Below are 144,179 nucleotides of genomic sequence, written 5' to 3'. Positions count from 1 at the left end.
ACCACGCTTTCAGTAAAGAAATTTTTCCTAATGTCCAATCTAAATCTCTCCTGGTGCAGCTTGAAGCCATTTCCTCTTGTCCTATCCCTTGTTACTTGGGAGAAGAGACCAACACCCACCTCACTAAACCTCCTTTCAGGTAGTTGTAGAGAGCGATAAGGTCTCCTCCCCTCAGCCTCCTCTTCTCCAGACTAAACAACCCCAGTTCCCTCAGCCGCTCCTCACAAGACCTGTTCTCCAGACCCTTCACCAGCTTCGTTGCACACAGTATTCGAGGTGCGGCCTCACCAGTGCCGAGTAGAGGGGCACGATCACCTCCCTGCTCCTGCTGGCCACGCTATTTCTGATACAGGCCAGGATGCTGTTGGCCTTCTTGGCCGCATGGGCACACTGCCGGCTCATGTTCAGCCAGTTGTGATCAGTTGTGTAAGCAGAAGTGCAGGGCTTGTCTTACGGACCTCAGGGGCTATGGACTGATGTAGCTCCTGCAAAGAGGCAGTTTGCAGAACAGTTGTTTGGCCCACCGTATGCTCTGGTTTAAGCAAACCACTCATCCCTCCAAAAGAGCAGACTTAGTGGGTTTTCAGTCGTATAACTTTGGTCTTCCCTTAATTGGTGTCAGCTTATTCTTCCATTTCTTTTGGTTGATGATGCAAGCAGCTACCAAGGCCTTATCAGGTGTTTTATTTATATTTAAAAAAAAAAAAAAAAGTATTAGTTGTGAATGAGATTTTGGTTGCCTTTTGAACTCATCTCCTAGACTTTCACAAGGACAATTTGAGAGATGTTTTACAAACTATACCTAATATTAAGTGAAAAAATTGTGGAATTTCAGTGGTAGGCTTTCTTGTCTCCTTGCATATACAGGACTGAATCCTCTTGACTGGCTAAACCAAATTTGAGTAGGCAAGAGTTGCTGAAATGGCTTTACATGCTGTGTGGTAGAGGAGCAGACTGGACCAGCTGGGCAGTCCACCACAGTTTTGGAGTCGTATCAATCCCCTTTCAGAAAAAAATTGTTTACCTTCCTTCTCCTCTTTTTGCAGGACAGTAGCACTATGTTGAAAGCAGTTAGGATGTTCTCTGAGTTTTAGCTTGGACAGAAAGTGTTTCTCTTTATATTTGAGATGTAGTCTCTTAAAAACTTCACTCAAGAGGACCTTTGATCAGGCCTTTGCAATGGTGTCCTGCAGAGCCAAAAATGATCAGTGACCAAGGGCAAGGAAAGGAATTCTGTATTGGTAGCATACCAGTTTCTGCTTATACAGGATGTCTGGTGAATTAGTTTACAGACTTGTTGTTTATTCCTCCTTGTTTGTCCAGGGAGACTAATCTTTAGCTTGGCTTACCTCATCAGTGCTGTTGTCTCAAAATGTCTCTCTGCACCGACTCGTTCCAATTTGAGGGCTCCAACCTCATATTATATGAACGTAACTTATACGCTCCACAGCACTAATGACTTGTGTGTGTGTCTCTGTTCCCTCTGACTAACACTGTGCTCACCATTCCCCTCAGCAGCACTCTCCTCTGCTCCACACTGCTCTCTTTCCTTTCCCCTTAAGCTGAGTAACTGATGAACAAAACCAGTTCAATTCAGATCAACCATCTCAAATTTCAGCTTGAAGTCTCGTCTTTCTGTTTCAGACATAAAACTGGTGTGCCCTCATTTTTTTCCCTATTTCAGTTTGTCTAAGAGGAGACAGCATCTCCCAGGAAACCACATCATGTTAAGATTAAAAGAAAACCCATGATCCTTTAGCAAATGTTGAGGACATAAGAACATGGTGTCTTGCCTATGTAAGGGAGAGATTTGCCAGTCTCTCTTTTGGTAAGTCCTTGGTAAATAATGAAGACGTAACTTATCTTGGTGAGCACTTAAATCCACGTAGCATTCCCTGGCATTCTATTAAGTAAAATAAGAATAATTTTGTAATAAAAGATGTCAGTGTATCTATGGCTACTAAAGAGCTTTTCCCAGCCCAGAAAATATTTGCTTTCGAAAATAATTTCTTAAGCATAACTAATAAAGATCTGGCAACAAAATTTGTAAGTAGAGGCCAAACTTTTATGTAGGTATTTTCCTGATTATTCCTATGACTACTTCAAAGTGACTGCAAAGAAAAATTGAGTGTGGCTCCTTTCCCTTTTCATCCTTTGGCAGAAGTGAAGAAAGCCCATGAATCCTGTGCACAATTGCTTATTTTTCAATTAGAAATTCTAATTTTGTCTATTCTTCAAGGTAGCAGAAAAATTAATGAAATTTGTATACTGCAAACTAAGGATGATTAAAAATAACTGAACCTCTTGAAATATGTTTTCATCCATTAGTAAGCTTTTAAGGACTACAAAGACAGCTGTTTCAGCTTCATCAGCTCATCAGGTGCCATTCAGAGAACTTACAGTGAACTCTACTTTGATATCCCAACGTGTCCTCCAGCAAAATCGGGCAGCAGGTTTAATGCTCCTGGTTTTGTCTGTGCTGCGTCATAGTGGTTGGTTTTGTGGGGTCTTTGAACTGTAGGTGTTACACCAGAAGCCATAAACTGAGACTGATGGATAGCTTGGATTGTGCTAGAACAGTTTAATCTATTAAAAAGGCAAACGGTGTACCAGAGCAAGACAGTGAGGTGTCCTGATCTGTACACACCAGAGCTTTTTTTTTTTTTAAGGTGTCTGGCTTTTATTCTCAGTATTAGTTTTTTGTAGTCCAATCCTGAAACCAGGTTTATGCCATGAACCCGGAAAATGCACGTCGCCTTCGCTCTGCATATGGCAGAGATCCCTTTGATAGCATGGGATGTGGGTTTCTTGCCAGATGCAGGGTTGTTTTTTTTCCTTTTTGCAGGCATGGCTGTAGAGAGTTTCAGTAATTAGTGAATAGCTATGCTCCCCAGAACATATGTAGATACAGCAGTATAAGCAAAAGTTCCCTTGCATTTGAGGAAATTGAGAAATAATTACCAAAAGTGATTTGCTACCCTAATCCTGTAACAACTGGATAGTTATCATAGTAATGAAAGTGTTGTTCAGCATAAGAGAGAAAATAGCTGGACCATGCCAAGAGTGGTTTGGAACAACACCTAGTTCAGATTCCCCTCACTGGGAATAAAGCCAACAGAAGAATGTCGTGTTTAATAAAACAGGACACTGACAAGACCTGAGTATGTCTCAGGTGGGCAAAATCCTACAGAAAGAGGCACAGAATACAATTTTTGTATGTATTCCACGCACAGTTGCATTGCTAATGGCATGCAGTGGTTTTGGCAATCCAGCCAGCTTCCTGAGTGAAAGTGTATTTCTTTTATTTCCTCTTTCAAATAGACTGCTATCATGGCGGTGTTTGCAAATAAATCTTATGTACTCAAGAGAGTATGACTGAGGCAAGTTCAGAATTTATATCCTTTTAAACTGTGTACAGTGAAACCCAAAGACAGTAAATTTTTACTCAACAAATAATGATTATATAAATTTTTTAATGCAGTGGAATCTCCTCTTGGTAAAGCTATTAAGAGTTAATCTAATTCTAAGCATGGCAACAGTGCTTGTGAATTGAGTATTGGGATGCTCACACAACCTGAACAGTAGAAAAAATAGCTGACAGACAGACCCAGAGAAGGGAGGTTAGCTGGCAGTATCTCTTAATGCGTGCTGCTTGACAGGTCAGCATGCACCTTGTGCAGGACAAATCCATCACTCAGGCACAGGGGTTTCTCCTTTCCTGTTACATGTTGGTGGTGACTGATCCTGTAACCACAGAAGGCCCCCTTGTTGTTTTGGCTGGGGCTCTATGCACATTCAGCTCTCTGTACATTAAGTCTGGGAAGCAAGGGTTATACCTGCTCTGATGGCGTTTTCTGACCTTGCTGGCCTTTTGTGAGGCCACAACACTAGCAGGACATTCCTCTTTCATCCTTAGTCCTGATCTTCTGCTCATACCTCAGATTTAAGGCTAGGTTGAGAACTTGGTTTAATGAAGATGCTTCAGTCTTCTCATACTTCCCTCATCAAACTGGCTACTTGTTCCTCACAAAATGGAAAACTGCTGGCCATCGCTTGCCCAGCGGGTACTGGGGAGCTTTGCCAGGATGCCAAGAATCTAAGAGCCCTCTGACAGCACACAGGGTACAATTGGCTTAGGCTACTTCTGTGTCCAGTAGTCATGCAGAGTGGGACCTGCATCTTGCAGGGAACTTACTTACACAAATACCTTGGGAACCAAACTCTGGGCAAATATTTTAGTAGAAAGAAGACAGGTAGTCTCTTGGGAAGAGGGTCCTTGAAGACAGCCCTGTTGTAGACAAGGCCTTTCCCCTAGGCTTGTTAAAGACTACTTCCATTAGCCCAAAGAAGATAGTTACTGCTGTTGCTCAGCAAAGCTGCCTGTCCTGTTTCTACTGGAAATGAACATTACTCCACAGTTTTGTAGAGCAGCTCTTGTACTCATTGCTCTACTCACAGGCTAGAAAAGTGGGTGGAAAGGAACCTAATGAGGTTCAGCAAGGGCAAGTGTAGAGGCCCACAGCTAGGGAGGAATAACCCCATGCATCAGAACAGGCTGGGGGTTGACCTGCTAGAGAGCAGCTCTGTGGAGAAGGACCTGGGCTTTCTGGTGGGCAGCAAGTTGACCGTGAGCCAGCAATGTGCCCTTGTGGACAGAAGGCAAGTGGTATCCTGGGGTGCATTAAGAAGAGTGTGGCCAGCAGGTCGAGGCAGGTTCTCCTCCCCCTCTACTCTGCCCTGGTGAGGCCACTTCTGGAGTACTGTGTCCAGTTCTGCCCCCCCCCGCCCCCCCCCCCCCCCCCCCCCCCAGTTCAAGAGGGACAGGGAACTACTGGAGATGGTCCAGCAGAGGGCTACAAAGGTGATGAGGGGACTGGAGCATCTCTCTGATGAGGAAAGGCTGAGAGACCTGGGGCTCTTTAGCCTGGAGAAGAGAAGACTGAGAGGGGACCTTATCAACACTTACAAATATCTAAATGGCGGGTGTCAAGAGGATGGGGCCAGGCTCTTTTCAGTGGTGCCCAGTGACAGGACAAGAGGCAACGGGCACAAACTGGATCATAAGAAGTTCCACCCCAACATGAGGAAAAACTTCTTTACTCTGAGTGTGACAGAGCACTGGAACAGGCTGCCCAGGGAGGCTGTGGAATCTCCTTCCCTGGAGATATTCAAAACCCGCCTGGACATCATCCTGTGCAAGCTGCTGTAGGTGAACCTGCTTTAGCAGGGGTGTAGGACTAGATGATCTCCAGAGGTCCCTTCCAACCCCTACCATTCTGTGGTTCTGTGATATGATGAAAGATAAGGCTGGACCACACTTCTTTGGCACTGTTTTCAGAAAGGGGTGGTCCTGACCAAATACGAATGCAGTCTATGTGTTGTGTACCTCAGCAGATGCTTTGGCTTCAGACTGTTGGAAAAGCAAACTGTGGTTAGCTTTTGGCTTAGCCTACTTCTGTGTCCAGTCATCCATCCCTTTGGAACTGAAAGATGCTCCTGATCATAAGGTTTAGTGAGTGAACTCTTCAACACAGGTTTGCGTGTTGCAAAGTGGTGAAAATAGTTTTAGCAATGGTGGCACCAGCAACTAGAATGGGAACTCCTAGGTACTGGAAAAAACTGCTTCCGGCTGATGCTGTGATAGTCTATCCTAGTACTTGTGAAACTGCTTAGTTTGAAAAGCACTCCTTCTTTGGAGTAAGAAACGTATTAGCCACTAGTGAGCAGGGCAGCATCCCTAAATGTGTGAGACCTTCATTCCCTTCTGCTTGTAGAGGAATAGGATTCGTATGTCCTGCTTCTTAAAGCAGTCCTGGCCACCGAGCTGTAGGTCAGCAGTGACCAACCTGTGACTTTCAAACAGTCCAAGTGTGGCTTCTGTCCTGGGACTGTGCTGGCTTAGACATGGAGAGTTACATTCAGGTGAGTCACCATGGCTGTGACTCCTTAAGGGATGCAGTGCTCCCTCATTTAGTGCCTTTTTGAGAGGGGCTGGCTTCATGTGCATCCATGGGATCATCAGCTAGCTCATTTCCTGCTGAGGACATTGATTTTGGCGAAACCTTTTTGGAGAAACACAGCTGACATAGATGTCTGTGCTGGGACTGAAGGTACTACCCAGCCTGGGTGGTAGTTAAAACTAGAATGAAACAACAACGAGAGCTGCAGCGCCCTTATCTGGAGATTACTTGGGCTCTTCAGTATCTGTCACTTTTGAAAACATGGACTTGAAAACAGTGCCCACTGTCTTATTACTAGCTTAGGATGATTTCATGCGTTGGTGGAGGTGAAGGGCAGGAAACACTTTATTCCTTCTCTCTTCCTCCCCCACCTCAACCTTCACTGAAGGTATGGCAGCATAACAGAAAAATACAGGTGCTAAGGAAAACATGAACTTGACACAACCCCCAATTTCAGAGTGCCTCAAAGGATTGCTTGAAAAAATGCCTAGCTAAATAACCAGAGAAAAGAGCTGAGCTAAATGTAAATGTTTTGACCGGCGGGTGTTATTTTGCTGGCATGTTCACAAGGCTGTGGGAATGTGATGCTCTAAGAAGTGTTTGAAAAAGAAAATGAAACCAGCATGAAATCCTATAATGTGCCTGCAGAAATCCGGGGGGGACGGACGCCAAGGTGCAAAATGTTACCTTCTTTTTTCCTTTGGTTTCAATGAACCTGAGGTCAGGCCCTGAATGCACATTTTCATGCTGTCATCTGGGCCTGCAGGGACCCTTTTGATGAACGTAACCAGTAAACGTATTCTCCTTCCCCTCTTCCCATTGGGCAAAACCATATTTGATATGACAGAGTTAATCAATTGCTAATTTGTTTCAGATGTCCCCTGCTTCTTTTATAAGCATGGTGGTTTTTTTCAAGTCTAGGTTGCTGTTGAAAACAAATCCTGAAACTGTTTTTTAATAAAAACTACCTTGTTTGTGAAAATAAACTGTTCTGTATTGCAGAGGTATTATTACCACAGACACTGTCAGAATTGCATAATTTGATAGAATAGTTTGGGCTGGAAGGGACCTTTAAAGGCCATCCAGTCCAACCCCCCCTGCAGTGAGCAGGGACATCTTTAGCTGGATCAGGTTGCTCAGAGCCCCGTCCAACCCGACCTGGAATGTTCCCAGGGATGGGGCTTCTACCATCTCTCTGGGCAGCCTGTGCCAGGGTTTCACCGCCCTCGTAAAAAATTTCTTCCTCCTGTCTAGTCTAATTTAAGTCCTTTATCTCATGGAAGAAAAGGAACTAATGATTACAAGCATTTCCATTATCTAGGAAATGCAGACTTCTTAAAACAAATTCAGTTCTTTGGTCGCAAGTGACTTAACTCATCCCAAGGAGCATTGCAAAGCATACACATACTCATTTGTGTAAAGCCCAGGGTGACGTGGACGCGGGGCCTTCGTTTCAGCTTTTCTTGCAGGTTAAGTGCAGGGATCTGAATGTATATACAGTATTTGCAGAAAACAAGTTCTGTGTACATCATCTTCTAAAGCAGAGTCCCTGCTAGTGCTCTGAGGTGATAGTAAACCATCTTCTCCTGGACCAGTGGCAGTAGGCAGTCTAGAGCCATAGCCACTGGTAAGGTGCGTTTGGGCTGAGAGATGGAAAATTCTTTACATAGTATGTTCCATCTTCCCTTCAAATCTATTCTTGGTTATTTTGTTTTATTGCTGCTGTCAAGAAACTCTGATATGTTCAAAAGGCCTGGAAGTCTTAGGTGAGCATCTTGTGTGTTCTGCCTTCCTACCATTGATCGTTGGACTCTGCATCTCTGCAAGGGGCTAGATCCAAAATGTTTTTATTCTGCCTTGCAGCTACACCTCCTGGAAAGCTGTCTTATATGTATTCCAGTTACTCTATGTGTCTGTCTTACACTCTTCACTCTCTGTAAGGCGCTTAACATAAGAGAACAAATGTGTCAAGACTGTTTACGCTGCTCTTTCCTTCTATAACCTGCCATTGAAGAGTTATCACTGACACTATGCACCTATCCTCACTGTGCAAGTCACCTTCTGAAACATCTTGTAAATACAATTTCTTGGCTGGTATTGCCATTAGTTCTGTTCAAGAAACACCAGCTTGATACTTATATTTAAATTGCTATTTTATCTGCTATGCAGCATGATACTCTTGTAAACCAGGCTCTGGTAGGTTGCTGCTGAAGAGTGACGTCTGCAAGAAGTTACCTTTGAGTTAACTTTTTTCTGCTCTCTTTCAGGACAAGACATTTTTTCCAAAGTGATCATTGCCCTTTAGCGTGAACTATTGACAATGCCTTTATTGAGTCTTGCCAACCTGAAGCTAACTGTTCTGGAGGTCTGTTTCCCAGAAAGCCTTCAGTGACAAGGTGAACTTAGTTTGGGGCAGATCTTCAGCCGTCCGGGTTTTACTGGAGCTTACTGCTATAGCTTCTGATTTCCACATTCCCTTCCCTTATTTCCTGAATAACCCCATGCACCAGTACAAGCTGGGGGTTGACCTGCTGGAGAGCAGCTCTGTGGAGAAGGGCCCAGGAGTTCTAGTGGACAAGTTGACCATGAGCCAGCAAAGTGCCCTTGTGGCCAAGAAGGCCAATGGTGTCCTGGGGTGCATTAAGAAGAGTGTGGCCAGCAGGTCGAGGCAGGTTCTCCTCCCCCTCTAGTCTGCCCTGGTGAGGCCACTTCTGGAGTACTGTGTCCAGTTGTGGCCCCCCCCCCAGTTCAAGAGGGACAGGGAACTACTGGAGATGGTCCAGCAGAGGGCTACAAAGGTGATGAGGGGACTGGAGCATCTCTCTGATGAGGAAAGGCTGAGAGACCTGGGGCTCTTTAGCCTGGAGAAGAGAAGACTGAGAGGGGACCTTATCAACACTTACAAATATCTAAATGGCGGGTGTCAAGAGGATGGGGCCAGGCTCTTTTCAGTGGTGCCCAGTGACAGGACAAGAGGCAACGGGCACAAACTGGATCACAAGAAGTTCCACCCCAACATGAGGAAAAACTTCTTTACTCTGAGTGTGACAGAGCACTGGAACAGGCTGCCCAGGGAGGCTGTGGAATCTCCTTCTCTGGAGATATTCAAAATCCGCCTGGATGCAGTCCTCTGCTACCTGCTGTAGGTGAACCTGCTTTAGCAGGGGGGTTGGACTAGATGATCTCCAGAGGGCCCTTCCAACCCCTACCATGCTGTGATTCTGTGGTCTTCTCCAGAGTGAAAAGGGTAAGTACACAACAGACCAGTCCGGACAAGGGGATGGGATGTGGGCAAGAAAAGGCTGAAATAGTGAAAATGTGCCAGGACACACACAAAACATTTTTATCAGCTGGTTTTAAGATCTTAAAGATGTTCCTTATTTATTGTCAGTTGTATCTTGTAGTTATTTCTGACAGCTAAGGCTTGTAAATCTGCTATTGCTGTATGCTAGGCAGTACCCAGACACTGTCCATTAGCTTGGTTGATCATATTCAGCAAGCAGACATTGGACAGCTGCCGTTGGCAGTTAAATTGTATAGAAAAATCTTTGTGTATGAATCTACTAGCTGAAAAGCCCAAACTCTAAGATTTAAATACCTGTGAGGTAAACTTGGCATAGACAGATAGGCAAAAAAGATGCTTTTGCTGTAATAAAGCAACAATTTAACAGAACTGCAGCTTCTTATTCTTTACATCACCACTTAAGAAAAATTTTCCCTCCCTTTGGGATGGGAAAATTGTAAGCTGTACAACATACCCGGTTCCTTTTTAAGTGCTACGACATCTCTAATAGCGGGGGGGGGGGGGGGAGGAGGCTTATCCAGAAGTAAATCTAATATTGCTCTCCCCTTCTGGGGGAGTAAGATTTGACCGTAAACTCTTCTTCATCAGTTGCATAGCAATGTAATCTGCTTGGTGTCTAAGCCTGAGTTTTTCATTCAGCTTCTGATTGCGAGTGCCCCAAAACTGGGACAATCCTCATTGTTAAGTATGTTGTAGGAAATGCAATTTCTCCCACTCCACACATCTATTTTTTCAGTAATTGTCATTGTTGATCTGCCTTGGAACAAAAGCATCAATGAACGGAAAGGTGTTCTGTCTTTATATGTAGCTGGAGGTGACAGAAAGGTGAGAGGCATGATTCATCTTCCTTAACTATCCAGAAGCCAAGTCGAGGGTGTTCAGCTCACTGCTGCTTGTAGTCAAGGGGAGAAGGATGGGAAAGAGTGCCTACAGAGCATGTTTCATCTAAGTGCCGACAGACACATTTCTGCTAGGCAATGAGTCCCATCTCTGCCTCCCCTTCCTCTGTAGGGCAAACCTAAATCAACTGTTCAACTAGTTGCCTAAATGTAGGATTTAGATTATCCCCTTTCCAGAATACAGAACTATTCGTGCTTGCCTGAGATCATACCAGTGTTTCAGAAACTTAGATGACTCTATGCTTCAGAAAATAAGTTTTACATTTACATTTCCTTCAGCATTTTGTTGTCTGTTTCTGTTCTTGTTAGGACATGATGGGGAAACAGAGGTCAGAGATACAGAGTATGGAGTATGGTGAGCAGAACAGACCTGGCATGGGAGCTCTTCTGGGAGACTAATGTTAAACAGCATCTTTCCAACATAGACCCCTCAAAGTAACTTTCATCTTGCGTGGTGTACTGGGTCTGGCTGGAATGGACTCAATTTTCTCCATAGCGGCTCCTACAATGCTTTGTTTAGTATTAGTGACCACAACAATCTTGATAACACACTAATGTTTTAGCTATTGCTGAACAGTGCACAGTGTCAAGGCCTTCTTGGTTTCTCACTCTACATATCCCCCCCTGCCAGTGAATAGATTTGGGGTGGGGAGGGGACACAACCAGGCAGATGACCCGAACTAATTGAAGGAATATTCCGTGCCATATAACATCATGGTCAGCAACAAAACAGACAGGAGGGCGTTTAGGGAGATGAGCCATCTTTTTTGTTGCTCATGGCTGGACATCCTTCCACCCGTCAGAGGTGGTGAGTGACTGCCTTTGCATTGCTTGTTTTCTTTCTCTCTTCTTCCACTTCTCCTTTGCTTATGAAACAATTTTTATCTTGACCCACAAGTTTTCTTGCTTTTACTCTTTTCCTCTTCCCTTGCCCCACTGGGGGTGGGAGGGGGAAGCAAGTGAGCAGTTGTGTGGTGCCTAGCTGCCTACCAGGGCTGACCCACAACAAAACATTACTGTATTGAAAAGACAGCTTCCACTTCAAATCAAGCTGAGTTTCTGAAGGCCTGGTTGTAGATGCCTTTACACAAATTGAAACAAGTAAAAAGACAAAAGAAGCTAACAATGTTGATCCCAAATTACAGGCCCTTCATCGCTATGTCTCTGCTGCCCATATTAAGCGCATTTCAGCTAGTACCAGCTCAGCTGCTAAGTACATAGAGCACTAGTTTATATCCCCAAAGCTGTGTCTGTATGGCCCTGAAGCTGGCTCGTTAGCCATGTCTCTTACTAAGGCTCATTATCCCTAGCACAGAGCCACGCCAGCATGGCTGACATGTTTTCATTTCCCAGACTGAACTCATTCCGCACCCAACATTATATGTTCTCCACAGCATCGGATGGTACAGTATTACTTAGCATGTATATAGCAGATTTTTGAAGGCATTGAAGCCAATCAGCTCTTATAGGATGGATCCTACCAGTGCAAACACTAGGCAGCTGTTTTGGGTGAAAGCCATAGAGCTTCTGAAAACAGGCGTGAGCATCTAGGCACATATGATGGGTCTGGGTCATATTCACAGCAGTAAACAATGACTTACAAAGCCCTGGTCTTCTTCTAGTGCTAGCTGCTTTGACCTTTCTAGTCATGGCAATATGTACTATTGCATGCAGAAGCAAGAAAGAATGGTCTCAAGTACGGGCTGTTTTCAGCTCATGGTTTCTCAAGTACCAGCTGGTTCTGGCTCTTGGCTTAGCCATAGACTGCTTGGGCAAGTCCCAAATATATGCCTCAGCTTCACACCATCTGCTCCAGTGCTGTGGCAGTGGGAGGGTGCCACGGAAAAGCTTAGTATCAGGCCCAAATAACCACACACACTGTGGCTACAAATAATTTTCTCTTATGCTTTGAAGCTGACTTGCCCAAATTGCATACTGAATGAAGGAGGATAGAGAGCTCTATATCTCTTTTCCCCAGTCCAATGACAAATTTTCCCCCTATCGTTTCATTTTTAAATTAAGGCAATTTTAATCCATCGCACTCTTTCTGCACCTTTATTTCATTTCCAGCCTCTTCACGTTTTCCTTTCACTCTTTTCTTCTTCAAAATTTGTCATGATTTTTACTGTGTGATTAAATTTATTTAGGGCTCCACCTCCACCACTTGTTTATTGTCTGACTCACTTGCTCCCTTCACTCTCCTACTACTTAATACTTAGTACATGTTGTACTTCGCAGCTTTAGCAATCTTTTCTCCATCTTTCTTGGCTGTTGTCCAGTATTTTGCTTATGAATAATTTTCATGACATAAATTCTTCCCAGTGTCATCCATCAGTGTTGGAATCCTCTGAGTCAGCTTCTCAGCCAAGAAACAGACCTTGTGCCACCACTCCCACACTTTTCAGTACTAGCTAGTACTGTCATGGCCACCACATTTGTTTCTTTTCTGATACCAAACGCAAGGTTTGAAAAGACTGTTCCCAAAGATATATATATATATGTATACTTGTGTCAAAAGACACAAGTAAGGAAAATAAGAATAAATTTAAATCAGGTCTTGGTGCAAGAGCATTTCGGTGATTTCTATAATGGGCTGAACCCTTGCTAAATACAGACGATGTCAGGAGATGTTTTAAGAACTGTGAAAAGTCTTTGCTCTTGCAACCCAACACATGGAGCTTCTTCTATATCTTCTTCCTGACAGACACATTATCCTGCAGAATGCATGTGAACTACTCAGTTAAGCTATATCTATGTAGTTCCTAAGAGATACTAGCTCATGTTCACTGATAATATTATCATGGCCAAATACCTTCTTGTTAATTTAGTGAACAGGCAGAACACAGTCTTTTTGCATGCAAAGAGCATGTGGACATGTGTTTAACTGGCCTAATCTTCTCCCCGTACATACTGGTTTTGGCTAGGATAGAGTTAATTTTCTTCATAGCTGCTTGTATGATTCTATGTTTTGGATTTGTGACGAAAACAGAGATGTTTTAGCTGTTGCTGAGTGGTGCTTACACAGCTTCAAAGCCTTTTCTGCTTCTCATGCTGCCCTGCCAGTGAGTAAGCTGGGAGTGCACAGGAAGTTGGGAGGGGACACGGCTGGAACAGCTGACCCCAGCTGACCAGAGGGATATCCCATCTCATATGACATCACACTCAGCAATAAAATCTGGGGAAAGAAAGAGGGAGGGGGAAACGTTCAGAGTCATGACGTTATTCTTTGCAAGTAACCGTTAAGCATGATGAAGCTTTGCTTTCTTGGAAATGGCTAAACATCTGCCTGCTGGTGGGAAGTAGTGAATGAATTCCTTATTTTGTGTCACTTGTGTTTGCAACTTCTGCTTTCTCTGTTAAAATGTGTTTATCTCCACCCATTGGTTTTCTCACTTTTACCCTTTCCATTCTCTCCTCGATCCCACTGGGAGGGAATGAGTGAGTGGCTGTGTGGGACTCAGCTGCCTACCAGGGCTAACCCACAACATGTTGGCAGAGAAATTTCAAGTGAGCATTTGACAGGCTAGACAAAGCTTTCATGGTTCAAAGAGACTCTAATGTGAGCCTGAGGCTATGCTTCAGACTTGGAGCGAAAAGGTCGGTGATCTCGGGTTTAAGGTACTCAGGCTTCCTGAAACCACAGGCTTGGCTTGCCGCAAAGGCAGCTTTCTGTGTCATCATTTAGATGAGAGAAAGAAAGGATGGCCTGTTTGCCCCCAAAATCCAAGAGAGGTGTTCTCAATCATGGAGGTGTGCTGGTATCTCCAGCATTATGTTCTCTAGCATACCTTGCTTTTGTGCCCTTGTTGCTTGTGTAAATATGGTAAGGAAATTAAGTTAAAATATATTGTATTCCTATATTTGACTTGGTTTTTTTTCTCCTGGAAAGTCACAGAAATATTTGATGACAGCTGAAACCAATCAATGTAGCACAGTGACAGGATACACCCATCAGCAATTCACCAGAGTTTACTTTCTCACTGCTAATGATGGAGGATTTAATTACACTCACAAGGTAAAAGTTTGGAACAGATTTTCTAGTGCATTTTTATACTTCCCCCTTGGGATTGGTAGCTGGGGTGTCTTTCCTGGACACAAAGTGTGACCATATTTTTCTGCTTTGTGCTTCTCATTTCTCTCTTTGGGCATCTTGCTATAACATCCCCCCCTCTCCCACTTACATGCTTTAGGACAGGGCCTCCCCCATTATATGGACTTGTGCTATGCTTCCTGCAATGAAACTTCAATATCTGGAGGTAAAAATGTTAAAAAACCCCACGAAATTCAGAAATGAAGTACTTCAATGTCATTTGGAAGTCCTTAGCTGTCTTTTCTTGTATGTCAAGCACTTTTTCTGGTTGTTGTACGCTACAAGCTCAGAGGACATCAAGCACTTTTCATTATCAAAACGGACTTACCAGAAGATGATAGCTTGCTTAACAGGAACTTGAGTTATAAGAAAGATGTAGGGATATTATCAGTTTTGTTTTCATCCCCTCCCATGTAATCCAAAAACTATTCTTCTTGAAGATATGCAAAAGTGCCAAGAAGTTAATAGTCAGCTCTTGCTGGAGAGAAGCACCTCAGCATTAATTGTGTCTATCATGAGAAGACTTCAAGCATATCACTTCCACCCACACTAATCACAAAACCAGTACTGTGAATTGTTTCACAGTTATATCCCTGTCAAGCTGATGCCAATTTATGATTGTTATGTCCTTTTTAAATACTAAAAACTTATTTTCTTTTGATGAATACAGATAAGGCCTGTTGGTTTTGTTACGAGGTGCATAGTATGATTCCATAAAGCTGCCTATTATTTATATTATTGAGCTCTTTGAACTTCGCTCCCTTCTCAAAGACCACCCTAGCACAAGAACTAGTGTATCGGGACTATTGTCTCTGAAGGGCTTTTTCATATTTGGTGGTTTAAACTTATCTGGTATTCAACTTTTTGCTTAGATTTCTAAACCATATGCTTGACTATAGTGTGTTCCTGTGGCAGTGGTTTTTATTTTACTCTTCCTTGGGAATGGTTGTGTATGTGTTTATCCAGAGTACACAGAGGGCTGAATGGTGCTCGAACCTGGTGGCACCCACCTCTGTTCTTTGCTTTTCTGTCCTGTTAAGTTCCATTTGAGACCGAGTTGCCAATGAGGATCTCAGAAACAGTGCTGACTTGGAAGCAGCGTTGTTTGTATTAAGTCCGGCAGAGTCATTGGACTGAGTTTTTGACCTAAGCGAGCTGAAGTGAGGTGTTTTTTCCCTACCAAAGAAATATTTCAGATGGATTCAAAAGCTCCTTATTGAGTACAGACTTACAAATTCCATACTTGTATGGCCTCTGACACAAGAGACTTTCACTGAAGTCACGCTGCATGCTACCTACTGAGGTTTTCAACGCTGCAGAGCAAAACTTTTACATACTGTGAAATAACCTTTGAACTGTTGGATAATTCCAAGCGCCAGACCCCCAGTTAAGAAAGGCCTGCAGGTTAGCAAGTTCAGCCTTTTCAATTTACTATCAAGCCCTCTATGATGGGAGCAGCCTCATTCAAAGGAGCAGGAATGAATGCTCCTCATTTAGCTGCTGGTAAAAAGTTCTGACCTCCCATCAGGCTGGCCAGCAGGATTCTGGTATCGATCATACTTATTCTCTGCACTCTTCCTCTGCTGGGATTGTTGGGCCTCTGGAGCACTTTAGTTCTCATTATGCAGAAGATAAAACAGCGTGTAGCCTTCTCTTTGCCACAGTAAGGCAGCTTAAACGTACTCTGTTGAAATCAAGAGTCAGATTTGAAGCTGCCCAGAAGTCTGAGGCCTCCTGATGAAAGGTACTTTGCTATTCAAACAGCACTTACTTAAATATTAATAGCTATTTCTGAGCTCTATCCTAGTCTAAGCAGAAAATTATTTCTTTGAAGAAACGTGACTCACAAAGATTAGAGGCTAAAAAAACCGATCATAGTGGAAGTATATCTAGTTTTATCAAAGGAAACTTTTCAAAGCTGAAGGTGGTTAAAAGCCAGTATGTTACACACAGACTTCAGTGATCTGTGGTTCAATACCAACTGAGGACTGAAAATGATTTTTTTTTTTAAAATAAACTGATTAAAGAGCAAAATTTTCATTGGAGATTAAATGAGAGATGAGTTCTGAAGTCATGTGTGGTATTTTAAGTGCCTAACAGAAATGGAAAGTGTTAAAATTTTAGGAGTCTCCATCGATCACCTTGAGGGAAGGAGGCAATTCCTTCCCACAAAGGATCTTTTCGTTCACTATAGTGATTTACTCTTGACTGCATATTTCTTCCATACACCCACCAGTATTGGTGCTATGTAATAACTGCACATATATCATAAACAGGGTTTGTTTTTGTAACACAGTAAGTTCTATTTAAGGGTCTCCCCCAAAACGTGATGTGTTACCGTAGAGGAACATCCTCTTAAATGAATGTTATTGTTCCAGTGACCGTTCGGTATCTGTACTGGTTATGCTGGACAGTTGCTGGTTTTGAAGAAGTGGGTGTGTCGGTCTATGAATTCTGAAGAAACCAAATTGCAGTCAGCACAGAACAAACACCTCCTTACTGTCATGGTGTCGGCATTTTCAGAGGAGGGCTCCTTTCACCTCTCTCATGACCCTCAAGGTATTTACCTTAGCCAGAAGTCTCGCAAGTATAGTTCATAACTGTACTGCATACTGAAAACCACCGACTGAAAAGAAAGCTGGTTTTGTGGTATATACTGCCTCTGCCTATTTCCTCCCTTCATTTACCCCTTACAGATCTACTCTGTAAGGAGTAAAGTACTTCTCTTTCCTTTTGTTTTGAGCTACCAACCTTACAGACTTCTGGTTTTCTAGTATCCATCTCTGCTTTACAGGTATCAGTCACCTTTTCTTTCAAACTATTTAATGGATTGACATAAATCAAGTTAAAATCTCGTTCAAAGTGTATTTAGCTTTGAGGATATAGCTTCTCCTTCAGACCAGAAGGCCTGTGTGCATGTTAGTTTGCCTGTCTGATTATATTGGTTTACCTAATAAAAGAAATTGTCTCTTGCAGCAAACAATGCCTCACAGAACGTATTGTAATAATTTTTTATGGCGAGTTGTGTGGTGGTTCAATGACACTATTTCTCAAGGGGTGCAGCCCTGGTTGATCAAGATCCTCTCTACAGCAGTGAACGAACGACTGTGAATTTTCTAAGAGCGAACACACTTCTGGCAGAGTGATACCCACTGTAGGTTATGTGCCCTCCTCTACTAAGGAGGAGTCAGCAGGAAGGAAAATACTAAGTTAAACTGAAGCTTCACAACCTGCTCTAAGGTTGCAGCCTTTGTCTAGGACTGGAGAATGAATATCTGAACATCATCTCTCTCATGTCTAAGGGAATGAGGAACTATTTTCATGTCCTGCCTTTGGGGTCTCCACCAGTCTGAGCACATGTCCATTTATATCCCCCCCCCCCCCCCCCCCCCCAAGAGGATTCACCACACTCAGGCCCACCTGAACTATGACTTCAGCTACAAGAGGGAGAAACATGGACTGAGCAGGACAGTAGGTGAAGTCAAGCCTGTGACAACCTAAACTTCTGTGTCAATACCTACCAGGCATGCCGGTATTAATATGCCAGGCAGGTTATCCCTGCCTAGGGAAGAATACGAATCTGTGAAAAGAGAACAGAAGCACTGCAGAGTGCGCAGCGCTTGCTAGGAAGTCTGGGGATACTTCCAGTGGGAAGATTTCCTTTCCTCTAGCCTCAGAGCAGCCAGTTCCTTACAGACAACTTGAGGGACACTTCAATTTCAGTGCAAGGGCCTGGGAGCACTTGTGAGCCTCATGTCTGAAGGCAGAACTGAACATAGTGTCCCTCCTTCCCTTTCAGTACAGAGTCCCTGGAAAGACACAGCTGCCTTGGTTTCCACTGCAGAACTGCTCCTCTGAGCAGCACAGCAGAATCCATGCAGTAAAAGCAAATTAGGTTTACCTGTTTCTCAGTCTGTAAAATAAAGTATCTGGAACCTGGAAGAGCTATTGCTTAGGGTGGTTGGGCATACTCGTGTTTTCCACCAGTTGCCACGGCTTATCAAATACAGAGGGTGAACATGGCTTTCTGATAAGGCTTTGAACTACATGCTGTAGCTTATCAAATTTCAGTGACATGGAGCACATTTCTGTGTTGTTACTACTAATGCTGGCCTTGGCAGGCTCTGCAGATTATTTTGCTAAAGTATGACAGAATTGTAATCTGTAAAACAAACTAGAATGTAATGCCTGTGACTCATGAGTAGTTTTGTTGGAATAAAGCTGCTTCATATCCAACATAATATTTAGAAAGCAATACCTGGAATTTATTGGAATGAAGTCTGCCTGTTCCTCTCTCCTTGCTTCACATACAAGGATGAACTGAAAACCTTTGAGGGGTTTTTTTCACCCTCTACAGGAGTTCCAGGAACAAGAAAAGATGCTCCATAAATTAGGGTGAAACATGGTAACTGAAAAGATTGAAGGTAGATTTAGACTAGATATAAGGAAGAAATTTTTTACAATAAGGGTGGTGAAACACTGGCACAGGCTGCCCAGAGAGGTGGCAGAAACCCCACCCCTGGGAATATTCCAGGTCGGATTGGATGGGGCTCTGGGCAATCTGATCCAGCTAAAGGATCACTGCAGGGGATTGGACTAGATGGCCTTTAAAGGTCCCTTCCAGCCCAAACTATTCTATGATTCTATGATTTTATTCCATGATCAAAATACCACTAAAAAGGGATGCTGTGCTAACGCATTAACTGAAGGACTAAACGAGAGGATCGGTATAGTCACAGCCTAGGCAGCTTGTCACAGGTGGGCAAAAGAGTATAAAGACTGGCATGGGATTAATCTAACAAATTAAAGCATGGACTACGAGCATTGCAGGCAATTTATTCTCTTTTCAGAAGTTAAAATTGACTGAGACGTAACTGCAAGCGTTGGGGGGTGGGACAACGGTCCAAGAATCTGATTACTGATATTTTCTGACTGTCAGAGTGAGCTGTTTGTTTTAATCACTGACAATAAAAAAGGGTACGGGTTTATTCGAAGCCTAAGTATCACTTAGTATTTTTAAGGGAATTAGCATATCTCTAACAATTATAAATGAGGTTCTAAATTAGATTACAAGCTTGGCTCATAGAAATAACTGCAAGTTACATGTAATACCTGCACTGTGTTCAGATAATGTTTTAATCACATTAAAATGGCAATAAGCACATACCAGACCGGGTCAGTGCTGGTTCAGATTCTAAACAGTTATGAGTGGCAAGTCAGCATAGGCATGAGCTTATTGGATTTTTTTTTTTTACTATTATTAAAAGGTATTTCAGAACATTCAGTCTGCAGAGAGAGGAACACGGACAGAAGGTCACACACAAAGAAAAAAGGAGTATATGATAGAAATTTGTGATTCTGAAGAAGTTTTAAAGGACAAAACTGACAGTAAAGGACATAACTGCTGTTATGAAGGAGTTCTGTCAGCTCTATGCCTTACTTAAAAATATGCTCAGGATCAGTAGAGATCTACTTCTCATGTGGCTGATGCTGGAATAATGCCTAAGCTCTGATCCGTCTTTATGGAAAAATTGAAATGGGTTATCAAAATGAAAAAAAAAATCACTCCAAGGGACAGAGTATTCAAGACTATGAACCTTATCCAAAGAATGTTAATTACACAACTACCGTAAGAATATTCCAGGAAACTACTTGCTTTTCAACACAGAAATGTGAGAGCTTCAGACTCCAACTGGAAACAAGACAGCATTTTCAGTAGTTGGGTGTAAGAACACTGAAAAACGCTCCAAGGGAGGAAAGTGGATTCTCCTACTGCTGCTGTGGGCAAGGAGGGTCTCCCAGAAGCTATTCCACTTGTACAACATGGGATTTCCCCATAGTTTTTCTGCAACCTCAACTTAATATTAATTCTATATTAAAAATTATCACTTCTGAAAGTGATAAGGCTACGAGATAGGAACACAGTTCATCACTCACCCACCTTTTATTACTGTTATGTATCTCTGTAGATTTGCATCTAACCTGCATGGGTGGCTTCTGAAACTTCACTCTTCATTCACAGATGTTTTAGTTTCAGCTTTTAATTCAGTTTCATGTTGTAAGGTACATAAAATATGCTTTCCCCTATAGTATTATTTCTTTCAAAACATGACAAACAGAGGAACTCATCAGAGTTTGAGAAAAAATCAAAATCAAGTTTTGGCAACTTCGACCCCTGAATTTGTAAGTACATTTGTTTACCAGCAGCACTGGGAAGCTGACTAGGGCAGCCTGCTCACAGATCTGCAACCCTGAGAAGTTGTTTTGAGAGGGTAGTACAGAAAAATGTGCTTTAGTTGTGTGCTGATTTTGGCTGGGACAGAGTTAATTTTCCTCATAGTAGCCGGTATGGGGCTGTATTTTGGATTTGTGCTGGAAACAGTGCTGGTAACCCAGGGATGTTTCCGTTACTGCTGAGCAGCGCTTACACAGCGTCCAGGCCTTTTATGCTTCTCACACCGCCCCAGCAGCGAGTAGGCTTGGGGTGCACAACAAGTTGGGAGGGGACACAGCCGGGACAGCTGAGCCGGACTGACCAAAGGGATATCCCAGACCATATGACGTCATGCTCAGCAGATAAAGCTGGGGGAAGAAGGAAGGGGGAGACATTCAAAGTGATGGCGTTTGTCTTCCTATGTCACCGTTATGCACGATGGAGCCCTGCTCTCCTGGACATGGCTGAACACCTGCCTGCCGATGGGAAGTGGTGAATGGATTCCTTGTTTTGCTTTGCTTGTGCGTGGCTTTTGCTTTAACAATTAAACTGTCCTTATCTCCACCGACGAGTTTTCTCACTTTTACTGTTCTGATTCTCTCCCTCCATCTCACTGTGGGAGAGTGAGCGAGTGGCTGCGTGGTGCTTAGTTGCTGGTTGGGGTTAAACCATGACAAACTGTAAATGCAGTGTCCAGCTGTGTGTCACTAAACCCTGGGCTGATGCTGCAGCTGCCAAGCCGTAAGAGGACAGCTACTGCAGATGAAACTCCATCCTCACTCTGGTCAGCCACAATGTGGATACCTGTGCTGCCTCTCCTCTTCCCTCAGCTGAATTCCTTTGCCTTTTAAAAATTCCCACTGCTGTCCCTGTTAGGAGGAAGAGACACTAATGATGTGCATGAAGAGCCAGAAAATGAAACAACAGGAGGAATAGAAAAAAAGATTATGCAGCACCCTTATCTTCAGTGGAGATTGTGCACCTTGGAGTTTGTGCACCTGCAGTTCCACATCTCATCAGGAAAGAACACTACGTTTCTTCTGCTGCAATCTCAGCCACACTGCTATTACCAAATTGTCATTAATTCTGCGTTTTCACTAATAATAAATGTCAGAAACAAAATTAAGAATCTTGAGAAAATGCTACAATTCTGTTTCATTAGTCTGTCTGTGGCTCGTTTTTGTTTGGCCTCTTCTGCATTTGGTATAAAAGCTCTAAAATCTTTCCTTAAAGGACAAAGCACAGAAGATGTGGCAGAAGTGGGGTGTTGGCTACCTGAGGCTTCTTTCTTTTGAATGTTAATTTTTTTTTTTTCAAGGCTAAGAAAAACGAACAAAGGCCTGAGTCATTCTGCCTTTTCAACAGCAGTGGAATTAGCAGATAGGAGGTTCCCGACTTGCCATTGTGCTTATTCACTTTTCTGATCATAATGAGGATGATGCATAACTTTCAGTTCTGTATTTTTGAGATGAAGATGACAGCATTGATAGCTTTTATGACCATTGCTGGAGAGACACAGAACTGTCCAAGCTGACAGTCCTGCCCGGAAAGAAACACGTGAGAAACAGTGGTTTCACAGATGCCCTTATGTCCCGGTTCAGGCTAAACCAGAACTAATTATGTTTTAGTGCTTTAACTTTTCAGTTAACTCTTTCAGTTTCTCTTCTAATTGCACTTTCTGAAACAGCAGCATGTTTTTCCAGACAGTGACTGCTTCTAGCAGTGATAACACTTGACGTGTATAGTTAATACCAAAGGAATGGGATGCAGAGAGGCCCTTGCTTATACTTGTTCTTATAGCAACCAAGGTCACTGCTAAATTTTGTACTCCGTGTTGGGGTGCCGTGAGTGAAAAGGGTCACGAGCACGTAAAAGGTCGCACCTGCAGGGAGGAGCAAACTGGACAGGTGACCCAAAACTGGCCAACAGAGTATTCCATCCCACAGACGTCATATTCAGTCACGAGGGTCTCTCTCTCTTCTTCCATGGACAACATCTGAGGAGGTCTCCGTCTGTTCTTCTGTCATTGATCCCGATCCGTGCATCCCTGAATCCAGTGTCTGAGGCCTGAGCTCAGCTCCTGCCTCCGCTTCCCGTCTGCTGCTGAGTCCAGCCTGGGACTGCCCCAGTGCCAGCCCTGCAGCGTCGGTGGTGACATATCATCATCAGGGTGGGGGGAGTTGGGTTCGGTATTGGTCTTATATCTGTTTTGTATACATTTCATTATTTTCTTATTCTTATTATTATATTTTCTTTTATTATTATTGTCTCATTAAAGGTGTTTTAGTTTTCTTTTCCAAGCTATAAAGTCTCCCTCCCTTGTTCTCTCACCCTTCTCCTTCTGGGAGGGGAGAGGGGTTAATAGAGAGCGTCTGTCATTCGTTAGTGGCCAGCCCAGCCTCAACCCTTGACACCTTACTTGCACATGACCCGCGTTTGAGTGCAAGAAGACAAATGGATATGAACCACATAGAGAGGCTAATGCTAAAGAGTAAGTGCCAGAGCACTAGCAAAGATCCACTGTAGCATTTGAGGGTGGGTATTGCAGCAGGCCAGTGGCTTCGTTGGATAGGTGTGCGAGACTTGTTTCCTAGTACCAGACTGAAAAATTAAGTCACGTCGTTCATTACAACACTTGATTGCCACAAAGATGATTAAAGACCACAAGGATGGTGAAGGGACTGGAGCATGTGATGTATGACAAGAGACTAAGGGAGCTGTGATTACTTAGCCTAGAGAAGGCTCATGGTGCTGTTACCAACGTGTATAAATAACTGATGGTGGGAGTAAAGAAGGTGGAGTGAGATTCTTCTCAGTGGTGTCCAGTGACAGGATGCCCTGGTTTGAGCTAGAACAGAACGAATTCTCCGTTCAGTGATTTCACTTTTCAGCTAAGTCTCTTCTAAGTGACTGCACTTCCTGAAGTTAACAGCATATTTTGTCAGTGTCTGCTTCTATAAGTGATAGCGCTTGATGTTTATAGTAACTACTGAAGAATGAGATGCAGAAAGGCTCTTGCTTATACCTGCTCCTATAGAAACCAAGGTCACTGCTAAATCTTGTGTGCCTTGTTGAAGCGCCGTAAGCAAAAGGGCTGTAAGTAAGCAAAAAGGTCGCACCTGCGGGGAGAAGCGGAGAGGACAGGTGTCCCAAACCTGCCCAACAATGTATTCCATTCCATATATGCCATACTCAGTATAAAGCTGAAGGATCAGAAGGGTCAATCTCTCTTCTTCTAAGGTCAGTGTCTGAGAAGACTCTGTCTGTTCTTCTGCCTTCAACCCCAATGCAGTTTCTCAATCCAGTTCCTGAATCTAGTTCCTGTCTGCTGCTAAGTCCAGTCTGGGACTTTCCCACTGCCTCTCCTGCAGCAGCAGTGGTGATGTGATTGGCACTGGGGGGAGCTTGATATTGGTTTTGTATATATGCCATTATTTTTTCTTATTATATTTTCCTTTATATTGTTTTATTAAAGCTGTTTTAGTGTTTTTTTCCAATCCATAAGTCTCTCCCCTTTATTCGCTTTCTCTTCCCCTTCTGAGGAAGGGAGAGGAATTAATAGAGAGCATCTATTGTTTGTTTAGTGGCCAGCCCAGCCTTAACCCATGACACAGGACAAGAGGCAACGGGCACAAATTGAAGTAACACGAACTTCCATTAAACACGATAAAAATATTTTTTTGCAGTGAGGGTGATCGAACATCAGGACAAGTTGCCCAGAGAGATTGTGGAGCCTCCATCCTTGGAGATACTGAAGACCAAACTCATGTCTAGCCATCCCTGCTTCAGCAGGTCTAGATGATCTCCAGACACCCCACCACCCCTCAATAATTCCGTCATTTCCTGTGCTTTGGTAATTGCAAGCAGCAGAGCGAGGTACTGATTTCACATACTCTTGAAGGTCTCTTTTGTTTTAAGAAGCTGCAGTTCATAGGGATGGAAATGGCACGAGAGGCCTTACAACCCCTGCAGTTTTAAGGCACTGCCCTTCACCTCTTGGTAGCTGAGCACCTCTCACAACCCTCACTCCGCCCCCACCGGGAGCAGGTCTGGCACCAGCAGGCCTGGCTCCCCACAGCCACAGGCCCCACTCGCGATGGCTCCCCATGGGGGGCCTTGGGCCTACCCAGGCACAAACGCGCGAGCTCACCCTTCTCGGCTCTCCTTGCCCTCCAAAATTAACGCTCCCCCTTAAGATCTCTGTGTGCTCCTGCGAGGCAAGCGACACACGGGGGGTTACTCCCCACTGGCGCTCTGCCGCTGTCAGAAGCCATGCGGCTCCCGGTCCCTTCCCCCTGCCCTCGACGCCCGGCCCGGGGCGCGGCACCCCTGTTCCCGCCAGCCGTGCCCCCTCACGGCGACCAGCCCTGTCCGCACCTGCGGCCACCCGCGGGGCCGCTCCCGCCTGCGCTGCCCATTGGCCCGGGCGCGTCACGTGGCCGTGCCATGCCGCCCGGGCGGGCTGGGGCGCCGTGGCTGCTGCTGATTCATTGGCTGTGGCGGGGCGCGGTCCGGTCCGGCGCCGTCCGGTCCGGTCCGGCTCGGTTCGTCTCGGCGCGGCGCGGCCGTTGCCACCGCCCAGTCAGGTAAGAGGGCGGGGGCGGGCGTCACTCCCTGCCGGCTTCATCCCGCCCGGCTCCCCCTCAGCGCTGGCTTGTCCCGGGGCGGCGGGGCGAGGGTGCCGGGGGAGGGCTGCGCCTTTCGCCCGGGACGCAGCGGCGCTTCGGGGGCTGGCAGCGCGCACGGGGGCGCGGGCGGCCGGGCCTGACGCGGGTAAGCGCGGTGAGGGGACGGTGCTGCGGCGGGGGCCGAGCGAGCGGAGGGCGGGAGAGACGGGGCAGCCCTGCCCCGCCCCGCCCGCCGCGGCTGCCGGTCCGCGGGTGGGTGCTCCGGGCTGGGCGGCGTGGAAAGCCCCGAGGGCGGTGTGGGGTGCCGCTCCCCCAAGTGACTGTAGTTCAGCCTCCGTTAACAGGCGGCAGGGTGGTTTCGACAGCGAGACCTGTCGACTTTGCTTAAGCCTTAAGGTTTGAAGTACTCGTCTAATTTTTATTTTATTTAAAATAGTGAAAAAGGAAGCTGGAGGCGGCACTGTTTGTTTGGGTGACGGGGAAAATGCCACCTGCAGAAAGCTCGTGTCGCGTTTCTGAATTTGTAACGCAGTGGTTCCTTCTGATGTTATGAACTCTGTGTTCTCAAGCAGAACAGCTAGAAAGCACATAGCTTCCTTGGAATACATGGGAATTGTTTTCAGATCCCCCCCCAAATTGTATGGTGTGTTCTGCTCTGACTGCTGAGCATTTACATGAACTTAAAAATTTTACCTAAAATGTTTATGCAAAAAAAAAAGAAGAAGCAGGGAAGTTTGTGGTGTGCTTGTTGTGGTGTGTTGTTTTTGTTGGTTTTCTCTTTTTTCTTTTTTTCTTCCCCCCCCCCCCCCCAGGTGACATCTCCCTCTTTGCTTTCAGGCTGAAGCGATGAATGTCTCTCCTCCATGCAGCCTCAGATTACTTCTGTTCTCAATCTTGCCCTCTTCCCTTTCCTCTATGTGCTCTCCCTTAGTCTTCTGCTGATTCTCATTTTCTTTTCCCCCTCCCTTTCTTCTCCCTTGACAGTCTCTTTCTTAAGTCGTTGTCTTAGCAGTCTCTTCCGCTTTTGACAGTGACTGCTATGGTAGGCAGCTCAGGTCGCTATCCTGAGCTGTCTGCCCTTCTTTTTGCTGGAGATGGTCACCTCAATGACAAGCCAGCAAAACTTCCCTTCATTCTCTGACATTTGCTTTACTTGTCCTGGCATATCAGCCTTGTCCAATGCTTAAGGCTGGATGGTGGCTGGAAGCTGACTAATGGTGCTCCTCCTGTGACAGGTGTAGCTGGTAGAGGAATGGGACAGCAGTGGCAGTCTGCTTTAAACTGCCTCCGCAAGGCTGGTCGGAGTTGGCTTGTGAGAACATTGAAGCACTTCTATTTCCAGGTGTGTTTCCCAGCCTACTGCTCTGTTTTGGAGCCTCTCCCTCTGTTCCTGTCTGTTACACTCATTTGAGCTCCCCAGAGGCTGTATACACAGGGATGCAGATTTACGTAACCTCTGTGGAAATAAATAGGTGTTTTGGTTTCTGCTTGGAGACAATCTGGTAATAGTCTCAAATACTGCTTGTTTTTTCTTGTCCATTTGAGGTTTCCTATTCAGGTTCCTAATGGGAGAGTCAAGATAATTTTTGCCACAGGAGTGGTACCTGGAAAGATGCCAAGGGAACAGCAACTCTGTTAACTGAGGACAATCTGGCTCCTGAAAATAATGAGATGCTCTGGGTATATCAACAGCAAGCAAAAATGTATAAACTAAATCAAGTTATTGAAAGAGAATACCTTTTTGTGGTTTTGTGTGGTGTTTTTTTTAATATATATATTTTTTTTTTTTAAGGAAAAAAACCCTAAACAACCCAGAACATTAAGAGCTGGACACAGTCATTTACTACCTATTCTTTTGCTGGTTATCCACATGTGCTTTGTGGTGGAAGAGATTTTAAGGTGAAGCACAGATAGTACTCTTGCAGCTTGTTCAATGGCTTAAATCAAATTTCCAGTCTTTGAACCAATAATATGAGCTATTCCTGGCAAAATTTTTGTACAAATAAATGCAGGCTTTACTCTGTACTCACTGCAATGGGCCCTGGTTGTACTGTTTGGGTGATGTTTCCTTAGTGTCTAGTTACTTGTTTATAGCCTGGTGTAGCACAGAGATGTGGCAGGGATTAAGAATGGGAGAAATCAGATGTCTGTTTGTGAGTTGTGTGCTGCTGTCTGATTTACCTGAAAATAAATTTGAGGCACTACAGTAAATTGTTTGCTTCTTCAGTAGCTCTGGAGGGAAGAATTAAATATAAAGACAGGAAAAAATGAGTTCTGGTTTGGAACCCAAACCAGTATGACTTTTAATAAACAGCTTCATTTCAGTGACTGTTTGAAATTCTTACTGAACCAATTAAGGCAAAATTTCTGTATTGCATTGCAGGCTAACTACAAAAGTTCAGAAAATGTTTGCCATTCAAGTAGGGAAGTTTTTGAGAGAAGCTGTGTTTTTTTTTTTTTTTTAAATTTTGTTTTGTTAGTTCTTGAGGAAATGTACTAAATAGCTGACTTCTCAAGTTGAAAAGCTGAAAGTGTTACTTTGCATCTGAGAGATTATGGCTTTACAGACCCTGTGTGGGTGAGAGCATAAACTGAAGCTTTTTCCACCACAGCATGGTCAAACCGTGGCTATGAGATACCGAAGTGTGGGAGTAGCTCTGACAAATGGTCTGTCGTGCTTGTTTTGTTTTGTTTTTTTTTTAATCTCTGCCAGTTTCTCTTCTGCTGTGTTCAGGGCAGACTAGGAACAAAACTATTTCTGTGGGGAGAACCTCTGAGAAGTGAAGATGTGCTACAAGAGGTGTGCTGTGTCCTCTATTTCAGACCAGATGGACATTGCCTGAAGATCAGAGTCGTAATGGGAGAGGGGAAATGTACTCTGCTTGTCAGCCTCAGCGCTTTGATGTTGGGATTTTTTTGTTTCCACTGATGCAAAGCCGAAACAGAGCTATGAAGTGAGGCCTGAACGCACTCGCCCATTTTTCAGGGCTATGCAACCCTATGAACAGCTGCTCTGCCTTGAAACCCAGGGGCCGGCATATTGTGAGGGGGTGCCCTGCAGGTCGGGTCAGGGTGGCCTGTGCAGCAGCAGCAGCAGCACCTCCGCTCTATGGCACAGGGAACTGACACGAAGGGACCCTGGGTAATTGCAGCTGTTAATCAGCGCTGAGTTTCCCAGAAGCAATCGCACACGAGTAATTCCATCTTTCAGCCTTGCCCCTGTTACAAATGGTTTGTTTAGTTGTGTTTATTTGAAGCACTCCTGGGTGCCTCTTGTTTTTGGATTCAGTTATTCTCTTGGGTACACTGAGCATGGTGCTTCCAGCATTTCTTCATGACTTACAGACTTGAGTAAATTACAGATTTGAGTAAATCTAGGCTTGTAACCCTATACATAGGGTTATGTGCATTGACATAAATTCTCTTCACAGTGAGATTTTTTTTCTTTTGCTTTCAAATTTAATGTCATCTTTTAGTTAGGGGAAAAAAACCAAATTGTGTTCTGTCCTTACTGTGACGGCTGCTTTTTTTATAGGTTCTTATGTGATAATACAAATAGAACGTATTTTAGAAACAACTGTTGTAGCTAACTCATTTTCTGATAGAGCCATTCCAGTTGACTTGCAGTGGGCTGATCAGTAAGAGTGTGGAGGAGGAGTAACTTTCCATTCTCTCTGCTCTGAATAAGGTGTCATATTGACAGACTTCAGAGTTAGCAAGGAATCCAAAACATCCCCATCTCAGCACTGAGCTTTCTGTAGGAATAAAGCTAGTAAAAAAAAGAGACATTTAATAAAATAGACTACTTTGCCAAGCCAGGAAATTTCAGGAAAACAGTGCAGCCCAAAAGCAGAGGCCCACTGCAAACTTGCTTTACGGTTTACTCGTACCTCATTAGTGGGTATGCCAGAAGTGTTTCATTTCAGGGTTTTCTGTAACAAATCGGCCTGGGACCTCTCTCTGTGATACTCACTGAAACGTTAAAGGTTAAAAATTTGTAGTGTGAAAGGTTAAAATTGGCAGTATCGTAAACAGCTAAGGGAAAGGCAGCCTTTTGGTTAAGTGTTGAATATGCTTACGTATACCATTGATGTCAGCACTTGTAACCTTATAGGACTGAAAAGGTCTCAATATCTTAGTGCTTACTGATGGGCTGCTTCTAGTCTGGTTGGTCTTGAGGGAACTTGGGTTTTGAAGCTGCCATACCTGCACATCTAAGAGGAGGTTGACTTTTGGTGGGGAGAAGAAAATGGGCTCAGCAATACCCAGAGCTCTCTTCTGACCACAGCTGTGCTGCGTCTGCAGCTGGGTCCATGAGCCTTGTCCGGAACTAGGTTGAGCTGGGCCATGTCTGGGAAAAGGCTGTTGAAAGGATAAGCTTCCTTTGGAAAATGCTCGGAAATTTAAACCTGTTATTTTCTCTTTAGAAAAAAATAACCTTTTCTTTGCTTAAATGAAAGGTTTAGTTCTGTTTTCTACAGATTATACTACTGATTATAACAACTGTCAAGTTGTTAGTCGTGGGGTTTTTTTTTTGTGTGTAGAGATGTATTATTTGGGTGGAAGGGCGAATTCCTGTAATGCATCAGTTTTTGCCATCCTGAATGTCAAAATGAAATGTTTTCTGAGTTCAACTGAAGCTCAGCTTCGTACATTGAAGCAGGATGATGGATTGATTGTGTAATTCTGCCCTAGCTGCAGGAAATAAGGGGAATTATGGCTAACAGATCTTTATTATTTGTAGATAATACTGTCTTTTAAGACTCTATATCCTGGCTGTAGTTTTTAAGGCTTTTGGTACTGGAGTTAAGCTAAGCTATTTGCTTCAGTGTGTTTTGGGAGCAAGTCCTAGTAGCTCTGTACTAACTGTTCCATGTACCTTTACTGTCAGTGCAGGACTGAAACTTTTTAAGAGTAAAAGCGATACATAGCTTCTGTGATGTCGTATTAGGTGTAATTCAGCTGTCTTCTCAGACAAGGCTTGTGAGTGATCTTATGTAGTATTTTCTGTATCTATTTTCAGATCCATATGGTCATCTGTGAACTCATAGTACTGTATGATTTCATGTTAGCTTCTGCCTAGCTTCCAGGTGGCCCCTACTGAGTTGAACTACTAAGTGACCATTTGTGTTTGCATATATCATTATCTTTAGCAAAATACTTGGCAAACTGTTTTAGTCTTTTATTTATTAAATTCTACTTTAAAGTCGTAACATCATTGCTTTTAAAGTTAAGTAGAAACAGTAGCTATACAACTAGCATGCAAATTGTATATGGTGGTGTGGAGACCTCCTTTTACGCTGCAGCACATACAGCGCAAGATTTTAAAGGTTAGTAAATAAGACATTTTCATGAGAATTTATAGATGTGGTGTATAAGTAGTTTATTGTTGGAGTCTAGCTTACATTGCATAAGGGTAATAAAATGTATGTTATATGATGTGTAATACAATACTATGAGGCACAGATGAATGTAACCTTTCTCATCCTTAGTTCCCAGGATAAGCAGTGACTAAACCAGAATTTTTTCTTACCATTGTTACAATGTCTTTTTTTTGATGAGTCCAACATCATTCTTGGTATTTTAGTGCAACAGCTCACGCAGATGATGCTGTTTGTGAGTACCAATTGGAAACATAACCACTTTTAACATTGGTGCTTTCTTTTTTCTCCAAGAAAAGTCCCAGGTGTCATGCACTCTAAGTTGGCATGTATGATTGCCTTTTTTTTTTAATTGTACAGTCAGTTTTCAGGTATCTTTCTATTTTTCTTGCTAAATTTCACGTGTTTTGTATAGCTTGCTTTCCTCTCTTTTTGTTGCAGGTGGGAAGATTGGGTATTCCTCTGAAAAGACCACAGGTTTGCCCTCAAATCCTGCCTGTCTAGGATCTTGAGAATTAGCAAGAAGCAAGGACCATTTGGTTAAGTATTTCCTGCAGACTTCTTTCTCATTGGTGCTTGGAAATGGTACAGCTTGTTCAAAGCAGTAGCTATGTGGTAGGGTTGTAGGAAGATGGAGTGTTATTACTTTTCAGCTGATGCAGTGCAGAGTAAATAAGCTCGTACTTGTTTTTTTTCCCCTTGACTTCTTTTCCTCTGACTTCACCTCTTAGTGATTGGGATGGAATAAAAAGGAATGTGGTGGTGGCTGGTTCCCTCGCCACTCATGCAGAATATTGTTGCTGGTATAGAGACTTAAGGGATATGGGAATAGCCCGAGTTGTTAACTTCTCATAACCAACAAATTCTGGGTTAATTGTACTGCCTAGCTGATGCAGCAGGGTGTAGTGCTAAGCTTTCTCAGGCTAGGGCTTCTCACAGTTTGAAATGTTGCTAATTTTTTTTTCCTGCCTGGTTTTTGGGATCCTCAGTTTGGAAGGGGCCAACAGTTTGTTCAGTTAGTCAATGAAGACTATAAAGTGCATAGACTCTATGGCAGTAAGCAGAATGGAAGTATGTGGAAAATAAATGTAGTTTTTGATTGAAAATTTACTGAGTTGCTTGTGTCTACCATATTGGTAGTTTTCTCTTGCTCCAGACCAATCCAGATGGATTTATTGTGCGTGCAGGTCAGATTCAGGGGTAGTTGTTGCTGGTTACATACAAGGCCAGTTTCAGATGTCTGCAAAACCAGATTTGCCTTTGGGGCCCCAGTGGTGGTGTAAGCCCTGAAGTTGTGCTTCAGATACGGTGTGTGTCCAGTTTTGCCTTTACAGTGACTCATTTTGAAAGGTAAGTGGCTGGGAGTTTTGTGCAATGCGTCAGTGATGTCCAGATTGAAGCAAATAGTCCAACTGCAGCAGTGTTTGATGCTTTGCTGGTGTAGTTCAAAGATACGGATTTTGTGCAAATACAGCCTAGTGGTCAAACTGGCTTGCTCAGGTACTGCTGGCAGCTGAGCTGTGACCTTACAAACCTTCACACAGGTTACGAATGTGTACCTTATGAAGCTAGAATTCAACTCCAGGAGTTGCAGCCCTGTCTCCAAGGGGAGTGTCTGGGTACCTGTTGACAACCTTTATCTGCAGAGAGCAGCCCCATGCTCCAGAAGGGGGCTGTGAACACTTGCCCTTTTTAGTTTTCGGGAGACCAACCTGCCTGAATCTCCTGGTCAGCAGCATTGAACACAGCCCTGCTTTGGGGTTTGTTGAGTGATCAAAGTGAAGCTTTTCATTGCTTGCTTACTTGCTCCTGAAAGCAGTGAGCTAGGTTGAGGAAAGGCTGTCTGCATCCATAGGCATCAAAGTCAACAGAGGAACTTTCATGTTTGCCTTAAACAATTCCTGTGCTTCCTAACCCTGCCCCAGACCCTCAGCAAGGTCAATTAGAGGAGCTCTCTGTCCTGCCTCAGAGCTGTGGAATGAATCACTGCTGTCCAAGTGTGCTTGAGTGCATCTCCTGGGGGAATCCCTTCCCTGAAGCCCTTATCTGGCACCTGCAGTCCCTCCATGACTTGCTGCAGCCTGGCAAATACACCTGACAGGCTGCTAGCATGCCAGCTCACCCTACTTTGCTCTTCCTCAGGAGATGCAAAGTCTTAAATGTTCGCTGCTTTTGCTGTGCTGGTCCTTGTGCCACCATGCTAGGATGGCTTTTGAAGTAGAATAAAAGGTTTGTTTTAACATGTTTTGGGCTGAGGTTTTGGAGGCATTTGGTCCGACAAAGCTTACAAGCGAGCTGTGAGCTGGTTTGGGACAATGCTTGTGCTTTGCTGTACTGGATGATTTAGAAGCATATTTTATATGTCTGACAAAGCCTGCATCACAGGTTAGCTTGGGAGCTGGTGACCTAGGTTTCAGTTAGCACCTCTCCCTCTGGTAGTGGCTTGTCTACAGTGAAAGTAAGTCTAGCAATGCTTGTAGTTGGTGGTGAAACACTGGAGCTTCTAGTCCTAACCAAAGACTAAACCAGGACAGCTTCTTGGAGTCCTAGAAGTGGCTATTCTTCCCATAAATCATAAATAGACACTAGTGACTAGATCGGGAGAGAGATCTGCATGTGGCCCAATTAATCCCATCTGCCTGTGCTTGAGGTGGAAGAAGAAACTTTTTTTTTGAGTGTTCATATACCCTATTCTGAAGTTTTCTGCTTGTGGATTCCTGTTCAGCTCTTTTTATAACACCAAAAACACAGAGGTGACAATGAACATTGGTGATGCCATAGAAGAAATACTTAAATGAAAGACTCCTCTGGAAGGCTATAAAAGAGAAAAGCATCCCTTAAACAGGATATGCTAATAAAATTTGTCAAGAGGCATGTCATCAACAAAATATTGAGAAAGGGGGAAAAAAGATGGTGAGAACCATGTGCAGCACCATGTAGTCTCTTAGGGCCCACTGCAAAATGAAACACAAAATCTTGTGAAGCAACTGACAGAGCTGAGACGGGAGCAAACTAGGATGGGAATCTTAGGTTTTTGTTTTGTTTTGTTTTTTTCTGGGCCATTTGCTTCTCCCAGAGGCAGTAGTTACTTTAGTTAATTACAAGCAAGAAAAACTCAAGCTTATTTAGACATTCTGTCTTTGATTCCAGGAAATATGTTTTCTAGTCACTGGGAAAGCAAAGGAGGAACTTAGCTGTTACACAGGCGTTTAAGCTTACCTCTCTCTGTCATGTTCTTAGAGGGTTGGAAGTAGAGGATGGAAAACATCCTCAGCCATTAATGGGTTATCCATTACAGCTGTCTTTTTTCACCCTCCTCTGTGCTTCAGGCTATTTATTCTCTCTGGGAGCTTTCTGAATGGCTAAAGGAGGGTGAAGGTAATGTGGAGCTCCTTACTCTGGTCCAAAAATGGGGTTTGTCACTTCTCTTCCCGCCCCTTCCTGTTGGCAAGTTGCTCATTGTGAAAACTAAGCTGGTTTGAGTTGAAAAATAGTTCCATTTCTTGTTTTAAAGGATTTATCAGTTGGCAATCAAGTTTTGGTATGTATTTAAGGTTCTGAACATTGTAACTGGGTATGAAGTTTACTTTTTCAGGCATACTTCACTATTTATTCAAAACTGTTTTGAGGCATTCCTGCCAGCATTCACTTTTGGTAAAATAGTTGCAGAAAGAACTTTTTTTTCAAATTGAAATGCTGTTCATAGTCCCTGGGTGAATTTGTGTTCCTTATTTTATGGCTGATTCTTGTTCTTTATGTACAGCCCTCTTAGCACATGAGCGATGTGCTTTACTTGCACAGCCTTAGTCAATCTAATTATCCTTAGGAAGGACTGAAGTTTCAGTTATTTTGACGGACAGTGCTATTTAGAGCCCTTCTCATGAAATTTTATCTGGGTTTGACTCTGTGCTCTGAGGTTTCATTGTCCGCAGAACAACTGATGGCAGTAGTTTTATGAACTGTGTGAAGTCTTCACCCTGCTGGGTTTTAATTGGATGCAAAATTACCTAAAGCTCCATTTGCTTTTGCAAAAAGTATTTTGTAATATGTTTCAAGTTGGGTGTCCTGACTTCAGCTGCTGCAGCAGCTGTTTTGTGCAGCGATGTGCTTTCTTTTGGTGTGCATAAAACTGTCTAATATTCTGAAAGAATTACTCTGCAAAATGCAAATCCCTAGTGCAGTGTTGTAATGACAGAAATATCTATCAAGACAATATAACGATGCTTAATGTTGCATTGCAGTTCTTGGTAATTTGTGGGGGGAAAATCACTTCTATTTTATTTTCCTTCTGTAGCGGCATATTGAAGCTGTTCATTAGCACAGAGAAAATTTAGGTTGGAAGGGACCTCTGGTGGTGATCTGGTCCAACCTCCTGCGCAAATCATGTTCAACTAGATCAGGTAAATTTTCTCCTAGTATCTAATTTAAATTTCCTCTTTCCCAATTTGTGTCCATTGCCTGTTGTCCTCTTACTGTGAACCTCTGAGAAGAGTCAGGCTCCGTGATCTCTGCACCCTCTGACTGTAACTGTAGACAGCACTAATGTTTCCTGGGAGCCTTCCTTCTCCAGGCTGAACAAACCCAGTTCCCTTAGGCTCTCGTGCATCCTGTGCTGCAGCTCCCTGACCATCTTGGTGGCCTTCCACTGAATTTGCCCCAGCGCGTCCGTGTCTTTCTGTGATTGGGGATACCAAAACTGGATGCGGTACCCCAGATACAATCTTACCAGTGGTGAGTAGAGAAGAATACACACTTCTCTTGACCTGCTGGCTACACTCTTGTTCATTCAGCCCAGTAGTCACTTGTCTGCCTTTGCCACAAGATGCGTTGCTGGCTCATGTCCAGCTTGTTGTCCGTCACGGGTCCTTCTCTGCAGAGCTGCTCCCCAGCAGTCAACCCCCAGCCTGTGTTACTGCATGGGGTTATTCCCTCCCAGATGCAGGACTTTGCATTTGCACTGGTGATCCTCACAAGGTTCCTGTCACTCCCTTTCTCCAGGGTGTCCCGGTTGCTCTAAGTAGCGGTCTGCCCTCCAGCCTCTTGACTGTCCCCCATGTAATCTGTGAACTTGCTACAAGTGCACTCCATTTCATCGTAGTATCAGTCCCTGAGGGGTACCAATGATAACCAGCTGACAGCTGGACTTTGTATGGATAATATAACCCTTTAAGTCTGGTAGTCTGGACAGTTTTCCACCCAGATTTTTGTGGCAGCATTCATCCTAAGCTGCTGAGGCTGGTGGTCTTTGGTGTTTACTGTTTTTGAGCTATGAAAGCTGTATTCAGTCAGCCTGGTTTTGGTACTTTGTACACTTACAGGCATCTCTGCAAAGGTGAACATGGGTTCTCTAATTTCCATTGAACAAAAGTTCTGGTTGGCCAGCCAAGGCTGGGGAAGGAATGGGAGGGGATGCGATAGCCTTGTCTGATGAGGCAGTGATACTGGATTTTAAAGGAACGTGTGAGAAAGCCTTGTAAGCATGAGTGGCTGCTCTTGGGAACAGTGATGAGGAAGAGATCCCATAATAAAGGACTCTGTAAAATCAAAAGATGCACTAGAAGTATGTGGTCTCCAGTAATGCATTTCATATCCACAGGTATATATTTATTGAGGTGCAAGATGTCTGCCCTGAGGCTGATTTCTAACAGAACCTCCCAGCAGGCCTTGTCTAACTCTGATTACACCTGGGAGTACGAGTACTATGAGTACGGACCAGTGTCATTTGAAGGCCTGAAGGCTCATAAATGTAAGTTCTGTAGAGACATACTTTATTGCAATTGAGCTTCCCCATCTTAATATTCCTGCTTTTCATTTGTAACTGATTATTGCACAAAAATGTCTTTCCTAATTTTTTGGATTCTCAACAATTAGAAGTGTTACTCTGTTTATTATAATTGTTCATTATTCTGTGTCTTTGACTGTTTTTCTTGTGCATGAGAGAACCATGGATTTCTTGGCTGGGGTAGAAATTTGTCAATACTGAGGAATATCAGACTATCAGGAACAGTTTATAACAGCAAATACAGCCACTGCTGCTTCTGGTGAATACTTGGTATGATCCGTGTTGCTTAGTTCTTCTTCCTGCTGATGCTAAAAAGGCAGTGGTGGGCAGCCTCACTGCTTCCCGTTTTTTTTCATGGAAAAAAATATAAAGCTTTTAAAAGATTTAAAACAAAAGAAGTAGTTTCTCCTGAAGAAACTTTTATCATTGGGACTTTCTTCATAAGAGCATGCTAAATTCAGCATTCTGCTCATACTGGAGCTGTTTTACAGCAGAAGCAACAAGTGGAGGACAGGGACAAGAGAGATGAAAAATGGGTAGGAACTGAGAGGAAATTTAACTAGGGCAAGCTAGTACATATGAACCAACATTCACTTAAAGTCTAGGTAAGGGCTTTGGTTTTTATGAAATTTCTTGGGTTTTTTAAGGGGGAAATGTGTAGGGGAGAAAAAAAGAAGTAAGGGAGACCAACTCAGAATTACTGGACATGTTTTGCAAGCATGTTGCCAGAGAAGCAAACCATTTTGTTTCTTTGTTTTTGAGCTGGATATACTGTGGGAGGGTTTGAGCACCTGTCTTGAAACTATTGGGGACGTGTCTCCATCCGGTGCTGGAGCACTGGTCCAGGATGGGATATATATTTTTTTGCCTCATCTGTCACAATGAGGATTTGGACTGAGAAAGAGGAGTGCCTGCAGTGGCAAACAGCAGCCCAGAAAGGCTGATCTCCCTTGGCTGTGCTCTGTCAGGAGGTTTTGGGGAGGCTCTGTGAGGGACAGAAGAAACTTGTTGAAGTTTTTAATGCTTTAAAAAAACAAAACAACAACAACAACAAAAAAACAAACCAAAAACTGGAGCAGAATGTGTACTTTACCTTTTTTTTTCTTCCAAAAAAGTTTCCTGATTACTGTCTGTATTTTTACAAATGTTAGGTACTTGAAAAATGTAGGTTAGCTGTTATCATGTTTCTAATTTATATTCCATTCTTCCGCTTCATCAGAGGCCAAACCTGATTACAAAGATTAGCTGCAGTGTTGTGTACATGCCTTCTTTTTATCCTGGTATATCAAAGAGTGTGACAGGAGAAAAAATAATATCAATTATAGTTACCTCTGGATTGGGGAAGGTATAGCATCAAACAAAACAGCCCTTGGACTGCCATCGAAGTGATTGCCATGTGAAGTGTGGCAGCTCAGCTTCTCTGCCTGGCTGTGCTGGTTAGAGCAGGAGGGTTCTGGACAGCTCTTACTGGAGAATGGGACAGGAGGAACAGCCGTTTTTCAGGTGGAGCTTGATGTACTTATGAAAGGGATTAATACTAGTGTCGAATCGGTGACCTAGGAAGTCCCTTCTGGTTTTTGAGGGGTGTGTGTTCAGTTTTTCCTTAACTAATAGATTGCAGTTGGCTCTGTTTACTTTAGTGTCACTGCACGCATTCTCAGAGGGCTGAATTTAATCTAGTTAAAGGAACAGTCTGTATCTGTGGTGTGTATGGCATGGTATTTCTTGACACAGTATGTTCTTGGTCTGTTTCTTCTAGCTATTTTCAGCTGAGTTGAGACTGTTGAGGAATGTGGAGGAAACGCGGTCAGACATGTAACTTCACTGAAATCCTAAACTGGAGAGGAGACTACACTGGGGTTTACATTAGGAGGGAGACCTTGGATATTGACAGAGGGGTGTTAATGAATGTCTGTAACTTATGTTGGAGAGTCCACTTTAGAGTGGACTCCAGTGTAGGTGGTGCAGGCTGGCAGTGACACTTGGCCAGCTGTAAAACATGACTGGCCTCTCTTAAAATTAGCGGGGTGTGATTTGTTAAAATTTATTTATTTATTTCTGATACAAAAGGTATTTCCTTGTGAGAGGAAATAAATGCCCCAAAATGAGGGCACTGTTTTGAACCACAATGTAAGATGAAGTCCACAAGAGAAAGTTGGAGGCCACTTTCGGATTAATGTTGATTTAATTAATTGTAGGCAAGGGGAGGTTCCTAATAGTTTAATGTATACACAAAGGAATTCAGAAGCCTGTTTTCTGAAAGCAGAGGAAAATTTATGTAAAGTGACCTGTAAAGAAAAATATTGACAAACGTTGACTACACGAAAATTTTCTTAAAAAAAAAAAGTGGAGGTAGGGAGAAGATGAGGTGTTCAAATGCCACAGTGACGTTTCAAATATATGACTAAAAAAAAATAAAAGATATACCTCTGATTGGTAGAGATAAGAAGAAAATCCTATTTTTGTGCCTTTGGAACAGAAGAAAGCTCAGTAACATTAGAGATGTAAAATAGGTAGGAATGATCAGGGGAGTCAGAGCTACTGCCAGGATGTTACGAGTCTGTGTTAGGAAGGAAAGGAAGACTGATTCTGCAACTTGAAAGTCATGGGATACTTTCCCTATCTATTTGTAACTTGAGACAGTATTAGAAATATAGTCCTACACCATATTCTTGAGTAAACGTTGTGTTATGTACTGTTTATTTTGAATAAAGGTTTAGAAGTTAAAGGGTTTGGATAATTTGCACTTAAATGAGTGAGGCCTAATGAAATACTGAAGAGAATTCAGGCTTCCTGCTTTAATTTTAAACAAGTCCAAAGAATGTAGTCCATACAGCCAAGGGCTGGAAGTGTGTCAGCAGCCACAATAAAGCAAATGTAGCTTTAGGCTCTGTAAACTTAGGAATTCTGTTGGGGCAAGGGGGAACACCAGACAAACGACAAGACAGGCTTGTTATTCAGCACACAATGCTGGCAGGTGTGATTCTTGTGGGGAATAGTAGTTTATCAGAATCTTGATTTTTATTTTTAATGTTTTTTTTTTCCTTTAGTTGATGAGTCAAGTTTTGCAGCTTGATCAATATGATCTATGTGTATATTTTTAGACATCTTACTTAATTAGACTTTACATTCTCGTTATTAATGCAGTTGCCTATCACTGTAGCATGTCTGACTAATTCGTAGGTACTGTAGTGGCTGTAAATGGTTAAGTGGTAAATTTTTTAATGGGAGTATTTCTTTTTAGAGGAAATCTTCAGGTGCTACAATGTCTGGTAGGATGGTAGATAATCATGAGCTATTTTCTATTAGTGAGGCCGAACACAAGGTGTATCTTGACTCACTGAATACAGGCTATGTTTATAGAATGATTCTGAAAGTAATTTAGGGCTCATAATTCATGGAATTATAGAAATACTCTCATACCAGTATGCTTTAAGCAAAAAGGAGTATTCCAAACTTCCCAGTTCCCCCCACGCCCCCATCATGGAGACCTATACTTGAACCACCCTCTAGTTATTTTACGAAGGGTGTTGAGAGGAGTGTATGTGGCAGAGATGGAATAAACACTACAGTGGGAGGCTTGAAACTTAACGTCCTTAGCTTACCAGAAAAAGGGATTAAGGAGTGACTTGGTTGTGGTAAAGTATTTTCACAAGGAGAAAATCTCAAGTCGCAGCAGGCGCTTTGACTTCACAGAGAAAGAGCAAATGGTTTGAATTGATTTCCAGTTTCCAGATCTGCCTTGCAATGTGGAAGATATTTCACAGTGGGTTTCTGATTAACCATTGGGGTTGAGCACCAGGCAGGATAGCTGACTCCTTTTTTTTCCGGTGTCTTTAGTCCTGTAGGAGATTCGACAAGCTGGCTAAAGTTCTGTGCTGTGCCCGCTGCACTGGGTCAGACAGATCATTGTGTAGCTTTACAGCCAGTGAGGATCTTGGGGTTCAGTAGCAGCTGTATAATGAGAGGTTAAGGGTAGGTAGGATACCTGTCCTGACTGAGACTTCCCTCTTGCATGTTGGTATGTTAATTTTTTTGAACTTTTAAGTAGTAGTTTTGAATATTTGCATAAATAAAAAAATAACTGGAATGACAGGTGAAAAAGTACCTGTGCACTGTGAGTCCTGGGCCAGGTCATAGTTTGGGATGGTGCTCTGTAACTTTGGGGCACGCTTATCAATTAATTGTCTGGAAATACGTTTGTCCCACTTGGACCTCTGTTAATCAAATTCCAGGAAGCTTTGAGCTTCCTTCAGGAGCAACTGTGGATCAACTTTGAAGTCCTAAGTGGACATAGATTTGTTTTAAGTAGAACTGGCAATTTATCTGTGGGTCCATTTGCTATAAATAAGAACAGTAGGTACATTTTTGCACACAGGCAAAAAGCCATGCTTTTCCCAATTGCTTGTATATTTGGCTATTGCCCTGAAGTTTTCCTTTTAGTTGGTAGTTTGACTTTTTTTATCCAAATCCATTTGGCTTCTCTGACATTGTATTGCAGTTTTCTGTATGTAAGTTGGAAACCCAAATTAAAAATAATTCCAAAATTTCTTGTTTAAGTTGGTTATTGATACTTGTTGAGGTAACAAATAGTTTTATCTGTGGTTCCGTTTATTTCAGAATGCTCTTATCTTACCACCAAAAGAAAGCTAGATCTTCCTGAATCTATTGTGTCAAAGAAATGTATCAAAATGCAGAAACCTAATGGTCTGGGGCAGAAATAATTTAAAATAGCAGGAGTTCAGTTCTACAGGGACAGAGGGTTTTGCTGAAAATCAAATAATCCTCTCTTCTGACTTCTAGCACTGAAGTTGTTTCCAAAGCAATGCTTGGAAATGAGCCAGGCATCACAAAAGGAGCTGCTGTTATTTTACTCACCAAGAGAATTCAGTGTCTTCCCTCTGGTTTGTCCAGACATCAGTAAAATTCAGGCTAGAAATAACAGCTTCAATGGCAGCTTTCTGTTTAAAATTAGATAATGATAAATCTGATTGTCCTTCTTCTTTGCCACGCAGGAATAAGCTGCAAAGTCTTTTACGATTTGCAGTCATGCTGCATGTGGAAGGAAACTTTCTGTGAGTGCAGGTGAAATACTGATCATCTTGTTTTCTCTTTTTTCACCAGATTCCATTGTGATCGGATTTTGGGTTGGTCTTGCGGTTTTTGTCGTCTTCATGTTTTTTGTCCTGACCCTGCTGACGAAGACAGGAGCACCACATCAAGAGTGAGTCTGAAAACTGGAATAATAAATCCAGCCTGCTAAGTGGTGCATCTCTTCTTTTGCAGCCCCCAAACAAGCAGCAACAGTGCTGACATTGCACTGGCTCAGCACCCTCTTGTTCTAGTCCGTCCTTATGAAAGGGTGCAGTCTATCTTTGTTTCAAATAATTTTTGTTCCAAGGAGACCGATTCTGTAGAATTGTTATTAATAGTGTTCCCTATTTAGGAAAAAGTAGGCATGCAGTAAGAGAAGGGAATAGCTGCATGTATGCATTTTCATGCTAAAAGGAAGTTGATGGGTAGGTTCTGCAGATAAATGGGGTCATTCTAGGTAGGCTCACGTTATGATGGAGTGGAACAGAGAAATGTGAACACTGACAGTATATACAAATAAAATGCAGTGCAGATGTTAGGGAAGTTGAAGTCTGGTGGGTTTCCAGATATTTGTGTGTTCAAGTCCAAAAGGTAGCTACCGGTAGTATTTACAAAAGTCTTTGCTTAACCCTGTAGCTCCCCTCGTCTCAGAGTTTCTTAGTTTCTGCCGAGAGATTCCAGTAGATGCTGAAGCACTGATCAGCTCCACACTTGTTTAACACCACTGTCTCCCTAAAGTCACAAACTAACCTATTTTTTTTTTTTTCATGTTCTTTCTGACTGATAAGTATGTGCAGACCATTGCCTCAACCATTTCTCTGCACTCGCACAGCACTCGGGCTGTCAGTGTCCATTCCTCGGAGAAAGTTCAAACTCCCATCTCCTCTCAGGCTTATGTGTCATAAAGTAGAAATAAAAAGCCACTCTGGAGAGTGAGATCACTTGCAGGCAGGTAGCAGTGATGAGAAGCTGATTGTGAAAGGCAATTGTTAATGCCTGTCGCTTCCTAAAGCAGCCTGCCTATCTCTGCCTGCTGAAGGCCAATTGCTATTTAATCATTTGTAGACTGGCTCTGAAACTTCGTGTAATAGCGCAACTCTAGAGTCAGGGCCATATTAGAGAGGACATACATATATTGCAAGCCTCTTCTGTGCTCCTAAATTTTTGCTTCTGTGAGAAGGAAATAGAGGCAGAAGAATTCAGCTTCCCAGAACTGACTTGCTGGTATTTTTGCCTCCCTTATGGACTGTCATAAAGTAGCCAGACCTTGCTCCCAAATATATTTGAAGTACTTTTAAGTGTTGCTGCGCTGCCTCGTCTCCCTGGAGATCTTGTTTTGTAGCTGAGCATCTCAGTCTGTATCCCATGTGAATAATTTGAGAAGGGAAGTAGTGATGAAGTCAAATATACAACAAAGAATTTAATATGGGTATTTGTCAAAAGTTTCTATGCTTGTAAAGAGGCCTGCTTGATATCTCCCTCTGGTTTTCTGCTTTCTTCATGAATTTTCTTGGAACAGGTTGCCTAGGGAGTTTGTGAAACATCCATCTTTGATCGACTTCTGCATCCAGATAACCTGATCTGAATTCAGAGTTGGCCTTGCCTTCATCAGCACGTTAGGCTAGAGGCCTCTAGAAGTCCCTGCTGACCTAAATCTTAATACAGTTTTTCTTCAGTTGCTGAAGAGAGCCCAATTATTCCTTTATGTATTTGTTTTAAACTTCCTTTGCAGCTTTGGGAGGTGCGTACTTGAATGCTTGCCCGCTTACTATGTATGCTGAGTTGGCACCTTTAACAAATTTGAGCACTATTTTTTTGAGAGTTGATAACCGCATGTGTACAGTGCTGGAAAGAGATCATCTGGGTGTATGTTAAGGGCAGTGAATACTGTTGTTTCCTCTTACTTTTGATACATGTATATAAAAACTGGAGAACATAAATACCTACCTGTAAAAGCAGTGCAGACTGTGGTTTCGGTTTGCCTGCATCTTCTGTCTTTATACACAACTGGGTTCTTCATGACTCATTAGTGGGCTGTCATGCAGCCCTCCTTTAGAAATAGATGTTAATGGGATTCCTGCGTCTTGGGAGAAAGCCAGCCTGATTGATGGACATGTCTGACTTCAGTAAGTCAATTTAACTGTTCTTTAAAGTACCATTAACGTGAGAGATAGGTGTAACAGGCTTCAGATGGATTGATCCAAAGTAGAATACTCTGATTTTTCTAGTAGTATGCTTTTCTTGGCTCAATATAAAGTGGTATGATAGCATGCATTTTTCAAAATTGTACAAGATGTTCAGAATTGGGTTCATTCTCAAACCAGAAGAAAAGGGTCAGGATATGGAAGGGGAGAAGTAGAAATTTAATTAGTTATGGAGATGATGCCTGTTGCACTTTTCTTTTGTTTGCTTGCCTATTAGTATGTGTGGAACGTTAGCTTCTGCGACAAAAAAAAAATGTGTTGACAATCTTTCGAAATATCTGCCTGAAAAGCACTGTCATTCATCACTCAGGAGAAGATGGTACACTATGTTTCTGCGCTTAAAAACATCTTTAAAAATGCATTTGTGCAACAAACGCATGTGTTCATGTAACCTATCTGTACAAAATGTTGGCTGATGGAGTCGCAAAGCTTCATGGAGCTATTGAGACAGGTTGTACAACTAGTTGCAGTAAAGGTGAAATGACTGGGGTTTTAATTTTTTTTTTTTTTAAGAAATCAGTTGGTTTTGGTTAAGGATTCTGGGGTGGAAGTGACTCGGAGAAATGCAGATCCACTGAAACAAAAACTTCGTCTACAGATACTTGTATGTCTTTGCTGAAAACACATTCAGGAAGGTTTCTCAGGTTTAGGGTAGCGCTTCTGGGTTGACACTAAGGATCCATTTAGATCCCCTGAGTTCACTTTGGGATGCCAAAGCCTGCTATTTTGGAGGATTGGCTACATACTCCTTTCCATGGTTTGCCAAGTGCCCCAGGTCACTTCAGGGAGTGTTGAGAGACAGGGTGTTCAAGATATAGAGAGGGGAATTTCAAGCATCAGTCCCAAACCAATATGCCCCCCTTAGAAGGGTATGCTGGGCAAAATGGTCTGTACCCTGACAGTGCACTTGAGTCCAGAGCTTAATACTGAATCCAGCAGACCAAAAATATCACTGTGTATTAGGTCACGTATTCCCTGCTCTTGAGCGCAGGATTATTCTCTATCGTATGTCCTCAACATTCTGGGTCACTATAAAATTTCTTTGCATCTTCTGTTCTTCCCTTTAGGTTAGGATGCTGTTGCCAGTCTTGTGTGCCCCTCTGTACAGCCAGCCTTTGCTCCTTCGTAGCTCACTGGATCATAAAGCACTTCGCACACCTATGAACTAGTCTTACTTCAGAAGAAAGCTTAAAATGCATCCATTAGAGAAGTCACTTCTTCCTAGGCCTATAGTGCTTGTCCTTCTTCCTGGGCTGCTTTGCCACCTCCCCTGTCTGTGCCCCAATACTACATAGAAAGTCTTGGGGACAGATTTGCAAAACTATATACGCAGCTTAAATTCAGAGTGGGGATTTCTGTTCCATTATAAAGACATAAATGTCAGTCTGAAGGCTGCCACGTTACTTTTCCAGTCTGTTTGTCTCCTGGTGTGTATACAATCTATATGGTCGGTTATTATTACGTAGTTACTGGTCTGCCTTGCATGAATTTAAATGTTATGCTTCTACGTGCTCCACTTTGAAATGCAGACTGAGCCGATACGGTTTTGACAAACTAGAGGACTGCTGTGATTTGAAGACTCGAGTAACTGCTTTTGTTAGGATAGAATTCTCATATCATGTAATGGAAGTAAATTAGCGTTTTAGAAGCAGGGATCTTTAAGATTAACTATGACTGAAACACTAATGGTAGGTATTCTGTGAACTTGAAGGTTTTAGGGGTAGATTGCTGAAAGTGCCATCTGAGGCTTTCAAAAGCATGTAGGCACTTAGCTCCTACTGCCAGCTTGAGGGAATTCAATTGTAGTGTTTCTCAGTAAGTGCTGCGTGCACCTTTAGGTGTCCAACTAGCTGGCTCCAGTGTCATTTGCCACATGTTCACATGTTACGAGAATGATTTAGTAATTCTTACTTAACGAAACTTATATTCTGAGAATATGTTTAGATTTTTCACTGCTCATCCTCTGAATACCTCTGCTGCCTTTCAGATGCAAGTAACTTGAATTTTTTGACAACAGCATATAAATTCATCTTGACAAAGAATCTGTGACACTCCTGTCTAGCTTGAGCTTTTCTCAGCCCCAGCTGTTCATGGCTCCTGCACAAGTCCCTGTGGATTGGAGCTGGTTTGAGCTAACACTTGTAGAAAACTCCAAGAAAGATGTTAAGATGTCCTTCCTGGGCTGTGTGTCTGAATTGCTAAGACTGACAGTCTTTATAGCAATCTTTAGTTCCAGCTCTCCTAAGTAGGAAATCTGAATGTCATTGGCTGAAGTCAGTGGAAAAGATGGTTTGATGTCTGGACAACCAAGCACTCAAACTATACCTTTAGTGACAGCAGTGCTGCCTATGTCTTGGAAAGGTTTTTAGCTATCAAAGATTTTTCTCAAAGCATTCTATAAGCCCTTTTAAAAAACCTGATACCACTTGATATCAAGAGGAAATACTGAAGAGTATTTCTAAGCTCATTCAGTGAGCTGGTTATTACAGTATATTGATTACTAGAAGTGCCATTTAAGAGTGCTGGCACTGATCACTTACTCCCATGGAAAATTATCATGACAAATCAAGATTTAAAATCGCTTCAGCAGAAAATAATAAATAGTACTGGCTTTTTAAATTCTGTTGTAGCTAAACTGTAGGTTTTCCTTTCTTCCTGATAATAATTTGCTGAAACCAAATTTGCAGTTAAGAACTCAAATAGTTCTACTTTTGTGCTTACTGTATTTTTCTTTTTCCTCCCTAGCAATGCAGAACCTTCTGAAAAAAGATTTCGCATGAATAGCTTTGTGGCAGATTTTGGAAGACCTCTGGAGTCAGAGAGGGTCTTTTCGCGTCAAATAGCTGAAGAATCCCAGTCACTTTTCCATTTCTGCATTAATGAAGTGGAGCATTTGGACAAAGCAAAACAAAGTCAGAAAGGTCCAGCTCTGGAAAGTAATATCCACTTCCAGGAAGTTCCCAGGAGCAGTGCAATGTTTGAGGAGGACCTAAATTGTCTTACAAAATTTAACATTCCTAACTTTGTGAACACTGAGCAGAACTCTTCACTAGGTGAGGATGATCTCCTCATCTCGGAGCCACCGATCATTTTAGAAAGCAAATCGGTCATGCAATCTTCCCATCGGATCCTTGACTGAAAAGTCTCTTACTTTAAGTTAAACATTCCTGATACCGTCTGGTTTGAAGCCTTTCTTGGCCTTCTGGTGTTTTCATAGAAGGTATTTCAGACCTGTGCTTTTCATTGTATGTAAGGCTGGCTGTGCTGACAGAACTCAGTTTAGACAAGATGTAAAACACCAAACGCTTTATTCTGATGCCTTCTGTGGTCTAAACCTTTTGCTCAGCATTATTTTTGCTTCCTGTTTTTTTTTTTCCCTTGTTTTGTTCTTTGTTTTTAAATGACTGCTTATGTCCAGCTTCTGAGGGATACAATATAATTTGTGCGGACTGTGAAGGCTGAAGCCTGGCGCTGGGAGGTGTATGAAGACTCCTCATCCAAGAAAAGTATAAACCTCGAATGAAGACTGAAGCAATGAATAAACAGGCAGCCCTTAGGGAGGTTCTGCAGCTTCTGCCACTCCCCAAAAGGACACCTGAAACTGAGCAGCACAATAGATACCTGCTAGGCATTAACTTCAGTTTCTGATTTGTAACCGCTTTTCGGTGCAGGTTAAACCCAACTTACAAAGCTTCCAGAGGGAATACCTTGCATATTAAGTTGTTTGGTTACAGTGTTTACAAAATGCTACCACCACCTGCTGCTGAGTAAAAGCAAACTGGTGCCTGTGATTATAGTACTTCAGAGTGGCATTCTGACAGCTGCCCACTGATGGCCTGGAATTGGTATTCTACACACAAACAGTAATTTGAATTTTTTTAATTGCTGATGGGAACTTCCAGTTTGGTAAGTGCGGGATTCGACAGCTAAATCACAGGGAATCAGATAAAAACTATTATTCTTTTGCCAATAGAGCAAATGGTGGTGGTATGTTAAGCTGGTGTTATGCTTTGCTTATAGGCTGAACCTTGCTATGCTTTTTGGCTCTATAAACAGCCCTTTCTTGACTTAGTTGGCCAGTGAAGGGCTAGCAGGCTTGGAGTTGTTGGGAGGACCAGTTCCAAAAGCATAGCTGAGCTGCACTTGCTGCATCTTCTTTTTGTACTCCTTTGGGATGGTGTTGCAATCACAGCTGTTCTCCCAGCAGAAGGTTTCTTAAGGAATTGAACAGGTGTAATTTCAACCTTTATTTTTTAGAGAAGGAGTAAGGTTCTGAACCTTAGCCAGTACTTAAATTACGTTTCAGCTTTCTTCAAAAGATGGTAACTAATGGCCAAATGGTTTTAGAGTAAGCACATAGGATGCAGAGGAACCAGGTTCAAATCCTTTGCTGGATTTGGAGTAAGAGTGCTGTGCAGGAAGTTCTTAACTGAAGTGAAACTAGCGGATTCAAGGTACTGTGCCTATCTGGGTTTTCTGGAAACTAACCTGCTTTGATTACAACAGGTTTGTGTCAGAGTGAAAATGTAGCAATGGCCTGCTGATATGTTCTTCAGACACTTAAATGCTGATTAATTCCTTCTGCCTTCACCTGACAAACAGAAAAAATAGTGAATGGGTTGTGCATTTAAAGAATACGAAGAGTGGGGGAAACCTCTTTTGTTTTCTTCTTATCTCCTGTGCCCTTATTATAAAACCCTTACCTAAATTTCCTGTTTTCAACATATAATTCTTGCACTACTTCCTAGTGCTTAAAGTAATGGGATTATACTGAAAGCAAAGCAGAGACTGTTTAAAACTAGCAGAGTATTGTTGAAAATAGTTCCCACGAGAAGACTGAAGTGAACCCTGTTACAAATGAGCGTAGCTGCATGGGTTGCAGTGCAGGTTTCCAGTACGCTGCTTCAGGTGGAGGGAAGGCCTCCTTTTACAGGAAGGACTTAGCCACAACTGTGATGGCTGCAGCTGTGGCCTTCCCGGTTCTCTTCCCAAACTAAGAAATTTGGGAAATCTGCCTTCTGATTGTGGCATCTGCTTCCTGCTGAGGCACCTCAAACAACTGTTAGCTCTCTGATGGTTACGCTGTTTCTGAACTGAAGCTCAGTATTGCTCTTGCTAACACGCTCTGGGACTTCTACTAAATGGGGCCTTTATGGCTGGTTTCTGGATGAGTGAGCTGCCTTCAGTGATGTTTGATCTTTAATTTTAATTTTTTTTTTCCTTTTGCCATGCTTTTAAAGAAAAATGCTGCTTAAATGAGGGGAAAATCTGTGTAGAATCCATTTCCCCTCTCAATTGAGAAATGAAGCCTATTTTTAAAGCGTTTAAAACTAGGTTTCAAAATAATGCAGGCCTGGCTTTAGAAAAAGAAAAGCTTGCTCTTCCCAGTGGGCTAACCTAAGCTTTTCTTCTGTTACCTTAAATCTTTGTGGCTTTTGTTTGGGTCCATAACTGCTGGCTTGGGGAGAAAAGAGAAGTATGCATGTGTATGGATGCTGGTGACACGTAACACCTAGATGAAAGGTATTTAATAAAATGATCAAGCGATAATACCAACATAACTTACACACATTTGAATTTATTCTTAGTGTCTGAAGCATGAATTAATCCTGTAAAGGTATTTAAGTGTTTGGTTCCTGCTTATGTTCTTCCCTGATGGTTCTTCTTTTTCCATCTTATTTCCCTTCTATCTTTAAAGTCCTTCACACCGCTTTTTAGAGAAGAATAACCTGGCAGTCCCCACTGCACAGCTCCCGCAGGACTTCAGAAGCACTGTGGCAGAAGCACAGTCTGATTCAGACTTTTGCTCTGCCTCTGCATTAGAGGCAAAGTTTCTCAGTCTTAAAAAGCAGTTATTTTAAAGATTTTTTCGTTAGTTCTTAGAAAGGAAAAAGAAAGAATAGATATGATTTGCCTCAGGGGATTGGTGTAATAACCACCTTTGTATAACATGTTTTAAAAAATACATTTTTTCCAGGGAACCAATGTGAGTTGTTTCATTATGAGGTGAATAGAAAGTGCTTTGACCAGGGCAATACTTCAAAGGAAGTAATCAGAATTTAATGGTGTTTGAAAATTGAATTATTGCAAGTTTTCTTACTGCTAGGGATGTCTGTTTCAGAGTCTCTTCTCAAAACTCACTATAAATGCATCACCTGTAATAGATTTAACTTCATGGAGAGCTCCCCTAAGATAATGGCATATGTTTGTTTGCATAAACATGTATTGTGTTCTGTAAGAATTTACTAGGTCAAGTTATGTACTCCAGTTTTCAAAGGTGAATATTTGTGAAATGTTCTTCTGTGTAACAAGTTTTAGTTGAGTACCTTTTTTTTAAAAAAAAAAACCAACCCAAACAAACTACAATGTAAAATCAGAAAATGTTTGCTTGTAGTGAAAACAAAGGGAAAGGTAAAACCATGAACTTATCTACTAAAAGCCAGTGATATGCAGTCTCTGAGGCTAAAAGGTGAAGTAAATTATGTGGATTTGTCATGTGATGTAGTATTTATGTACCTGAGCTGTAGATCATATACTTTAATACTGCCATTTTTTGCCACTTGTGATTAAAAGAACACCACAAAACTCTTCAGAAGCCACTGGCAAAGGAGGAAGTCAAACGTGCTTTTCCCCTTCTAATCTGCCCTATCCTTCTGTCAGGGAAAAATGACAAAGCTAAATAAATCAACCAGAGATTCTGCAGAGCTGGATGGAATTTACTTGGTAGCCTCAGGTATTAACAAGTAGCAAGGACAACACAGAGCCAGAGCCTTCTACAACACGTTCTCCAACAAGAGCAAGAGTTAGAGGCCTGTGCTTTCTTACTTCTGGACATGAGGTACATAGCTGAATGAAAGGCTAAGCATTACAGTTCAAAGTTATCAAGAGGACTTTCTCTTCCAAAGAGTCAGGGCAGTACTTGATGCATGGCCCCCTTCCCTGCAGAACTGGATTTGCAGAGCTAGAGCCACTATACAGATCCGTTTTCCTTCTTTTTTTTCCAGAGTAGGTTAAATACAGGATATAGTGAGATACTTCAAAATGTATTATGTACTATCAAATGCAGTCTTCATCCATGATAACCTATTTAATTTGTTACATGAACAATTTTGACATTGTGGCAGGTGTACCCATCCCTGCCTGGACCTGAAAAGGACCTGGGCTTGCTAAAGACCTGATAATGAGCAGGTCTTTCAGAAGACCAGACAAAACACGCAGCTCCTGCTGGTTCCAACTTCATTAAAAACTACCACAGGCCAGACTTGACTTGGGTATAAAATGGGGCCCTGCTGCAGGGCTGATTGGAATCTGTCCTCCTCAGAGCATCAGGTCTGCAGTCAGGGACTCTGCCTGAGGAAACTCCTCATCTCACCCCTCATCTTGGGTGAGTGATTTCTTCTGGGTATAGCCTTGAGTGAGAGATTTTCCCCCTTTTCCCGATGAACAAGTACACATTTTGGATCATTTTCCTAACAGGTCTGTTTGAATAATTTAGGAATTCTTAAGCTAGCTGTGTAGTAATATATTCCCTATTGACATCTGAACCTTATTTTTGTCTATTGGAGTGCAATCTAACTTTAGTTGGAATAAATCCCCATTTTTGGAGTAGTTGCTCTGTCTGTTCTGTGAGTGCCTCTGCCTGGCATCTGCACTTGCAGTTTGCTCAGGTCTGTAGGGGTGTTCGAGTGATGCTTCTGCTTGGTCTGTGGGTGCCTCCGTGACAGACTTGTATTTCAGAGAATCTAAAATAGAACACACTGCCTGTGTCTCTGCCACAAGTGCCGTGATGAGATCTGATTCCCTTCGGCAGACTCTGTTTTCTTCTCTTGAGGCAAATGTCTTTCCTGTAATCTAGGTCACTGAGTCACCCAGCCAGCTGCTCACTTTGTTTCCTAAAAGCTTCAAACATGACAATTCAAAATATTACCTCTATCTGCTTTGCTGTAAACAAATTAATTCCAGCTAAACATAAGACAATGATTCAAAGAAATTATGTTTAAGATTCTTTTAATCCATCTGTTATAATAGCTCCTAGAAAGGCATGATGAAAGAGTGTGGCATAAAAGGAGGAAAAACATACCCAAGGAGTATATAATTCTATTACTCTGAAAGATCACACTGAAATCCTTAGTGGAATACAGTAAAAAGCTAACGATCTGTTTCATCAGCCTTTGCTCCATTTCAGGTATTTTCCTCTTTCTGTACTGTTGAGACTGAGGACTGAAGAACTAATAACTTTAGCAGAGAAGTTAAAACTTGGACCTTAGTTCTCCAAGAAGAAAGCCATGACTGCAGCCATTCAAGACCAAAGGTACTCTGTTACTGTGTGGAGTGCCCACTTCATGGTAAATGCCCAAAAGCTAAAGACCATGCTCCTCTGAGTGCACAGCTACATAGAGACACATGAGAACACAGTATTAACCATGTTACAGCTTGCAGTAATGGTAAATAATACTGTCCCTGCTCAGTAAAGTAGACTCTTGAGAGAGAATTTAATTTGAAATGTAATTCAAACTCTAAGTTTGCTGAGAACTGAATGTAAGAATTTTAAAAGGTGTTTGAATGAACTGGATGAACACTAAGGCAACCCCCTCCTGACAACCTAAGGATCATACATTTGATTGTGTTTCCAGCAACCAGAAATGCCTCCCGGAGGCCCTCCTGTCCTAGGCAGTGCCCCAGCATATCTACATCCAGGGCCTGGCCTCTCTGGGAACATACGGGCTGCTGTAATCTAAAAAAATCTCACTGCAGGTCACACACTTTAATAGTGTGTTACACATAGAGCAAATGGGACAGGAAATAAATGGTAAGTTGAAATTATTCAATTTTATCCTTTTCATTTGCATACAGTCTCAAAGCAAGAAAATACAGCATATTTACACATAGCTGGTCCTTTATCTATAAAGCATGATTGTATTTACACATTTTATGAATACAGACTAATACTTCATTACTAGGGGACAAAACATCCATACTGAAAATACCTGAATATGAAACAACCAAGATTACGATACTAATTGCCAACTGACCATCCTGGTTTTATATCTATAGATATATGTATGCACTCTCTTTCACTTTGTGTATGTTCAAAAAAAATAATTCTTGCACTCAAATATTGTCTGTGCCTATACAGTGTGATTTGTTATATATACGGTTTTGTTCTTTCTGCTTGTGTAAGTCAAAATGCATGTTTACTGCTGGTCCCTGAAGAAGCACGACACAAATACATATACACAGAGCTGAACTATATCACCTTTGACTGGAATGCTAGCATTACCAATACTAGGGGGACCTGAGGAGTACTTTCTAGCTTCTGTCTTCTCTTTGCCCTAAGTACAGTTGATTGAGCTACAACCACAATGTATGTGCTATGGAATTCTTGAGGACTTTCAGTGCTGAGACTTCAAACTAGTAATTTACTGGTTTGTTTGAAAACCTGTCCTTCCAGCCACCAAACAGCTATCTATAGTGGATTTTCTTTAATTTGACTTACTGCTTCTCCTTTTTCTATCGTTTTAGCAGCAGGTTTCTCATACACAAGTGTAATGGCCATCCTCACCTTCTCTCCCCAGTCTCTTCTCTGGATGAGAGGGTTCAGTGGTTCCTGGGGCTGCATTTCCTAGACTGCTGGTTGTTCTCTTCCCCTTGGTTGGTCCATCTCTTTCTTGAAACAAGGGACCAAAGGCTTAGCACACTAAGTTACGTGTTCATGATGCAGTAGGAATTGCTGCTGTGCTATCTATAGATAGCTTACATATCTATATATCTATATCTATAGAGCTTACAGGCTCTATACTTGGTGTATAACTCCAGCAGGGCACAGGAGGAGGGGGAGAAGGCAATGGTCTCTCTAACATGCAGCATGTTACCTGCTGTGATGCCTGTCACCTCAACAGAAAGTTATATCCACACTGGGTATTAGGGTAGTGGATTATTCCTGCTTAGGCGTACTAGTCTCCTTTGTCACTTCCGAAGGCTAGGAGTTGTTTGGGGTTTTTTTCCCTAGCCTCTTTTCCAGCTTGCTCAGTATTTTAACTCAGAATTTGCCCACCAATGTATCCCTGCAGCCTGAGCTTTAGTACATAGTCTTCACAATTGACTGGCCTCTTCGTTCTGTCAAGATCATCTATAACAACACTAGTCTGTCAGATCCAGAACAGCCCGTTCTTAATACAGCCTTCCCTTTTAAAAGGGATACCAGTAACTACTCTCACACTGTACTTTAAGGCTTTTTTTCAGATCTGCCCCACAGCAAGACAGCTAGACTACTCTGCCATCACTCTTACCAGCACAGTTGGAAATATCTGCAAAGCAAACAAAGAATAGTTTGAATTTGAGCATCACCAGCAACTGTCTGCTCTGCTCCAGCCTTCCAATCACTCACAAAGTTGAAAGGGGTCTTAAAGGGAAGGAACATTTTATGAATTGGAGGGAGAGAAGCAAAGTGTTGGAAAAAGAGGATTTTCATGCCCTGCAGAATGAAAAATAGTAACTCTGGACTCTAAAAATACAGGCCAAACAGCTGATTACTCAAATTGGTCACAAAGGAATAACTGGAAGACAAGTTTTAAACAAAAGTTAAATATATTCAGGCATGTTCTACAGTATCTGAAAAAGCATCAAATGGAAGTTTTCAGTGGTAACCTCAATATTTCTAGTATTTTTTAAAATTGCATGTAACTTTATTAGTAACAAAATATGAGATGTACAATGCGACGGGGGCATTGGTCAATGCAAATGTACCTTTGGACACGCAAGATTCCAGATAAGATCAGAATGTAATTTAATTTAGGAGTGTAACATTAATGATTTTCAGTAATAATTTCTATACATAACTTTGAATGTTAAAATTCTGCTTCTCTAATCAACGCCTACCTAATCATGTCTTCCAACAGCTGTCTGTCATGCTGAATCCACTGGAATTAGATGCAGGAATAACAACCCCTTGTTTCTGTAGTTCACGTAAAACATCTAATATTGAATCCAATTCCACTCGAAATTTCTCCAGTTCTTGATTCTTCCGTTGCGCCAGTCTTCGCCACTTCTCAACCTCATGGGTTTGCCTTGCCTCAGTAAGATGTTGTGTTCGTTGGGCTGCCTGCAAATTGGAAGCGAATCAGCATCGTGACTTTGTAGTCAAGTTCTCGGCCAGTGCTGCCCCTTGGCAAAACTGTGCCACGTCACTCTATTTGATGCTCAGTCTCAAAGCCCAGGGCTCACGTTAAGTGGAAACAATTTGTTCTGAATATTACAAAAATCATTCTGATAGCACTGAATTTCTTTAACTAGTTGCATTAATGACAGAAGGGTAGACTCCATTATTGACTAATGAGTCTCAGGAGAAATTAACTTACCCTCTCCAAAGCAGCAATTAAAAGTTTGAATATTTAAGACAGAGCTGAGCATATAACACAGACCCCTCTATAATAAAAATAAACCTTTTGAATTGCCATTTAAATGTACTAATTAAAAGAACACTCTTCAAGAGAAACAAACCAACTTTGAATGACATGTTCTGGGCTACTACTGCACTTAAAAACCCCCACAGGTTCTATGAATTATCAGAAAATATCCCATAGTCACAAAGGTCTGAAGCTGCTGTAGATAAAACTTTTAATTCATATTGACATTAATTCATGGCATAATCCTATTAAATTACCCAAAATAAAAAGTGTCACAAGGTATCAAAATCTCCACACCTCTATTAATTGTAATAGATTCTTTAAGGAAAGCTCTATCCCTTAAAGGCCATAATTATTGTATTTGTAGTTTGACACTAAGGGATAACCTGTTACTTCCTTGTTCAGCAATTAGTTTTTCTACATTGTTCATTTTGTTATCATTCGTTTGGGGCCTGTTCAGTGCCTCAGTGCAGATGATTAAAGGCACAAAACTAGGACAAAAACCCCAAAGCTTAATAACAAGGCTAGCAGCACCAAGAAAGATGAAATTACTTAGCAGTAATTGTTGCATATACTATTATTTCTATTTTTTTTTTTAAAGACATTAGTGCTTAAGACATCTTAGTGAATACTGTAGGTCAGGTAATGGATTCAGTGGAGACAGATCACAGACTAGGCAGCAGCAGACACTTTACAGAAATAGTAAAGAAATTCTCAGGTTACACAAAGGCAAATAAACAGCATTAAAAAAGTAACTGTATTGCAGTTGCCTTTCGCAGGACAGAACGTGAACAAAAATAATAAAATCATCAGTGGTGGCAGGATTTGTTCTTAATCCAGTGACTTGTTTTATGCACAGCTCTTTTTGGGAAGAAAATTAATTATCTGATATAGAAATGGATGAGACCTTCTACCACAAACAGTTCTGTACATAAAAGGGAACTCCTTGAGATCCAACCTGTAGAACAAACTCCATACACTTAAGAACTACTACAGGTTTGATGATCTTCCAGTCCAACAGCCCTTCTTTGACTTCATATATTTAAGTGAAACCTAAGTTAACACGCTAATGAAAGACAGTCACATATGTAAGTGATGAAAGTGTTAAGGAAAAAAAAAATTCTGTATGAACTAGAAAACTGTTTCCAGATGATAGAAGCTCCCCTGACAGATGAAAAATTAGGATGGAGGCCGTGACAATCAAATAAGATGAACAAATCAATGCAAAATTGTATTAAGGGACACAAATGTTAGATACAAGAAGCTGTATCACAAAGATCCACCCTTCAAGATCCAAAATTTTTAGTTTGTGGAGGATAAAGGCTTTTTTTGTTGTTGTTTTGGGTATTAAAACCAGCAAGTGGTAGACTGCTACAAGATGTTTCTATACTTGTAATGCAGCTTTTCTGAATGGGACTTCTAAGACTAGAAAATAAAATTCCAGTTCAGTGGAGGAATATATCATAGCTTAACAGCTCTGCGCTACAAACTCTTGTCAATTTTTCAATATGCAACTGAAATATGAAAAAACTGAATGACACAAGAGACTTCCAGAGGTCACGCGGGCCAACCCTCTGCCAAAGCAAGGCCTCCTTAGATCCGGTTGCAGGGAAGCTGCACACCTGACATGCGAGCCATGCACGAGCAATCTTAATTACCACAGCAAGGATGTGCTAACTAGGGCTGCATCCACCTTCACTTGCATCAGCAGGCACTGAAGACAAAACCATGGCCGTATCAAAAACTACTTCCCCCCTCCTGCAGCGTGAGCTAAATGAGCCTGCACAAATACGGTAAAATTATAGTTAAACCGACAAATTGCTCTTGAGAAGTAAATGCAGGTAGACTCTGGTGTACCTTTTGAATTTCTTGCTCTCTTTCTGCATGTCTGGTCTCTATATGCTTGATTTTCTTTTCCAGGCACAAGAAGTGTTTCATTTCAGGACTCTGGCTCTCCTTAGCCTCTTTCAGTTCTTCCAACAATTTCGTCACCTACAGTTTGAAAGAATTGATGAAAATTGTTATCATTGTGTTAAGCAGTGTATAAAAGATTCCTTTCAAAGTGTATTTGCGTTGTTTAATCATTCCATTCAAAAGCTGCAGAAAGGAAGACATAAAAGAGAAATCTTGGTTTATTCAAAAGCTTAAACAAGGGCTCAGGGACTTCGATAAGGATCTTTCATTTGTAAGTGGTCTGAGGATATAAAAATCTAGTCCTTTTTGATAAATTCAATCCTTTTCACAATATGTTACTCACAGTTAATTTTTATACTACTAAACATACTAAAAAAATTAATAGAGATTATTATGATTAGATGTTCTTACACAATCCCTTCTCACACTCTGGATAAAGATCAAATATAAAATGTACCAGTGTATTTCTAAGGAATAAATTAAGGAAAGACACGCTGCTAACAGACATGATTACAAACCCCCTTTGGTCTAATAATTGCCAGGGCAAATCAACTCCCTTACCGATGACTTAACAACTGATTTCTGAACCGTCCAGAAATTCAGGTAAGTGTTTTTATAAAGCCCTACTGGTTTATTCTCATTCTTTGCCTATTTTAAGTAACTTGATATTTCTTCAATTAACATCCCAAGTCTTTTTGGTCACTTTCTTAATGTGTACAAGTAAACTAGAGTGAAAGCCTATAACCCTTAGCTCCCCTTAACCAGAGTATTTGAGAACTGCTAATCTTCTTCAAGCACTCAGCCATCCTTGGTGCTCTGCTGCTGAATTCAAGTAGCTGGAAGCATTGTGTCTTCATAAGATGTCGTCACTCTTACTGAGAAGTAACTCCCAGATTGCTTACTATTATTTCCATTTTTAATTTTTTTTTTTTTTTTTTAACATAACAAGGCCTATGTTATTACATTTTTGCCTGTCCAGCAGCTTTGAACTTGTGGGCCAATTTCAGCCGTATTTATCAGAGGAGCAGAAGTCTCAGTTTCATAAGGTCTGTGAAACAATGTCTGCTGCTTGGCTGCTAAGTTGTCCTGCTGAAGGGAAGGGCTGATGCATGATCTCAAGCACATAATTAAATACAAGAAAAATTCATGCAGGAAAGTTCTTATGAGGGGGAAAAAAGCCCCAGGAGAAAATGGGTTCCATATATTTTGCCAGCAACAGAACTATATTAAATACAAAGCTGTGCTACGTGCAAGCTGTTATGGAAGAAAAGCACATAGTTAATGGAAAACATCCATAAACAGCGTTTCTGAAATCAGTATTCAAGTAACAACCTTCCAGGGAGCTGCAGAAAAAAAAAAAAGTGCCTTTTTTGAGGTACCACCATTTTAGAGGACTCAATCCTATTACAAATTGTAGTGCTTTTCCCTATCACGACTAAGTCCATTTGCTGGTTTTGTTGCCTTCTTTTTTCAGCTCAACTTATTTAACCCTTTAATGCTTAAAATGTATTTTATAAGCAGTACAGCAATCATGATAGAGGGCAAAAGCAAGGCTTTACTTTGCAAGACTCTACAGGGAGAAACGTCAATGATTTTTGTAACAAAGGCACTCCATTACATTTTCTTAAATGCCAGCACCTTGAACTCAGCCTATAACCTGTGGATCAGATAGGATGATCATTCTCTTAACATTCAATGTCATTAGTAATCTGTAACACAGTCATAGAAGAACCAAATTGATAATATTTGTCTCATTGCACATGTTTTGCCTGTTTGCCTGTTTTGCCTTGCCCTGTTTTCCCAGGAGAAAGCATTATATATACTGAGATCATTGGAGTGAAACAAGCTTTGTTTGGGAAGGCAACATCTATCATTAGATTCACAATATGAACCCAAAGTCTCAGACTTTGTTCTGTAAATACAGAGCTTGTTTAATAGGAGATCTTTTTTCTCTCCCTACAAACCCTCACTTTTCTATAAATACTTCACAACAGAGGTAGAATTTTGCATGGGCAAGAGAAATAATGAGTTTAGTGAGATTAAAATTTTATTAAGTATGTACTAAACACATACTGATGCTTCTCTCATTTCTTCTAAATAAGGGCAGCAAACAAGATTAAATGTCTGGAGTTCTCAGTCCCTTACAGAATAGGAGAATTCTTTTTAATAAATCTTGAAGATCGATTACTGTTATTATCAAAATCAAGTTAAAATTAGCAATGTTCATACATCAAGGAGATGGTGAATTAAGCACAGGCACAATGTTAAGCCAGACTATATCCTCCTCCTGAGCAGGAGGTGAGAAGAAAAATTGTCAGCACTTCAAGAACTACAAAAAGCTTGAGCTAAAAGACAGACAACAATTTTATACAATATTAATCCAAAAATGAAAACGTGAACAAGTGTAGTTTTTAGATTATATGCTATTAACGGAAGATTAGAAAAAACCTGGATACCTCTCTCAAAACCCAGTGAATTTCAGAACTATTACAATTAACCTCCTCTTCTTAAGAGCCCTGAAGTTTCATAGATATCAAAGGAGAAAACCAAGAATTGCCTAAGTCAGTTTTATGGCAATGAAGGATGAAAAAAGGGAAGGCTTTATCTGAACAAAGAATTTGAAATCGATAATAAAATATGTTCTTAAAAAAAAAAAAAAAGCCCTGTGGTCTATTTACTACCCATCACAACTCTCAAAGAAGAGGCTATGAACTCTTGGATTAACCTGCTGATCAATTTTCATACAGATGTCAGACATTTCTAACTAAATAATCATCATCATAATAATCATCATCAGCAGCAAAGGAGGTCAAAGTTCCACCTTCTGTTCTGTGGTGTTCTCTTGTTCACATTAGAAAAAAAATTATTACATTCTCAGGTATAATTGATGTAGAAGCAACTGACAAAGATACTGCTTCTAAGATTTATTTTACTATATATTATTTGAGGCTTCACAAGGATGAAAGCAAAACCACTTTTATTAGAATATGGCACCCTCAATCCAACTTTAAATATACCTCTTTTTGTAGGAGTTCCTCTCGCATCTGTGAAACTAAAAGGGCTTCCTGATGTCTCTGCTGTTCACCAATTTGTTCTTGGAGATGTTTTATTAATATCTACAGAAAGATTAAAAATAGTTTGTCATTAACATAAATACCCATGACAATGTGCAAAAACCTATGCAAGAAAAATACACCAAAAATATAATCAGTATCATAGTACTGCAGGTATAAGTGATGCATATATAACGATACTACCTCTAACACGTATGCATCCTCTGGGTGAAGTGTTAAATAGCAGACATAGTATATGAAAATAAGACTCAATCTTCAAGTTACTTCCTCAGTTAAAAAAAATTCTGAAATAATCTGAATGCAATAGCTCCTTCTACTTTCATACTGTATGTAAAACTTCTCCCAAAATTTTAACGCACAAATGTAATCACAGGCCCAGGTCCTTCTGGGGGACTTCAGCCACCCTGATACCTGCTAGAAGAACACCACAACATGGCATAGGCAATCCAGGAGGTTCCTGGAAAGCACTGATGACAAATTCCTGACCCAAGTGACAGAGGAACCAGTGAGGAGAGATGTTCTGCTGGGCCTTAAACTCACGAACAAGGAAGGGTTTGTTGGGGATGTGAGCGTCAAAGACAACCTTGGCTGCAATGACCATCAGATGTGGAGTTCAGGCTCCTGAGAGGAGGGAGCAGGACAAAAAGCGTGATCACAGCCCTGGACTTCAGGAGAGCAGACTTTGGCCTCTTCAAAGATCTGCCTGAAAGAGTCCCAGGGGATGGGGCCCTGGGAGGTAAAAGGAGCCCAAGAAAGCTGGTTGACATTTAAGAACCACCTCCTCCAAGCTCAAGAGCAGCCCATCCCAATGAGCAGAAAGTCAGCCAAAAACATCAGGAGGCCTGCATGGATGAAGAAGGAACTCCTGGCAAAATCAAACATAAAAAGGAAGCCTACAGACAGTGGGAACAAGTAACCTGGGAGGAATATAGAGAAACTGTCTGAGCACGCAGAGACATGGTTAGGAAAGCCCAAGCCCGCCTGGAATTGAATCTGGCAAGACTGGCAAAGGCAACAAGAAGGGCTTTTGTAAGTACCTCAGTGGCAAACAGGAGACTAAAGAAAATGTGGGCTTGCTGCTGAATGGGGCAGGGGCCCTGGTGACCCAGGACTTGGAAAAGGCTGAGGTACTGAATGCCTTCTTCACCTCAGTCTTTACTAACAAGACTGGCCTTCAGGAATCCGAGGCCCCAGAGACTGGGGGCAAACCCAGAACGAGAAAGACACACACTTGGTGGAAGAGGACCTGGTGAGGGAAGACTTAGGCAAATTGCACATACCTAAGTCCACAGCTGTGACAGGATGCAACCACGTGTGGTGAGGGCAAATGTCACTCCCACCTCCACAAAGGGCAAGAAGGAGGATGCAGGGAACTACAGGCTCGTCAGCCTCGCCTCAATCCCTGGGAAGGTGATGGAGCAACTAACCCTGGAAACCTGGCAGGCACATGAAGGACAAGAAGGTGATCAGGAGCAGTAAGCATGGATTCACAAAGGGGAAAGTCATGCTTGATCAACCTGATAACCCTCTATAATGAAATGACTGGCTTGGCAGATGAGCAGAGAGCAGTGGATATTGCCTACCCAGATTTCAGCAGTAAGGCTTTCAACACTCTCCTGTAAGATCCTCACTCATGAAGAAACTCATGAAGTTGGATGAGCAGACAGTGAGGTGGATTTCAAGCTGACTTATGGCTAGGCCAGAGGGTGGCAATGAGTGTAACAAAGTCTAGTTGGAGGCCAGTAACTCGGAGGGTGTGGTGTGTAGAATTGTCAATTCTGGGTCCAGTCCTCTTCAACATCTTCAATAATGATCTGGATGATGGGACAGAGTGTACCCTCAGCAGGTTTGCTGATATAGAAAACTGTGAGGAGTGGCTGATACACCAGGGGGTTGTGATGCCATTCAGAGGGTCCTTGACAGGCTGGAGAAATGGCCTAACAGAAACCTCGTGAACTTCAGCACAGGGAAGTGCCAAGTCCTGCTCCTGGGACGACCGCAGGGATCAGTATATGCTGGGGGCTACCCACATGGAAAGCGGCTTTGCAGAAAAGGACCTGGGTGTCCTGGTGGGCACCAAGTTGAACAAAAGGCTAATGGTATCCTGGGCTGCATTAGTACAAGTGTTGCCAGCTAGTCAAGGAAGGTGGTCGTTTCCCTCTACTCAGCTCTAGTGAGGCCGTACCTGGAGTACTGTGTCCAGTTCTGCGCTCCCCAGTGCAAGAGACATGGAGCTACTGGAGAGAGTCTGCAAAGGGCCACGAAGGTGATGACAGGACTGGAGCATCTCTCATATGAGGAAAGGCTAAGAGAGCCGGGACTGTTTAGCCTGGAGGAGAGAAGGCTCAGGGGGATCTCATCAACATTTACAAATATCTGAAGAGAGGGTGCAAAGCCAATAGGGCCAGGCTCTTTCCAGTGGTATCTAGTGACAGGAGAAGCAGCAAAGGGCACAAACTGAAATACAGCAGGTTCTGTCTGACCACAAGGGAAGTCTCTTTGCTGTGAGGGTGACCAAGCACTTGTTTGGTTCTCTAAGCCCAGAGAGGTTGTGGAATCTCCCTCCTTCGAGATATTCAGAAGCCATCTGGACATGGTCCTGAGGAACTGGCTCTGGATGACCCTGCTTGAGCAGGGGGGTTGGACAAGATGACCTCCAGAGATCCCTTCCAACCTCAGCCATTCTGTTATTCTGTGAATACAGGAGCACATGCTCATTTTTAAAACAACGGATCCTACTTCAAAGAAAGATAGAGTTTATAGTAATATAGAAAGAAATAACTTTAACAAATATCTATATGTAATGAATGTATCTACTGTATCTTACCTCTTGTGTTGAGATTCTGCTGCTTAGTTCAGCTACTTTAGAAGCAGAATGCTCCTTTGCATGCTGGCACAGAATCTTCTCCACTTCCCTCTGATGGGAAGCTTTCAGAGTTGCAATGTATTCTGCTGTGTCTTCCTGTATCCTGAACAGAGTGAGAGCAAAGTAAGATGCAGTAAAGCAGCTACAGACAGTTCTTCAAAAATGTGGTAAAGTTTCTCACTTGAACATATAAAATATCAAAAATGTTAAAGGCAGAATGTCTTTGAAATTTCATAGCAAAACCTCACAAGAATGCACCACCATTACTTCTGCTGCTTTGGAGAGACAACTGGATGGGAAGCCTACAATGTTGGATGTGTACCTCATTTAACTACAATTCAGAAAACTCAGTCAATCATCTTTTTTGGCGGCTCTTATTAAAAAAAAAAAAAAAAAAGAGAGGAAATTGGTGCTTTTAAACCATAATGCATCAGGTATTTATTTTAGAACACAATGTGTTGCAAGCAAAATATGCCAATTTCCTCTATGAAATTTCCTTCTTTGACTATGAAGGGATCCAAGGGAAACTAGGTGAAGTGTAAAGTTTCTACAGTTGGATAAGTAAATCCCACCGAAAGCATACCCCAGTTTGAAGGGAAGTATACGTACCAAATATTAATGCCATACAACACAAATACAAAGCATCTGAGATGCAACAATTTACACTGAGATCTTTTTACTCAAGACCATGATGAACAGTAGTATTAATAAGAAGGATTAATATAGGTTTGCCTGTAGAAAGAATTGACAGTGCACTGCTCTAAAAAAAAAAAAAAACAACCAAAACCCAAAACCCTCCAAAACCAGTAAAAATTAAATTTACAGAGAACACTGGCGAAGTATAAGCCAGCTTCACACACGGCTGATGTTAATGTGTCACTTCAATCCTGTATCAGCCAACACTTTAAGAAGGTTTTTAAAGGAACATGTTGAGCATTTACCTTCGTATGTTATTTTCAGAATAAGCCAGCGTTGCTTGAGACTTCACCCTCTGCTGGTTCATTTCTAGAGACAATCTTTCTAGCTCCTCTTTCAGCTGTGCATTTTCTTGCAGAACTTCCGAGAGATTACAATCAGAAAAGGTATGAGGTTGGTATATTTTGTCATTGTTGAAAATGCTTAGAAAGGGTTCACTGTTGCTGGAATTCCTTTTATCTGTTGCTGAGGTATTCTTTTTCAGGACCTCTGTAGAGTTTTCTTTATTATCCATTTTATTTCTCAAATTATTATCAGACAACATCACCATCCTTTCTTTTTGAAGTTTCTCTACAGTTTTTGTAAGGTCTTGTATTTCTCTGTTTTTGGTGACCAGTTCTTCATTTAGTTTTAACAGTCTGTCCTTTGTGTTACCTAGTTTCATTTGAGCGTCTGTGGACTCTAAGTCTTTATTATCCTTTTTACTTCTGAGTTTTAATTGGGAATTTTGACTTTTAAGGTTTTCAATTTGTGTCTGGAGGTTTTTAACAGTGATCTGATGGGTCTTCTTTAGATTTTGAAGCTCCTGTTCAAGTTCTGTAGAACTGGCTTTATCACCATTCAGTTTTGATGATTCACTCACAAATTTGTAGGCGAGTAGTTGCTCAAGCTCTACAAGTCTTTGCTCATACTGTATCTAAGGGAGAGGAGTGGGAGGAGGGGAAGAAAAATCAGTTTCCTCAAGTATACTTTTATAATTAGCTCTTCCTATTATTCTTTAAAGTTACTGCTCATCTGAAGCAAGATTTCACAAGACAAGGTACACATCAGTATTACTAACAACACTACTCAGTTTAGAAAAGAGTGAGCGAAAAAATTATGTGAATCAAATGTAACTCTTCTGTAAAACGGAATTACTCAAAACATTTACTACAAAGTAATCCTCTACTCACAATGAATGCAGTAACTATGCAAAAGAAAGTTAAGTTCATAGAATCATAGAGTAGTTTGGGTTGGAAGGGACCTTCAAAGACCATCTAGTCCAACCCCCCCTGCAGTGAGCAGGGACATCTTCAGCTGGATCAGGTTACTCAGAGCCCCGTCCAACCTGACCTTGAATGTTCCCTGGGATGGGGCTTCTACCACCTCTCTGGGCAGCCTGTGCCAGGGTTTCACCACCCTTATTGTAAAAAATTTCTTCCTTATATTTACTCTAAATCTACCTTCTTTTAGTTTAAAACCATGACTCCTTGTCCTATCGCAATAGGCCCTGCCAAAAACTTTGCCCCCAGCTTTCCTGTAGGCCCCCTTTAAGCACTGGAAGGCCGCTATAAGGTCTCCCCAGAGCCTTCTCTACTCCAGGCTGAACAATCCCAACTCTCTCAGTCTGTCCTCACAGGGGAAGTGCTCCATCTCTCTGATAATTTTTGTGGCCTACCTCTGTACCTGCTCCAACAAGACTCCAAAGCTGGACACAACACTAGGTGGGGTCTCACCAGAGTGGAGTAGAAGGGGCAGAATCACCTCCCTCGACCTTCTGGCCACACTTCTTTTGATGCAGCCCAGGATACAGTTGGTCTTCTAGGCTGTAAGTGCATCTGGCTGGCTCATGTTCAGCTTTTCATCCCCCAGCACCCCCAAGTCCTTCTCAGCAGGGCTGCTCTCAATCCCTTCATCCCTCAGCCTGTATTGATATCAGGTATTGTCCCAACTCAGGTGCAGGACCTTGCACTTGGCCTTGTTGAACCTCATAAGGTTCACACAAGCCCACTTCTCAAGCTTGTCCAGGTCCCTCTGGATGCCATCCCATCCCTTGGGCATGTTGACCGCACCACTCAGCTTGGTGTTGTCTGCAAACTTGCTGAGGGTGCACTCGATCCCACTGTCTATGTGATTGATGAAGATATTAAACAGCACTGGTCCTAGTACGGACACCTGAGGGATGCCACTTGTTACCAATCTCCATCTGGACATCGAGCCATTGACCACTACCATCTGGATGCAACCATTCAACCAACTCCTTATGCACCAAACAGCCCACCCATCAAATCCACCCCTCTCCAATTTAGAGAGAAGGACGTTGTGGGGGACCGTGTCAAAGGCCTTAGAGAAGTCCAAACTATTTCATTGTTATATAACTGAGTTCTCTTCAGACCTTATCAACTCGGACCGGGAAAGTAACATCTTATTTTAACATAGCAATAAGTCTTTCATTCTTTAAAAATCTGTCATCATGTATTTGCCGTGTGTCAGTTTGCAAACACTACTGTCACATGCCTCAGAATTGTACTTCACATTTTAAAAAAATATCTCAGATTTTAACAGGACAGATTTTTATTTTTATTGATTTATAAGTATGAATATAGAAGTATGATTTCAGAGAGACAAAGAATCTTTCTTCCTGAAAATGAGCCTAGGAAAACCTAACCCTCCTTAATAGCTTGGATAGCCTCTGAGGAAAGCATGAGTTATTCACACGGAGAAATGGAGTAACAACTGACCAACGCTTTGCCTTCCTGCTCACTAAGCGCCTCTACAGTTCACCTTTTCCTTGAAGTAAAATGCCAGACTTTCATGCTTCCTAACACAAGTCTTAAGACTCATTATCATGTAATTTTCAGACAGAATGTTTAGTGTCTCCAAATATTTGCTGCAGAAATGCTCAGTCAGCAGCCCATTGAAACCACAGCCTTTGGTACAGCAAGGAATTAGGTAAGCAGCTACTCTGACCCATACGATGAAATTCACATATCTAATTGTAAGAATTAAATTATTATGCCTCAAGAACTTGTCCTCTGTTTCAATACTACTCTAACAATTTCAATGCTTTGTTTATCTTAGGTGCTGAAGCTATTGAAATGCTGGTTACAAATTCTTTGAATATTTTTTCCCTTGAACGTGTTCTTTGTCTTCAGTTTTCAACACTACTCTGCATTAGACCCCAATAACCTTGTGACTATTACTTGCACAGTAGACTACTTGACAAGCCTCCAACTTTTACCTTTATTTTTTGAAATTGTTGTTCCATGGCACGGAGACTTCTTTTTGCTTCATCATCTTTACCTTCAAGTTCCGTTTCTAACTTTTTTATTCTTCTCTCCAAAAAATCAACTGTGTTTGTTTTGGCTGAAAGATCATTAGTTTTCTCAGCAGCAGCAGCAGCATAAATCAAAGCAGGCAAAGAATTTGGATACCTTCTTTTTAGAATTCCTTCCATTTCTCTGATCTATCAAAAAGAAAATTGAGTCAGAAGTCAAAACCAATAAAGTTCTGATGAAAAGTAAACGGAAACGTGACAATGTCACCTACTTAAGCCGAGTGGAGAATGAAAACTAAAGATGCATATATTGAGAATTTTTTACATTGTTTACATTTGTGTTATTGTTTACAAAAGAGCAAGACTCATCATCTCTTACTGATTGACTTGTACATCATCTTAAACAAAATACTGCTCTGGTCTTCAGATTGTCTTATGTCAAAGGGACTTTATTTACTTTCTGAGCACTTAAGTTGTATATGGCTCTTAATGCTGTTAAAGTATCTGTTTTTTTCCCTGTACTTAAACTCACATTGTACATTTTCAACTGTCACTCACATTGTACTTTTTCAACTGTTAGAGATATTTCATAACAGTATTGAAATTATTCTCCCAGTAACAGATTATATGCCATTTATTTTGGAGTCTGCAATAAAATAAAACTAACACCTTCCATGCAATACTAATAACAAGCCCCTCTTTATTTCTGGATAAGATATTCTTCACATTAGAATACTGTGGAAGCTCTTTCCCATTTGTCCCACATCTCTAACATATGCACCTGCCACCTTGTAAAATTCAGAAAGGCCCACTTCCACCCAGCTTTTCCTCAGTAGAAACATGGATTTAAGGTCTCTACTCCCCCAGTTTTCATTAATCTTGTAGGAATCTCATAAAATTTGAACCCCTACTTTTAAATCAACTTGGTTGAAATTGATCAAAATGTTAAGGGGTTACTGAACATAGACAAAAGGAGTCTCATAAGATAAAGAGGAAGCTTGTGTGTGCTTTTGCCTTCTTGCTCCTTTCCAAGAAGCTCTGAACAGTATTTCAAGGTTAAAGGATTTTTAAAGGATATCAGTAAATAGCTTATTAGAACATAGTAGCAGAAGAGCCCTGTGTAAGTAAATAATTGCAGCTTTTTGTGTTGAGTGTTCCATAGCACAAGTTACTTTGTCACAGGGCTTCGTTCACTGCTTTAACCTTATGAAAGGGCTGGTAAGTGGAAGAGACCTTATCTGAAATAAAGGTTAAATGAAACACAGTTCTATTACTGCATTACTTGTCGCTCAAGATCCTGAATTCTTTTAGCATCTGCTGCTCTGTCTCGCAAACGTTTCTTCTGTTGCGCAGACTGATCTCCAGCTTCAGCTCTGAGCTTCTCAACCTATCCAATTTATGAGAAAATAAACTGAAATACATATTCGGAGACATTACTGTCCTGTAGTACAAAAGTAAGCATTTCAAACGCACACAATATAATGGAAGCAGTCTGCAACTTAAGAACTGGTAACAGTGATTTCTGTATTAATCATAGAATCATTAGGTGGGAATAAACATCTAAGATCATCAAGTCCAACCATCAACCCAACACCACCATGCCCACTAAACCATGTCCCGAAGTGCTACATCAACATGTTTTTTGAACATCTCCAGGGATGGTGACTCCACCACTTCCCTGGGCAGCCTGGTCCAATGTTTGACTACTCTTTCAGTAGAGAAATTCTTCCTAACATCCAATCTAAACCTCCCCTGATGCAACTTGAGGCCATTACCTCTTGTCCTATCGCTCGTTACTTGGCAGAAGAGACTGACCCCCACCTCAATACAACCTCCTCTCAGGTAGTTGTAGAGAGCGGTAAGGTCTCCCCTCAGCCTCCTCTTCTCCAGACTAAACAACCCCAGTTCCCCTAGCAGCTCCTCATAAGACCTGTTCTCCAGGCCCTTCACCAGCTTCATTGACTTTCATTGCCCCAAAACTGCACACGGTATTCAAGACGCAGCCTCACCAGTGCCGAGTACAGGGGCACGATCCCCTCCCTGCTCCTGCTGGCAACACTATTTCTGATACAGGCCAGGATGCTGTTGGCCTTCTTGGCCACCTGGGCACACTGCTGGCTCATGTTCAGCCGGCTGTCGACCAGCACCCCCAGGTCCTTTTCTGCCAGGCAGCTCTCCAGCCACTCCTCCCCAAGCCTGTAGCGCTGCATGGGGTTGTTGTGACCCAAGTGCAGGACCCAGCACTTGGCCTTGTTGAACCTCATACAATTGGCCTCAGCCCATCAATCCAGCCTGTCCAGATCCCTCTGCAGAGCCTTCCTACCCTCGAGCAGATCAACACTCCCACCCAATTTAGTGTCATCTGCAAACTTACTGAGGGAGCACTTGATCCCCTCATCCAGATCATTGATAAAGATGTTAAACAAGACCTGTCCCAACACTGAGCCCTGGGGGACAGTGCTTGTGACTGGCCGCCAGCTGGATTGCGCTCCATTCACCACCACTCTCTGTGCTCAGCTGTTCAGCCAGTTTTTAACCCAGCTTAGTGTACAGCTGTCTAGTCCATAAGCCACCAGCTCCTTAGGAGAATGTTGTGGGAGACGGTGTCAAAGGCTTTACTAAAGTCCAGGTAAATGACATCTACAGCCTTCCCCTCATTGACTAGGTGGGTCACCTTGTCATAGAAGAAGATCAGGTTAGTTAAGCAGGACCTGCCCTTCAAGAACCCAGGCTGGCTGGGCCTGAGTCGCTGGTTGACCTGCACATGCCATATGAGCACCCTCAAGATGAAAGATGAACTCATTCTTCAGGTTCTTAAAACCAAAGTTACAGCTTCAAGCCATTTAAGATCAAAAGGAGCTGAAACTAGCTACAGAAATCTAGAAGAGAACCTCAACTCTGAGAAGTTCTTGTCTTCAGATCAGTAAATCCGCTTCTACCATAATTCCCTATGCAGGCTTGGTTAATAAGCTGTAACATAAAGTACTACAGTACATTACATGAAATCAGGGCGAGTTAAGGAAATAGTTTGTGATTTGCAAAGCTATGCTCTGTGATGGTACAGAAACAGCCAAAAAGCAATGTTATGTTGTGCCTAAGTAAATGCTGATTCCCAGGATCAGGGGAAGAAACTGGATAGCTAATGCTCCTGCGCTCCCATAAAGTCTGGCCATGAAGACTCAAAGCTTTAATCTCAAATTGAATTTCCTACCTTTATCAGCCACTACGATCACTGTACAGGGATATTACACCTTGTACAGTTGGAATTATTCCTATCTTGACTTCTCTCTCACATTGGCAATGTTAGCATAGCTTTTAGGCCAGCATAGTTTTGACTAATTTGATTGTTTCTGGAGTCAAAGCTCTCCACTGTTTTTAAACACCAGCCCATCCTGGAGAAAACGCAAATAAAAATACTGTCTTTCAAAGCAATAATACGTTAACCAAAGTTTGATATGGTGGTGTTTAAGGGATCTCCTTCCCTGGCTGCTCCTTCAGAGGCACCTCCAATTCCAAGATCATTTATCACTGGTAAAACTCTTTATTTCTATAAATCTTAAGTCAAATCTACTGACCAGCAGGCAATGCAAATCTCAGAACAATTCAAGATTCATGTATTAGTTTTGCTTCCTTTATATTTTGAGTGTTTTGGCTTCTTTCTCCCTACTAAGGCAACCAGAGGATTTTTCTAAGGAAAAAAAAAAAAGTATTCAGAAGCGGAACTTAAGAAAAAAAATAACCGTTCCATATGCTGAATGGAGTAAAAAGGAGGAAAAGAGAATGACAAGAGGGCTGTTCCAAGTTGTTAATGTAACAACGTACTTCCTTTCCTTAGCCAAGAAATTTGCAAGTTTTAAGGAAACACACTACTTTTGTTTCCAGAAGCATCATCAAGGTGTCCAACACCAGCAAACTCAGGTTTTAAGCTTTATGCACTGGCAATTCTCACTGCATATACAGTAATATCTATTTTGTATGTAAAGACTCCACATTTGATTTAAAGCTTATAAAGAGTTTACATGGTTTTTCTTGCAGAGAAAAAAAAGGGATTACAGACAGAATTACATTATACTCATCACTAGAAGAAATAATTTAACAGTTCAACTTCTTAGATAAAGCTAGGTATTATCACCTCTAGTTTCAGTTTCTCAATTTCTTCTCTTGCACCTTTAAGACGGGCTGCATCTTTATCCAGAAGATCTTGATTTTCTGCATACCACTGAAGTCTTCTTTTTAAATGAGTGATCTCCTGTTTGTATGATTCTTCCATAACTTTAAATTCATAAGACTTCTCACCTACAAGAATAAAATGTCCTTAGTATTGTTTTATTTGCAATTACATATTGAAGAAGTAATTATTCAACACTATCCTTCTCAGCACATTTTATACATTTACTAATCCCGTTACTGCAGTTAAGTTTTAAAACTAGACCCTAATGAAGATTTTAGGTGCAACCTAAACTTTTTTCTTTCATATATATAAGCACTCAATGGTTAACAGTTTACCATGAAAGGTATTTAAAACAGAATCCCAGGGGGATCTAGTCTTGATCACGTTCCAATAAATTTTCAGTAACAACATGGATGACAATATAGAATATATGCTTAGAGATGTATTGACCATACTCCTCCCATTTAGGGATCAAGCATTTTGAGAAGAGATATGGAGGCAAATACTACGGCTCTTAGTACTTGTGATGCCAAATACTGGAGGTGAAAGAGTCTAATTTCTGACCCCCTCTCGTTAAGAAAGCTAAAGTCAAACTGACTGAGTTCTAATAAGAAAGTTGAAAAAAAGTCACAAGGCAAAAGTTATAGGTAAAAAAATGGGCAAGATCTAAATAGGATACTAAGATGCAACATAGTACATCTTTTCTTACGAAAGGAGTTGTCACATAAATGGAATCATCTGTTTTCCGTGCTCAGCGGGAGATGGGCAAGAAATCAAACTTAATAGGCAACAACAAAGAGCTTGTCTGGATACAAGAAAAGGCTTTCTAATAGAATGCCAAAGGTTCTGCAGCATGTCCTTCACTATATGTTTTCATTAGAAGTTCAGACAATATTTGGAAACGATCTAGATGCATTTGATTAAGTAATATTTTAATAAGTTTTAGTTACATATTTATTTAGTGAAACACAGTAGGCAAAATTATTCAACAAAATGAAGGTGCTTTACCTGATGTGGATGCAATCTGGACTTTTGCTAAATCTCTCTCTTTCTTTGCTTGTCCCAAGTCTACCTCAAGAGCTTGCTTATCTTGTTTGAGACGTCTTATCTCTTCTTGTAATTTACTTTCTTCCTTCTGAGTTTCAGAGAAAACAGTAAGACAAGAAAAACTAAACATACATTGTCATACAAAAAACCTGAACATGCTTTTTCACCATAAAATGATCAAATTACAACAGTTGTGTCAGACCACAGCAGCAATGAGGTTTTCTAGCTTTGGTATTATTCTCACGCCTTGCTATAGCAGAGCATGGGAAAACATAAGCTAAACATTTAAAAATTATTAACAAAAAAAATTATGTCTTACATAATTGTCTTAGAAGTAGAAAACATCTACCTTTTGAGAGAGTCAGTAAAGAAAATGGCTGTACTTATTTCTGAGACTTAAGACTGTAGCTTAAATGGACACATATATTTTCCAGCAGTTCATCTTATTACATTCTATTTCTCACCATTTTCTGCATGCATTCTCTGTTCTGTTTGTTTACGTGTCATCACTAGCAAACTTCAAGACTAAAACAGGACGAAAGGTCTCAGTGCCAGTCTCTGGTGACGGAGGCCTTTGGTCCTAGGGATCCATAGGTACAGGGAGCAGCAACTGTGGGGGCTGAGATTTTGGGGCCAGGCAGCAAATAGACCAAGTGTCTAAGGCCAGCAATGGCCAGCACGTGCATGTATTTGTTACTGCTAGCGAACTCCTATGCTGATCTGCTGAACAGGATCAGTCCATACGCGCTCCCTGTGTTTCAAAGAGTAGTCTTTGGATTTCTGTGGTGTGAGCGAAGGCACTGCTCTCTGTGTTATCTGTGTGCCTGACCATTTTAGTGTTGTCTCTGTGTGTCTCTCCATCTTTGGATCTTGTGTTCAGGCTCATGAAAGGATGGACCTAAGGACAGCGATACATAGCAGCAGCACCTATGAGGTTGAAACTAGGTGAGCCCCCGGAGCCTTAAGAGCTCAGAGTCAGCTCTGTCAGACCAGGAATGCCTCTGCTAGTCCTGAAGCTCACTAGATTCAGAACCTCTTATCAACTAACCAGGGTGTTTGGATGGTTGGTTTTTGATTTTTTTGTTTGTTTGTTTGTTTGTCTGTCTGGTTTTCTTTTTTTTTTTTTCGGGGGTGGGGTGGGCAGAGTGGTAATTAAAAAAAAGAGGGGGACACACCAAAGCAGCTTTTAATTTCTGGTCTAACTATCACAGGAAGTATGTACCACAACAGTCCCCACTTGCAGTAAACAGAACAACAGAAGTTCCTGAAAACCTTTATTTTTAAACATGAAGCTTACTAAACATCTTCCCTCAAACCACAAGCATCTGTAGGACTACCAAAAAAAGTTACATGAGTGAATAACAAACGATTCTTTTCACTCTGATGTTCTCTAGAACTTACTTGGTACAGAGCAGGGATAGACACTCTTCTGGATTTGTCTTATGCGGGAAAGCTATAGAGGTATCACTACTTTCTGCAAGTTCTCATAAGATATTTCAGAACTACCAGTAAACATGGCAACACTGCACTTCTTTCAATGAATCTGTGTCTTACAGGACTTCTTCTGGGTGTTCATCTGAGATATTTGTGATACACAAGTGTGGCAAATAATAGCATGCTCCACTACTACAAGTAAACTGAAGCATGTGTTTTGGAAAAGCCAACACTGATTCACCAAGGGCAAATCGTGCTTAACAAACCCGAACACTTTCTATGATAAAGTAACCCACTTGGCTGATGCAGGGCCGAGTGCTGGACATTGTCTACCTGGACTTCTCCAAGGCTTTTGACACGGTCCCCCGCTGCCTCCTCCTTGAAAAACTGACACGTTACGACCTAGACAAGTGGTCGGTGCAGTGGATGGGGAACTGGCTGACAGGCCGTACCCAGAGGGTACGTAGTAAATAGTTCATTCTCAAACCCACAACCAGTCACAAGTGGGGCCCCCCAGGTATCAGTATTGGGCCCAGTGATGTTTAATATCTTCGTAAGTGATTTGGATGTTGCTCTTGCACCCTGATGAAGTTTGCAGATGACAGCAAAATGAGTGGGGTAGTTGATACTCCAGAAAGGAGAGCCACCCTCCAGGAAGACCTGGACAGGCTGGAGGAGTGGCCTAGCAGGAACCTTATGAAGTTCAACGAGGACAAGTGTAAGGTCTTGCACCTGGGAATACACAACCCAGGAATGCAGCTCAGACTGGGAACCACTTGGAGAGCAGCCTTGTGGAAAGAGACCTGGGGGTCTTGGTGGACGACAAGCTCAGCATGAGTGAACAGTGTGCCGCAGCAGCAAAGGAAGCCAACAGGATGCTGGGTTGCATTAACAAGGACATCACCAGCAGAGATAAAGAAGTCATTGTCCCACTCTACTCAGTGCTAGTCAGACCACACCTTGAGTACTGCGCTCAGTTTTGGTCCCCGCTACACAAAAAAGATGTGGACGAGCTGGAAAGGGTCCATAGAATGGCCACGAAGATGATCAGAGGACTGGAAGACCTACCATATGAAGAAAGGCTGAGAAAACTGGGTTTGTTCAGACTTGAGACCAGAAGGCTTAGGGGAGACCCTGTTACCATGTACCAGTACATAAAGGGTGGCCACCAAGAAGATGGAGACTCCCTTCTTATGAGGAGTCACATGGAAAGACAAGGGGTAATGGATACAAGTCACTCCTGGGGAGATTCTGACTGGACTCCAGAAGAAACTTTTTCACCATGAGGACAATTGGACATTGCAATAATCTCCCAAGGGAAGTCATGGATTCCCCTACACTGGACAGTTTTAAGACTCAGCTTGACAGGGTGCTGGGCCATATCACTTAAACCATATTTTTACCTTGAAAGGTTGGACTAGATGATCCTTGAGGTCCCTTCCAACCTGGCATTCTATGATACTTTCTTCATTTACATTATTAGTCTACAATATGGATGATTATGCATTTTTTGTAAGAACACATGAAAAGCAGGCTTGGCATACACCTACCTGTGCTGCGCGAAGCTCTGAAATCAATTCTGTGAAAGTCTGATTTCTGGCTGATTCAGAATCCTGCATGATCCGTGACTGGATATTGTTAGCCTTCTCCATCTTTTCTCTAAACAGTAACAGCAAAAACATTTATGCAATGCAGTGACTTGGCGTATTAACAGTGGCATCCTAAAAAAACCAAACACCCCCTACAATGGCACTACAAAGTCAATCTGTGCAGGGTTAAAACAAAGAAAGAAGCAACTATGCAGTACTTCTTTATACCAAAATGTTCAACCTGTAAGGTGAAATCTACTCATCTTGCAGAAACCTGTTTGTTGGGACTACACGAGGGAGGGAAACAAACCTACTCTGCCTCAGTGGAACTCATCTATGGCAAAGATTTGTAAATTAGGAGTACACACAATTGCTAGGTTTTCCCCTCGTTGCTAGCATAGGAGGCAAATCTTATAGGACCTACAGTGCAATGAATCTAATGGTTCCTCCACTACCAGGATCTCTTGTGGCGCCTGATCTACTGTGTATCTTACAGCAATATCAAAACATTTTGACACATGAGCAAAGCCATAATACCAGAACAAGTGTAGCATATATATTGCACTCTGATATGAATAAAAAGATTTGAATTTTAACACTGAAATAGTCCCCAAATGGAAGACACTAGTCTTCCCACAGGTCTGCAAGATCAGCAACACGACCAAGAATTAAGTGCCCATGATCAACATAAATCCATTCTCAAAAGAAAAAACAAACCACAAACCCAAGAAACACTGGAAAACATGCATCTGAGACTCCACAGTGATTCTTCATAAATAAAAATAATACACACAGCTGAAAATTCCAGAGATTTTAGGTTGGGTGTTTAAATAAGCCTACCTTACACCTATTAATTCAGACATTAAACACTGATTCTCCTTAAACATTTGTTCCACATTTTTTTTGTTTTGGATCTGTAGCTCTTTCACTTGTTTGTATAACCTCTCATTTTCCTAAGATGAGACAGACAAAGTTAAACAATATTCATAAATTACTGTTTTATCCAGTTCAAAAGCAATTGTCTATGACTTGAATAGTTTGCCTACTGAAACACTAAATATTGTATTACTAAGTTTCTAAAATGGGTATCTACTTTCATTATCTTTATGCTCAAGTAGTATACAGTGACCTCTACAATCTTGTCCAAGTGTCTGCTCACTCTGGAGAACCTAGGCCAGGTCCTCTGCGAATCTTGCCCAACTACATTCTAAATATACATACATGGATGGCTGCTGATAGCTCAGAGCTCAGCCTGCCCGTGCTCCAATCCTGTGGACACAATCCGTCACCAGTTTGGGATGCTCAGAGCCAAACTGGCAAGGCATTCTGCCTATACCAAGAAATGCTGCTGAGCACCAGCTGGAAGCCTGTTAAACTAACCTATTTGATTTTAACAGCTCAAGTATTCAAAAGGATTATTAAGCTTGCGTTACGTATTTCTACACTTGACTTAAAAAAAAGTCAGGCACACTATAAGGTTCCCTGCTCAGCTGCTCAAATCCTGTGGAAAAACATCTTAAAACCAAAAACCTCTAGATTTCTAATACTGTAAAAATTATTAGAAGTACTTGGTTTGTACTACATTTGGGGCAAGAAGTTAGTGGTTCCTTATTGGGTATAAAGTATTTTTGCCATTCTCAACTGACAAGTCAACATATTTTTACAACTTAGAACAGCCACATGGACTCGTGAAGAAACTTAGCCCAAACTAAACATGCGTGAAATACTTTTAAAATGTACAATAGGTTTGTTCTTCACACCTAAATTTCATCTGCTTTTTAGATAGCAAGATAACTGTTTTCAACAGAAAAGTACTAACCATTAAACTATTTTGTTTCTGAAACTGGTTAGAACACAGCTCAATACTCTGTGTGGTATACCTGTTGATAACCTTGAATAATGACCTCCTGATCTCCAATTTCTTTTTGTATTTTTGCCAGTTTTTCTTCACTGACAGGATTTGTTCCTGTATGATGGGTCCACCTTTTTTCTTGAGTCAGCTCTTCCATACTTCTTAACTTTCAGAAAGAAAAAGACATGTAATTAATAATAAAGTTTTGTTAGCAATATGGAATTCTCTACAAGACTACCCTTTTATAATATAAATAGGTCAATCTTTTCATTAAGATATGAAAGGAGACCAGTGAGCAAATATTATTGGCGTTTTAGAGAAGCATTACAAAACAGAAACAGAGTATATAAAGTTTGGGAGAAGTTAACAGATTTTACCCTTCCTCTTCTTTTCTTATGTATCTAGACAGGAAGCAATAGTGGAGTAACCCTGGGAATATGCCATATCGACAAAACACAGCATTGAAAAATGCATCCAAAAAAATAACAATATCTCAACATAGAGTACTTATCTCAACATATAGTACTTATCTACAACAAGTGGTGTCTGTTAATGTCTTAGTCATTTTTTTTATAAGAGTTAGTTAAATATTTGCAAAACACCTGCTGCAGAACTCTCACTTGGGATAATATAGTTTAACTCTGTAGAAAAAAAAAATAAAAATCACGTCTTACGAGCAAGAAATGTTAATAGCAGGTATGCATTTACAAACTAGCAGAGTGTGTGCAAATTTGGATTTTCTGCTCATTAGCAATTCATGTAAAATAACATTAATTTTCAGAAGCAATGTTTCTCTTGTTCTATAGTAATGGGACACAAGATAATGAAGTACCTTACTCTGAAGAACATAGTTTTCCTGACCCAACCGAGAAAGCTCTTTTTCATGCTGTGTTTTCAACTCTACTATCTTTGTCTCTATTTCTTTCTCTTTTTGTGAAACAGTGCTCGTTAGCTGTTGAATCAAATCACGAGCTGCTTTCAGGTCCTCCTCTGCAACTTGAACTCGTTTTAGCAAATATAATTCTCTATCACAACTTTTGATAGGAGAAAATGATAAATCCTAGTGAAGAGAAAAATTCAGGGAAACATTATACTGAGCTGACTGTTTACCAAAAAGAGTTATCCATTCTATTTAACTGGCTTGTCTGGCTCTCAGCAACCACACAAGACACTTGAAAAAAAAAAACAACAAACAAACCAACATTCTAACAGCAAAACCTCTTGCATTCACTTTAATGAACTACTTTCTCATTTCTGAAATATGTATGAGGAAAACAAGCCAAAAGAAACCAACAAGAAACAAACACCTCTCATGAGAGCCACTACAAGGCTACCAGAATTATTCTATTATGCATCTTACTTTTCAAAAAGTAGTAATGATTTAAGTATTCAATGAATAATTTTTTGATACAGCTTAGAAGGAAGAAGGAAAATCCATCATGTTACTGCAAATTCAATCATCTTGGAGAAGTCAGAAGATATTATTAAATATTCAATGCAATGCAAATAGAAGAAAACCTCCATACAGGAGTACTATTTAACATTCATAACAGAATACTTTTACATAGAAGTTTTATTTAAGATTTTCCCCTTTTCTACCATAAAATGATAATTTTTAGAAATTAATAAGCATTCAATCATTAAGCATATAGAACCACCCAAGTAATGGAATTATCCAAGACACCTAAAAGTCCTACAATTATACTTGCATATTTTAAAACAAAAAAAAGGTATTTGACTAAAGGGATGTCTTTATTCAATATTTCAGCATTTGCTCAACTTGTGATAACTATTAGAAGTCTTTACAAAACAGGCTTGCAAACCAAGTTGTGTAACTATGCTATAACTAGGAGCATCAACTCATTATTACTTACATGCTGATATTGCTGGCAATAATCCACAGCCTGGTGTCCAAGATTATTAACAACTGATTGGCCAGACATAACTCTATTAACATCTCCCTTTGAAGCTGGTTCATTTGTTGCCGATCTTATTATCCTAGTAGCAAATAAGGCTTCTTCATCTAGGCGGAAAGTAAAATAGAATAAAATTAAATTCAGAATTTTATGTCATTTCAGAAAACTCTATTCACGTGATCCACCACTTGGGCATATAAATTAAGTATTCTACCACCTGAACTTTGAATTAACTATAGAAATTTGAGAGCAATGAGACATTATGGGAAACATGGTCCTTTTTTTTTTTTAAGTAAGGAACTGATGACAAGATAAAGCAAAACCCAAGGGAACAACTGAAACAAGTAGGTGGATAGTAAGTCCTTCATGAAACAAGGTTAACCTCAGTTCTCTGCTCAGGAAGCAGGCAGTTATCGAAGTATACAGAAGTACAACCTATTTCAAGCTACAGTGAAGATAAGATACAGCAATTTTCCAAACGGACTTTGAGGTGCAGACAGCATACAAAGAAATGCATCATCTATTTGTTGCCTCAAATAGCAACTTGACTGGAAATTAAAAATCAGGGAAGATTGCCCTAGAGCGTAACTAACATACATGGAACTATTCACACCTCAGTGTTCTGAAATACAGATTGTAACTACAACTGCATTTCATTTCTGCCTATAGCAATTTAATCTCAGAGCTCCTGCTTAGGGATGTTATATCTGAAAACAAACAGGCAATGATCACTTTCCAAATTAATACTTTCTACATTTCTTACACTATGCCCTCACAAAGGTACTCCCTTAGCACTGATGATTAGGGGATTATTTGATTCAATGCCATTCTCTTCCTAGCTATAGAGGACCCTGCAGAATGCATCCCAGTGAGATTAACTGCTGAAGTCACTTGAAACTGTTAACGGGGAATGGTTATAGCTAGAAAGGGAAGAACACGTTTGAATGAGGCTAGTTGCCTCATTTTCTTGGGACTCTTCATCACCTCCACCTGGCTGTACACTTCCTCTTCTCCAGGGTGCGCCACAGCAATGCACTGAGGAACTAAGGTCCCTTAGTTTGACAACTGCCCGTTAAGCATCTCCCCAAGATGGACAACATAATCCTAAACTGCTTTTCCCAACACTACTTGCAGGGTTTTAAAAGCATTACATGCTGGAAGTGTGATAAAAGCTGGGCACCTGTAAAGTTATTTTCCCATGCCTCAGGGATAGCAAACACTGTCTGCAAATATGCTAAGCTGAATTATCTCATGAAACTCTTCAGACTTCACCCAAAAATGAGAAAGTTCAGTTCTTTACTTGCAACTCAGCTTTCACAGAACTACACGGGTATTCTCCTTTCCTTGGTGTTACAAGAGACATGAACAGGAAACAGGACTTTCTTTTTAGTGCTTTCTTTGTACACTAAGAAAGCAAAGATAAAAACCAGCTGAGAACAGAAATTCAGCATCACACACAGAAGTTAGTGTGTCAGCAAATCTTTGCATTTAGTGTAATGAAAAATGTAACTTGTAGATACTTATTTTTGAACACCATCTTTTTCTATTGTTTTGGTCCTACTGGTGAACAATAGGTAAGTCTCAAACATAGTGGTGGTAGACGCAAGTGGAAATGAAACAAGACTACAGTGCAAAGCTTTATTTAAAAGTCTCTTCCAGCAACTCCATGCTGACACAGGAAAAAAAATAATCAATACTTAATTGTGTTTGGGTTTAGAGTTCTTCTAAGACATTTTGAAATGTTATTTTCTTTTTTTATTTAATTAATGTGAAGCATGAACAGCAAAGCTCTCTGGCTCTTAAAACTCAGACTTCTTACAATAGAATTACCTTTAGATCTTGCTCTACCTGCAGGACTTTTGGCTTTCACACTGGTCTTCTTGAAAGTTTCTTTTGCTGCTTTCTTTTCATTAGCTGGAAAGGGCTGCTTTGAGAATGAAGTAGGTTTCCCATACCCAGAACTTCTAACCACCCCTTGAGGACTGTATGAAGATTTCTTTTTATGTAAAGGTGCTGAACTTCTGATATTCTTGTATAACGTTGGTTTAGTTGACATTGACTCTGATCGTTCATTCTTCATGGAACAAGACCGAAGAGCCTGTGATAGAGCACATTTGTTCAAAACAAGTTTTAGGTTCTATCTGAAGGTGGCTTTCACTACTAGAAGAACATAGAACCAGTTACCAGAATTACACAGTTGGAAGACGTGGGGTGGCGGGAAGCATTAATTTTAATCAAATGAACAGTATGTCATTTTGCAGAATTTTACTGCTTCAGAAGTATACGTAGTGCAAATATTTTGTCAGAGCATAATCAAATGACAGGCAGCCTAAAAATATACACATTTTAAATGCATCTCCATATAATAAAAATCTGGTTGATACTACTTACTTGTTTAGTTTTGCTGTCTTGTGAAAGCAGAGAGTCTTGTACTATTTCTTCTTTTAGTACATCAGGCTGTACTTCACTGGTCTGAATTTCTCTCTCAGACACTCTCTGAAAGTTATCATCATTTACAGCTGTCTGCAGAATGATGCTCTCTTCTCTGTTAATTTTTTCAAATAAGTTTGTCTCCCAAACTATATTATTCTGGTGCTCTTTAAAGGACAAGTGGCTGACGAGGTCATTTGCTGTGCTGCCTACCAGTTTCACAGGACTACAACAGAAAGGAATAAAGTCATATATAATAAGACGACTTTTGCCCATTGCTTTTCTATCACTCTGGAAAAAGCGGGCCATTTTTCCTTTAGGTATCAACTGTAAAGACTGCTCTAATTTGAAAGAGCCACTAGGCTTCTTTAAAGAACAAGCTTGCAGATTTAGTCATAGAGATTCACTCCCACGCTGTGTAACAAGAGCGATTTCCCAGCAGTGACTGTTTTTGTGCAGGTACGGAACTTGGCTACCATATGAACACCTGCAAGCATGCAATTAATGCTAATAAAGCAATGAATGGTAATTTCCGCTGGGTGCAGCTACGCAATAAGCTCCCAAAACTCATTTGCTAAGCATAACCTATTTCTGAGAGTTCCAGGACCTGTGCTTTCTGCTCTAGACACAGAAGTTGGAGCAAACCAGAAGGAGGTATGGCGCACAGGTTAGTAAGAATCACGAGAGTAAGAAGAAGAAGAGGATTTGATCTTAGATTATGGAAGTTGGAGAGCTAGGATAGGATGCAGACTGTAATCCATGTACGGGGGAGAGTAAAGTGCAGAAGACTGGGGAAGCAGAGATCCTAGCTGTGGTAGCTGTGAGAGTGAGGAACACTTCCAAATAATTTGGCAAAAATTGCTGGTTATCATTCAAATAAATTTTGGGAATCCCCTGTCTAAACCAATTAAACCTGTATACTCATTTTACAATTCACTGCAAGTGCCGTAATACCAGTGCAGGACACAATGGAATTTCAGTACTTAATAGGGACAAAGACAGATGAGTTATTTAGTAAGCTGTTTTTAATGAACAGTTAATGGTGTTAAGTTACTACAATTCTTAAAATGCATTCTGAAATAAATACCTTTCAGGCTCCACATCAAAACTTCTGATATTACATGAATGTTCTTTAATTGGTTTCATCAATTCTTCCACAGTAGGTAAATCTAATTAATGCAAAAAAAAAAAAACTCTAGAAAAAATATGTGTAAAAGTGACAACATTTAAAAATTTCATACTCCATTTCATAAATGGAGTATGAAAGATATTACTATTTCTCCAATTTCACATGCTTGTACAGTACATGCCTTCCTTTGAGGTACTTACCTGATTCAATAGTTGACATGTTTTTTAAACCGATGTCATTATTTTGTGAAACACCTTGCACTAAGCATTCTGAGACTGCCATTGCAGAATTGTGCAGTTTTTGTTCATCAATGTCTCCCAAAGACTGATCAATATGATGGTATGCTTGGTGTAACGCTTTGATGTCAGCGGTGGTTTGTCCATAGGAAGTGCCTGTGAAAAATGCAGGCTCATAAGAGACACCACAGGATGCTCTGTTTTGGAAAACATCCCACTGAAGCCTCTGTTTCAGTTACTAGCTTGGTCTGTCACATGGTGAGAACAGTGATTTCAGTTATGAAAAAAAGATTATAAAATACCATTTTTACTATAAAAATAAACAGCTGCCAAGTTAACTAGTACATACTTAAACAGTCATCTACAGTTCGCATGCCTCTCCACCCCCCTTCTCCCACCTCAGTACTTTATCAGCACTAAAACTAAACAGCGAATGTGATATAACTATTTTAACAGGTGCCATCAGAGCCATACTCTGCATATAAGTGCCACACACTGTTGTACAAAGTCTGAGAAGAGAATGTATTTTATAATTGTGTTCAAAGCTGTCAAAGATAAATTTTATCTATGATGAATAGCCAAGGGAGGTGGTATTTAAAATCAACCTGCAATGTCAAAAGCAACTTTACAATAATTAACTGTAAAAAGGTGTCTTCTTAGCAGAAATGACTTTTGCATGAAATATTTCCTCCTCCTTTCAAGATCTGTTACTAGAAGCCTAGGGCTTCACGTTCACTGATAGCCTAAGAACAAATGAAGTCATCAGAGCCACCTATTCTACTAAAGTGAGATTTTGGGGTTTGGGTTTTGTTGCGTGGGGGGTTTTTTTGTTTGTTTATAAAGCAACCCTTACCTGCTTCATTCATTTCAATTCCACTGACTTCTTCAGGCAGATAATGTTCACCTAGAGCTATGTCTGATGTTGCAACGGCCTTTTGAAGCTCTGTAGTTGAATCTTGTGAATCAAGTAATACAACTAAACCCAAGAAGATACATGTTAAAGAAAACACAATTCTCTTATTTATACTCTTGTCTACACTGGAATTAGAAGTATACCAAAGTTATCTTAGTGTCCTAAACATAGAAAAAATGATATATAGATTATTCTAATGCCATTAATGGTAAACTGATTAACTCTGATCGCAAGCATCAAAATCTGAGTACTGACTAGATGTAGTAAAATAAAAAATTACATCGATGATCACTCTTAAGTGCTAACATGTAGACTAATTTTAACCATTTCAGTCTAACAGACTTTCAGTAGAACACAATAAAATCAGGTGAAAAATATCAAAATAGTTAAAATCAGGTAAGAAAGTTTCAAAAAGTTACATTTACTATTCTACTGATCAAAGTTTATATTTTACCTTTAGCCAGCATGCCAGCATTTGCTTCTTCCTAACAAAAATAAAGAAAAAAAAAAAAGTTACTTTTTGAATTTCAGAGGAAAAAATAAATCTGGATGAACTTTAAAAGTTGGTCCAAAACCTAAGACCCATTCTTAGAACTTAGAACTAAGCAGTTCTTTGTGCTCCAAGAATATCCACTTCTCATATTCTTGAGATCCTCAACATCGTGTACTCTATAAACACTCTCACAAGTGACTGGGAACTAAATGCTACTATGCATAAATGGAATAATATTTTTGCACCTTCTTGGTTCTCTTATATTGTAACTTGAGATAAATAAATAATGTAGTACTAACTACATTACACTTCCATTCTATTTTTCTTTTCAAACGTTTATTAGAAATACTACTAATATACTTACTTAAAAAGAATTAAAACCCCTCATTTATCTACTATAGATGAATATGTGGTGCTCTATAGACTCCTTTTGTAAAAAAAAAAAAAAAAAATAAAAAAAATCGGAACGCGTGCTCCAGGAATGCACCTGATGTGCTCCAGCCATATGTGCTCCACACATCAGAAGACCTGACTAAGCTACTTAACAGTAATAACCCTAAAGGTCATACAGTGTAGATTTTGGGTCCTCTGTCCAAACTGCTTCTCTGCACACAACTACTTCCCTCAGTCTGTGTCACTTGCTGATGTAGACACCACGTTAACAGCTTCAAGAGGGAGATTAATCACTAACCATTCTGATGCTTAGGCTCCAACCAGAGCTCTCATTTGTGCCCTCTCATCCACAGTACTTAATTCAAAGGAGAAGCGAGCAGAAAACCCTGTGAAGAACTTAATCCTTTCGGTGATCTATCACAGGAAAGTGTACACCCTTAATAGAACAATATAGTCCCAGGACCACTATATTCTTTTCTTTCAGACAGTACACATTCTATAAAGGTTTACTACATTTACAGTTGTACATTGCAGAGCTTTCATGATTCATGCAAATAATACAAACATTTGTTAAGTTATACCTGTTCTTGAGGACGTAAATCATCTCCTGACATGATGTTCTGATTCACCTGACTTCCCTCAGTTTTAAAGGCAGGATTAGCATCTGTGTCTTCTTCAAAATCTTCACTGTAGCTGCCTGAAGAGTAAAATAAACATCAACTAGAATGAACCACAGAATGGTTTGGATTGGAAGGGACCTTAAAGACCATCTAGTTCCAACCCCCCTGCCATGGGCAGGGACACCTTCCACTAGACCAGGCTGATCAAAGCCCCACCCAACCTGGCCTTGAACACTTCAGGTAGGGGGCAGCCACAGAGTCTCTGGGCAACCTGTGCTAGTGTCTCACCACCCTTGCAGTGAAGAATTTCCCAATATCTCACCTAAATCTACCTTCTTTCAGTTTAAAGCCATTACTCCTCATTCTATCACTACATGCTTTTCTAAAAAGACCCTCCCCACCTTTCCTGTAGGTGCCCTTTAAGTACTGGAAGGCTGCTATAAGGTCTCCCCGGAGCCTTCTCTTCTCCAGGCTGAACAACCCCAACTCTCTCAGCCTGTCTTCACAGGAGAGGTGCTCCAGCCCCTGATCATCTTTGTGGCCCTCCTCTGGACTCGCTCTAACAGGTCCATGTCCTTCTTATGTTGGGGGTCCCAGAGCTGAACACAAGGAAGATAAAGCATTATTCTGAATATTCAAGGAAGATAAAGCAGTAAAAGAAAGCTATTTCCTTTTCCTCAGTTTCTCATCTAAGAACAGCTACAGCCACTATTACTCCTTTCACAGAGGCAACAGAAAGGTTTCAGGACTGGGTGTAGTACTAAAACTACAGTAAAAGTCACACATTATCTCTAAATTCAAATGAAGTTTTTCTTATGAACAGATATACTTTACCTCTATCTCCTCAAGGCAAACTTGAATTGAACCCTTTCATTCAATCACTTTCTCTCACTTAGAGGTGGAATGATGCAATTTCCCTCCCCCAACAGCCAAAGTACTCTGGTCATCCACCTTGACAACTCCAGCAGTTTTTAGGCTCAGACTCTAATTCTGCTTCCTCTGACCTGCTTTGGTGGCCCAACAGCCACTGTCAAGAGTAAGCATTATTTAAAAGCACAAGTGTGTTAGAGAATGAATTTTACAAGCAAACCAAATGCTCTTCCTTCAGTTACCTACATCCTTCCGCAAGTTCCGATTCCCTGTTGCCCCATCTCCTCCACTCAGCTCCTGTGGTTACACGCTTCAGTGTCTGCATTATCTGTAATGCTTAAATCTAGAAGCATTTATAATCTGGTTTATAATTTGCTCTTTTGTCACCAATACAACTGACCAGTCTAATTCGTGTGTAAAAACTACTCTATGAAAAGTCACTACTTCAGCTTTCCCTTTGGTTTTGGACCATGAGAAGTGTGATCAGCTGAAAATAGCTTTCTCATACTGACTTAAGACACACACAGTGCTTATACTATTCCTGCACATGTGTTATCCACTATTTCATTTGCTATTTCATGAAATAGCAGTTCGACAAAGACTAAACCAACCAAATCATGCACAACACACAGATTCGTGAGTCCATGTGCTCCACAGAAACAGTTTTCCTAAAAATCAGAACTGTCAATTTCATAAAACTGACCATAATAATCAGGTAATTTCAACCATTTTGTTAGGGAAAAGGCTATGAAATTGTTGTAGCATTTCTGCTACAACTATCATGATCTGTTGCAGTGTACAGAGCAATCAAGCTTTCAAGGAGAAAAGATTTCCTGTGATTAAGGTTTATAAATACAGCCTCTTTGTGTCTGGGAAATTCAAGCCTGACAACAGGACCTCTCAAAAGTTCAGCTAAATATATAAATTTGAAAATACAACCTGTTGATTAAATTACAGGAATACACTCTATCATACGCTAGCAATGAAGAGTGAAATAGAGAGAGACAACAAGTAAAAGACCAATAAACAAGATGGAAGGAGTGTAGCATGGAAATTTGGGAAAAAAAAATCAGGTAGAGTAATACTGCAGATTACAGAGATTAAACTCAATCATAAAAAGATGGTACAAAAATACAGATGACAGTTAAGACATTGGAGTAACTCAAACATTAAGACATATTGCAACATCAGTGTCATTTTTTCTCCATTTTTTGATTTATAGTTGGGTTTGGTTTTTTTTAACTTTCTTTTCTGTTTGTCTTTTAGGTCACAATAGATTAAAAATCCACTTTAAAAAAAGCAGAAAATCAAAAGTAAATCCCTAAAACCTCTGAGTAACAGCTGCACAGTCATAATGCAAAGGCAGCCTAAAAGGCTGATGTAAGAACTACAGAAAAATGAAAATCATTAATACAAAAATTACATTAGCTTTCAGATAAATAAAAGCTTTACCCACAATGGTCAGGGTGACATGGGAATAGAAGTCAATTGGTTTACATATTACTCAGAACAAAGAAGTTCAGTGAGGACGCTGAATCATCTTGTGAATCTGAAACCTAAGAAGAGTCAAGTTGTCGGACTGGCTCCAAAGGCAACACAGAATATAGAATAAGCTACGAGACTGTAGTACAGTTTCCTCTTTCCAGACCTTTAAATTACATCCCACTACAAACATGAAGATCCTACACTATCCTCTGACACCCTGCTGTAATGTTTTCTGAAGACTTTGCATTTGAACTGGAGCACTAATCCACAGCTTTCATTTCTGTTACTCTGTTTAATGAGGTTCTCAGAATTCTTAGTGTACATAGCAATTAAAAAAAAACAAAACAAAGAGTAAAAAAGGTAAGAATTTTCAAATGAACGATTTAGAAAGATGATATTACCAGATTTCTCTTCGTGTGCAGATTCTTCCTCTACTTTTTCAGTTTTTTCATTTCTGAGAAACAAAATGAAAATTTTAATTTCTTTTTGGACAGCAAATATACTTTTTTCCTAACTCCAAACTTTGATACTCCTACAACCAGCAATAACATTAAAAACCTGAATGTTTCCATTATATCAAATCATAGGTAAGAAAGGCAGATAAATGTCAGCTATTATTAAAATAAATACTCAAGTTTTTACAGCTGTCCATAGTTAAAATTCTCAGTCTAACTCTTAAAATCACACCCTTTCTGCACTCCCTCCAACATCTACATTAGCTTCTCGAAGAAAAGTTTATCATCAGGTTAGCTTCCCATTCTGACCTTCTAACATTCTGCATTAGCAACAAAAAAAACCCCCAACATCTCTCCTTTCTTTCCCCTTTCGCTATAAAGTTTTGCCCTTACCTAAAACCCTCAAGAATTCTGACTCTCCAAATGTTTTCATATTGGAAGTTTCCTTTGCACTCCCCATTTTTAGCAACAGCAGCCTGAATTGCCCCTTCATCCATTTCTCTCACGTTTGAACTTATTTTCACATAATCGATTATAAATGGACTGCCCTAGTGTGTGAGGATTTTCTGCCTTTCCTTTAGATTCATTTGTAACATCATGTCTAAGGGGACACAGAATCTTTCTTGATCTACTTCCTTGTTATTATCAGTTGTTAACTCTTCATTTAGTTACATCTTGCTGTTCAGACTGTTAAACTGACTTGTTACCATGGAGTTATGCACAAGACTGTGTAGCTATGTCCACTCATCACCAAGTCATGCTCTCGCCTTACTCCTTTCTTTTATTTATTAAGCTCATTTCTGTCCTTGTCTTCAAAAAAAAAAAAAAAAAAAAAAGCCCAAACCACAACAAACAAAAAACTGACCGAAAGCATACAGGATATTGTCCCACAAAATCTCAGCGGCCATACCCAAGTCATATGTGCCCACTAATACAGTCCACAACATTTCTTCCCTCTAAATTACCGTACAAATGGTGCTAGTATGACAGACTCATTGGAATCCAGCTCTTTATTTAATCTGGAATAATCGACAGTAGAGGAAGCTTCTCGTTCAAGTTTGGCAAAGAAGGTCTCTTTTTCTTCTTGTTCTTCCAAGGTATCCAATCCAACTCCCACGATACTTTGATTAGGCCCAGAAGCTAAAACTGAATCTAAATTTGAAAACAAAGAACAAACTGAGTCTGTGCTGTATGTCCACACAGAATAGTCCTAACATTTAACAACTACAGACAGACTCATAAAATATTAATAGTATTAGATCATCACAAACTCATAATAGGAGCCTTCAGTTCATGAGATGCAGCTGGCAGAAGTGAAGAATCTCAACTTGCAATGAATTAAGGTAAACTGTTTGTAATAGTAATTTATTTAGATCTAGCTAACTTCATGAAATAGTTGTGCTCTCAGTTCTCACCATTTGTCTCCAGGCTGTCTCTACTTAAGGAGACAGCAACCCCATTACTTTTCTGAAGCTGCATCTTTTCCACATGCATGTTCTCATAACTTTCTCCCACAGGCTGTGAAGCGTTCTGTATCTTGACAAAGCTTCCATTAGCTCCAATCATTCCTAGGAAAAAAAGTTGCAATATTCTTGACTATCATCTAAAAGCTATTTGTATGTCTTTTAGTCACCTTCCAGAACCACTAGTCTTAATCTCATGTTGCAACTGCAGAGATAATCAGTCTCACAAATCATATTCACCTAACTTCCATTTCTATTATGATACGTAAATCTTGTTTAATTAGGCTATTATATTTTCTTCCTAGCCTTCATATTTGCACACAAACCTAAAGTTCAGCATCGGGCAACTGTAAAAATTGACTTACTGTAACATTATTCATTGAAGACCATCACACAGACAAACTCTATACAGAAATTAACATTTCTTTGTTAAAAGCCTGTTCATTTTGTTTGATTTATTACCCCATAGAAAGTACCACAGATTTTTGAAAATTGTAGCCTTTGGCTTAGGAGCTACATTTCATTTGTTGCAAATTAAATGCTTTAAGGAAAAAAAATAATAACCGAAGTTACTTAAAGGTCACTGATGAACACCCAGTACTTCCATTCTGTATGTTTATGCAACTACAACATGCAGTTGTCCTTACTGTAATTTCATTGCTGTGAGTGAATTCTGCCTCCAGACAGAATGCTGCCTTATCTACTTCCTTTCGGAAAACTAAAAGCCAAATATTGCAGTGCATTACTGGTTAAAAACCAGTACAAAGTCCCTTCTGCCTGCCCCTAAACCACACGCATTTACACTTAGATTCTTTAGAGGTTCTCTTAGGAGGAAGGCTAGGAGAAAAGCTGCTTATACATTTTATCCAATGACTATGAAATGATTTAACAGTTCTCACAGAAAGGAACAAAAACCATGTCTGTCTTTTCCAACATGAATCTCCAGTTGGTAAAACAAACTCAGAATTTTCTGTTCTGTCTGGCCAAATGAGGTTTATACTGTGCCTGTGTCCTTGTTCTGAACATACCAGGAGGGGTGAAGACACTGACAACAGCTCATTTCCTGCTGGCAGGAGACTGCAGGAGGTGCGTACATCTCCACAGTCTCTTTTCACTGTGTTTTTTGGCTGTTTGAACAGTCCTACTGGTTTCTGTGGGGCTTGTAAGAGTGATACTTTTTGGTGGGTGGGGGTGGATATTTGTTACTTTTCATAAAAACTTCTTGAAGCAGCAGTTTCCTTGAACTCGAAAGATTTCACTATCCATATCTTCACATGCAATATTTTGTAAGGCTAATTACATACAGTATTCTTTTTTAAAGTCTTGTCACTTGAAATTAATTAAAATAAGAACCTGAGTTTCACTTAGAAAAATATTTCTAACCACCACACTTACAGAGAAAAGTTTAAAAACATAAATACAAAGGACTCAAATTGACAATGACAAACACCTATTTAAAAAGTAATTTCTTTTATCCTTCATCTGACCAGTACTGTCAGAATTGAGCCATTTTACCTTTTTAATATCATATAAAATACAGTAACTTTGTTACCCTCGGAATTGTATGGACTGTCAGAAGTGAGGCTTCCTTCTTCTTTGTTTAAGTATGAATCTTTCTTGTCCTTATGAAATTTTTCCAGCATTTTGAATTTAGACAAAGCCTTGCTGTGAGATGCACTGGAAGAAGGTTTAGGGGGAACTACTTTTAAGTGTACACAAACATTCGTAAGTTTTTATACATAATGGAGAGGGAATAAAGAGAAAAATAAGATGTGAGAATTCAAATTGACACTTCTGAAAATGTAATGCAGTTCAATTTCTTGTAGATTGAATCATCTATAATAATTTTCTAGCTATAACTTCTGAGAATAAAACTTTTTTTTCCCCTCTATTTTTAAAAAAGACAAATTCCTTCTTGCACCACATACACCTTGCATTCAAATACATTGTTCTAGGAGCTCAGTATTACCTGAAAACACAGAAAACTAGTAAAATTACTTCAACAATAAAATAAGTTTTGCATTACAAGTTTTGAAAGAAAGCATCTAGATCAGTTAAAGAAAAGTGGAAGAACCTAGGTCCCTAAATGTGAATTACTACTGTCTATCACTGTCAGGTACAAGAAGTGCATGTTGTTTGCTCAGATCCTTGAGAGAACCTGCTTAGCAGCAAATACAAAAAAATGCCTTCCATTTACATTAGTAGAATTTAGTTTAGATCACAGTACCTATGCTGAAACTGTGCTCTCTCATGATACTTAGATGACAGGCACACTGCACACTTTATATACCTTAGGCTAGCCAGATGGACTGTATTAGACTTCTCGCTCAAATTGTCAGGGTGGAGGGGGCTTCTGAATTGGCTAATTCAGAGAAAACTCTTAGTTACAGGTCTTTTGAATCTACCTTGATACAAGAGATAGCAAGAGTACTCTATGGGATCAGGCCAAATACTTCTGCTATCTAGAAACAGAAATATGGGGATATGTGACCAGAAGCTAACACAACTCAGAAACATCCAAGACGACTATAGGAAGCTGGTGAGCATATGGCAGGTGCCATAAAAAGGCAAAGAAAGATACGGTATGAAATCCATTCTGATACAATGCATGGGTCCTTTATTCCCTCAACTGATGTCCAAGTCCACTAGTGAGGCATCACTTCTCTAGATTTATATTCTCCTACATTTACTACGAAACTAAGTGTTGACAGCATGCCTTCTGTTGTAAATAATGCAAACACCTGAGGCCTTTTAAAACAGTAATTTGAAATAACTACCAAAGTCCTCCTATTGCTCATATTTCAAATATTAAGCCTAATTCAAAAAATAAGATTCGGTTTCATTGCTCATCTTCCAGACTGAGATGCTTTATAGCTATTCTATGTAAGTGAGGCTTATGAAAACAGGGCAGCACACACACTCTAGAAAGCTAACACAGGGAAATGTTCTATAGGCTACATAGTAGATCATCAACATGATCTAAAAGACCAAGTGCCAAATATTTCTTTGTCATGGTTCTCCAAAGCATTACTGATCTGCTTGAATTTAACACCAAAGCCATGTTTAAACTAATATATTCAAGTTAACTGATATTGTCATTTACACAAAAGTATTTAATGGATCAATGTTTAAAACTCTTTGCAGAGTTTCTCTGGAATTTTTCTTCAGATAGCATAAAAAGTCACTTCACACAAAAGGCTGAATCTGAAGTTACATTTAATCCTGCAGATTAAACAATTTAGTTTGTCATTATTCCACCAACTCCACTGTTTCCATTCAAAGACCAGCATGCACAGAGCAGCCTACTGGTCAGCAGAGGGAAAAGAACCACATAAACAGAAAATAAGTAGAATACTTATCTGACTGCAGTCTGTGAAATTAAACACGCAGAACAGTGAACATTTATATTTCTTGAGCATGAAATACAGAAAGTGTAACAGATTTTCTGTGTACTAAACATACTGATTTTTGTGTAGATTTTCAAAGTCATCCACCCCCCCTCCCCACCGGCTTGCATTCAATACTGTCTGTCCTACTACATACTATAGGCAGTGATGCACGATGTAATGACAATTGAGCAAAAGTTCACACAGTTATTAGTTTCTTCTGGAGATGACAAATGAAGTAAGTGGCAGCTTGCTTTCAGTGAGAACACTATGGTCAAATGGACGATTTGCAAAGGATTTTCTATAGGAAACGCACTAGTATTACATAGTTGATATTGAATAAATATAACAAAACATATTTAATCAAATACCAGACTGGGAATCTGAATGGGGACTCTTTTGATCTCTTTTTTCCACTATTTCAGCATGGCTTTCCATCAGTTTCTTCTCTTTTCTCAGTTTAACAAATCTTGTTTGAAAATCTTGAAAAGTAAGACAAACAGCAAGAACACAGGCAAGCAAGTCAGGACAGGAATCCTTATTATCCAATTTCTTTTTATCATTTAAATGACAAAGGCAAGTAAAAAGGACATTAGTTAGAGGTAGGTCTTTAACCTGTCAAATATGGAAAACAGTACCTTGAATCACAATTTGCACATTTCAGTTTAAAGCTGAAGAACAGAGTTCAAATGTGCCTAGAATAATGAGTTATTTAAAATGTACTTTATATTTCTCAGCCAAATTAATAGAAATAGCCTACGCTGTTTACCATTCATTTAGAAAACCAAGTGAAAACAAGATATTAGTTTAAATCCCTACATATTTCCTGGCACTGCTGTAACAAGATGCCTTGGAAAAAACAATCAATAAACGTATATCACGTCTTTAGTCTTCCAGTCATCTTTGTGTCTTTCAAGAAAGCATGATATAGATACCGAAGTCACTCCAAATGAAAACCTCAAACTGGAAACAACTTACCAGCTTGGTGCACTTGTCCAGCTAATTAGCCAGACTCTGTACTTCGTTAATATAATAGTATCTTTATACAGTGCCACCCAAACACATCCACTCATACATATGGAGCATGTATTTGTAATAGAGTGCCACACTGTGGGTGGAGGTGAGATTTATACATTTACATAAGTTTGAACCAGAATGACAAAACACTTTAGTAATTCTATTAGCCGACAGCCTGTCAAAGTCCTATCTGCAACCAACGTGGAGGTTCAAGCCTAGAAGAATACACAAGGACCTCCACAAAATTTCAAAGCACGTCAACATTACACTTGTCAGAAATGAAATTCAGCTTATTCCCACAGTTGTTGTCATCACAGAAATTTTTTTTTTTTTCCCCTGCAGGACAATTATTTTTCTATGTAGGGCACATTTACCTTACAAAAAGCTACAAATCTAAAATCATCATCTCCTCAGTCATCCTGTGCAGTAACTTACATTGCAATGCTGCTGTGCCTCCATCCATTATTAATACATCCGAACAACATACTACACAATATACATCTGCTGAAAAATATTACATCTGGCAAAACTGTATTTGACAAAGAACTTGGAAGCATGCAAGACAAACAGAGATACATAGGGGAAAAAAGGAGCAGTTCTAGTAGCCTGTCCACACTGAATTCCCTACAGTCACCTGACATGTCATTTTAAAACACTGCAAGTATATCTACATGATCATGGCATAGTTTGTAGTGTGTATACACATGTACAAATCCCCCTTTTGTGTGGGATTCCATCATTCTTCGTTATAGCCACATAAAAGTTATCTATATTTCCAACTGCAGAGGAAAGCTCAGTTTATACTGAAGGCAGCCAAGTTGGCCTCTGCAAATGGCTCTCTTTTGACTCAGCTAACAGACCAGCAATCACCACAGTACAGATTGCTCCTGTGCTACGCCATTCCTAATCCATCACAGTACAAGTGAATACAACTGCTACCATTTGTGAATATCCAGCATGACAAATATAGCACTTTCCTCATGGGATGATACAACCAGGAGCTCCGCTTCATACCACAGAGCTATCCACTTCCTGCCAAGATAGAACCTGGAAAGCTCTCTAGTAAAACCTAAAGGCCTCTCTGCTTGGCAATATTAAAGTACCAGGTAAGATATGGCGTACTGCTTATGTCCCACAAGCACAGAGTTCTATGCAGAGAGTGGTGACAGAGGTGTAGATGAAATAAAACTAATAATCTGACTGGCAAAAATGGTACTCAGGGAATAATTCAGTACACAGATGTAGCATATTTGCTCCACGTTCTTGTATTCCCAGTTTTATTATGTCCACCTGCCAAAACAGGTTGGACCCTTGATTCCAAAAGCATTAAACAGATTACCTTCAACTCCCTCCAAAATAATCCAGCCCCTCATCAAGGGTATGAATATGAACAGGCTAGCTTCTTTTGCAAGTAAACGGATTCTGTACTGGCAAAACCGGGTAGGCTCACCTTCTGAATGTTTTCCTGTTAAAGAAGCAGCTTTTTCTTAAAAAAATTTACCAGAACTCTCTTTTTATTTTATACATCAATAAACTGCAGACCAAGCATGTTTCAGATCTCATAGCTTTATGTCTAGTTAAACTACACAGCTGATAAGATATTCTTAATTTAAAAACCAAAAGTGGTGGAATTGGTTTGGATGGGAACAACTTGATATAATCACACTGCTTCTTCTGATTCTGCTGTGCATTGTACTTGACCCATACAACCACTGTTCTCTAAAACTTGTATTCACCTGGCCTTTAGAGTACCTATTCCAGTGGTTTCTGGTTTAACTAACATGAGAAGCATCAAAGTGCTTTATAGGTCGCTTCAAGCATCTCAGAAAAAACATGGAAGAATGCTGAACTTATGAAGTCACCTGAAAATTTTCTTGGATAGCATGTACAAAAATGAGGTCATGCTAACTGCTTAAGTCTCACACTTTGCCCAGCAAGAAGACTCTATCATTCCATTTTTTGAAAGGCTGCAAGGAAATCATGATATCTCATACTACTCAAATCCATCCGAGTTTTCCAGCAACATCTTAAAAGACCAGAGACAGATAAGCAGTCCAGACAACACCTGTTAGTCAGCAGTTGTGCCGTTTAGGCATAACCCTAAGATTTGACTTCTAACTACAACAACCCTGAGAGGACAGAAGTATCATTAAAATCAGATACTACCAGCAGTATCTTAACTCTGTCATGTGAAAAACTGATTTCTGGAATTTTCTGTTAAGCTCCAGTTGTAAGTTACACAAATCATGAAAATAAGAAGCCACCAATTACTACAAGAACAAGAGGCAATCACCCTGTAGAAACTAACTCACTCATAGGCTTTACCACCCAATAAGAAAACAATGAAGAAATGGAAAAGCTTGCAAACAATAACATATTTTCTTCCAGAACTATGTGACCAAGTCAATACTGAACTAGCAATCATGTCATCACAGCTGTTTTCCCCTTGAGCCATGGTGCTTGTCAATGGAAATGTGTAGAATATTGACAGACATACATCCTTGAATGAGCTGCTGTTGAAAAGTTTTTCTGTGCTTCCCCAACCTATTAAAAATGTTGCAATTAGCATAAGATTATACAAACTGGTCTTTTTTGTCTCCAGTTTTGAAAACTATAAAATCTATAGAAATCTATAAAAAGACTGTATACAGAAACGGTTGGTTACAAAACATACCTACAAATATTTCAGCAGAATTCATAAATTCAATTTTCTAATTATCTCATTATTTATAACACATTTACCCTTTACAAATTTTAATAACTTGAAAGCTGCAGGGGGGGGGGGAAGAGAGTAAAAAGCTTGTTTACAGCTTGAATACTACCTCTTTTAAAAAATACAATTACATTTGAGTTTTATACTTTACAAACTTGCACTGTAATGTTGTAAAGCACTTGAGTGGCATCAATTTAATCTGAAACCAGGCCTGTATGAAGTATAAGAAAGAACTAGCCTGACCCCCTGTGGCCAAAAAATGCAAAACTACATTATTTACCACCATCATCTGAATCTTCCTCCGATATCCACCACGGCACCGAATCCTTTTTCTTTGTTTCTTTTTTCCTGGGCTGTCCCAACGTCTCAAGAATGCTGGATTTTTTCTTTGAATTTCCAAGTGAATCATCTGAAAGAGACTGAGTCAATTGCACACAAGATTAAAGATGGCTTTTACATTTTCACGTTGTTTAACTGTCTTCCAGCCACCCAGTTCTGGAATTCTGAGTTCAGATGCCTCTCTTCACTCCTCACTGTCTTCCGTTTTCTGTATACGCATGGCAAAGTTCAGCAAGAAACAATAGTTGTATTAATGTGGCACAATACTGCATATCACAATAATCCCACTGCCACAATTTGGGTATGTTAAAAGTTAACTGCTTAGTAGAGTACATGTTCAAATAAACAGCATAATCAGCTCTCTTTCCATTAGTTACAACATATAGGAACCAAAATCCTCACTACATCCCTGAAGATAATGAAGTAGAGCAGAAATAATTTTGCCTTGGCCTTGCTTGGTGCATAAGCAACATTACTAATATTCTAAAAACAAACCTTCACAAGCAACCTTCTAACTCCCAGTAAAGCAGAATTCAGAAATTAATATTATACTTTGCGTTCATGGAAATTAATAGAAATGCCAGAGCCATTCCTACCCAGCTCTGTGTATTAAACTTCCGTATGTGTTAGTCATCCATGCTGATTTTGACTTAAACTAAAGCTGGTTTTGGCTTAAATTCATAGGATGTTCATACTCATAGACTTCTTTTCTCCATTGTTTTACGTTACTGAAAAGGAACAGGAAGGAGAAGACCTACAGACACTTCATAAGACAACAGCACTTGAAGTGATGCAGCTTTTTCAAAAAACAAACAAACCACCCTAATCTCTGCTCTTTTCCTTTAATTAAGCTCTTTGTGGCCTACAGCAGACTCAGTGCCACAATTAGCTGTCCAGACACTGAACAAGGAAATATATTCATTAAGCAAGTGCACTGCAACCTTATGGGCTACATAGTCTTTGTGCTTAAACTCAGTAAACATGGGGTTAAGGGGAGTGACACACTTTTTATTTTTATTTAATTTTTTAGCCATAATTGTTGAAACCAATTATCCTAAAATGTCTTAAGAACACAGTGGATAGACTTAGCAACAGCTGTAAAGTGTAAGAACCAAAGAATTCGTGTATGAAATGCATCATACGGGAAAATTCAAAAAGCTTCACTTTTGTAATAGTCACAAGTAAGAAAATGTGGTATCATAAACAGAATACTACAGGCAACAGGGCTTGTGGGTACTTACTATGTAAAACACAAGAGGATGTGTGGATTTGTATTAAAACAAGCCTCTGCAGTCCACTGCCTGACTCCTATCACATAAAAAGCACTATCGTAAAAGCCTACCTTTACTGCATAGCTAATGTTTCAATTTATATTGGCCTAACAAGAATATCCATAAATCAAATGCCATTTATCCAAAACTACCATTTAAGATAAAAATAATTATAAGAAAATAATATTCCTGTGAATATTTCTGACCAATAACATCTTTAGAGCTTACAGACACACTTAAGAAAAATAAATGCCTGTCGTACAGTCTCAGAAAGACAATTTCAGTGCTCTGAGTCTTGCACTTTAATAAAACACAGTTCTAATAAATTATGAAACGGCTAGACAGCAGGATGTATTGCAATTTCTTTAAGTTGGCTCAGTAACATAGAACAAAATGACTTTACATTCTTAATAAATGTCCTATAAATAACAACGTCCTTACGCTAGTCACAATGCAAGTACTAGTGCCATTATCCCCAAAGGTTGGACTGCCTCCTGCTAGCGAGGAGCACCGACGGGTGCTTGACGCAGGCTCTGTTATCGCTTGCAGTTTCCTTTACGACTGACAGTATCCCCTACTCTGCAAGCAGGACTTCAATGATGCTCGTACTCCTTAGAGTATTGTAACTAAAGAAACTGAAACTCCCACAGGTTGTTCTCAAGATCTGGAAACTTTCTACGTCCAGCCATCTTGTCAACTGCAGACAGTAAAGTTGCAGCAGCTGGGAAAGAAATGCTGACACAAAAATACTGGTGCATTTTTCCCCAACATGTCAGTCGTCTCAACAGCAAAACTTATGTATATTTTCTTTTTGGAAAAAAAAGGTAAATAAATAAACAAACTTTTTGGACTACTAATGGCTTTTCAGTGCCAGTAAGTGCCACTGAGTTCTTCCTTCCCCTCCTCTATAAAACAGCCTGTCAGCCTTTGAGGAACACATGCACACACCAAAAAAAAAAAAAAAAAAGTGTCAGTTGTGTCAGTTGTTTAATCTCAACTTAAATAAAAGCCAAAAGAGTCAAGTTTAAGAACTGGGAAAACTACATGGCACGTAATCAGCTTACTAGCTCTTATACACATGAAGGAACTTAAGAAAGTAGATAGGTAATACAGAACTGGATCTTTATAACACACTCAGACTTTCATAACCAGTTGCCTTAATTATTTCATGAAACAAGTCTTGAAGACTACTTCAAATTATATTTTTAGTACAAAATAATATTTTAATATATTTGATCTTTTAATAAAAATTAAAAATGTTTTTCAAATGTGGTTTAAGGTGTTACTCTTCCAGGTACTATTCTACAGCTTTTCTAATAAAGATGGTATAGCCTTTCCTTCTGAAAGTCTTCCTTCTCAGCTGTCCATAAATATCAAGCAGAACAAAAGTCAACCTAGAAGACTAGAAACAGACAATGGCTTTGTCATAACTTTGCCTGAAGTGTCATGAAAAAAAGCAATTAACCGAAGCACTGTGTATTAGAAAGAGCTCCTCATGTTAGATGTCCCAAGGGAGCTCCACAGCCAACACAGCCAACGCTCTGAAAACCTAGAAGCTATACCATATGACAGATGCTGCTTAAGGGAAATTAAAGTGACAACAGGGGAAGCACCTAAAGCAAGATATTAGTGGTGGGGAGTGTAAGGATGACAAGCACACAGACAATGGAGGAGGAAGAGAAGAATCATGGATGACAATGGGCTGTTCTGGCAAGGGGTTGGGAACAAGCATGTCCAGGCAGAGGAATCATTAAGACACTACATGCAGTAATTGTACTACACATTTGTGTTTCCTTCTGTATAACGAAAAAGCCTAGAAAATCCTCTTCACTGATAGTTCTTAAAGTTCAGTGCATATGCCAAAAGACTTCATTTTAATCCTCATATTACACCTGCATCATCCAACTGTATATACGGCCTTTTAACTTTATGTTTTAATCACAAACACACATACACCTGCCCAAACTAAGGCAGCTTCACTATGATTTTTTAAAAGAGAAAAACCACCCTGCTCCATTTCTTCTCTGAAAGATTTTCTTAAACAATATTAAGTCTTCCTCAAATAAGAAACAGGTTTTGCTGTTTTGCTATTCTGCCCCCCCCCCCCCCCCCCCCTTATACTCTCAACACAAACATCACCTACACAGGGATTTCAAACAATGGAGCACACCAGTTTCTCATCTTTCTAACATTAGAAGGCTGCACACGTTTTAGAAAAAAAAAAGAAAAGCAAAGGGAGGAACATAACAGAAGGTGCATGCATATAAAGTAACAGAGACTAAATAACGTCATTGATATTTGGGTCCACACCTAGCTGCCAAAACATAAAACAACACGTATTTTTAATGGCTGGATTGGCAGTATATGTGTTTAAGAAAGCTTAAACAATTTACAAACAATTTTAGTTTGAAACAATAAAAAACAATTAGGATATGAGTTGTTAAAACATCTCTGGAACACGCCAAATACCACTTGGAATAATTCAATGCAACTACTCTGATTTTTTTCTAACTTGAGCGTTCTCAACGTAGGCAATAGCTGAGGAGCAAGAAGAGAACATCAAATGAGGAACAACATCCTAGAAGCAACCATATACAGAGTTTTGACAGATGTGCAAAATAAATAAAAGAATAAACCTCCTTTCTCTTCCCCAGAGCAACTCCTTTCTTAACAAGAGTAAGTAAAGAACTTTTGACTGAAATGCAGAGCCTAATTTTCTATTTTTACTAACATTAATAATTTCAGTGAACTCAAGAATTATACTCAATTACACCGCCAAATCAAAGGCCAAAATATACCTTTAAGTTATTTGTTAATTACAATTTTCAGATGGCATTTTGGTTTTCTATACTCTCAATTTAGTATGGCTCAGAGAAGTTACATTCTTCTGTATCTGTAAAAACACCTCACAAGCTGCACAGTCAAGGCAGAGTTACAGATCTACCCGGGAAAGCTAAAATTTTCTTGAAAAAGAAGCCTCTCGTTACTACAAATCTTTTCCACACAGCACAAAGTGCAATCTTTATAGAATCTAGCACCTACATTTTTCACAAGTAATTAAATTGTAGCATAGCCTCTACATAAAAAACCCCTTCAAGCATACTTTACATGTAACAGAGACCTCAAGAATATTCTCTTCCATCATTAGCTACACTTATATAAAGCAACAAAATCTAGTAAAGGCCTTACGTATGTGCTATTTATATCTTAGGGTTACCATACTGCGTGTCTGATAGACCAAAGGGCAAATTCTGAAATTACAGGTCTATATGCAGTGAAAAAAAACTGTACCAGGTTAGTGCCTTTTGACCACGTCTGATAATTGGTAGCTCAAGTCATAAACCACAGAGGTGCATGATTTTGCCTGTCCTCAAAACCACCAAGCAGCACGAGGAACAAAAGGAATCAAATTAAAGTTTTCTAATCACTACAACATACTTCATTTTGTTAGGATTAATACAAGAATTTTAAAATAGAAACCAGTGAAATAAGGTATTAAACAAAAAAATAAGGAAATTCTTAAAACGTAGCTTGTGCCTACATACAGGAAAACTTTTAATCTCATTTTCAACTATATATTAATTTGGAGCTCCTGCTACTAATAACATACAGAATTAAATTGAAACAAAAGTCAGGAAGCAAGGGCTCTTTCTAGCAGTGACTCAACCTAGCAGTGACAAAATGTTTACCACATCACAAAACTGTTCTCTTGATTTCCATACAGCAAAACAGTATGAATTAAGTTTACCAATGAGGTTCAGACCTTGCAGACCCACACATAAGACAGCTATGTGAATTATGTGAAAGTACAGCTGCATCCTCCATTTCATACTCTTCCATACCCAATTTTCCCCCTGCACTTTAATACAGAAATGGGATGCGACCTTGCTCTGAAACATACCTCTTTTAGAAACTCTTCAAACTGCTCATCTAATTCTTCTTTGGAAAATCGATGAGCCATAATCTGCAACTGGATGTTACCTCTCAAACAACTGAGTTTAAAAACTAAGATTTAAAATAAAAACAAAGTTAATTGAATGCATTCTGAAATTAGAGGTAGCCTAGTGATTTGCTGCTTTCAAAGAGAGCTGTAAGCAAAAAAAAAAAGACCTCAAGAGATGCCAAATTTCATTCCTCCCACCCCTAATCTAAATTATTTACTGAATGAGAAAACCAGTGCAAACATACCTGGATTACCCTAACTCCCTATAATCAAAATAATAATTTCCAAAACAACAGTTTCAGCATTTAAACTTCGAAGGATAAGTAAAATATGATTATCTTCACCATCTTTACATTTTTCTTCAAAAGACAGCTCCTTAGCTACCCACAATTAAGCATTTTGTCAATAATCAAACATGAATCCACTGCAGTTGTATTTCCCATCTATTTTAAGGGCTTATAATTCCTTTCTATGTTTCTTCTCCAAAAAATGGAGACATCTGGCATTGTAAGTTTTGTTTCATCATCCCTGCTGTGCTTAGGGCTCAGTAAACAATAAATACATGAAAGTCTTTCAAGATTACAGGATGACATTTAAGTTGATCTACCCTGACACAGAAAGCCAACAGCACTTGCCCCCCCTCCCACTCCCAAAAGTCTGTGTTGACTTTTCAGGTATAAAATATGCCCCGCACTCAAAATGCTGCAAAGCTTTTGTATATCACACTGCTCAGAGCATATGGCTACCTTCAAACCTGCGTATGTGTAGCAGCATTAGACTACCCTTGCATCTTCCAGGCTGAGAACTGCTATGTAAACATGAAAAGGCTAAACATTTGCAGAAATGCTTTTACCATTAAAGAAAACTTCTCCCAATATGGAGCCCTCAGTACCCAGGACTGTTACTTACCTAGTAAATTGATTTTGACAGGCGAGTTGTGACAACTGCTTCCTGCTTTCACTCCTTATTCATCCATAGACCACCCGACACTTTGGCTGTTTAAAAAAAAAAGCAAGAAAAAGTTACAGCAGACTGCCCAGACTTCGAATTGAGTAAGATATCCTTATGTAAGCACTTGGACAGTATCTCTGAAAACATGGTAAGAAGATTAAGAATGTTACCTCTCACGACACACATAATCCAGCATCCTTTTATACTTTTACATCAAAGAACATTAGATGCTAAACATCAGATGCTTTAACAGTTTACCAGCTGTGCCAACTACTTCAGCAAGTGGAGAATACTTAATTCCAGCCTTGCTTGAAAAACAATCTGACATTATCTGTACTTCTGCCTACCTTATAATTACACCTTTTATAAAAACTAACAATACAAAACTTTATTTTTCAAAAGGACAACAAATATGTCAGGTAATTTCCCTAACAGATTACTACAGACAAACATAACCCTTAGCAAATATACTTTACAGCCGCACCTTTAGAATTGGAGGCTCACAAATTACTTCGTACATGAATCAATGAGGTCACGTGCTGGGATACACGCTGTAACACACCGCGGAAAGCACAAGGTCGGGGAAGGCAGGGGTAAACCCCAGAGATGAAGGCAAGTTTATGCAGCCTAACGCATTCCACGTAATCTTTTGATCACCCCAGCGCTAGGGCCCACCGTGACCCGATCCCCCTCCTCCTCCGGCTTCCCCTAAAGCACACGCACAGCTGGCCGACGGCGGCGGCCGGGCAGCAGCCCCGAGGCCGGCGGGCCGTGCTCCTCTCAACATCAGCCGCGACTCCGCGGCTCTCCTCCAGCCCCGTCCTCTCCCGCCCTAGGCCTGGCGAACGCTGGCGACGGGGTGCGACGGCCCCCGGCAGCGCGGGCGCTCGGAGACGGGCGGCTGGGCGGGAAGAGGGAGCAGAGGGGCAGGGCCTGAGCCGGCGGGCAGGGCTCGGCTCCGCGGCCTCGGGGGATGCTCCGGAGAGCGGCGGGGGACGGGAGAGGATGCGGCTGGGAGCCGAACGCTGCCCTGAGGGCGGCCGGCCGGCCCGCTGCCCTGCCTCGGGGCGCCGGGAGCGTACCTGGGCCGCGACGAGCCCCTCCGCCATGGCCGCCCCCCCGGCTGGCGGCGCGGTTGCCTAGGCAACCCTCCCGGCCACCGTACCGCCCGCCACAAATGACCGCGGGGCGGCGGGTCACGTGGTCCCGCCAGCTCCGCCGGGTTCCCTCTCCCCCCGCCCCTCCGCCGCCGGCGCGCGTGGGAGACACGTGACGGGACAGAACCGTCTCCGGCCGCCATTACTACCGTGGCAAAGGCCGCCCCGCGTCGGCCCGGCCCGGCCCGGCTCGCGCGGCTGGGGGCGGAAGTCGCCGCGCGGTGACGTAGGGCGGCGGCGGGGGGGCGTGCGGCGCGGCGCCGCCTGTCGGGCGGCGGGCGGGCAGCGCCGGCGGCCGCCGCTCACCGCTTCCGCCGTGAGAGGTCACGCCAGGATAACGCGGCAGCCCCCGGCCGCCGCCCGCCGAGCCAGCGAGGCCTGCCCGCCCACCTGCCTCCGGCCAGCGGGGGCCGCGAGCGAGAGGGGGTTTGGCGGGGAGAGGCCGGTGCGGCCCACGGGGGCCGCTCCGTGCCCCCCGCAGGGACGGGCTCGGGGCCCTCTGGCCGCCTACCCCCGGGCTGCCGGCAGCGGGGGCGGAGATAACGGGACGCGGCTTCGGTGCGTTCCCCCGCGCTGCCGGTTCTCCCGGGCTTGGTGCCCGCATCGCTTCTGTTTCTGCCTCCTGGGGGCTGCGCGGGGGCCTGCGGATGAAGCGGGGGAACTAAAACCGAGTTCGGTTTATTTCTCCCGCCGGCAGCGGTGCCAGGCCCGTGCAGGGGGCCGCCCGTGTTCCTGTTCCCGGGAGCCTGCGGGGCTAACGCGGCCGCCACCTGCAGCCGAGATCTCCTGTTCGAGTGGCTGAGGGACGTGCTTCTCCGGAAGCTGATCTTTTGGAAAGGCAAGGTGGAAAGTGTTAAAAGTGTTTTGCATTCCCTAATGCCAAGATCAAACCCAAATTGTCCCTTCCCGCTCTTGCGCAGAAATCCGCTCCGAAAGATTTCCTCATGTTTCAGCCTTAGATGTCGGCCGCTGTGCTTTTAATACGTTTTAGCACATCTCTGGAAATGTTTAAAATATACAGAGAAATTAATGACCCCTGTTTCCCTGACCACTGTCTCTCAAATAACCACAGAACAATTGCAGTCTGTGCTTGCATGTGCTCTCCAGCTAGGGTCTGTCAGTTGTGTTTGTTGTGAGAGTCACGTTGCTTTAGGAATTTTTACGCCAGCATTTAGTAAATGGCAAAATAAAACAAGTTCACTTAGGAATACAAATGAACATTGTTCGTGCGCGCACGCACACACACATTTTGATTCTCTGTTGAGCAGACTTGGAATGAAAAGATTTTGAAAGGAAGTTTTCTTCTGCGAGTGTTGGATACTCATCGCAAGTGAGAAACTAGTTAAAATCCTATTACTGTCTCTCATTTCCTGTTAGCTCAAGAGGTAAAGACCATTCCAATATGGCCTTTATGTATCCCAGATTTCTTTATGCAAGTATAAATTATAGTTTAAATTCAAAGAAGCAAAGAAGTACAGGCTCTGTATTTTCCACCCAAGTCTGTAGGAATTACTTTGCTAAAGGTGCTGCAGCACTTCTTTCAATCAGGCCTTTTGTCTGCAGATGGAGTATTGTATTTCCGTTTGTGACGTGTGGGTCGTTTATTTCGTCTTTGTGTGCAACTTCTGACACCGTCTATGGGAAATGTAGGAGCTGATCAAGGACAGGATGCCCACGTAAACTAATATACTTGAACAATTTGTTAAGCGTGACAGCCTACTGCTGGTGGAAACATTAGTTTCCAGCGTTTGCTCTTTTCTCGCGTCTCATGGAAAAGCACGAGCATTTGAAGAGAAATATGGGAGTTAATTAAGGGATGTCAATCTGATGCTGCATGCCTTGATCCTGCTCAGATTTAGGCCAATGCAAATTTCACTGTTAACTTCAAAGTGGTAGCTGTGACATCATTCATTGATCGTGAGGGTTACTTCATATATAATCAAATAATCACATCAAGGGCTCAGTCCTGAAAGCTGCTAAAAAACGGTTGCACATTGAAGCCTCTCTGTTTGCAGAAATATGTTCAAAGAGGCTTGTACAAAGTATCAAAAAATGTGCAGAGGGATCAGTGCTGTTGGAAACCTCAGTGCCCATATGGGAAAGAAAAAAACCGAAACCGCTCTTGATGGCTGTGGTGGAGAGGAGGCATTGCCTGGTGTTGAAATGTCATCCAGTGCATTCAAATAACATGCACAATAGCCACTTAAAAGATTTTCATTTCCTTCTAATGCCAACCAGTTGGAGCAGTTTTCTCAAGAGCTCTTAATGGTGGAGCTTAAAAACCAGAGAGCGGGGCTGGCCATGAATTCCAGCCAGGAACGTGGCAATTTGGGCGGCAGCGTTAATAAAGCAGAAGGGTGGTCACGAATTCTGAAATAGATCCTGCTGGACAGAGCCCCAAATTAGAAGGTAAAGTTCCGGCTCTGCTGAGGTGGGGGAAGCCTTTGTTGACGTCTGCGAAACCAGATTTTGCCGCGGTAGTCTTTGGCTTCTCATTTAAATGCATGGCACGTGTACACTCGACACATTTTTTTTTTCTCCAGATTGCTAAAATATAAAGCTTCACGTATTAGCGTAATCATTTCAAACAATTAACGGTAAAATTAAAAGAGATAAAGTATCCATACTTTGGTTTTGCATGTCTAATTTCAGATTTGTAACATCCATAAATATCAGCAGGGAAAAAGACATCAAATAAAAAAGAAACAAAACGTCTGCATATCCACTTTGGCTGAGGCATTGCATTAGATAGTATTTCAGTACTGAACTTGCAAATATGTGAAATGCGAGATTATGATAATAAATATTTAGCCATATTCTTGGTTATGTTTTTTTAAAAGTTAACAGTTTCATACTGAATGAAAAGCAAACAAACAGTGATGAATTAAGAACTTAAAACTGCATTCTCTGTGCATGCCCACTGTGATAATACTTCCTTACATGACTATGCAATAAAAACCCTTTCCAGTGTACACATCAGAAAAAGGAAAAGCCTTCCATAAAAGTACAAGTTACACAGAAAATGGAAAAATTACATGGAACTGTGTTTTGTGCAAGAGAACGATAGTCTGGCATTGTTAAATTAGCATTATTTATAAAATAGTTCACCCAACTATACTTTCAGTTTAAAAGATCATTTTTGATACTTTCACTTTTGTTTCACTGCAGGTCTCATTTAGTTCTGCCACTGATTAACTGTAGTCCTCAGATCCCGGGGGCCAGATTCATGGCCGGCTCTGTTACGGTAGCTAGCCTGAGCTCGCCATCTCACCCGCCGGGTCTTTTCCATCACTCAGTTTCTCCACGGCCTGAGAACTAAATTCTGTGTCGTGTTTCAAATTATTCCAGAGGCTTAGGCTGCTCGGTAATCTTATTTCTGCTTCAAGCTTGCATCCCTTGAACGGAGCTGCAAGTTTGGAAGCTGGGCTGTCACGTGGCTGGCCATTTCCCGGTTTCTGGAAGTTAGCAGACGTGCACCGTTTCTCAGACCTTTTGAAAATGGATCCTCCCTTCGGCTTGTTTGTGTAAATGCGTAATTGCCTTGATGTAGTGCCCTGTGCCGCCAACTTTTCAGTCCCTCCTGAAGAGGGGAAGCACAAAGTTGCTGTAATTACTGGCTGCAAGACTAAATCCTTCCCCATCATAGAGAAAACTGTGCTATCGCCAGCAAACGTAAGCAGTTACAAGTTCCTTCAGGAGGGCGAGTGTTCACAGTCAATAATTATAGCTGCTTCTCACTCTCTCAACTTAAAAGAAGAGCGTTTGCAAACATTTAATACTGCTTTTTCTTGCGTTTCCCAATTCTCTATAGACTTGTTGGGAAACATTGCTCTACTGCGTAATGCAGCCAGCGGAGCAAGATCCCTTCTGTTACGAGCTTTCACTTTTGACAAATCCTGAGAAAATTACTGTGCAAAGATAGACACAAACATGGCTGGTTTGACCAACCGTAGCACATTTGAACAAGCCTAATGATCCTGCCTGACGCCGACGGCAGGTCCTTCCTTGCTAGTAAAAATTCTCAGTACTTGGCATCAGGCAACCCACCTATGACTCCTACTCTATGTGGGGACTGGAGAAACAGCTTGGGTTGCTTTCACCCCAAAATTGTTTGAACTGCCGTCCCTCATCTGCCATGAATATTCTCCTTTGTATATAGAAAGTTTTATAATAAATTTTTCTCCTTGCATGAAGACACACCGCGTATCTTTGGTTCAGAAAACATGAAGGTAAATATTTTTATAAAAAATTCTTAGTGGTTTAAAATCAGAAAACCCAGCAAAGAAAAATTAAGTGTTCTGATTTATTCACATTTTTCAGATCTGTAAAATCTTTCGTTAATCCTGGCAACATATCTGCTTAACACTGGCAAGAATATTAGCTTTGCATTTCGGATTTTCACTTGGTTATTTTTAGTTCTTCTGAAGCCTGGGAAATAAGAAATATAACCGCTTTGAACAGTCTGAAAGAGCCAACTCTAGCAGGGCCTCTGAATCTGATTAGATAAAACAACAAAGAGGTTCTGTTAGGGCAGAGGCAGGAAGAACTAAGGTGGGTGGCAATATCTGTCATAACTCAGGGGAAATGTAGCCTCAAAGCACTCAAAAGTGGGTGAAAAAATAACATAAGCAGTAGACAACTTTCCCACATCTTAGGTCACTCTCCAAATGCAGTTTGAAGAATTTTCTCTGCGCTCAACCTTTTTTTTTTTTGTATTTTTAAAGTACAATAAACAGTACATGCATGTGTGTTTATCTTAAAAAGCTAATTTAGGGGAACATCATTTCTCTGTAGATTAAGTATCCGAAAAAGCGCAATATGGCAAGTGCGATTACATTTGTTGGTATAGAAACACCATAAGATCTTAACTGATAGATTTGCAATTTTCGACCTTTTCCTCTGAAAGTAAGGTAGCTTTAGGATTGCCACAGGAGATTTCTCCCTGAAATACAGCTAGTCATAACATCACATTTTGTCCTACTGGCCAAAAAAAGATCTAACTGTTGTGTTTAGTGCAACTGGGAGGTCTTCAGGGTTTTTTCAGCTAGATTTAAAAATGACCTGTTACTGGAGTGGTGGGAACCTGGAACACCCACTTGGCCAAGGATTGTGCTTCCCTACTTTCAGCACAGGATGCTCATTCTGGGTTGGAGTCTCTGCTGAAGTGAAGAGGTAGAGAGACAGGTTTGTGCATCTTCTCAGGAAAATCAGTCAAAATGTTTTCAAAGTTGCTGTGCATCTGCAGTGTCGAGGTTTGTCTCTGTTAGAGGGCGGGGGCGTTACCTGTTTGAAGCCCACTGCTAAGTCTGCCCCACACCAGCGATGGCTGCAGCTGAGGAACATGGAGGCTTGTCCTCATGTGAGAACAGTCCCTCCAACCTGTTCTTTCCTTGCGTGTAACTGCTGGCATTTCTCCATAACTCTAGGTCTGTCTTCCCTGGGACAGACGTGGCGCATAGTGGCAGGTACCCCTACGTATGATAACAATTGCTAATCTGATACCAGCTTGCGTTGCTCCAGTGGTTCAGCCTCCCATGCTGGGCTGAGGGCGTTCAGCGCGCTTGCGTGGCTCTTTGCGCTGAGCTGGAGCGGTGGAGCTGTAAGCACCAGGTCAAGCTTGATGGGCAGGGTCTGCTCAACGCTTTGTGGCTTCTGGCAAAAGGCTCGTTGTAATTATGCTGCTGAGGTAATAATGTCATTAAGCAGTTAGTTACTGGACAAGGTAGTCTTCTGGCTTGAAAGGTCATTACTTTGTTAATGGATCACTTGCTTTGCCATATGCTAGCCTACATTTTTAGAGAGAAAATTTGGAATGACCATTGATTTATTTGCCAGGAGTTTAACTTTTTAACCAGTAATGTAGTCCACAGTTTTCCTGACTTCATGTCTGCTATAAACAGTATTCCTGTGAACCAAGCGTCTTGTTAGTGGTATTTCCATGGCATTTTCAGCAGGCTAAACGCAATTACAGTGTGTATTTGGACAGAAGAGCTGGAGTGTGAAATTTATCCCAATTACCTTATTTTCCTTAAGCTTTTTTTCTCATTATAATTTCATCTTCAGCTAATCTGCTCTGCATTTTTTATTTTTTTGAAATCATGCTGTGAGTCTCAGTCTTACATTCCTACACAGGGAATTGAGCATCAGGTCTTAAAAGCCGAGGGGACAAAATCAGGTCCTTGCCAGGAATTGCTGCCTATGTAAGTTCTGCTCCACCAGCTAATCCATGGACTGCCCAGGTGAATGTGCAGGAAGCCGTTTTCTCCAAATGAATGGAAAAAAGGGGTAGACGAATGCACATGGGTACCCTTTCTTGTCTTTGGCCAGTGGAGGAATAAACCGCTCCGGAACACAGGTTCACATGTAATAACAAAAACCCTGGGATGTGTTAACCGGTATCGATGGGGGGGGACAGGGTGACTATTACAAGTCTGTTCTCTGTGCGATGCAAGTTCATGTGTTTGTCGATTTAATGTAGCTGTCTCACTCGTCATCCTCTCGCTCGTGGAGACAAAGGGCCCGGTCTCATGCTGTTTGTACAGATGCTGTTAGTGTAGAGCCAGGAGACAGGGAAGTCAGAGAAACCTGAGGTCTGCTTCTCTACTGCCACGTCCCCAGCACTGCTTGGGGCCGTTTCAGCAAGGTGCAGTTCCCTCACCTACAACACATTGATAGCACACTGCCTTTGTTGCCCTGTGCCGGCGGCGCTTGACAAGGAGGTCTCATTATCCACCAGGCAAAGCAACCTTTCTGGAGTCAGCACATGTCCCATGTCCTCTTTTTTGGTTTATGTTTTCATACCTGGAAATAAAGATAATCTAAACTGATGTTCTGTGTACAGAGAATAAAAGCCAGCCAGGTGGGTACTATGGAAAGGAAAACCTCACCAGTCTGAAACTTGCAAATGCAGACAGGCAGAAGATTTTTTTTTTTTTTCATAAACAACGCTTTAGGTAGGGATATGACCTGTCATTACTTAGAGATTTACAGCAGCTGAACATTTGGTGTCTGTCTGCCACCCACCTAGTATCAAAAATGCCACCAAGAGATCAACTTGTCAAAGGGCTAAAATAGTCCTTAAAGCTTAGCCTTGAAGGACTGTGACACCTGCTTTCCTGTGTCTTCTCTTTCTCTCCATATCTACCCCACTAATCACCTGTTAGCTCCTAAGGTACCAGAAATAAACACCAGCAGCCCCAAGGTTCAGGCAGTGTATATTAAGACCTGTGAAAACTGGCTTTTGCAAGCATTTGTCTGGAAAATAATACCTAGCTTAAGGATTTAAAACCTAATGAGGTTCTTTGTTGTTTCAGGCTTCTGGGAAGTGGACATTTCCTTAATGTGATAAGAAACTGAAACGTTTTCAAAGAGAAGACACTTAGATGTGTGGCCTGCGTGGATTAGTAAGACTGGAAGCTGCTGTTCCATGAAACCCTTAATTACAACAAACCTTCCCTGGCAAGCTGCTATATTTACTTACTAGACTATTAAGCTATGATTTTTACACGTATACTGAAGGTATTTAGATGTCACTGTTTTCTTGCAGTGTTATATTATTTGATTTGATTTAATTTAAGTTTGGATAAGCTTGGGCTTTTTGTTAATTTCCTTCACTCCAAGGGATAAAATAGCCCGGTGTGAAAGCCTTTTAAGATTCAACAATACTGTTCAAGCATGGCATCTGCAACTAATAATAAAGACTATGCAACTCTGAATGAAAAAAAATGTCTAATTATCATGGCAAAGGGAAGACGGTTGACTCATCTTCGGCAGTTTGGATTACATGTGTGGGATTGTGTTTTGGATGGAGCACTCCAGAATAGCAACACTCCATCAAAAACACAGTCGTGCACCTGTACTCCAAATGGCTGAATAAGGCAAAACACATGTCATCCGAACACTGTGAATCAAATTAAAAAAAAAAAAAGAAAAGAAAAGAAAGGAAAGCTGGAAGAGAAATAAAGACAAGTACCATAACATTGGTGTGTGTGAAGACTTGTTTCTCTAAAGCTCCCCGAGTGATTTATTTATCGCTAAACCTCTGTTCACAAGCCATGTTTGATTTTGCTTGATGCTGATATAGACACTGCAACCAGATCTTATGGAAAGGGCTGCCAGCAACTGTTTGATCCTGATAAATTACAATAACAGGCACAATTTACAATAAGAAGCTATTGCTGCTTCTGGCCCTAATGTGTGAAGAGGTTTAAAACATGGTGGGCCAAAATTCTCCTTACCTGGTGGCCCCCTCAGATCACTTACAGAAGAGCATAAGAGAGCCATTGAGCAGAAGAAAATTACATTCACAGCAAGAGCCAGGCCCAATTTTATATCAAAGGTGAGCACATGTGTGTATGTGTATCTGCCTGCATTTGGAGAGAAAGAGATGTTGTGGGGAAAAGAGGTACAAGAAGAGTGTATAATCCACATGTTTGGAAACTTGTGTGTTAACTGAGCAGCCCATTACCCTGGTTTCTTCTACATGTGCACACACATACCGCCACCACCGCCCCCCCCCCCCCCCCCCTCCCCACTTATGCCTGCGACACATATGTGTTGTGAATACTGGAGTATTTGCTTTGGAAACTTAATTGATAACTGGCTGCTTATTTGATCTTCACAGTGTCGAGTTCAAAACATAATAAGCGATAAAAAACACCCGATATATCGAAAGAGGTGTAAATTCAGAAGGAAATGTGGAGTATACGAAATTGACCCCTTTGTCTATTTTCTTTGCAGTAGCATTCCCAGACACCTGTCCCTGATTTCAGAAATTTATACAAGCCACAGTCCACACCCAGGAGAATAAAACCCGATTTCTTGAGATATTTCATTGCCTAGAAGCTTGTGATAATCCCCTCAGATACTTTTTTGCCTTTTTAGGGGACTTTGAGTCTAATCACTTTAACATACATATTCTTACTGATGTGCCAGGAATTAGCTGTCCTGGAGGAAAATGTTAATAATCCAAAAAAGATACATATTAGAGAATGAAGTGGAGTGAAAGGGATGTTGCAGGAAAAAGAGGAACAAGGAAAAGGTATCAACTACATGTTTAGAAACCTCTGTGTTCTCAGAGCAGCTCATGTTGCTGGTGCCTCCTGTAGGGAAGCATGCAAGGGCAAAAGAGGCAATTTCACACACTTTTGTTAGTGGAATATTGAGAGGGGCTTCAGAAAGTGTCTAGGAGTAGTGGTGACATTCAGTGGCTCTGACAGACTGTTTACTAGACTTCTGAAGGACTGTAATGCACCTCTCCTAGCACTGGATGTCTGCCTTTGGGAAGTGTTCAATGAACCAAGACTGTACCATAGCTCTTGCCCAACCTCATCTTCTGTTAGTTGTCTCATCCAGCTGCTGCCAGGCTCACATGGGATGTGTCCAGAAAGGATCAGGAGAAGTTTTCCTCTATTCACAGCATGATTGTCCCTCGCCCCGCCATGCATACAACTTGCACATGAAGAGCAGAAGCTGTCCCCAGTTCTTCTATATCCATGAACCTAATTTGTCCGTGTCCTCTGCCTTCTGCAGTCTTTGGCAAATAAGCTCTGCCATTCCTTTGCTTCTCCCCTGTTGTTTCCCATTTAAAACCATTAACCATTCCTCTTCTCCTTTGAAGAAATGTATGTTTACATGTACCTACCACCCCCTCTCCCTGCCTCTGCTCCCCCAGCTTTTATATAGTATCAGTATTTCCCATGTCACCTGCTGGAGAGAGGCAAGCAGAGCTACTGCATGTGTTTAAAAAGTGAATGCATCTGTGTGAAGACACATATGTGCACACACGTGCTCTTGTGTGTAGGTACACCCCTGTGTCAAGGAGTGAGTTGTTTCCTGGTTCATGGAGAACGAACTGGGAGAGGTGAGCACAGACTTGTACCTCTATAACACGGAGCACAGGCTGAGTGCAAAGCCTTAGAGAAAGACCGAGTACAAAATACAGGTTTTGAATGCAAAGGGTACAGGGTTTGAGGACAAAAGAAGTACATGTTTCTAGAATTCTAAATACAGACAAATGTTTAGTGTCTCTGTGTGAAGGGACAAACTACCTAAGAAAAAGAAGTTAAGAATCATTGTTTAGTAGATGCCTGTTTGCATTAACTGTTCTGCAGGGAACTTGGGTGCCAAAAATTAGCTTGGGTAATTGCAGGCCAGGTTCCAAGATTATACTTCTACCAAGGAGGCATATATTAGAAATTGGGATTAGGTGTAAGTCAATCATAGGAGCAAAAAAGGTTGAAGTCAAAATATTCTGAAAAAGGAATCAGCCTGAAATTAGATTAATGGTTGCAAAAAGTTGCCCAAATATTCAAAATGAGGGCACTCTGTTGGAAATGCCTTAAATGAGTCTGTTTTTTTTCTGAGCATGGCTGCTCCTATTGCCAAAAATTAACAAAATTTAAAGGATTTTTTTCTCAGTTGGTCCCATAGTGGAAGAAGAAGTGTGACTATCATTTCCCTATGCTTCTGTGGAGTGTAAGTGATGTACCCACAGCTCGGTGGGTTCTTGGAGTATACGGGGTGAAGGTGACTACATCATATAGTCTGATCTATCCGTTGGAAGAATTGTAGTACTGGGACTGGTAACTTGTTTGACCATGACCTGCCCTCTAGGAAAGCAGCCATAAAGACATGCTCTCCCTAGTAACGGGTTCCGGACAGTAATAATGCTTACTCCTTTTGTTAAAAACCTGTCTAATTCATCACTTAAATGTGCTTGGCTTGAGCCTTGCACTTGTGACAGGATCCTCTGCTAGATTAAAGAGCCCTGGAGTGCACTGTATTTATTCTCTGTGAAAGTACTAATACATTGAAGCCAAACTACTTCTTAATCTTCTTCTTGACCAGCTGTGACTGGAGGCAAGTAGACTTGCTTCATACAGCCGTGGGAAGTTACTTCTTTCATTTTAAACCAGCCTCTATGATAATATAAGAGCGGCATGTGCAAGTCACTGGAGTTTACCCTTCCACCTGCTTGCAGGCTCCAGCCAGTAAACGCAAACGATGAGAAAGCTAATGACCAGAGACAGTAGAGCTGGCCACATGCAGTCTTCCCATATGTCAGCTTTGCTTCGGCTGAGCCAGCATTGCCACAGGGGTTGTCGTAGGTTTTAAGAGAGAGGTTTCCGCATGTCCCTTCTGCCTTCTCTAGGCAGCAAACTAGCTCGCATAGTTCAAATTTAATCGTGAGCCGTGTTTACCAAGTTGTCAGATAAGCCTGTCTCTGGAGGCAAATGTTAACATGGGGAACAGAAATGCCAGCAGTGAGCACATATGGCACTGTTTGTACTCCTAAGTTTGAAAGAACTAAACAAGTTAACAAATACAGATGTTTAAAATCAGTAAGAGTGTTTAATGAAAACAAACAAAATACTGCAGTCTATAAAGCAAAACCTGTTTTTCTTTTGCTCCTTTTGACCAGCTGGGATTAGTGTTTTTCTGAGCCTATACCCTCCTTTGACATATGGGATGTTTTTCAGGGACATTAGTCCCAGCAGATGCTGGGTGGCGCTTGGGTGGATGCCTCTGATTTTTAGTTAGTTAATAAATCAGCTTTTACAACCATGTGTATCCTATGATTTAACACATGCGTAACAATAATACTGGATTAGGAAGAACAAACTGTTTCACTGCAAAGGATATTTTATTTCTTAGTAATATTGCATACAATATGAGCTTTTCTGTAACATAAACAAAAGATTCATGCTATTTTTTCATTTAGTGAGTACCCTTCATCCCCATGGGTCAAATTGTACTCGGAATTGCATTAGTACAAATGCAGAATACCTCCGCTGAGCTCAGTAAAACTCTTTCCATTCACTTCAAAGGGTGCTGCTTCAAACCTCATGCAGCCTGCTTTCCAAAGGCATCAACAGCCACTTCCTGCCTAGTAAACTGCTTAAGTGACATTCCCTCAATTAAAAAGACTCATGTAATGCTTTACCTAATCAAAAGGTTAAATAGTGTCATGTTGCTTTCCTACAAAAATCTCTTTCCTATGTGTCCTGCTCTTATTTTTGCAAGGAAAACTTTCTTTTTAATCTTTAAGCTCCCAGGGCAGATATGTGCTAAGCTACTAGCATACATGACATCATCCTTGGCTTCAGCCTTTGAAAGTGAAATGGTGTTTAAAAATATGAAATTCTGGTAGCAATGTCACACCCAAAGTTGAAGTTTAAAACAAAACTGACAATAAAATCAACTGCCAGGAAACAGACTATTTTTTAAATTAGACATCTATCATGTCAGCTTTGGGTTAATCTCTGGAGCCAGCTCAAGGATGGATGAGGTAATATTTGCACATGTTGTGGATAAGATAGAATGAAAATGGATTTTCTCTCTTTCTTTTTTTTTTCTTTTTCTTTTAGCTAATGTGCTACAGAGATTATGAGCCTGATGGCTGGAATCAGTACAAGCTGTGATTGAGGGGTTATGTGTGAAGCAGCAGATTAGAATGGTTTTAATATGTTGCATGATGGTCTCTGAAAGTCCCAGGCTATGTACAAAGTGTTGTGAATAGGGGCACTTGCAGGAGGTAGGAAGATAAGTGATAAGTGGAGAGTTGACATAATTCTGGAAAAAGCTCTCAGAGCCAACACATTTAGTGGATAAGTTTAAGGACTTGGTCTTGCTGCTTTAGTTATGAGTGCCAGAGATTGAGGTTTAACAGGGAGTCAGGACTTGGTGACAGAGCCAGCTAAAAGATGGCTGGACGTAAGTTATAATGCATAAAAGAAAATTAAACATTGAATCATAACCTGTTATAACAGCAACTGCTCTTGCTATTACAGAAACTATCTGAGAATTTGGTTTTGTCTGTGTTAATAGTATTTCAAACACACGTGAATTACAGCTGGGGAAGGGATTCCATTAATTCCTGTTTTCTGTGCTTTTTGTGAAAGCTTTTCTTAGCCTTTGTCCACACTGTTCTCTAAAGCATATTCCTGGCAAAGGCCAACATTTGCTCAGCATTTACACCAAACTGCCTGTGAAAGGTTGACACGTGCAGAAACTCTGAGAGGCATGGCTTAGAAAGTGTGGGTCTCAGGTGACTTCAGTCTATCTTGTTCTCCTTTTTCAGTGGCCTCAGTGGTCTTCTGCATAATCTTGGCAGTTCTGGAGACCCAGTGAAGTTAAATCAGTCCTTTCCAAGAACCTGCCCAGGGGTCCATGCTGCAGCCTTGCCAGTAGTGAACAGCTATGAATTGCTGGTGCTTTGATCTGTTTCTCCACACCACTGCAGCTGCTTTGCACCTCTTAGAAGTGTGCAGGAGCAGAGGCAGGAAAGGACTACAGAGTAAGGCTCCACCCACCCACAGGCAGTGAAATGAGTTTTATTGCACCTTTTGTGCCTGTTTCCCTCATGTCCTCCACTGGAAGAGGGCTGAAAGATGTACAAAGGGCAGGGAGAAAAAATGTGCATTTCCTTGGGAAAATGAGGGCCAGGAAAATAGGTGAGATGTTGCGTTGGTCTTTGAACCAGAAAAGAGAAGGTCTGTCTCACAGCTATCTCCATTCCTCTTGAGAGATATGCACACAAGATACAGGTTACAGTCAGTAATATCAGATTTACGAGTGTAAGAGCTTTCTCCCAGGTATTTTTGCCATGGGCAGCTGTGAGTTTGTTACAATCTTCTGGAAACTCCACAGTCAGGGAAGCTGCAGTCTTTATACGCAAGTGGCCCTTACATATCCAAACACAGTATTTATATGGGTAGCATTGTGTGCTTATCCATGAAAGATGTACCTGATGCTGCAATATACTGCGCAAAACACATCAGAACAATGGAAATACTGACTTTCTTGTACATCCCACCCTACTACCTTTATTTCCATCTGACAACTGTGAAGAAATTAGAAGAGTCTGCTTTCAGAGCTGTACTTGTAAGGTTATTGTCACCATGACAAGAGATTGCCAAGAATCCCCAAACAGATCGGCAAGGAAAAGCAGGAGTTAGCCAAGATAACAGCATGACTGAAGCCCGCATTTATTTAGAATATTAATTCTAAAATTTATATATTTTAGCTCTAGCTGAGCAATGGGTCTGAAAATTGATTAGCTGTGTTTAGGGCAAGGACATTGTGCTGCCTAAAAATGCCAAAGGATGCTCAGGTGAAGCAGCAGAAGGTGAAAGGACTTAATGCTAGCCTTGGTTGTGGACGTGACTCAACTGAGGAGCTCAGCTTTCCCCAAAGAAGAGCAGACTGCAACTTCTTATCAGAGCACACAGAACAGGACACAACACTTTCAGAACATTTTCACAGCCAGCTGCTACTCTGCAAATGGGTAGAGAAGTAAAATCATGAATAAAAAAAGGATCAGTGTTGTGAAGGTTCTGGATTTTTCAATAGAATATAAAACAAGTACACAGTATTCATTACTTCCAAAACAGAGTCACTGGAGAAAATGTGAAGTAACCATGGCTGGGGTTGGGAAGGAATGGAAGAGAGAACATTTTTAAAAGTTGCACTTCCCTATTTTTTATTTCCCAAAGAGTCTCGTTTTTTTTCTGGATGCATTTCAACTTGTGGAAAGCTGTTTACATGATATTTATGCTGTATACCTCTCTGTGAAGAAAGTTATACTACATATGTGTTAGTCTATGCAGGTGTTTATAACTGTAAATGTTACTTTTGTAGCTTGCCAAATGGAAAATACACCCAGCGGCATCTTCTTGAACCTGTAAATAAACTGTTTTTCCAGAGCAGCCATCAAGCACATCATGAAAGGAAATGGCAGAGCAATTCCACTGACAATAGCATGAGAATTATTATGAACCAGATGTGAAACAATACAAATATTAGTGAAAAGAATACTTTCTGTCTACCCGAGCATGACAAAGCCTCAGAAAACACATTGATACTGATTGGATGTGCAATGAAAATAAGTGTGCGATTCTGACTGGAACTGAAGGCTGAAATTCTTCTGGATGAGCTCGTGAGTGACATGTCATCAGTATGAGCACCAACCAAATGCCACTCATCCCTTCACCCAGGGACGAGCTTTTTTTACAACTTTGGCATGCTCCCCATGGGGAAGGAGCCTTGGCATCCCGCCTGGGCATCCAACCCACAGCTCCTTTCTGCTCCCTAGCCATAGCTCTGTTATGAGTCCCTATAGAGCCTGATCCCGAGTTGATTTAACAGATTTACACTACAGACATAGGGGACTTGGTTCAGCACTTCAACCTTTGGTGGGCGCTGTATGCAATTCCACAGGGTGTCTCCCCGAGGCAGCTGGCTGCCATTCTACAAGGGGCCACAGGGACATGGGATACGGTGGGTTGTGCACCACATCTGCGAGCCCATTGGGGATGTCTCAGACGCATCAGGGCATTTTGAAGGGCGCCGAGACCTATTTTTGGGCAGCTGAATCATGCCCTAGGTGTTTCACACAGCAGTAAGATGCAGTCAGCTCGGATGTGAATGTGAATAGCAACGCTGCGCTATGGGTTATGGCTAAAGGTTGAAAATAGTGTAACCCTGGCATTTCAGAAACAGAAGATAAGTTTTCACTCTGAAATTTACCAGGATACTGGTGCTAACATGTAAGTTATGCAGAATAATCACATTTTATCTATTTAACTAAGGTTAGAGCTCTTCCTTATCAGCACATGAAGTATTTACCAACTGACCACGTTTCTGCTGAGAATGGGCAAGGGCAAACTGATACGATTATAACCTGATGCTTCTTTTTGTACCACTGGTGCTTCATGTGAGAACTTCAACAGCCCATCTGGCCTCAGTTGGTGGTTTTCTAACTTGCCAGCTCTACTTCAGCATACTGTGATAATATTATTTCAAAATAGCCACATCATCGAGTATCTTTCAAAATGTGAAATGTTTATAAAACTGTATATCCCTGTTTCATTTTATACAATCCCTGCCATCCTTTACCTACAAACTTGTGTCATGTGAGCTTTTATTCTGTTATTAAAAGGGAGATGTGGCCATCCTATCACAAGCTTCTGCCAGCTGTAAACCTCATCATAGTTCCTGTAAAGTACATTTCCACAGATCGAGTTACTGCCAGGGAAGACTTTAACAATCTTCTACCCTACTTTCAACCAGCAACAATTAGTATTAGCAAATGGTCCAGGCCACTGCCTGGAATCACATATGATTTCTATTCAAGAAAGACAAACTTTTATTCAAACCAGACCCATAAGCTAAACACATGAGTTTCCCTGCTTAAAATAATGAATCTGAAGTAGTTTCTATCATTCATTTTAAAAATCACTCTCACATTTGAAATCAAGTTGGCTATTTTCCCTTGTCTGTATTAGCCATCTGGTAAGGGTGACTTTTCTAACACTGGTGTCTAGGGCTAGGATTTATTCTTTTTAAAAAAACCCTTCCCCTTCCCACCTTATTTTTTTCATTTTTGGAGCTTGTCCTTGTAATATGGGCAAAACTCATCCTGTCTTTGAAAACAGAGAAAAAAACCCACACATGGCATAACTTCCTTCATAAGATTCTTAATATATTTTACAGTCAAAATGTAGTTTTGTATGTGATGATTTAAGAAGGCACACACATGCTTTCAGGTCATTAAAGTGCATTGTAAAAATAATAGAGACACAAAGGGCTTATTCTCAAGAAACGATGCACACCCTCTTCTCCATGGAATATTGAAGATCTGTTTCATTTTTCAATATAAGGCGAGTTCAAGATGCTATTTCCTTACCACATACCTCAGCAGTGCATGACCCCTGAAATAAAAAGTGAAGGGATTTATATGCAAAAGAAAAATCTTGGCACTTCTTAACATTTTGCTCCTCTTCTTAAATAGAAGACCTTCAGAACAAATCATCTTATTGCTGTTGCAAGGGGGTTGCTCTATCAGACAGTGTGCCTTATTCTCTGTGGATACTGGGCTGAGTGAGCCAGGGAGTTTGTTAGGTGCTGCTTTGTAACAAGCACTAGTGAAACAATGTGTAGTTAAAACTGCCCTGTACCTGGTGATTGACTGTCCACAATAAGGATGAGTATTGAGCACACATGTAACAGCAAACTGTTGCCTATCTAAAACCCGGTAAAAACAGAGGATGAGCCTCTGAGGTAGGAGGCACCTAGAAGACAAAACTGAACCCTATATGTGGTGGAAAAATATGGCATCTCCCAGGAAGAAACACCTGGTTTCCAGTGAAAAGAAGTCCCACCGATTTTACTTGAGGATTGCCTTGGCCCAAGGCCTGTGCTAAAAGCAGCCAAATAAAAGAACGGGCTGGAAGGCACTGTGTGCAGACGTCTGCAACTGGGTGACATTCAAGATGCCCAAGATTGCTACTGACAATCTTTTCTCAGTTGTGATCACGTGGAAGTGAGGGTCTGACAAAAACTCCAAAGGCTCAGCCTTTTCGTAGGAACATGGTCCACCCTGTGATGTTACAGCCACCAACTTAAGGATGGTACTTTTCAGAGCCAAGTTTTGGTCCACGTCATGAATAACTATCTGGAAGAAACCCCTCCTCCCTTTTGAGCAGAAAAGAATAATACAGATATGAAAAGGAAAAAAGACAAAAGGAGGTCACTGAGAGGAAATTGAGATGCCTATATGGCTGTGCAATGTATGTTTTTGATGCACTAACAGAACTGTAAGTAAAATCCAAAAGCCAGTTCAATCAGAACATTTTTCCAATTAAATATAGCCCAAGGTCTCTTACCGGGTATGTTTTGGCAGAAGGAGGCTGCCTGTATTATTTCCACCTCCTTTAAAAATATAAAGTGTCTTGATATACAGAAACAGGGCTCAATAAATTGCCTCTCCATGACAGTATAACACGCACAGTATTTCTGATAGAAGTTGGTCTTGGTTTACTGTCTGTCCTTGCAACGGTTCAGGTCTGCCCTCTGTGAAGGTGTTGCTTCCCCCTGGGTGAGTGAAAGGTAAAGAATTCAGCTTTTACCACAAAATCACCTCTGCCTGTTTCCCTGCCCTGTTAACACTAGACCACCAAGACAAATTCAATGTGGTATGATAATGTGAGAAAGCAGAGTGTAATGAAATTTGGTAACAGCAGTCCCTGCAGGCGTTCCTGGAGGTGCAGCAGTCTGTGAAGACAGGTAGCCCTTAGGTCAGGTGAGGACCCATGCTGTGCATGTGAAGAAGTCTATTGCAGTCCCCTGCACGGATATCAACACAGCAGCTTCCATGTGTCCCACCGCAGGAGAATGTCAGGTTGGTTTCTAGCTAATTGAGGACATGTCTCTACCATAGGTTTTTAAACCTGCCCTTCTAATCTGAATAATAAAGCACTGCTGGAAATAACATTTGCAACATATTGATCAGTCAACGAGGCAAGGTTCGTAAGGGGAGGCAATATCTTTTATTACTCTAGTCTGAAAAAGCAGACAAGCTTTCAGCAGACAAACTCTTCCTCAGGTCAGTAAAGGCATGCCTAGAGAGCCATGAACTTTTTGGTTTTGTGATCGCTTTTCCAGTAAAAAAATGGCCTAAGACATAAGCAAAATGGAAAGCAAGCTGAAATTGCACAGTGCCCTGGAAAGCTTTTCCGTAACATTTATGCCTCTCACTGCATTTTGAGAATCTGAAAGTAATCGTAGTTTTAAAATCTCTCAAGGATTCCTGATGACGTGAAGAACTATCAGCTCATCAATTAACAAATACTTCAAAAGTGTTTAGAAACTTTAAAAAATATTTTTAAGAAGTGAAATAGTAAATAGACTCACTGCTCATAGAGATAGATGTGTTAAGAGTAGGAAGGACAAACACTTGCCGCCAGCACTCTTGAGCTACACAATTATTCTTTATTGAGCAACCATTGCTAGCTATGCATCAAAGTTTATTTATGATGATCTAGTCCACACGTCCCTGCAGGAAGATGCTGTTCCACTGTTCTCACCATTGTAACTGGCATTTCCAGCTTCAGAGCTGTCATGGATGTGAAGGGAGTTGAAAAAGATACACTCAGTGCACACTTCTAAGGAGGACCCTTCTTCTCAAGCTGCAACTGCTGGTCCAGAACAACAGTCCCACCTGCAGAGAGTTATCTTTGACATGGCAAATATATCTGCCCACATTCTCTCCTTTCCTCCAATTAGACTTAGGGTGACTTAGGAGTACGGAACAAACACTATCGCACACAACGGCCTATTTTCAGTTGTAGCTGTCTAGACAATTTCCTCGTGGCTTTGGCTCAAGAGGAGCCTTTTCATTGTGATTGCTGGAGCATGCACACAGGAAAAAACGCTGGGCTTCTTGCAGGTGATGCTTCACGAGTTGGGGGTCCATTGCATGGAGTTCCCGAGGATTATGTGTTAGAGTATATCCGCTACAGTCCTTTTCATTTGTGCTTTGCTGGGACATTAAACGTTGCTATTTGCTGCAGAGTGAGGGTTTTAACAGTCACCACAACCCTGGAGAAGCTGAGACGCGGTGTCCCTGCAGCCAGGGGCTGGCCCCCAGCAGGCCCCAACGGTGATCACCCCACCTCAGGGCTGCCGCCCCACAGGGGAGTCAGCAGAGGGTGCTCCTGCAGCAAGGTAGCCTGCTCCCTCGGCCATACACCCCTACGTTAACCAATATGCCCAATAGGAAGTATTGGTTTATAAATTATTAGCCGCAGTCCTCCGACACACTTGCAGACTCACATCTGTGGACATTTTATGTAAAAGACAAGTAATGGGAGAAGGTGAGATCTTCAAAGTGTCTTGTAACCCAAGAAGGTCTGTACTGTATAAGCACAGGAGGCAGCAAGGGATTACAGTAAGTTGTGTTTGGGCTACAGCGAGAGCCCCTGCTCTTCAGGCCGGTGTTTGATTCCTGGGGCCGGCACAGTGCCTTTGTCAGCAGCAAGTTTCCTGATGGCGATGCTTAAGGGAAACCCTGGAGGGAATATTTCAATCACTGCCTCTCCTTTTGGGTGGGCAGGCCGTGGCGAGCTGCTGAGTATTTGCTGGCACTGCTGGTCGCCGCAGGATGTATGGGGATGTACAGGGATGTATGAGATGTATGGGGGGGACGGGAGGAGGGCTGTGGCAGAGGGGTGGCACAGCTAGAGGTCAAGCGCAGAAAGGGCTGCTGCCAGGAGGAGAGGGAAGATAAAAGCAGAAGGAAAAAGCAAAGGAATAAAGGGAGGAAATACTCCGGTGTCCCCCAAACACCTGCCAGCTTTGTCACATTTTTTTGTTTCATACTGTGATTGCTTCTCTGGGTATTTTAAAAACTATGTGCATGGCTTGTGTGTACATGCAAAGAGGAGGTTGTAGGGATGCTTTGCAAGGGGAATATTGGAGCCTTCCTTATGGATACTAGACTAGTATGATGACTTGTAAGTAACCCCACCTTGATGACCTGAAAGATTTGTTGTAGACAGCTGGATTCTATGTACTTTGTCATCTCATTAAAGCCAGTTAATGTGCCAGCTGGGTCACAAATACTTCTTTCTGGATGACATTTTTCTACTCAGTTAATTGTTGGTGTCCAAGAGGTTGGGAGTTGAGGGAAACAAGACTTTTTGTTTCTTAAATAATTTTTGCCATTAAAATTCTCACTCAGCATGTCCTCCTCTTGTCATGTTGAGAAAATCTAGTACAATTACCAAGCATTTGGGTGTAGGCAATAAAACAAAATAAAATAAAAGAAAAGCATTTTTGTACTATCTCACACTGTTAGCTCCTGAGGGATGCTCTCATAACAATGAGGATGGAAACAGACATAAATTAGGCTGTAACAGCTGACTAAATAATAGCCGGAGTTTTTTGTCAAGTAAGTTGTTCAATTAATATTTTTGCCGTCTTCAGCAGGAAGAAATTGCTTGACCAACATCATTATGTTTTTTCTGCTATTAAAACAACTTTGATAAATACAGTCTCCTTTGCCTGGAGTGACTGGCTGGCTCTGCCTTCATATTCTTTTCTTTTAATCACTTCCTTAATATGTACTTTTCCTAAATGGCTTACATGTCTTCATTTCAAAGAGGCATTTACAGATCAGAGGAAAAAATCACCCGAACTGGCTTCCAGACCCTTGTAATGAGCAAGGCTTATTCCAATAAAGTTTTATTTCCTCTTCTCTTGACCCATCTCTCCTCTTGGGGGTGTATCTACACTTTTTTTGTGTTTCTCCATACAGGTAGACATAGCTGCTCCTCCTGGAGCACCCTGACTGCAGTGGGATGCAGGGCGTGTGTGAGAAGATGCATCTGCCCCTGCAGACAGGGCTTGTAGTTGGCAAGCTGTTTCAGTAGTGACCTTTTCTTTTGAGCCATGGTAAAGCCTCTAGCTGGCTATCAGTGCTCTGGGAACAGCAATAGCCACATGCACCAAAACTGAGGTAGGTCGGCACTGGTGTGTAGCAGTATGTATTGAAAAGTAGCTGCAAGTCAAAGAATATATGATAGTTGGGTAAGAACAGGATTGTCTGGTGGATATGAGGAGGTTCAAGTCCGCTATATCCATTACTGTTGACAGTCTTTATAAATGCAGACTTTTAAAAAAACCCCAAGGTGTAACATTAGTTAGCCATTAAACCAGAGACATTTCAGGTCCCGTTTATCTCTGAAATTCCTTGGATTATCTTCAGCAGTGACACTATTAACTTGTCCTGTCTGCAAACAACTGCAAATCAGAGCATTTCCCCAGACCTAATTCCTCTGGATATTTCATTATCCAGATGAGCCAGACTGTGTGAAGTGGCTTTTTGATCCCTGGATTCACGGGATTAGCCAGGAGGATGTGTGTTGTGTGGAGTTAGGAGAAAAAGGCATTTTAAGCCTTTGCAAATATGCAATACCTTTAATTCAAGTAGTTTCAGTTTTACCCCCACTTTCATAGTGGATCCAAGCAGACACTTGCAAAGACTGTAATTTGACATTACAAAGTGAAAATGCAGATTTTGCACGCAGAAAACTTTTCTGTAGCAGAACAACAATGCTGGGTTAAATCATATATGTCGCCTAAAAGCATTTTTTCCTCCAGGTTGTTACAGAGTCGACCTGATCCTGGAGTATCCCCTCCACACTGGTGGAATTCAATGGCAAAATTCCCATGTACTGGCCGGGATGGGACCCTTGAAACAAAAATCTCTGAATTGCTGCAGTATTCCCACTGAATTTGAGTACTGCTCACATGCATCAAGGTTTGTTTAACGGGCTACATTAAAGGTCTACTATGTGTGCTCAACAAATTGCAGGATCAACCTGCCTGCCAAATGACTAATGTAGGATTGCAGCTGCTTTCTTGGCCAAATTTAGAGCGTACTGAGAAAGGTTGCTATGAAATGGCAATTCTGCCCTTGGGGAGTCTTTGGACTCTGACTCACATGTGGCAGCAGGTTAATATCGGGTGGTTGAAGGGTTTCCCGCCCCTGGCCATGTGCTCTGACTGGTTGAGGGAGTTCCCTCCTGCCTCCCTGCAGGAAGGTACCACCACCAGCCCACGGGCAGCTCCCGCCCTGCTTATGGCATTGAGGGGGCTGAAATTCAGGCTAACTAAAAAGTTGTCTTTCTGTTGAGTTCTTACGGGATAGTTGATTTGTTTGCAGTTCAGGGAGGGGAAAAGTCAAGTTAACTCAAACCTAAAACATTCAGAGATTTTCGATGGATAACGCATTTAAAATCCTAAAACATTAGGGACACCTGTAAGTCTGAGGAGTTTTTAAACTTTTTTTTTTTTAAAAAAAAAACCCAAATGGAAGGATATTTTGGAATGAAGCCTCCTATTTTAATTAGGAAAAGTAAAAATATTTGTTATGAAATGTTGCTGTGAACAGTTAGCATTTGGACTTTTTTTAACATTTCCCAATCTATAAGCAACTTGTTAAAAGCCAAATGTGTTCATAAATTATGCTATTGCTGTCAGATTCATGTTTATGCAAAAAACAAAAAAAAAAGTCAGCCATCTAAATGAAATAACCCCCCCTTTTATTCTTTATTCTAAAGTAAAAACAATGCCGAAGACCATTTTGATGTTCCTCCTGTGACCAGTCCCTTGATCCAGCTGCAAGTTTAACTACTCAACTTCTAACAATAGGTATATGTGTGAACATAATAACATTATGCAGTTAAAATTTCAGCATCGAAACACAAAGTTAGGTCTTTGTCTACTTCTTTATCAGTGATGACCTGAAATCTTAGCTCAAATCCTAGATGGATTTTGCCTGATACTTGCAGTGAATACTGTGTGTGCAGTCTGTAACCTGAAAATGAAATTACTTTATATTAAAGAAATCAGCAGTCAAATTACAGCCTGTTCATAGAATATCTGCAAATAGAATAAACGACTAAAATCAGTAACTAGGCTGTTAGCTGTGGCTACACCGAAGACTTTTAGTTTGTGTGTTTCTCTGCAGGGCTAGGAGAGGCACGGTAACATGAAAAGCATAGAAGCCCACATCAAATGTTCATGAAAAAACAAGCCCTGAGTTTTATTGATTTTGGGTTGAAACTGTACCTATGGATCAGTGGCAAAATATTATTTTGGTGTCACAACCATTTTTAGTAATATTTTGTTTCATGCTTATGTAGGATATCTAGAAGATAGTAGCTGAAAAGTTTTTGGGTCTAATTCCATTTGGCTGTTGGTGAATTTTGTCTCCTGACAGTTTCAGTTCTGAGTGTTTGCATGCTCTATATGAAACTGGCCATTTTACAAAAGACTTATACAAATCTTAGAACTCCTGGCTCGCAAATGGACTGGAATGAATTATGACCTTTTCCATAATAGCATGTCATCCTAGTTGTTGTGTATAAAATTAACTAAAACCCTGAGTACAGGAAAATGCCTTCAGCCAACCCTTTTCTGCTACTAGGCTCTTTCCAAGACACCATGTTGAATTAACTGTTTCAGCTCCTGGAACTTCCAAGAAATGTAGTGGCTGGCAAAGATCAACAGATTCTCCAATTAATACAAAAGTCTTGGCTTCAAGAAACTGAGATCCTTTTGTTTTAGGAAAACGACAGGAAGACTTCAACATTTTTTTTTTTTTTTTTCATTTTTAATGGAAAGATTCTCCTGGGCTAAGCAGCGTGATGCCTGTATAGTTACATCATGTCAACAGAGACCAACAAAGTGAAAGGAGTTGGTTCTATTCCAAGTATATTTATTCCTGGGGTGGTCATATGGAGTCTCTATACGTAGGAGACCTGAGGGGTCACAGTGGAGCCTATGTGGCACAAATGAAAATTTGGATTTTTGAGTCAAATCACAGAAGAAAATCCAATATCTGGGGATAGATCAGAACCAAACAGGATGTTTAATAACTGAGCAGCCTTAGATGCACCAAATAATAGACGAAATCTGTATTCTGGGGAATAGTTCTTACCACAACAAGAGATTCTGTCTTTATTCCTTAGAGACTGAGGGGAAGAACTAGGGATTATGTATCACTTAAATGTGCCACACACATTGTCTCTGAACACTCTGGTAAAGAGAAAAGCACTTTCTAAGGTCATGGCTTCCCCTTGCTTAGTTGGACAGCTTTCAAGTTAAAAAAAAAAAACAACAAAAAAACAAAACAAAAAAACAGAAAGAAAAATTAATAAAGGAGGGGGATTTTTACATGTTTCACATTACCTTTGTTTGTTAAGCTGGAGTATGATGTGTGGAAAAATTTTAAATCTTTAAGGCATCTTTTAATATTTTAGTTACCTGAAATATTAACTGATTTATTAGGTTCTATGATATTGGATCCAGGTCAGTACAGGAAATACTCAGCTGCAGTGAGTCACTACAAAAAAATAGGTCAGACTATCCATATATCTTCTTATATTATTGGGAAATTGCTTCCCAGATACCACTGTAAGTAGAAATGTGGGCTTTTTTGTCTCACCATATCCCCAGTGGTTGCACTGTGACTTCCTGCACGTGCTGTTCCAATGTCCCTCTATCCTAGTCCATAAAAAATCTAACTTTGTATTCCCCAGAATATCATGAAATATGGAGACAATGATATTTTCCAATTTAGGAGGAGAGCATGTTGTGACATTCTAGGAAAAAAACTCTTGGATACATATTTGTGGAGCCTTACCATCTCAAAGGCAAAAGAGCTTCAAAAGCTAGAGATAGCCTGTAATCTTTTCATGGGAAAATAAAAATATTTTTGAAAACACTGTGTATTTATTGTTCTAACAGAATGCAACTTAAATTCTTCTACAGGTTTATGGATTTGTATGAATTGTTATACAAAACTGAAGTGTGCTATTTTCTGCAGAACCTTCTTCCATTTTGTACTATACACGCACTCACATAAAAAATCAAGATGAGTGAAAAAGCTGCAATGTGAGAGATAAAATGCTGTGAAGGTGTAGGCAACAGTTGCTATTTCAGGTACTGGATTTGGGGACTCTGTTTATTTACCTTGGCCCTTCTCACAGCATCTGACAAAAATATCTCTGAATGCTCCTCTCATTGCACACAACAGAGGCTGCAGCTTTCTGCTGCTGTGTTGCAGCCAAAATTGAAGACCAGCAGCTGGATCCAGACTGCTAGAGTGAAAGCCCTATTGAAAGTCAAGTGGTTTAGCTCAGGCTATTTGCAGTAGGTTGTTGTGTAATTTGCTCTCCAGGACACTTCCTGCCCATCTTGGTCATACTGTAGAATAAAAATTGGGAGAAAAGCCCCACTTTTAGGAGTGAAAACATACAGACCTAAGTTCAGTCAGCCTCACTTGCCTCTGAACCCCATTTTTTAATGTTTTTGTGTTGCCTTTGAGGCTTGAAGGCCTAAAGCTAGCCTCAGGACACCCTAAGCTCAGGGGTTTGTTAGGCTTCCCAAAATCTGGACCAAGGAGCATTAGGGAGCTCTTCCCTCTTAAGAATGTGCAGGAAAACTGTTTTTCCTCTGAATTATGAATTAAATTCAATGTACTGATGCTTGTTTTCAAGACAAGACAAGACCTGAGCTCAGGTTTTCCAGAGGACTGACTAAAAGGTCTGGGAGGGAAGGCTGTGGATGGCTGCCTGTCTTCACCTTGAAGACTCTGGCAGAGACAGGGACCATCCATGTCCATGGAATAACCTATTATGAGAAAGGAGGACCATCTACACCTGACCAACGAGTAGGGTGTGCATCCATGACCCATTCTCTCCAACACATCTGACCTCTCTGTGTACCTGAAAAGCAAAACACAACAGGAAAAACCCAAGCAAACCAAACCACTGCCATATATATAACCATTGTCTAAACAACCAGCCATGTATAACAGATACTATGCTAAGGAAAGAGGTTTCCATACTTGCATACTCTTTCAATGGCTAAAATTATGTGGAATATAACAGATAAAATGATTTCTCTGGCCTCCAAGCACAGAGCCCCTGCATATTTGGGGTTACTTTCCTCTCACCCTCACTGCAGCTTAGGAAATTTTGCATTCCTGTTATGTTTGCAGACTGGGATGACCTGGCGCGTTGTTTACACATTGCTATCTGAAACACTTGTTTATACAGTTTTAGTCACCATATCACAGGAAGAGGATATAATTTGTCTATTTCTAAAAGCACAGCATGCAGTAATCTGAAGAACAGTAGGTCTCAAGGAGACCTTGTGATAAGGAAAGGTTATAGAAACCACATTTTTTAGCTACATTTTTTTTTCTCCAAGGAGGAAATCTTTGAAGTGGCCATCTCTAATAACTCAAAATGATTTAAAAAAAATTTAAACAGGTGACCTGGTCTACTATATTAAGCTTAAGTGTAGCTCCATAAAAAGAAGCAGGCATTGTAATGCCTGAATTTTAGACATTATCTAATGAAGACATCAGGATTGGTGCTTATGCAGTGCAGGGCATGTGTCAAGTGCCTAAGAACGGAAGCCACAAAATCCAATAAACTGAACTGGAGTCATATAAACAGTGTAACTCTGGACTCATTGAGACTTGTAACCTTGAATGTCCTTTTGGAGTTAGGTACTCTGTCACCCTTTTTGTGCAACACCTCCAGTTTAGTTATCCACACCTTTGTGGATTGGCCAAAGTAGTTTTTGATAACTTTGGAAACATTTCTATTTATTTGCCCCATTATGGTTAATGTCTTCTAGGTGAGAAGGTGATTCTGTGGTGTGGTAGATTGGTGAGGTTTGGAGGATGCAGGGATGAGTGCATGTGTAATGTGCTCATTTTATCCCATAATTTACTGGATTAACTCAGTGTGTGAAACCACGTTGCCAAGCGGGTCAGTCCTTTGCCTTTCTACTTTTCCTATTTAAGGGTATGCTCTTTCAATGGAAAAAGGTCTACAGTGTCCTTTATCTTGGTGCTCTATTAGACGCTTTTTTCCTCTAAAAGCTTAAATGAGAGGACCAGTATCTGTCCTTGAAGACCTTGCCTGGCTCATTTCAGCCGAACTTTTATTATTATACCTCAGAAGAGCAATGGTTACCTTGTTTGGACAGGACAGAGTGGTGTTGCTTGTGCTGTGGCTAAGGAAAAATGCAAGCAAAAAGAATTTGTCCACTTTTATTTATGGTGTTTGCCCATTTGGCAAATGCAGTTAGCCACTGGTTGGGTTGCCATTACTCGGTGGTGCTCCACACAGCACAGCTGGAACCTCTTCAGTGGCAGGACATGTCTTCTGCTCAGTGTCCAAGTCTCACACCTGCATAGCAGCCACAGCCTTGCTCACCTTTCGTCTGGTGGAGAACTGGATTCCAGGCTGGCTCCACACTCACTAACTGAGCCTGTGAGAGGCCATACAGGCCTTCGGGATGCAAGAGACTGCCTCTCTGTCAATGCTGGCACAACCATTTGCAACACTTCCAAGCTAAGTGAGAACCTATGGCCGTTAATAAGGACCCTGTCCCTATGGACTAGTTCTCCAGCATCAGACAGCTTTCTCTTCCAATCCATGTATCTCCTTCAAAAAAGTTGCCTCTGAATCAGTCACCAAGAACATGAAAGGTTATTTCTATCTCTGGATGGACATGTAATGAATTTTTATAGATGAAAAGCCTCTGCTTTCTCTCTTTCACATTGCCAGTCTTCCTGCCGTTTTATTCCTCATGGAACAGAGCAGCTGTCAGGAACATGCATGTGTTTCACTGCAGTTTCATCCACAGTGACAACCAAAAATAATACAGGAGGGAGATAATTAACATATTGCTACTTTTCTCTTTGTACTGTGCTGCTTACACATGTATTTACTAACATGCTGCTCTATCATGGCTCCCATTAGAGTTATAAAGTTTTCCTACATATGGGCTTTAAGCTTTTCTAAGCACAAATTTGACTTTTATTAGAGAAACTTGATATAAGACAGTAATTTCAAAACTGACTTATTGCACACTTATTGGCTCAATTTGTGAAGTTTTATAAGATGCCATTATTTAATTCCCAGAGCTTGCTTACAGCTGCTGCTGCTGCTGCTGCTGCTGCTGCTCTTCTTGGAACACCTTTTTTGCCTTGGCAAAATTGTGTGTTCCAACTCCCTCCAGTTGGTAAACACACAAACAGACCATTGAGTGCTGAAACAAAGTATTCTGTATGCTTCTGTAAGTGATCGTGATGCCTGCTTGAAGAGTTGAGTCAACACTTTTGAAAACCAGAGTTTTCTATGCATGACCATGCAGGCAATGGGTCATCTCGGGAGCCAAGATTGCCTGTGGTGTGGTTGGGACAGCGAGTGCAGCTGGAAGCGTGGTGTGGTGCAGACATATTTAAGCTAAACAAGGTGGCTGAGGTACTGGGAGGAGGCCAGTGGCCAGGGCTGTGAAATCCAACTGAGAGGCTGGCTAAGCCTGAGGGCAGTCAGCCACTTTGTTCTCCATATTGCCACAGCTGCTTGCGCGCATTGTGCTGTCTCCAGGCTTCTCAGCAGTACACCTGGCACTGCTGCTGCACAGAGGAAGAGGAGGAGGAGGAGCAGGACCAGGGGTGTGCTGCAGAAAGTCTCTGGCCAGCTGTCTCAGCAAGAGGCACTGCCGCACACATCTTCACCTCAGGGATTGCAGCAGCTGAGCAGGACAGATGTCAGAGCTGTGGGTGTTTTCTGCACCCCCTGCAGCTCTCTGCAGCCGTTACTGTGCTTATGCTAGTCCCTAGCCACCGGTCTGCAGGCTGGTGAGATTACAGCTACTTCAAGCATGTCCGTATTTGTCTCTTTTGAGGCTCCCAGGCAGACAGGGGTGAGGAACTTATGACATTTAGTAAGGCTGGGGTGGAGTGGAGGGCACTGTGCTAGGTTGTAAACCAAGATTAAGCAGATCCTCACTAGCCTTTCCATCCTACATTCAACTTTTCCTTCCGTATGGAGAGATTTTAAAACTTTGTCCTGTGATTTTTGTCCTGTGTAATGTCTCTAAGGCTGGACTGCTTTAAGGCTAGTCAGTTTAACCTCCGTAAGTGTTTGATGAAGCAACCCAAGCTGGGTTGTGAAGGGGCTTAAATTTCTTTTAGTTGCTATCATCTTGCAACATTCACAACAGGATTTTTAATTTCTCTCATCGTAGGTTTTTTTCACGAATTGCTTCCTTTGAAGAATTGAGCAGGCATGGTCCAGCATTACACTGTTTAGGGCTGACGGAGTTGATAAGGAAGGAGGAAATGCTAGTGGTTCTCTAAATCATACTACCAGTTGGTTGACATTGTCTTTAATCTTATTCACCTATCTCCAAGGAACCTGCAACAACTGCTGGTAGCTTGTTCTTGCTGTAGCTGATTTTCTTTTCCATATGTCTCAGCATTCCTACATCTGGTGCAAGAAACCATAACAAAGCAAGCAAAACCATTACATTGCAAAAACCAAATGTGAAATGTTCTCGTGTGCACTGTGTATGTGTGTATTTTAAAATGTGGCCATTTAGAGAGGTGTAAGAAGGCGGAAAACAGCCAGATTAATTTCAGCAGACATGTGGAAGGGTGCCTTAGTTGGGAGGCTGGTCCAAGGCACTCCCTCAGTCGCTAACCACTGAGAGATCCAGGCTCCTCTGGAGGGAGATTGAGAGCAGGAGCCTGGAGTCTGAAGTCAGGAGCTCTGAGTGTAGCTGCACCCTCTGGAGCTGCCTTTCTAGGAACATCCTTAGCACAGATTTTTTTTTACTTGATGGAACTTCTGTCCAAAATATGCTTCTGAAAGTGATCCACTAAGATGCAATTTCAGAACAAAGGTGCTGATATACCATTAATTATGCTTATATTAATGCTAGTGATTCAGCTTTCTTGAAATATTCAAACTTATTTCATTAAATATATCCATTTATAGAGTGTATAGTCAGGGTAACCTGAATCTGTTGCTGCCCTAAGGGGAGCATACCTTATTTTCTGAAGCTCAGGGTAATTTCCTCTGTAGACTTGCCACCCTTCCACCAGCTAATAAGTGAAATATGCTGCAGATTAAAAACACTATTCAAGATACCAGGTGATAATTTGGCAATCCTGCAATGGGAACATGAGTTTTCACTGCTTTTTCATTTTTTTGCTTTGTAGGGTTTCAGTCTGCAACTTTAATGTTTGAATTCAATACCTGGCAAGATATCCTATGAGTTGTTAAGCTCTCTGGAGAACTTGTCTGGAGTTCTTGTCATTGTGAAAAGCTGAAGATCACTCAGACCCAGTATCTTGTTTCTAACATTGGTTGGCAGCAGGCATGAAGTGAGAGAGTACTAGCGCAAGGCATGTAGAGTTTCACCCATCTTCCCAAGCTCTAGATATCAGTGGCTTAGTGATGGCCTACACTGACATCCACCATGATTAATAACCTGAGATAGACCTACCTCTCATAAATAATTTGGCTTCCATAACTTAACTACATGCAGTGTTAAAAACCAGTTCTGTACAGGCATTTTAAGCATCCAAAAATTTCACAGGTTGCACAGGGCAAAGGATAGGTTCAAAGACAGTGTGTCTACCTCCAATCAGTAAATAATGATTTCTTATTCATCTTTGCCATGCCAGTTATGAAACTGTTGGTCACTCTGTAATATTACTTTTCTGCTGTTACTTTTCCAAACTGAGGACACCTAACCTAAGTATTCTCTGGAATGGTAGGTGCTGTGTAAGCTGAGTGGTGCAGTTGACACACCTGAGGCATGGGATGCCATCCAGAGGGACCTGGACAAGCTTGAAAAATGGGCTTGTGTGAATCTCATGAGGTTCAACAAGACCATGTGCAAGGTCCTGCACCTGTGTCAGGGCAACCTGCGATATCAATACAGGCTGGGGGATGAAGAGGTTGAGAGCAGCTGTGCCGAGAAGGACTTGGGGGTGCTGGGGGATGAAAAGCTGGACATGAGCTCGCAATGTACACTCGCAGCCCAGAAAGACAACTGTATCCTGGGCTGCATCAAAAGAAGTGTGGCCAGCAGGTCGAGGGAGGTGATTCTACCCCTCTACTCCACTCTAGTGAGACCTTGCCTCGGTTGAGAGCTGCATCCAGCTCTGGAGTCCTCAGCACGGGAAAGACATAGACCTGTTGGAGCAGGTACAGAGGAGGAACACAAAAATGATCAGAGAGATGGAACAGCTCTCCTATGAGGACAGGCTGAGAGTGTTTGGGTTGTTCAGCCTGGAGAAGACAAAGCTCCGGGGAGACTTCATAGTGGCCTTCCAGTGCTTAAAGGGGGCCTATAAGAAAGATGGGGGCAAACTTTTTAGCAGGGCCTGTTGTGATAGGACAATGAGTAATGGTTTTAAACTATAAGAGGGTAGATTTAGAGTAGATATAAGGAAGAAATTTTTTACAATGAGGGTGGTGACACACTGGAACAGGTTGCCCAGAGAGGTGGTAGAAGACCCGTGCATGGAAGCATTCAAGGTCCCATTGGACGGGGCTCTGAGCAACCTGATCTAGTTGAAGATGTCCCTGCTTATTGCAAGTGATTGGGCTAGATGGTCCCTTCCAACCCAAACCATTCTATGATTCTATGTGTGATTGTCCTGGTTGTCTGTCTTTGCATTTTCTGTGATTCTAGCACACAGATTCACACCAGTTGAGGATCTGGTCCAAAGATGTGTACTTACACATAAATTTCGAATGAGTATGCAGGACCAATGCCTGAGTTTTTCACTTGACCTTATTCTACTGATGTGTTATTATCTAGGTCTATCTAATGTTGATTTAGCACTCTAGTGGATATTATACGTACAAAGCAGATAGTGTTTGTACACTTAAGAGCACAGCCAAAACCCCCAAAGCTTCTTCTAAGACAATGGAAACAAAAGTGCCCTGGTATTCCTTCAGCTTACCTGATTACTGGTTGCCAGTTGGTTTTTTGGCCTAACTTGGTAGTTTCAATTGAATCTCTGACTTTCATATGCTGTTCCCCAGCAGAGTTAATCCAAGTGTGTAAACATTTTCACAATGCAGGGCTGGATCTTTATTTTGTTTGCTTTATTATGAATACCATTGCCGCTTTCAAGGCCAAGCACTGTGACTTTTCCAAACCTCTTTGCCCATGAGTCTTTCCTTGTTGGACATCAAGAACTTCCCCTGCCATTGCCTTCATTCTCTCCCTCCAGCTATCGCTCTGTGGGAAGGCAAACATGTTATGAAAGGGGAGCTCATTTCCTAAGCGAAACCAAACCCTCTCCAGGTCTTGTACTGCAGTTCTCTCTGTACTTACACTATTAGACCACTCTCAAGAGCTGCACTTACTTTTCCCTGCTAACGGTAGTATATTTTGGCACTCGAATGCCTACAATGCAAACCTACCGCCCTCAGATCTATCCCCCCAGTGTGCCGGTTGGGCAGTGACTGTTTTCTGTGCTGATTGCATTTCCACTTCAACACTATCAGAAAACTCAGTAAAGGATAAAACTGGTTCAAGGACTCCATGGACCAGAATTTAGTCTGGGATAGTCTGGTTCCCCCTAGAGCTTTTTGGGACCTGCACCACTGCCCTTCTCTGCGCTTAATGAGGCCTGTGGGCATAGAGCTGATTTAGTGGAAACTAACAGTCAGAGTTTAAATATGCTCTGATGACAGCTGACTTTACTTGCTAGAGCTGTTGCACAAGGCTTTTGCTAATGATTAAAGCAGATGGATAGGAGGAAGAAAGCAGAAAGCTCGAATGTGTGAGAGGTGAAAGGGCAGGAGAATTAGCCCAGAGATTTCCTGTGGTCTGTGGGTGTTTTGTGTTGTGCGCTAAATCAAATAATTGTTTTTAATGAATGAAAGCGCTGTACTTCAGCAGCTTAATTACAGCTAGCCTTTTTCTCTTGCCAGAGTGACAGTGGGTATTATTTTAGATGTGCTTGTGGTGGAGTATAGAATAGTCTTGTTTTACCTTTCTGGGGTGTTATTCTGCAAATGTTTAATTTGGGGTGACCCTCTGAAAGGCCAGGCTGTGAAATGTCACTCAGACTGAGCAGCATGGCATCGTGCGAGGTAGCGGGGAAGGCGAGGGGCAGACCCGACTGGGCTAGGAGTTAGCCATCAGCAGAGCAGCTGTTGCGTCTGCCACACTGAAACTTTGCAAAATTTCCCTTATGTTGGCCTTCATGTAGTCCTACTACCATATCATTGTCTTTAATTGGTACTGAGCAGCTGTTATCACCCCTACCCCAGCAGTGTGCCTGGTTGATGTCCCCCTGTCCATCTTGGAGGGGAGCACAAGAAGGCTTGAGAAGCACAGCCAGCTTGTACACAAGGGTCCAACCCCACGAAGGGCATGTGCTGATTACAGGGTATTAAAGGGATAAATAATCCCAGGATTAAGCTCCAAGGTGCATGCTTCTCACCACCTCTTTCCTAAGCATTGCAATTCTAGATAGTCTTATTATCTATATAAAAACTCTGTCTATTTTTAAACCTTATTTTCTCACCTTTGCTCGTGTCCTGTGCTAAAGCACTCTGTGCCCCCCTTTTGCACTTTGCTGAGGTTTAAATATCATCTTTCCTGAATGACACTCAAGAGGCCCTGATTCTACTTTCAGTTGCCAGAGTATCGATGTAACTACTTCGTATTCTGCTTTACATGGCCATGGTGATACCAAAATGTTCTCCTTTACCCTCCTGTGATGAAAATATTAAATATATTTTAATGGTATTTTAAGAAAAATTTCAGTACAACTGCTGCTATATTTATTCCAGCATCAACTGCATTGCAAAATAAATTAATAACTTAAATACGGTCTTCCGTCAAGGAAAACCTCTGCAATTCAAAGCAAAAATGGTGTTTGCTTTGGTGAATTTTATAATTCAAACCTGAAAGGAAATGATTTTATATAAAAATATGAGGAAAAAATGTAGTGCTACCTGCCCAAGTTCTTTAAATTTTGTTGTTTAATATCTGTTTTTATGAGGAGTTGGCTATGTATCTGCATTAGCTTGAGGATAAGATTTTTTTTCAAATGCATTATCTCACTAGGTAAAAATTAAGTCTACATGAAAATATCAATGAAATGATGGGAAAACTGTTTGCAATTTATATTCTCCAAAACTATTCTGTCTGGAAAAAAACACTCCACCTGATGATTCCAAATAATAACAATGATGATGATATAAGGAAGCTATAAATTTTGCAATGCACAGGAATTTCCCAGAACAGCAAAATTAGCCTCTTTTTTCTGCATCTTTCTCTTGCTATTTTATGGTTGCTTTCACTTGCCTATTCTCTGTAATTTAACATTTGGAATAGTAATTTGTTTCATCTTCTCCAATAAAATCGTAAGAGTTTCTCTCTGTTTGGTTGAGAGTCTCTGCATATTTTATTCTCTGTTCTGGAAGAATCTATCTGTTGTGAAGAAATCCACCTTGAGAAGACTGTGAGGACTTTGTACATTCTGGTGAAGATAGGTAAATAAAGATCAGGATAAACCTTGTACCAAAATTAGCATGATTTTCCATTTGTGTATGTGCAGGCAGACTAAAGCCGCAGATAAAATATTTTATGGAGTTTGGCTCAAGATGAAAAAAGAACCAAACCAAAATAACTTTTGTTCCTGTAAAAAAAAAACAAAAAAAAAAAGGACAAAACCCCAACAAGTTTTGTTCCAGTAATGTCTCTCCAGCTTTGATTTAAGCTTTAGTTTCATTCAAAAGAAACCACTTAGCTTTGTCTGGTTTGAGAGTCATAATCATACGAAACAACCATGTTTTGCCAAACACAATAAATCAGCCCAAGTTCAGTCTAAATTTGTCTCACATTTTTTCCAAATTCAATAAATATTTAGCAGGTTGGACCAAGGTTTGAGGTTTCTACTGGATTCCCTGACTGTGTTTGGCCTCCTTTGATGGTTTGATGCAGAAAGAAAACACAGTTCTTCTGAAATCTAGGAGGTGGTGACCAAGAGAGACAGATGGAGAGCTATGTAGATGTGTTTGTGTGGTCCCAGAATTGTTTAACCCGTGAAAATCTCTGTCTAATGGAGCATTCTAGCGATAATTAGCAATGCACCTTGTCACAGGCATTATAAACATTTTGATGGCATCCCAAGTCCCTAGTTCCCCATCTGAACGAACTCTTCTCTGAGTGATGCTGTTTAGGTTCAAGTCCTTTGACTTCAAACAATGATTTTCTTTTTTTTGGGTGATACTGTGTAAAATCATGAAACTAGGTAGGATACTTTTAATCTGTTTATGCACAGGATCTTCCTGATATCACTGTGTTTCTGTAACTGGATATGTATTTACTGAGCCTGGAGACATTCCTCCCTATCAATGGAAAGATTTGTATTTTGATGGATATTCTTAATTTATTGAGGAAATAAGGAGCCATGGTGAACATGCGACTCGGAGACTGAAAAATCCAGATTTATAATGGTGCTGTGAAGTTTGCAACACTCTCTTTCATTTTATAACTTTGTCCTGCCATCCATTCAGAATTGTTTCATTTTAGCTTCCAAATGGAAATGTCTTTGGTGAAGTAACATTGTCAAATTTCCTTGAATACACAGAATGTGAAGTTTTCCTTCCAGCAATTTTGGGATTAGGGAGTGTTAAAACCAAAATGAACAAACACATGAAAAAAAGCAAGGCGGTATTGGCAGTGGTGTGTGAAACAATCTGAGACAAATTATGTACATAGATTGAATTTCATGTTAAACTTTTTAAGAATTAAATAATGTATTGCTTTTTCTGCCATATTAATTTAATATTATTTCTACATTTGAGGAAAAAATAAAGAAATGTTATTTTAAATTGTGATATAGTCTTTTGCTTTAATCAAAAATGCTTTTGCTTTAACCAAAAATGCTTTTGCTTTAACCAAACCACAGTTAAAGGAAGAGATACACTTACAGTAGAGAAAATACTATCTGCATTTAGTATCAGTAGAAGCAGAGGGTTGATTTTACGTATTTCCCATCACAAAACACACAACTGAAATATTATTGCTAGTGAAAATTAGTCCAGGCTAGTAATTGTTTACAGACACTTTGGTCCTGACTTTTGTAGAGCTGTGAGAGACTCCTGCTCTATGTACTGTGAAGCAGCATAAGCAAACAGCGAAAAGGATATAAAGCTATCTTTTGGTCACATTGCACGTAGTAACATATTGTGGCAATTATGAAAGACAGTGAGCTTGGGCAAGGCAGTATGAACAGGTACTTGAAATATCCAGGGCTGTCTCCAGCCCTCCTGGTTTTGTTTAAACCCCATGTGTTGCCTGTGTTGGGGATGCCAATGGGACTTCGAGATGAGGGCGAGATGGTGTTGGGACTGTTGGGTACAGTGTGATTTATGTTCAGACTCCACCTGTGTTCAGAGCTGTACTTGTGTTACTAGTTTATCTCTGGATATAACAGTAGGGGATAAGTGAATGTGTTTAAAGCCAAGATGAGTTTTTTTTCAAGTTACCACACGAATCTACCATCTGAGCCAGGGAAACAAACAAAAAAAACCCACTCTCTGCAGCTGTCCTTTGCAGCTGTCTTTGGAAGGAAGAGCTATGTAAAAAGCAAAGTATTTTTTTACCAAATGTTCTTAAAACTGTGTTGTATTATTTTTCTAAAATGATCTGTTTTCTCACTTGTTCATGGTTGCCCAGGTATTCATTCATCTCAGTTGTTTGTTCTGTATTTGTACTAATGGTTTATCTTTGGAGAGGTGAGCAGTGCTGTAAGGTACATCACAAAGGCGAGGAGGAGACAGTACACACAAAAATTTTGAAGCTAAGAGGGGAATCAATAAAAATAAGATTCAGACATTAAAAGAGAGCACAGGAGCTTCAAATTCTGAGAGCAAGGAAGCTGGTGAAAGCAGGAAGCAAGGGAAAGATGCGTTGTATGCCGCATATTTTATTTCACTTCTGAAATGGCTTAACGAGGAACTATAGATAAGATTAAAGGGGAATGGAAGGTGCCAGTACCAAAGAGGCATCCGCGTGTAAACCCCTGAGTCAAGAAAATTATTTTTTACTTTGTTTTTCAATCCTTTGCTCTGGGAAAGAGGAGGGTTGGGACATGAGACAGCAAAAAAGCTGGTATGGAGAAATCAGCATTGTTCAGAGATTGCCTCCCATGGCCCTGAACAGGGCATGACAAAGGTGAGAGAAGCCCCACAGCCAAAGACAAGGGGTGGCAGAACATAATGAGTGCAGAAAGCCCAAGGTGGAAATGAAGGCTGAATGGAAAGTCAAGACCCGTCAGTTCATCGGGGAAAGCTAATTTACACAGGGGAAAAAGGAAGTGAACAAAAAAGAGAGTAAAACATGTTGAAGACTAGAAAGTAATTTAGAAAAAGGGCTGTTGCAGAAAGGGGACAGCATTTGCTACATGTAGCCTCAGAGAACTAAGCCTGGATGTGTGGGAGCCAGTCCAAGACTGTAAGTTAAAAAAGGGTAAGAAAACATACCAGCAGGAGTGCTGAACTGAGATCAAGAGCAAGCATCCTTACAGGTCACTGGAAAATCAGTGTCTGCCAGTCATTACCTCACTGTGACCACAGATATGTTCTAGCTGAAGTGTAAAGAAAAAACATACTAGTCTCAGATATCCCTGTGTGAATTCTAGATCTGTGATCTAGATCTATGATGATGCTGAGTGAGGTCCTTGGGTCTGATTGGCCTTCAGTAGAGAGGTATCGCTTGAGCCCTGATTTTGGCTTGCAACCATCTGCTCTGCCATTTCATAACATGAGTGTCTGCCCCAGCCCTGCAGGCCCAGCTCCCAGTGGAAAAAAGCAGGATTTGTCCTGCATAACTAAGGACAGGATAATGCCCTTAGGTCCACAAAAGAGAACGCAATGCTCTTCTGAGAACAGGCAGTTCATTTCAGTGTGGCAGTTGCTACGTAGCAAAGTCCTTGTAGAGCCCTCTGGAAGATGCTGGTGGTGGAACCAGCCACTGTATTCTTGCATCTTGACAAAATTGCAACAACAAATCACAAGCTTGAGACAAGCTGAAAATGAAGCAGAGGCCTGGGCTCCAAATGTTCTTTGTTTCATGGGGTGCAGTGAAAACAATGGTAGAAGCAGTTGGCAGGTCATAATTTAATGACTGAACTTTTCCATTGTTTCATATTAATTTTCATAAATATTCATTAATGTGACACATAGAGTTGACTTGTGCAAAAGTTTGCAATATCTGAGGCCATTCTGTTTGTCTGATTACTTTATCACTTGCACATCTAATAGTGACAAGCTGGGCAAGCTGAATGTCAGTTTGCTTCATTCCTCCAAGTAATTCAGTTACTCTTCTCTTTCACTTGCTTTATTTCCCCCATATTTCCTCCCTATTCGGTTGGTAGAAGACTAGTTGAAGGAAACTCACACTGCACTCTGGCTTCTGCCTTTGTAATCATCATAAACTTCTCACGTACAATGTCTTCTTTCCATATTACACACACTATGCTTCATTCACCAAAGGATCAAAAAGCCTAATGTATGATGCAACTTGCAGAAGAAAAATGTATAGATACCTTTACTGAGTAAGTTACCTCCAGGTTCCTTCTCCCAGTGTTTCCTGCAGGCATGTGGCTCCCAGTTTATGTTTGCCTGAGATATAAATGCTTATGGATTCGTTATTCTCATCATCACCACTACTATTCTTATTTAAAGAATAGTAGTGGTTCAGAGCAATGTTGTCTCAGCCACTGTACAAATGAGTGACAGACTAAAAGGAAGGGCCTCTATCCTAGACAAATTAAAATCTTGGTAAATGGGAAGAGCAAATGTTCTGATTAAATAATCAAAAAGGCAAGGAAAGTGAAGAAACAACATACTTTTTCTGAAAAGTTGTGACAAAGCTTTGCTAGTGAGAAGAGAAGGCAGTATGAAAGGCCTTTGAGACCTGAAAGTCAGGGCTGCAGAGATGTGGCCAGTGTCCCAGCTGCTGGAGACAAGCCCTTGCAGACCCAGGTCACTGTTACCTGTGAGAGCAGCAGAGACATCAGCCCTCAGCATCATTCTGTGTGCAAAGCTGAGGAGGGACTGATTTCCATTATGGACTGAAATACACAGGTGCTAACATGGGCTTTGTCTCAGCTCTTTTCGTCGGTATTCATTGCCTTATACAACGATCAGAAAATGAGAAGGGCAGTAGCTGTTTCTCACGTATATGTATGTGTGCTACTTCAGGTCAGTTGAAAAGCTTTCCCACTGAGTCCTTAAAGCAACTGGGTGGTATCTTACAGGTAGCTTACATCAGATGCTCAGCAACCTCCACACCAGTGCAAAGGCTGGCCCTCAGCATGTTGTGGCTGACATGCAGGAGGACTGGTGCAAGGCCTGAAGATGGGAACCACAGTATCAAAAGGGGTGCCTGTGAGGGGCACCAGCTGATGCATCCTGCCTTCCCTAATCTCAGCCCACAAGGAGTCCAGAGACAGATGCTGCTTAGTGGCATCACACTTCTCTAATGGACAGCATCGCATGTGTTTCTATGGGCACACATAGGAAAGAAAGAATGAAGTCTGCCTCATCTCCCTTAAAAATTTGCCCACTACAGGCCTAAGCAGTCTATGTCTACTCAATCAAGATTTCCGTTATGTAGGCTTCATATTTTCTCTGAAGGCTTCCTATGAACCTTCTTGCTACAAAATGAAGCAGTCAGAAGACTTAAGAGTGCAATTTCACTGTACATGGCATGTCCATTTGAGGAGCAGGGAGTCTACAGCTTGGGCTTTATATCACATATGCAGAATAAGGTCCTTCTGCCATCAGACCAACCCCAGCAAAGGCTCTTGGCTTGATTTCCAAAGTTGCTGAACATCTGTTGTTATTGCTGACTTCAGCACACGTGCAAAAGCTCAGCAAGAGCTCAGCAAGTCTGAATGTCAGACTGGCTGCGTGACATCCTGAAGTCTCCTG

The 144,179-nt window shown here is 41.2% G+C and overlaps 2 protein-coding genes across 3 annotated transcripts; one reads left to right on the top strand and one right to left on the bottom strand.

Moving 5' to 3' along the window:
- The first annotated feature begins 36,095 nt into the window (after positions 1-36,095).
- On the top strand, positions 36,096-46,695 carry MRAP2 (melanocortin 2 receptor accessory protein 2). Its single transcript, XM_009955471.2, has 3 exons — positions 36,096-36,222; positions 41,383-41,482; positions 46,302-46,695. The coding sequence occupies exons 1-3, from the start codon at positions 36,096-36,098 to the stop codon at positions 46,693-46,695; spliced, it is 621 nt and encodes a 206-aa protein (XP_009953773.1).
- A 7,743-nt stretch (positions 46,696-54,438) lies between these two features.
- Positions 54,439-101,950, bottom strand: CEP162 (centrosomal protein 162). Of its 2 annotated transcripts, none has more exons than XM_086461398.1 (26): positions 101,891-101,950; positions 96,660-96,798; positions 89,216-89,368; positions 88,766-88,952; positions 87,747-87,799; positions 84,952-85,067; positions 83,939-83,969; positions 83,425-83,547; positions 82,536-82,727; positions 82,294-82,375; positions 81,168-81,432; positions 80,607-80,874; positions 78,735-78,877; positions 77,693-77,920; positions 76,889-77,026; positions 75,849-75,961; positions 74,970-75,078; positions 71,947-72,073; positions 70,900-71,063; positions 68,050-68,154; positions 66,732-66,956; positions 63,757-64,427; positions 62,777-62,918; positions 59,893-59,991; positions 56,819-56,953; positions 54,439-54,657 (listed from the first exon to the last, which is right to left on the bottom strand). In XM_086461398.1, exons 1-26 carry the CDS (start codon positions 101,948-101,950, stop codon positions 54,439-54,441), a joined length of 4,287 nt encoding a protein of 1,428 aa, XP_086317524.1. The 2 variants fall into 2 exon arrangements, with proteins under 2 accessions (XP_086317524.1, XP_086317525.1); XM_086461399.1 differs by having other exon boundaries at positions 85,000-85,067.
- Between the last annotated feature and the right edge of the window lie 42,229 nt (positions 101,951-144,179).

This window comes from Leptosomus discolor, chromosome 2 (genome assembly GCF_034619465.1).
Source record: "Leptosomus discolor isolate bLepDis1 chromosome 2, bLepDis1.hap2, whole genome shotgun sequence".
NCBI classification, from domain to species: domain Eukaryota; kingdom Metazoa; phylum Chordata; class Aves; order Leptosomiformes; family Leptosomidae; genus Leptosomus; species Leptosomus discolor.
The sequence above is the reverse complement of the archived record's forward strand: the minus strand, read 5'-3'. Positions and strand labels throughout refer to the sequence as shown.

What these genes read in the sequence shown, in the direction of transcription:
- MRAP2 (XM_009955471.2), top strand. Translation starts at nt 36,096, where the DNA reads ATGTCTGCCCTGAGGCTGATTTCTAACAGAACCTCCCAGCAGGCCTTG. An exon ending in AGGCCTGAAGGCTCATAAAT is followed by an intron (nt 36,223 to 41,382) that starts GTAAGTTCTGTA and finishes TTTTTTCACCAG; the next exon opens with ATTCCATTGTGATCGGATTT. An exon ending in ACAGGAGCACCACATCAAGA is followed by an intron (nt 41,483 to 46,301) that starts GTGAGTCTGAAA and finishes TTTCCTCCCTAG; the next exon opens with CAATGCAGAACCTTCTGAAA.
- CEP162 (XM_086461398.1), bottom strand. Translation starts at nt 101,950, where the DNA reads ATGGCTCATCGATTTTCCAAAGAAGAATTAGATGAGCAGTTTGAAGAG. An exon ending in ATACTAGCACCATTTGTACG is followed by an intron (nt 87,800 to 88,765) that starts GTAATTTAGAGG and finishes TTTGTTTCTCAG; the next exon opens with AAATGAAAAAACTGAAAAAG. An exon ending in AGGTAGAGCAAGATCTAAAG is followed by an intron (nt 78,878 to 80,606) that starts GTAATTCTATTG and finishes GCCTAGATGAAG; the next exon opens with AAGCCTTATTTGCTACTAGG.